Source organism: Archocentrus centrarchus, chromosome 11, assembly GCF_007364275.1.
Source record: "Archocentrus centrarchus isolate MPI-CPG fArcCen1 chromosome 11, fArcCen1, whole genome shotgun sequence".
NCBI lineage: Eukaryota > Metazoa > Chordata > Actinopteri > Cichliformes > Cichlidae > Archocentrus > Archocentrus centrarchus.
The window spans coordinates 13870518-14006015 of NC_044356.1; the positions used below are offsets into that span (position 1 = coordinate 13870518).

At 41.2% G+C, this 135498-nt stretch overlaps 1 protein-coding gene across 1 annotated transcript; it reads right to left on the bottom strand.

Moving 5' to 3' along the window:
• Nucleotides 1-40816: 40816 nt before the first annotated feature.
• efna3a (ephrin-A3a) lies at nt 40817-115472 on the bottom strand. Its single transcript, XM_030740436.1, has 5 exons — nt 114808-115472; nt 56058-56359; nt 55716-55784; nt 53875-53952; nt 40817-43374 (listed from the first exon to the last, which is right to left on the bottom strand). Exons 1-5 carry the CDS (start codon nt 114915-114917, stop codon nt 43256-43258), a joined length of 678 nt encoding a protein of 225 aa, XP_030596296.1. The 5' UTR covers nt 114918-115472; the 3' UTR covers nt 40817-43255.
• Nucleotides 115473-135498: the final 20026 nt, after the last annotated feature.

Here is a 135498-nt window from a genome sequence, read left to right on the forward strand (position 1 = left end):
TGCAGGGGCGCATGCATTTAGAAATGCAGAAATGTATGTGTTGACAAACATTTAAACAATACCGATTTTTTATTTAGTCCATATTTGCCGATTGTACAGTTGCAGGCATCTGAGTTCACACTCACGAACGCCACCCTTTTGCCCTCTGGTACTGGACATCCCTTTCGTGTGAGAGCTGGCCGCATTACAAATTCTGAAACAAAACACTCACTGTGCAATACCAAACACAAAAGACCACAAAAAACTGAAAACCAACTTATTTAAATAGATTCGTGGGTCAAATGATTTGGTTTGTGATCAGCAACAAAGACATGGGAGTGTAACTAGGAGACAAAACCAAACTGAAAATCCTCAAATATCGGTGGCGTCCACATTCATTTCTAAAAAAATAGGTTGCCTTGTTTTTAGATGAGCAAATGCCCAGAGAGAATTCTGTACATATTTCATGGGTGAGAAATCAATTAAAAGCTTTTACTTCCTTCTTGGAAAATCTCTTGCTTTTCTATAGCTGACCCTCCAGGCTTCCTGGGATATCTTTTAAACGCTTTAAAAACTTTATTGACATGACGGCAGACACACTAACCAGAAGTACTCAGCAGTGCCAGTGGCAGAGAGTCAGTGAAAATGAAATTGATCTGAAAGAGTTTTCCAAAAACTAGTTCAATTAATCTGCCATTTTTGATTTCCTGTGAGTGTTTGGAGATGGCTGTTATCAAGAGTCACTCTCAGCAGGAGAGATCAGGACAAAAGCAAATGGCATGACCTTTGAGCATGGAAGTGCTGCATCCATTTTATGGAAAAAAGAAAGTTTTGTTCCATTTCCAAGAATAGTTTGTTTTTTGTTGGTTTAAATTTTGAAACAGATGCACAATTTGGGGCCAAAGTAACATTTCAAACTGAGAAATATAAACATATATGGATATAATCATGAATATTGTTTTGTTATGAAAAGAAATCATGTGCTTCAAGTAAGTGTAAATAAAGGCATGCAATGACCATGTATGCACTTCTTTGTGTGATTAAATATTGCTTTGTCTGCACACGTGCATGTGTGACGGGCGTGTTAATGGGTCGGAGCACCTTTGCGGTCTGACCAAACACATGTCGCTTGGTGATAAAAAAAATCTTTCATCAATCCCTATTCATAATTTTCTTTAAGGGAGAACAGAAACGTGTGATGAGGAGACCCCTGGATCAAATATAATTAGCCTGGACACTTGGCTCAAAGCTGCATGAAAACCACTTAAAGATCGTGACTGTCAGTGTGCACTATTAGAATGATTTATTCACATCCATTTGTGATTCAGAGCTTGCCAAAAAATGTCTTTATTTCTGGATTGAAGAACAAAATGACCTTGGGAACTGAAATAATTGGTTGTGTATGTGAGAACTCTGTTAACTCAAGAGCAAAATGCTATGCCATTCACAGACAGCAAAACGATGTGGTCAAATCTGCATGATGAGAGTTATGTTCCACATGGAAAAAAAATGTTCGTACAAACAGTTTGGGTAGATGTCAGCACTATTAAATGTACAGTTCTGCCTAAATGATAGAATGCCAGTGCATGATCTAGCCAGCCCACTTTACCCCCCTAATGATTTTGGCATCGCAGCAAAAGAAAAGTCATAGAAACCAAACAGAAGAAACAAAAACCCACATTTGGTATTTCTTTGCCAACATTTTGGACAATTATGCCCCACACATTGTGCATAACAATACCATCAAACTCATCTCGATGACTTGTTGTGACAACCAAGGCTTTCCCCCCGCCGTATGTTGAGCATGCCCTGCAGCTCGTTTACTGCTGGTAAGAAATTCAATCTCAAATCAAATCAATCAGAATGACTGAAGCCATAGCTAGCTCATATTTGTGGTGTAGCCATGACGGTCTACCTTTAGGTGATTTGTTTTGCCTACTTAACAATGAAAATTACTGATGTGTTGCATGTCTTTAAATACCACAGAGGACAGCGGCAGAGTTAGGACAGGAAGGTTCAGGGAATAAATAAAGACACACAGCTGGGAGTGGTACTTGCTTTCTCTGATTGGCTGAGTCATCTCAGCAGCAGAGAACTCTGCAGAGGTTTTTTTTTCTTTCAGAAACCATAGCAAAGATGAGGATAGTGGTAATAAACACTCTGAGCCAGTGACATCAAAACTCTCTCTCTCTATATATATATATATAAAAATCAGTTCTATTGTACAACCTTCAAGTGACTGAGTGGGTTAAGCCTACTCATCCTACAGCTTTTCATAGTTTATTTATTCTTAATATAATTAATCCCTTATATTTTATTTTATTTTCCACTTCTAATCACTGCATTATAATATTTTGCAGTGAACCACGGCCTGTGCTACAAAGCATACATACTCACCATGGTAACTTCTGCTGTAGACCTAACCTATTCTGGAGTATATTATGTTCGAGATTCGAGTTCATGTTTCTCCATGTTCGTGATTGGTCATACGCTCCAAGCACCACCCCTTTTCATATGAACGTGCTCATTGTCAAATTGAGAAACCGTGGGTAAACTTAGCAAATTAATAACCACCTATGTATGATTGCTTAGTGGGAGTGCTGATGTTAGGGTAAGTGAAGCTAGACAACAGAAAAGATATCCTGAGTATGTTGAATTTGCTTTGTTTTACAGACCATGTAGAGCAGTGAGATTTAGTGATGCTGATATCCAAATGGAAGACATGAGGGCTGATGAACAAACAGCAAGCCTTTTATTGGCTGATACTAAAGTCCAAAAAACTAACACAATCAAAAATGAAACACAAAGGGCGGTGCAAAGGTAACATCAGGAACACGAGACTAACATAAACACTGAAAACAGACATCTAACAAAGGGGAAGACAGGACTTTTTGGGTGACGGGCGACAAGATGCTGCTGAAAGTTTTCGACAACAGGTGAAGACAGTGAGGGTGGGGCAGACAATAACAAAAGAGGGAATAGAAGAAGTAAAACTAGAACAACACAAACACAAAATCATCAAAGTAAAACAGAAAACAATCAATAAACCATTAATACTGAAATATGACAACACTGAAATATGAAAACCAAGAGTAAACATAAAGAAACAGACAGAAAACACAGAAGATAAGAGAAATTAAGGAAACTAGAAACACAAAGTAACAACAAAACAGCAGAATGCCACAACAGGAGAAGCCTTAATGCAGAAACCTTTTGTCCAAAGTCATGATGAAAACTGCTCATTCGCATAAGAATGACTGAAAATCATCATTAGTAACATGAGAGCATTTTGGACTGTCATAAGTAAGAAAAATGATATCAGCATGGTTAAACAAAAAGATCCAGTATAAATAGTGTTCCTGTATAGAATATGTATAATGAGATCATAAATGACCCCACTTGCTAATTTCAGTCACTAACATAGCATGTGCCTCTTGACGTAAACAAGTGTACGCAATCTGGCAGGAAATGTGCAGATCAATAAAGCAGGACATCTGAACAGGTAATGATTGAATTTTATTTAACAAATGTGGAAACTACTACATTATGGAGCCACTTTTTTTTTTTACAGCCACAAAACAGGGATCAAATTTTATAGCATTCAGTTAGATAAACCCACCCCCTTCCCTCACCAGATACAACAGAAAATCAGCCACAGAGATTAATACATTTTTGGTATCAGGCTGTAAACATAAGTTATTCTCAAGGCTGAAGATGGCAATTTTAGCAATGGAGTCTATGAGGACTGGCTGACTTTTGGAGTCAGTCCTCAGTTTTTGGCACTTTTGCTTCATTTTTCAGTCCTGGGGGTTTGCAGCTGGGTCTTAACATAATAAAATCCACCTACCAGCAGCTCTGGGCTTAACTAACATGTTACATGTTGCTTGATTGTTACAAAAATGCCAAGTCTCGGTTACCTTTGAACCACTTCAGCTTGTTCCATCCTGACATTAACTGGTCTTTAACCTGCCAGCTCCCTAATGCAAGTTGGATTGAATTGCAAATAGCACATTTACTGCTTCTAAGTGGATGTCATGTATGCTGCCTCCCTCACCTAAACCACACAAGTATTTCTAGCAGTTCAAATGTCTGCTCCATGCTACATGTGAGAAAAAAAAAATAACTGGAAAATATCCTGACCTGACTGAAATTAGTTTCAAGCTCATGTTAAAAAATGTCTTTACTCAAGATTCACTGAAACTTCCAACAGTGGTACAAAGGAATGAGCTCATTCTAGCCTGTGCTGAATGAGATGAACTCATCAAGCAGAATCACAGTGTAATAATCCTGAAGTGAAAATTATTGTTTAACAAGGACAGCATATTCGCAATATCCATGATGGCTAGCCTGAGGGCCATCAGCAGAAGACCAGCGTGACCCACTTAAAATCAACAGCTGACCTACTTCTTCCACTTGACCTGCAGCGATAGACTGTGCTTCAGAGAGCGCCGACGGTGGCACCACAGTCTTTTTCAGTTTTCATTCTCAGTCCGAGTGGCTACATGTTAATGCACAAAAGGTTAGACAAGGTAAAATTACACATAAGGTTGTACTCTAGTGTGTGCACAGTAGGGACAGTAAATAAAGCAGCACAAAAAGGTGGGTGAACACTTGGCACCTATGAAGGGATCCAATGACTGTTATGCTGGAAGGGCATTTTACTAGCATGGTTTGTCTCCCCTTGTCTCTTTGGCACAGGGGGGGTGTCAGATGCAGTTTTGCTAAGTACTACACTAGGATGATGGTCATTGAGTATTTTATGGTACTCACAGCCCATGTTTCTAATTTAGTGACATGCTTTAATAACTTCAAAATTTGTGTACAGTATATAATGGATAATATGTCTGATTTACAATTTAAATCAGTCGCTACTGGCAGTGTGGGGGCAAGAAAATACTTCCTCATGCAAACACAAAATAGTCTTTAAAAAAAAAAAGAAAGAAAGCTTGAACATGACAACTAAATGGTTTTGGGTAAGTTATGAAAAAAAAAATTAAAACTTACAGATTTTTGGTTGTGTGGTTGAAATGTATCATACACTTAGCCTTGTGGGCTGAAAATTAATCTGCAAACCCCCACAAATCTAACAAAATTTGCAGTTTGTTTGGCTTCTTAGATTCAAATTTGCAAAGGCCAGATTTGACCCACCGAGCCTTTATTTTGACACACATTCTTAAGAGGGAAGTTATCTTGAGTGATCACCCTTATTCTGTAATGAGAGGTTTCTGTCCCGATGGGAGTGGTCTTTTCCAGGATTAGAATGTCACAATCCATCAGGCTTGAGTGGTCATTCATGATGGGAATCATGTCTTATGGCCATTTTGAAAAGTCTAGGAGACACATAAAGTTCTTTTTTTTTTTTTGCCCCTTTAGAAATGGAAAACAAAGCGTATCACATTTTTTAATTTGAACAAAACTCAATCAAACCATACCACTGTCATGCAGTAACACCTTCCTTGAAAGAAAAGTGAGTATTTTTAAAAAAAATCTGGTTTTCATTCTTTTTCATTTCTTCATTTCCAAGCAGAATTAAATCCAGCTATCTCCCAGAGAGAGTCGTGCTATTTCAACCTCCACTCTCATGATAATAAAGTCAAGCTGGATGTAAACCAGATATGGAAAAGCTTGACATATTAGAGTTGATTTTTAAACTTTTTCAACGCTGTGATGACTGACACTTTGTTTATACTTCTCTGCAACCCAAACTGTGAGTGTTTTAGACAGCATGTCAGATCCTGCAGAGCTTTTCACAACATCTGTGTCCAGTTACTCAGAATCTGTGTATATTTAAAGTCATCTGTAAGTTTGATAGACGGCTGCTGGAAGACATGCTTGTGCATTGTCTGCACAGGTGACATGCAGCTGAAAGTATCTTGATGAGGACATAACCTCCAACTAGATTGATATCTAAAGCTCATTGTGTGTGGTGCTTTGCACACCTGTGTAGAAGTGTTAAAGTCTAAGTCATAAATCAGCCATGACACAATTGCTGCTGATGAGATTATTGGTTTCAGCTGTTTTCCGATGTAGTAGATGTATTAGGTACTTGTGAAAGTGCATGATTGGTTACAGAGACGGATTTGTGTCAGTAAAGAACAACAGTGACTACAGAAGAAAAAACAGATAGCTGTACCTTTAGCAGTGTCATGTCCTGGGCCGTTTGCCCAGCATTTTGTGTTTTTTAGTTTATTTCCTGAGTGTGTCCTCCCCAGTATGTTTGATGTCATGTTCCCAGTGTTGTGACTCGTCTGCGTGTTCCTTGGTTTATCACTTCCTGTTTTATTTTGTCAGTATGATTTCCCTGTGCTTCGTGTCTAGTTTTGCTTCCCCCCGTGTGATTAGTTTCATTTGCCTCACCTGTTGTTCCCTGCTGTTTCCTCTTGCCCTGATTACCCATTGTGTATTTAAGCCCTCAGTTTTCATTTGTTCTCTGTCGCGACGTTTTGTGCCCGTATGTTCCTGTGCGCCCTGTGTCTGCCCGTCGTCTCCCATCCAAGGTTTTTGTATTTGTTTTTCCCGTTGAAATAAATCCCTTTTTAAGTTACGCTGACTCCTGGAGTCCTTCGTGTCAGCCTTTCCTCGCCTGTTTCCTCCCCGGCCATGACAAGCAGTAATGATACTTGTAATAAATGCAGCCTGTTTGTAGCTTTGGACACTTGGTTCCACACCCTAGAAAATCCTCTAGCAGGCCCATGTAGTTGGTGTGGCCCAAGGTAGCTTAGCCGCCGTTAGCTCTCCCCCAGCAGAACCCGAAGAGCTGGGAAAGCAGACCGGCTGGGTGAGGAGGAAGTGTAGTCCTAATAGTGATGGGAATTCCGGCACTTTTTTGAGAGCTGGTTCTTTTGGCTCGGCTCACTAAAAAAAGCAGGCTCCCAAGTGGCTCCTCAGGTTTTTTTTTTTTTTTTTTTTTTGTGTAAAATGAATTACTAATGTAAAAACATACATTATATATGTTTCTTTATTCATTTACTCATTTTACTCAACATAGAATAGAGTGCTCCAAATATAAATTATAAAACAAAAGATTGGTGCTCAGAAAAACCAGGAGTCTTTGAGGAGTTGATCATGTTTCTCCTTCCTGCCCTGTTTTGTTCTTCTAATTGCACTGATGGATGTGCAGTTCATATATGCCTGTGCAGACTGTTTCTGGTGCCTGCTCGATATGAAATTTTAATTTTGCAGTCTACACTCTGCCTGTGTAGCACATTAAAATGTGTCCAAACTTTACTATGTTTTCTGTCACTCATTTTCCTCATTGTTCCTGCATGTGGCCTCTGTGTTAAGCGCAGCTTCCTTTAGCACTTTCCTGTCTCCGTGCGAACTTTGCAGGAGCCTCTCCCTCTCTGGTGTTTGTGTACTCACTGTGCAGTGTGTCTGTGGCCCCTCCCCTCCTACTCAGTGTAGACACGCAGATGCTGCCACTATCAACATGTCTATTAATACAATATCCATCCATCCTCTTCTGCTTATCCTGTTTAGGGTTGCAGGGGGGCTGGAGCCTATCCCAGCTGTCATAGGGCAAGAGGCAGGGTACACCCTGCACAGGTTGCCAGCCTGTCGCAGGGCTAACACAGAGACAACAATTCACACGCACTCACTATGAGCAATTTAGTGTGACCAATTAACCTAACCCCAGTAATTGCAAGTCTCTGGACTGTGGGAGGAAACTGGAGTATCCGGGGAGAGTGTGCAAACTCCACACAGAAACGCCCGGGCCAAGGTGGATTTGAACCCAGTGAGGCAGCAGTGCTAACCACCACACCACCGTGCCGCCCCAGTAATCTTTTAAGTAATTAAACCATTACTTAAAAAAACCATCACTTGACCCAGCTGTCTTAGCTAATTATAGGCCAATCTCCAACCTTCCTTTTCTCTCAAAAATCCTTGAAAGAGTAGTTGTAACACAGCTAGCTGATCATCTGCAGAGGAACGGTTTATTTGAAGAGTTTCAGTCAGGTTTCAGAATTCATCACAGTACAGAAACAGCATTAGTGAAGGTTACAAATGATCTTCTTACAGCCTCTGACAGTGGACTCATCTCTGTGCTTTTCCTGTTAGACCTCAGTGCAGCTTTCGATGGTGTTGACCATAACATTTTATTACAGAGATTAGGGCATGCCATAGATATTAAAACCCAGCTTCATCTATCCATGAAGCCAGATGACACATCAATTAGTTAAACTGCAGGAATGCCTTAAAGACATAAAGGCCTGGATGACCTCTAATTTCTTGCTTCTAAGTTCAGATAAAACTGAAGTTATTAAACTCGACTCTTCAAATCTTAGAAACATTGTGTTTAAGCAGATACTCTGGATGGCATTACCTTGGCCTCCAGTAAAACTTTGAGGAATCTTGGAGTCATTTTTGACCATGATATGTCCTTCTATACACATTAAACAAATATGTACTATATGTACAAATATGACTGTTTTTTTTGTTCTTTTTGCACTTGAGCAATATTTCTAAAATTAGAAACATCCTGTCTCAGAGTGATGCTGAAAAGCTAACTCATGCATTTATTACTTCTAGGCTTGACTATTGTAATTCCTTACTATCCTAAAACCTATAGTTACGGCTGGATCAGGTGACCCTGAACATCCCTTAGTTATTCTGCAATAGACCTAGCCTGCTGGGGGGGTTTCTATGATGCACTGAGTGTTTCTTTTCATTCACCTCTTTTACTCTGTTTATACCCCACACTCTGCATTAGTTATTATTAATCTCTGGCTCTCTTCCACAGTGTGTCTTTTGTCCTGTCTCTCTCCCCCCTCAGCCCCAGTCAGTCATGGCAGATGACTGCCCCTCCCTGAGCCTGGTTCTGCTGGAGGTTTTTTTCCTGTTAAAAGGGATTTTTTCCTTCCCACTGCTGCCAAGTGCTGCTCATAGGGGGTTGTTTTGACTGTTGGGGTTTCTTTGTAATTATTGTAGGGTCTTTACCTTACAATATAAAGCACCTGGACATGACTGTTTGTTGTGTTTTGGTGCTATATAAATAAAATTGAATTGATTTGGATCTAGCTGGAATTAAAGATTGTGTCAAGCGTGCTGTGAGCATTAAAACAACGTCTATAAAGTCTACTGTTGAATTATGGTTCTTTTAAATATGCATGGACTCTGTATAGATTAGAGGTCAGATAAAACTTTATTAATACCTTTAGGAAGATTCCGTGAGGGAAATTACAGATATGGATAAGATATGGAAGTAGCTGAAACTGAAAAGTGAAGCCAGTGCAACAGTGTCTTTAATCTGCATGCCTTTTAAGGACCAGCAGAGGATGACCTGTGTGACTGCAAAAAGAAGAAAATGACCTCTCAGCAGCTTTGACCTAAGACCTTAGTTAACCCTTTCCTTATGATTTCATGGTCTCAATTACTAGTTTTACTTCTTCTTAACACTTCATGCTATTTTTATTTTAGTAAACAACGGTCCTAGTAACAATAAAAGAAAGATAAGGTAGGATGCAACTGAAAAGTTGCTAGTTTATGAGTACAAAGTGTCCTCAGTTTCTTGGTCACATCAAAAATGCTTGGCCTGATGCATCAGGATAGATCTTCACTAATGCTACAGTGGTTGGAGACCATGGCTGAGCAAAATTATTGCAATCATGTACAATGACCTTGCAGTCTCGCACCTTTGAAATGGCTGCTTCCAAGATAAGGACTACATCTGCGACGTCTCGCAGTCAGCTGCCATCTTCAAAGCAACTTTGGAGCATCAAGACGGTGTTCAAAAGGCAATAAGACAGAGTCAGTCTGCAATTGAAGGGGATCAAGTTGGCATTTACATACAATCTCTTTTAAGCAAGAACACAACATATTACACAGTGTTATTATTTATTTAATAATAACTAAGCCAAAATGCAGAAGCAGCGTGTGAAAATCAAAGTACACCTTACTGTTTCCATAGGAATTAAGAGAGAAAACAGAAGCCAGGTGCTTCTAATCAAATGCACTTGATTAACTGATCAGAGGCAAGTCTGAGCACCTCTGTAAAAGCAGAGGTTTCAGCAGGTTGCTGATCTGGAGCATTCAGGTGTGTCTTGACACAATGCCAAAGAGGAAAGACATCAGCAATGAACTTGGAGAAGCAATTGTTGCTGCCCATCAATGTGGGAAGTGTTATAAAATCATTTCCAAACAATTTAAAGTCCATCATTCTACAATGAGAAAGATTCTGCACAAGTGGAAAACACTAAGGACATCTGCCAATCTTCCCAGGAGTGGACGCCCCAGCAAATTCATCCCAAGGTCAGACTGTGCAAAGCTCAGAGAAACTGCAAAAAACCCAAGAACTATATTTCAGACTCTACAGGCCTCAGTTAGCATGTGAAATGTTAAAATTCATGACAGTACAATTAGAAAAAGACTGAGCAAGTAAGTCTTGTTTTGGAAGTGCTGTCAGGAGAAAGTCTCTTCTCTCTTGAAAGAACATGACAGCACAGCTCAGGTTTGCACAGTCAAATCTGAACAAACCACAAGACTTCTGGAACAATGTCCCGTGTACAGACAAGACCAAAGTGGAGCTGTTTGGTCCAGTGTTCATTTCGTTGATGAAATATTTTTGTCATAGTTTTCGTCAATGACCCTTTTTTTCATGACGAAAACGAGGCGATAACTAAATTAAAACCACCTAAAAGGATAAAAACAATGAAGATTCTTCAAGACGAAACCATTTTTGAAAGTGTCAATTAATTTTCTTGCGAAATTAATTGACACTTTCATCAAGACGAACGTGTCAGTTAATTTGGTCATCGTTTTTATCCTTTTAGGTGGTTTTAATTTAGTTATCGTCTCGTTTTCGTCATGGAAAAGAGGGTCGTTGGTGAAACCTATGAAAAAAATATTTCGTTAACGAAATTAACACTGGTTTGGCCATAATGTACAGCACCATGTTTGGAGAAACCCAAACACAGCACATCAGCACAAACAGCTCATACCAACCGTCAAGCATGGTGGTGGAAGGCTGATGATTTGGGTTTGTTTTGCAGCCACAGGAACTGGGCGCCTTGCTGTCACTGAAACTGGGTCATCCAAAAGGACAATGATCCCAAACAAAGCAGCAAATGTAAATGAATGCCTGCAAACCTTAATGAACTGAAACAATGCTGTAAATAAGAGTGGGCCAAAGTCCCTCCACGATGATGTGAAAGAGTGATAAAGTCATACAGAAACTTACTGCTGCTACTGAATCATGGGGTGCACTTAGTTTTTCACACACTACTTCTGCATTTTGACTTTAATTAAATAAATAAGGGCATGTTGTAATATATCATATTGCTGTTCATCTGAGGTTGTATTTACCTAATGTTAAGAGATGGTGAGATCCACAGGATTTTTTATTCGATCCTGATAATGTAAAACCTTAGAAATGAAAGAGGGTGTACTTTCTTTTTTGATGACTGTATACAGAAATTCACATCAACTACTCACAGATTTGAAACTCAAGCTCAGAAATTCCTCCACAAATAGTGGTGTAGTTGTTGCAGGTCGATGATTTAACTGCAGTATGGACAGGCATAGGCACTTAGAAACCTTTTATATAGAAATATAACCAGAATGCAACCAGTTGGCAACCAGCTGAGTTGAGTCTCTTACTGCAGTGATAGGCTGCTTGGTGCAGACTGACTCAGACTGATTGCAACCTGTTGGCAATCTGTCTGTGTTTATAAATTATACGGCAGTTATTTGCAAACCTAGGCCAATCTGTCTGAGATTGATTACAGTCAGACCACGATTGTTTGGAGAGAGGAGAGGAGAAAGAGAGAAAAAAAAGATAAATGACGTGTTCAGCATTTTTGTTATGTTTTGGTTTTGTTCTCATTTCTGCTCTCCACAAGAGAGGATTAATACCAGTGTACAATCCAGAGCTTATCTTATCTTGAAGAATGGAAACGGGGAGGAACAGCTATCCTGGATCTGTCCAGAGTTTAAAAAAATAGCTATTTAGCTTGCTAATTAATATAGTATGTTGTGTTTTTTTAATCCACACAAATCTGGAAGAAGTCATTATTTGGAGGTGCTTCATCAAATGTAGACTATTACAATTGTGCAATGTACTCATGGTCAGCACCATTGGTTTAATAGGCTGTTTACAATTGGGATCGCTTCACTGTGTATTTTACCACCCACACTGGAACATCACTTTGTTTTTCGGGGCTCACAGAACAGCAGTCTTGCTGAATGGAAGGCTAATATAATGCCACATTTACACTCCAGATTCAGTTGAATTTCTCTCTGGAGTTACACAAAAGAGTTGTGGTGACTTCCTAGAGCCAAGTCATTGTGACTGGCCAAGAAATAGTCCCCTGCAAAACCACAACATGTCGTGTTTATGCTTTGGTTTTTGTGCAGATTAAACAAACATAAGTGAGCTTTAGACGTGCTGATGGGTGGATTTTGTTACTTTATGACAGAATCAGGCTGCCCGTTTCTATGATTTCCACCTTTGTGTTCTGCTGGGTGTAGTTATGTATACAGACATGAGAGTGGTATTGATCTCATCTAATTCACAGCATGATTTGGTGCTCTATATTTTGTGTTTTCAACAGAAAGCACAGAGTTCAACTGTAAACAGTGTTTTGCTTCTGCACATGCAGTCCTTATCCATGTGCGCATAAGTAGTCATGTAAGTAAGTACAGTGGTGTATGCATTGCCTATATTTGTTCCTATATGTGCGTTTGTGTGTGTGTGTCATGATGACTGCCTTGGGGAGTGTGTTCTTGTTGCGTGCTGCTAAAGAGTTTATGTTATTCTGTCCCTCTTCTATCCCTCGTTTACTGGCTATTCTGGGAAAATCCAAATTACAGTCTTTCAGCATGCGGTTGGCTTGTGCGGTTCCAAATTTGTACTTTACCTACCCCTCCTGCTCCATCCTTCTCTCTCCGCCTTTCTTTATCTCCCCCATCTCGCTATACCTCCCTTACTAAAATGGCACAATCCTCTATTTTGCCACCCTAATTTGCCTAACTGCATTTATGTATACTTTTTCAACAAGTCTAATTTTTTCTTTAGAATGAGTATTATACATTGCCACAGCTGTCAGGATAACATATTTTAGTCACAAGATGCATGAGCTCTTCCACGCTCTCTCGCTCTCTGCGTAATCTTTTCCTTTTCACACTATCACCTCATCATTTTTCCTCTCCTCTCTCTACATTTTCTTGTTTTCTTGTCTTGTTGTTTTGTCCTAGTGCCTGTTGCTGTGTGGATGGAAGTCCTAAACACATCTATGGCTCCTCTAAAAACATATCCTCTCTGCGGCTTTACTCGCCACTCAGTTTGAGGGCTTCCTGTCTCAGGCTCTTACCCGCCTGTAATTACCATCGTAACCTATGGATGTGCAATCCCCTCTCCATTCATAAAATGGGTATTTTCATGCAAGCTTAAGTTACAAACATTTTCTTTTATTTTTTCAGATAATATCTATTTTTATAAGGATTTATGCAAATGCTTATTTAGTGGGTGTCTTAACTTACATAATTGTTCAGCAGTTCTATTCCTGATACCTGTTAAATCTATTCTGGTCTTCTGAATGACCCTGCACACACACACACACACACACACACACACACACACACACACACACACACACACACACACACACACACACACACACACACACACACACACACACACACACACACACGCCTGTGAAATATCAGACATGTAATGGGTTCAGTCACTGGATTAAAATGACAGAATGAAAATTAAAACTCTATGGACACTGCACCTCTGAAATGGCTCATTGCTTTGGCACACTAATGCACCCTCAGAGGCTTTTGGCAGTGCTTTGTAATCATCACTGAATATTTTAACATTTCAGAAAGTTCACTTTTTTATTTTGACTTTAAATACCATGACTACCAGACTGCTTTGAGCTCCCTCTGATGAGGCTGCGCAAAGCAATTTGTTATATTTTTCCTTTGCAGATGTGGTTAACATTTGAGCTTTAAAAATGTCCAAATGAAAGTGTTTCATTTGCCAAACTGAGTCACCAGCTTTGATTTTTTTTTTTTTTTACAACATCTGGAAGGGCATCTTCATCTAAAGTGTCGACACAGACAGGATTTGCTCTTGGTTCTCCTACTTGCGTATATTTATAGCGGAGGAATTAATGCACAATGCCTCAGTTCAGGATATTGCACTCTGACATAGAGCGTTCTGGATGGGCTCAGTACAGATTATGTTATGATGACCACCACCACTGCAACGCATCACGTCACAAGGTCTTAGCCAAAAATAGCACACAGAATCTGTTTGAAACACTCATCGTTAGAGCCTCTAATTTTAGATTTCTTCTCAGTCCGGATTAATGAACTTCTTGGTAAAAAAACAAACAAAAAAAAAAACTCACTAGGTGAAAGATCTCATTTAATCTTGGCCAAAAAGCTCTCAGCTCAACTCTGTTATTTCTGATTTCCTGACTTTTAGTCAAAGTGAAAGAAGCCTTGCTCATTTGACATCTGAAGTGACCAGCTGCCTCATTCTTTCCTTGTCCTTCTCCGGCCTATGGCCCCAATCCATGTCTTCCTGCGGTACTTGGCTACCGTTTACCACTTCTGACTGCACTCTGCTTGTGTGTTTTCCGTGTGTAGCAGTGAAAACACATGACCATGATGAGTGCTCACTATTCACCCCTGTAATCCTGCGGAGGAGAAAGGGAAGAGGCTGCCTCAAGGCCAAGCCCTGCTGCTATGACCGAACACAGTGTGACATTCTCAGCAGCATCCCCTCCGGCTCTGCATGACGGCAACAGCGGTCACTTTTTTGCCTTCTCTTCCTCCTCCTTCCTTCATTTTCTGGGCAAAAAAAAGGCCATGTTTGGTTCAGTGGCATGGTTACACACAATAAATAAATAAATCTGCATAATTACGTAAGCAGTGTTTTTCTGAACAGCAGCCAAGACTATTGCAAGTCAAGCGCTGATGTTAGCTCTCATTAAGAGCGGCTTTCCTTAAAGTTTTTTTTTTTTCTGTGGCATTTTTAATTTCCATGCAGTCATGGCTGTACATTCAGGGTCATGCAATGGACATTGCATATGCTCTGGGTTTGACTGCAGAGATTGGAAACAACTGGAAAGAACTTCTGCTCATCGATCGGTAGATGAGGAATCTTGAGGGAAGTGACACCTCATTCTTTCATTCACTTTGAAATAATCCCATTATTGTTTAATTGTGAATTTTTTGTGTATTTCCCCCCCTTTGGTCCAGCTTCTAAAAAATCTCACACTTTTCTCTTGCCAAATTCTCTCTTCCATCTTCTTTTCTGCTTTTAACCCTTATTTGTTTCTCTGAATTTCTGCTTCCCATCTCCTTTGCCTTTCCACACTTCCTTCACAGCATTCCCCTCCTGTTTCTCCTTCGCTCCCTCCTTCTTGTACCCCTTTGGATTTGTGAAAGGGGGCTTTATTGGGAGGCCTGAATGGTGCAGGTCCACTGGAGGCATGGACAATGGGCCCCATCATCAGAGTGAAGCAGAGACCATGAAAGAGGAACAAAGACCCTCAACCCAAGTGGGCCCCACTCTGCACCTCAGCAACAGCCTCAACTGGCCCTACACTCCGTGTGTGTGTGTGTGTGTGTGTGTGTGTGTGTGTGTGTGTGTGTGTGTGTGTGTGTGTGTGTTTGAGAAAAAATGTGTATTCTTGCCTGTATAAGAAGGCAGGTGCTGCCCCTTGGGATGTCTGCATTATGGATCTGCCCCCTAAAATGGTTGGGCTTTTAGCTATCATTTTTAAACACGCTGAATTATTGTGCTACAGCTCTGCATTCGTTATTGTCGTAGTCTATCTTACTGCATGGCCTCCTGTGCATCTTTACCACTATGCATTGTTAGTTAGCGTGCTAAAACCGTTAGTGATTCACCCATGGAAGGCTTACTCTCTTTTGCTCTGACATGATAATACATGCACCTGTCATGAATATGGATACACACTTACTGTCTTCTCAGGGGAGTAGGAGTCTTTGAAAAGATGCGTGTTTGTGCAGGGAAAGCAGCTTGTAAGCGAGGCAAGTCATGTCTGTTAAACTGGTTTTTCGGGAGAAAGTGACTGGACATGACAGAATTGGCAAAGAGCTCTGTTGTTCTTCCATTTGTCTTAGCTGTTGAGGAGGTTCTTACCCATATGCTGCACACTTTTTGTAAGCATTCTGCTAATCTCGTGATGCTTACAAACTTAAAATAACTCACAATTCTGGACTGTAACAGTAAACTGATAAATGTTAACAGTGCATCTCCGTGGATCTTGAACTGGGATGACTTAATTTTGTATGGCTTAATTTTCTTGCTTTAATTTTAACAAAATGTGACATGCTGTCAATGAACCAAAACCTAAAACCCAACGGAACATCAGCAGACTATTCCAGGGCTGAACTGAAGATGGTATTGCTGTAATTTCAAGGTATCATAATTATTGAAGGGTTATTTACCGAAGAGCGTTTGAATCACACACACACACACACACACACACACACACACACACACACACACACACACACACACACAGTTATTTTTTTTTTTATGTCAAACATGATTACATTCTGCACAGAAATGACAAAGAACATCACTGAAGCAGGACAGGACATGATTTAGGATTTATTTTGGAACAAAATTATGCTTTCTACTGTAGGAGTCGGTGGAAGGAGACACGAGCAGGTATGTAGTCTCAGCTTTATTCGGTAAACTCACAACAAACTAGAACTCCAAATATAACTCCTGCAAAAGGAGGAGTCAAGCCCTTTTTATCCCAGGCCTCTCTCTCCCGCCTTTTCCAGATCTATTCCGGTCTCTCTCTTCGCAATAAGAGCTTGGGGCATTCTGGTGTGAAATGTGCATATATGTGGCCACCACACAGGCCCCCCCTGAACACACAGAATGGCAAACAATACAATAATAAAAACAGCAACCATTTTCAACTCAACATAGCAAAAATAAAATACCACATCAAGAGTATCTCCTAGGGGGTTTAACAAGGCGGCCGCTACGGCTGTGCTTGGCGACCACAGGTGGGGAAAACGAGGGAGGGGCATAGCCCCGACTACAGCGAGACTGCCCCCTCGCAGGGGAAAAAACAGCAGCTGGGGGCAGGTCCCCCGAGTGAGGCATAGAAACGGGAGGACGACCGCGGCGCGGAGGTTGGGCCAACTCAATAGGACCATCCGGAAACATGTGAGCAGGCTTAAGGCGATCCACCGAAACCCGCTCCTGACGACCTCCCAGCTCAACCAAAAAATCCTTAGGTCCCACCTCTAGCACACGGAATGGACCATCATAAGGAGGTCGAAGTGGAGAACGGTGCGCGTCATGGCGGATAAAAATGTACTTGGCAGACATCAGGTCCTTTGGCACATATGACTGTGGAAGGCAGTGATGCGCCGCTACTGGGGCCAAAAACCTATCATTCCCCGGGAAAACCGGCCCGCTCCTTTTGTCGGCCCCCGAAGCAGATGCACCAGGAAGGAATTCCCCTGGAACCCTCAAAGGCTGGCCCAGGACCAGCTCGGCTGAAGAAGACTGCAGGTCCTCCTTAGGTGTCGCACGCAGGCCCAGCAGGACCCAAGGAAGGCGGTCAACCCAGCTGCTGTCCACCAGCGCAGCCCGTAAGGCAGCCTTCATGGTACGGTGGAACCTCTCGCAAAGGCCATTGGCCTGCGGGTGGTACGCGGTAGTGCGATGGAGTCTGACGCCAAGGTTCTCCGCCACAGCAGTCCACAGCTCAGACGTGAACTGAGGACCCCTGTCAGATGTCATGTCAAGTGGTACGCCAAACCGAGATACCCAGGAGGAGACGAACGCACGAGCAACATCTGCTGAGGTGGTTGACGCCAAAGGAACTGCTTCAGGCCACCGAGTCGTCCTGTCCACCATTGTCAGGAGATGGGTGAAACCCCGGGAAGGGGGAAATGGACCTACCAGGTCTACATGGACATGTTCGAACCTTCTCTGGGGTATGGGAAAGTGCTCCAGAGGGGATTTGGTGTGTCGTTGCACTTTGGCGCGCTGACAAGCAACACATGAGGAAGCCCACGCCCTGACCTCTTTCCGGAGGCCGGGCCACACAAACTTGGCCCCTACCAACTTAACTGAGGCTTTAACTCCTGGGTGCGAAAGAGAATGAACTGCCTCAAAAACCCGCCGACGCCAGCAAGCAGGAACCAAGGGGCGAGGCCTGCCCAATGAGACGTCGCAAAGTAGGGTTACGCCACTATCCTGAAATGAGACATCTTCCAAACGCAAACTGGACTCGGCCACCTTAAAAGCCTGAATCTCCGTATCCGTAAGTTGGTCGGCAGCCATGGCAGAGTAGTCCACTCCCAAATGCACAGAACTAACCTGCGCCCTGGACAGACAGTCAGCCACCCGATTACACTTGCCGGCGACGTGCTGAATGTCAGTGGTAAACTCTGAAATAGCAGAAAGCTGCCGTTGCTGCCGTGCAGTCCATGGTTCTGAAACCTTTGCCATGGCAAATGTGAGAGGTTTGTGGTCTACAAAAGCGGTAAAGTCACGGCCCTCAAGCAGGAACCGGAAATGACGCGTCGCGAGAAAAAGGGCAAGGAGCTCCCTGTCAAACGTACTGTACTTTCTCTCCGCATCCCGAAGCTTCCTGCTAAAAAAGGCGAGGGGCTGCCAAGCACCACCCACCCATTGTTCGCACACGGCCCCGACTGCAAAATCGGAGGCATCGGTAGTAAGGGCAACAGGCGCCTCGGGAGACGGGTGGGCCAGCAGGGCAGTGTTGGCAAGAGCAGCTTTGGCACTGTCAAATGCCTGCACCCGCTCAGGTGTCCACTCTATCTCTTGGTTGCCTTTCTTGCCCTTAAGTGCATTGTACAGAGGGTGCATGAGGTGAGCAGCCCGGGGGATGAAACGGTTATAAAAGTTCACCATCCCCAAAAACTCCTGCAGGGGCTTCACTGAGGAAGGGCGCGGAAAAGCAGAAACCGCCTCCACCTTAGCGGGCAGGGGAAACGCCCCTTGGGGCGAAACGAGGTGTCCCAAAAACTCTATGGCCGGCAGACCGAACTGGCATTTAGCTGGATTCACAATCAAACCGTGCTCACTGAGACGCTCAAACAACTGGCGGAGGTGCACTGAATGCTCCGCGGCGGAAGGGCTGGCAACCAGTATGTCATCCAGATAGACGAACAAAAATGGCATACCACGCAAAACGGAGTCCATGAGGCGCTGAAACGTCTGTGCCGCGCCCTTCAGACCGAAGGGCATTCGCAAAAACTCGAAAAGGCCAAAAGGAGTGATAACCGCGGTCTTGGGCACATCACGCGGATGGACAGGAACCTGATGGTATCCCCTCACCAAATCCACCTTTGAAAAAATAGTTGCCCCCGCAAGATGAACCGAAAAATCTTGAATGTGGGGAACCGGGTACCTGTCATTAGTCGTCGCATTATTAAGGTGCCTAAAATCCCCACAAGGGCGCCACCCACCGTCAGCTTTAGGGACCATGTGCAACGGGGACGCCCATGGGCTGTTTGAGCGGCGCACAATACCAAGGCGCTCCATGTTTGCAAACTCCTCCCTGGATATCGCTAACTTCGCGGCATCGAGACGGCGTGCACGCGCAAAAACCGGCGGACCCACAGTGGTAATGTAATGCTCCACACCATGTTTAGCTACGGCTGCAGAGAAGGTGGGAACCGTGAGGGTGGGAAACTCGGCAAGCAAACGCTGGTACTCATCACCTGTGGCAAGCATGTTAGCGAGGGGCAGGGGGCCAGGACTACCAAGTGTACAGGGGTAGGTATTAAAAGACACAGCATCTATCAAGCACCTATTAGCTACATCGACCAACAACCTGAAAGCACACAAGAAATCAGCGCAGAGTATAGGTACTGACACAGACGCTATCACAAAGTCCCAGTTAAACTGACGTCCCTTGAAACACACAGTCACCAACCTCATTCCATATGTGCGAATGGGGGTACCGTTCGCCGCGTCCAGCAGGGGTCCGTGACATTGTCCCAAGGCGTCCGCAGCTGAAGCCGGCATGATGCTACGCTGAGCACCCGAGTCCACAAGCAGACGGCGTCCCGAAGCAGTGTCCTCAATGAAGAGCAGCTTGTCCGAGCTGCCAGCGCACACAGCTGCTAGTGAGCACCGGCCCTCTCGTTTCCCTGGTGCTGGAAGGTACACGGCGGAATGCAGCGCTTCGCCTTCACTCCGAACCGGCGATGATAGAAGCAGAGCACGCTCTCCTTCCTCCGGCGCTCTGCGACGGCGGCCACAGCACCAGCTTCTCTAGCCTCCGCCCCTTGTAGAGCCGCACTCGGTAAAAGTGCATGCACACCGGAATGCCTGGATGCCAGCAAAATCTTGTCCGCCTCTTCAGCTAGCCCGCGGTAATCCTTGGCCCGTATCAGAGCGGAGCTGGCTAGCGCGGTGCGCACGGGAGGGGGGAGCTGGCGCAGGAACAGATGCGTAAAGAGAAACGAAGCGTCGCCCGGGCCGAGCAGAGCCAGCATGTGCTCCATCAGCTCGGAGGGTTTACCATCTCCCAAGCCGTTCAGGGACAACAGGCGATCAGCCCGCTCTTCGTCGGAAAGCTGATAAATCCGCAGCAGGTTCTCCTTCAGCGCTCCATACTTGTTAGCAGGCGGCGGGTCCCGGAGCAGTCCCATCAGCCGGCGGGTAGAAGCAGAGTCCAGCGCCGCGACGACATGGTAATACTTGGTGTCGTCTGAGGTGATCCCGCGGAGGTGAAACTGGGCCTCCACATGCTGGAACCAAGGCTCTGGATCGTGCTGCCAGAACTCCGGGAGCTTGACCGTGGCCGCAAAAATAGCGGGAGAAACGGCGGCGGCTGGTGAGGAAACGGCGGCGGCTGGAGAGGAAACAGCGGCCGCGGCCGTTGAGCTGTCGTCAGCAGACATGTTCTTTAGTCGGGGTCACCAATGTAGGAGTCGGTGGAAGGAGACACGAGCAGGTATGTAGTCTCAGCTTTATTCGGTAAACTCACAACAAACTAGAACTCCAAATATAACTCCTGCAAAAGGAGGAGTCAAGCCCTTTTTATCCCAGGCCTCTCTCTCCCGCCTTTTCCAGATCTATTCCGGTCTCTCTCTTCGCAATAAGAGCTTGGGGCATTCTGGTGTGAAATGTGCATATATGTGGCCACCACACTACCATGAATAAATCCTATGGCATTTTATAACTATGAGCTCCAAATGCATGAGTAAGCCTGCATGAGTTTCTTGTGCTCTAGACCAGAGGACTTTTACTACAAATATATCAAATCACTACAGCAGCTGCTGCTGCAGCAGCGAGAGATTATTATTTCCGGTCTGTTTATGTTCTACAACAGTATTTAATATCTGAGGGAAGTTAAGGTGATATTCATTTATCAGTTGACCTCAGTGGGCCGAGCTGTATTCATATTCTGGAACATTCATTAATGGCCATTATGCTGGCAGAGACCTCTCATGACCTGGGGTGTGAATTATAGACTTCATCCAGATGTTGTCCGTAAGGTCAATGTCAGCCTGTTGCTTATCGACACAGAACGGTGCAAATTATAGGCCTCATTCAAAATTGTGTGGGCGCATGCTTGCATGTGCAAGAGATTGGCAGCATTCACATTAGTTTGTCATTTCTCTGCTTCCAAAATGTCGATCTCAGTCTGGTGATCGCGGTGTGACGGCGGATGCTCAGGCGCTGACCTGGAGCAGAGGTCTTTCTATTTCTGAAAACAGACAGGATACAGGCAGCATGTTATGCCACCCACCAAATAGCACACATGCAATCGACCTCTCACCCCGGGCCATTTCAAATCATTATATTCAAGCTTAAGAGCAGGGGCTAATCCTTGCTGTATTTACCACACAACTGGCACAACAGCTGGATGGTCTGTTTGCAGTCCCTCCTGGGCCTTTTGTTGAGTTGATACATATGGATACTATCTGGGATAATGCGCTTTTATTTTGGATTTCCACTTGTGGGCTTCAAGGAGGCATTAATGCCTTTGTAGTACACTATGTTCATCCCAGGAGATGTAGGAGGATCAGCACTGTCTCCTGCTTTAAATCATCCCATTGCTATTGGCAAACTTTACAGTTTCAGTGAAAAATCGTATTAGTGACGGATTTATCGTACTGTCCATGTTGGTCAGTTGGGTAGTATATACAAAGCTTTAATAGGTCTTCACTGCTGGTGGTCTGCTATTAATGGATGAGTATAGCAGAGCCATTTGTTTCAGGAAGCACAGTGAAGTCAGTGCACAGTAAGTGTCCAGTCGCATCCAAAAGTGACACTGAAATTAATTAACATGCTCTTATGAAATTGGTACTAGAGCTAGTGACTACTTGCAAATCATGCACAGCTAACACACATTGCTACAAAGGCAATGTTTTTGAGTGCCTGAGGCACAGCATTTATCAGAATTGCAAAGGGGGTGGTCCGATTTCACACCAAAACTCTAGGATTTGCATCACGACCCATGTCACCAGTTACATTTGGTTATATTTAGATATTGTGTTTCAAGATTGGAGGTTTTGGAGGGAGGAAAAAAATGTTCTGCAGTTTGGTACCTTGCCAGAAATTAAATTACATTTCCTTATTATGTTTACATAAAATATAAAGCAGCTGGGATTACAGTTTCTTTACAATATGAAGTACTTGCTATTACAAATTAGTTGCACATGCACACACACACAGTTTCTAGGAGAAGTGTTGCATCTGCTTTACAGATGTTAGAGGTGATGAAGATGTTTCACAGATGAGCATTCTCTTAGCATCTCATCTAACATTTTGCTTTCCTGCTAAGAGTTTGATACTATAAGAGGTAATCTAACCAATCTTTACAAACTAAAACACTGTATTTATTTTAAGATATTATTTATTTATTCATCAAAATCCATTTTTGTATTCATCCTTTGGCAGTGCGTTGGCAGACCTTGGGCAGCTACAGTGTGCCCGTCTACCTGCAGAGAGTGTTGTCGATGGAGGCATTGTACAAAAATAAGATGTACAGCTGCTCTGTGAGATACTCTTGCATGAGTTGTTGTTCATTAGGCAGCCGCATAGATGAGCAAAGTTATAACATACAATTTTTTCATTTTTAATACATTTGTGATGTTTTTATCATCTTCCTGGTGAACACTTCGTTCGCTCCCTTCCCTATTTAGGCCCTCTTGTCAACCAATCGACCAACACACAGCATCATCCACATCGAGGTACATGCTGTTGGGTTTTGGAGTGAGTACATTCACATAGGTTAAAAACCCCTCTTCGTAGGCTCTCTGTAGACAAATACCTATGCATATGGACACAACTGAGGTAGCATTAAAAAAAAAAAGCATAAGGCGCCACCTAATTTTTCCACTCGATATTCCATATTGCCAGGAACAATGAGTGACGCTAAACCATATAACCATATGTTCAGGCCATCCTTGTTTGTACCTCATTGACAGATTTGTATGGAGATGTACATGTATGGTTATGTTTTGTATTTTTTTACACATTACACACTCTACACATATCCTATTTGAATTTTTGTCTGTAATATGGTTTATGATAACTCCCATGAAGGCTACAAGCTGAAATCCATTGGCCAAGAAATCAAGTTGTTCTACATACTGTAAGTGTTTTTGAAGCTCTGACTTCTTCCGTATTGCCTACACACCTTTACAGGCACTAAACCAGAGCTTCTCTTGCAAGACAGTGATCATGTCATTGTCTTAGTTCCTTTAAAATTAACCTATGTGGCTCAGACGTTTTGCATTTGCAAGGAAATTTAAATAGAAATCCAAGGTTAATTTTCTTTGCTTTTTCAACTTAACAGGAAAGAGAAATAAAAACAAAACAAACAAAAAACCAAACAGAACAGAACGTTCACATGCTAGGGTATTGTTGTTTTGTGAGATGCCAGCTGACTCTCACCATTACGCACAAGGGTGGGACCACATTGGCCACCGATCAGTAATGACTGTGTTGGGACCTGTGTTTTACAGTTTTGCTGTTTTCACTCACTAAGCCACCTTTGCCTGCTCACGTATTCACACGGGGTTGCCACAGCAGGTACCTCTGCATATTTAATTTAGCAAAATTTCTCCCGAAAACGGATTTGTTGGGGAACTTTTGCTTGTTAGACGAACTACCCATGAATGTGTAATCCACTTTGTTGCCACTCACTGATTTGTTTAATTTTCACTTGCTTTTCATTTTTGCATTCACTCACTGGTTAGGTTTGGCCACTTACAACTACTTGACAAAGTAAAAAAACAAACAAACAGCAAAACAAAACCCAAAACAACAAAAAAAACCCTATTTGCTGGATTGGTGGAATGACTGGCTCAAAAACCAAACTGCATTAGTGAAGCAAAATAGCTGGCATAATTTATAAACTAAATAAGTTCCAGTCTGATCAGTTATCAGTTTTTCAACAATTTTAGAGAAAATGGGATGCTAATTGGCCTATAACCGCCAACAACCACCAAAGATCACCACCTTTAAGTATGGATGCTCAATTCAATTTTCAATTCAGTTTTATTTATATAGCACCAAATCACAACAAACAGTCACCTCAAGGGGTTTTATGCTGTGAGGTAAAGACCCTACTATAATTACAGCGAAAACCCAACAGTCAAAACAACCCCCTATGAGCAAGCATTTGGCGACAGTGGGAAGGAAAAACTCCCTTTTAACAGGAATAAACCTCCAACAGAACCAGGCTCAGGGAGGGGCAGTCATCTGCCACGACTGGTTGGGGCTGAGGGGAGACACAGGACAAAAGACATGCTGTGGAAGAGAGGCAGAGATTAATAATAACTAATGATTAAATGCAGTGTGGGATATAAACAGAGTAAAAGAGGTGAATGAAAAGAAAGACTCAGTGCATCATAGGAACCCCCCAGCAGCCTAGGCCTATTGCAGCATAACTAAGGGATGGTTCAGGGTCACCTGATCCAGCCCTAACTATAAGCTTTACCATAAAGGAACGTTTTAAGCCTAATCTTAAAAATAGAGAGGGTGTTTGTCTCCCTAATCTAAGCTGGGAGCTGGTTCCACAGAAGAGGGGCCTGAAAGCTTCCGTTCTACTCTTAAGTATCCTAGGAACCACAAGTAAGCCAGCAGTCTGAGAGCGAAGTGCTCTATTGGGGTGATTTGGTACTATGAGGTCTTTGAGATAAGATGGGGCCTGATTATTCAAGACCTTGTATGTGAGAAGAAGAATTTTAAATTATATTCTAGATTTAACAGGGAGCCAATGAAGAGAAGCCATTATGGGAGAAATCTGCTCTCTCTTTCTAGTCCCTGTTAGTACTCTAGCTGCAGCATTTTGAATCAGCTGAAGGCTTTTCAGGGAGATTTTAGGACAGCCTGATAGTAATGAATTACAATAGACCAGTCTAGAAGTAATAAATGCATGAATTAGCTTTACAGCATCACTCTGAGAAAGGATGTTTCTAATTTTAGAAATATTGCACAAATGCAAAAAAGCGGTCCTACATATTTGACTAATATGTGCATTGAAGGATATATCCTGTTCAAAAATGACTTCAAGATTTCTCACAGTGTTACTGGAGGCCAAAGTAATGCCATCCAGAGTTCGACACCACGTTTCTCAGATTTGTAGAGTCGAGTACAATAACTTCAGTTTTATCTGAATTTAGAAGCAGGAAATTAGAGTTCATCCAGGCCTTTATGTCTTTAAGACATTCCTGCAGTTTAACTAACTGATGTGTGTCATCTGGCTTCATGGATAGAACAATAGCTGACTTCCAAATACTTGGGAAATGGACCATTTTTCTGGTTGGATTTATCAATGTACCTCTCAAATCCTTAAGCACTGTTCCGTTCATACCAAAAATCATCCCTTGTTTCGGCGGGTCGCAATGGCTCAGTAGTTTTCAGAAGCTTTGATTCAGAAATATCCATATCACTACTGACATAACCTTGCTCTCAGACTGCCGCTAAGGAACACTGTGTAACTGAGAGAATACGCCGGCTTTGACAGAATTTGCAGCATTTTCCTACCTGGGAGTGAGAATGGCCTGATGTGTCATGAAACTGTGGCAACTGCAAGATTCCCATTTATGAAATTATGACTACACAAGCAGTGTATTATTTAAAATGTCAGTCTTATCTTAAACATAATAAACCCAACCCAACTTGAAGGCATGATCTGCACCCTCGGCGTATGCAGGGAAAATGATGACAAATTCATGTCAAAAATATTGTGCTGCAGACCTGCAGGCAGGAATATTTGTTATGTAAAACTTCTACACAATTCAAGACTGCGAGCTCTAGGTCTACTTGTGTGATAATGATGCAAAAGGAATAAAGATATTAGAATGACATGAATATCAGATGAAAGTCATGCAAGGTTATTTTTATTCGGTTTCACTAAGATGATGTTTTTTTTTTTTTTTTTAACTGAACAGGGATTGTGTAACAGCCCTTCTAGGACAGGTGAACCATGTAACCATGTTCTATCTTGTTTTCATTCTGCTGAATAAAACACAGCCTTGAGCATGTAGCCACTTGTGCACATATATGCATTCAACTCACTCAAACAGGCCCCTGCTGACACAGACACCTCACGCGTCATTCCTCTGAATTCATCCTGCATCAGCTTCATTTGCTTATATTTAAAAATGTATTTGCTGCAGATGTTTTTGTCTTTACTTTCATTTTACTCCACCCAGTGAAATCAGCGTTACTGCATAACACATCATGATAGCAAAGAGCTTAGCCTCATGCATTTCCGACCAGACTTCCTGTCATAGACTAGTTTATTATGGGGGGGGGGAAAGGCCAGCTAAGGTCTTTTAATGATTCTCGCTGTTTACATAAAGGTTTCTATTAAAATGCTGTTCTCAAACTCCAGCTAATAGGATGTATCTGAGGATAGCAGCATTAGCGATATGGAGATAAACTGAGACAGTGCCTGAAAGTCATCAGTGTCTGTCAATACAGACATTTGCACCCATTCTGGGAATTCAGTGCCACAGCGGGAGTGAGGTTTGTTCTGGGTCATTTAGGGGGAAATGAGGTAGGATGACAGTCTCTTGTATTTAAATTGCATAGAAATGGCTAAAAAAAAAAATGCTTGAACATCATTATCATTATTCATAAAAGTGAAATAAGATATGTTAAGATTAAAAAAGTTAGATCCATTAAGAGACTACTTTAATTAAAAAGTCTGAACCAGCACTTTAACATCAATTAATCTTTAAAATTACTTTTGAGATTGCAGCTTTCACCATAAAGTTGCTAATGCTTTCAGATTATCCCACAATTGATGTTAATGGAACAGGAGAACATGGTGGAAAAATAGTTCCAAAATCTTAATCTCTCACACACACACACACACACACACACACACACACACACACACACACACACACACACACACACACACACACACACACACACACACACAGTATCAACATCCTCTGTGACAGCAAACAAAGGAACAAAGGTGTTTGGTGGTGTTTTGTAATTATAGGTACTTCTGCAAAATACAGGCTACTGGTAATCTCTCACATAAGCTTATTAATTGTTTAAATAAAGGACCCATAATTAATTGGCAGCATATATACACACATCTGTTTATTAAACAAATGAATAGAAATGCTCAGTGATTAAATGTAAAATTGAGCCTTCTAAATGGGAAATATTGAAAGTTCTCAGTAACGGTATTCTGCATGACATAATATCAAGTCAAGTCAAATTTATTTCTAAAGCACTTTTTTAAAAACAACAACAGTTGACCAAAGTGTTGTACAAATATGGCTTTGTTATACTGTTACAGTAAATTGCTGCTCGTGCTTTAACACTTGCATATGATGTACATAATCTTTTAGGAGGGCAAGCACCATACAGCGTGCCGAAAAAGAGGCGCAAAAAGAGAAAAAACATTCACATCGTTTTAAACATAGCATTGTTATCACTTTGACCTTCAGATCAATCTGTTCACTTTGAAGGAGAGGTCAAAAGAAGGTCAAAAGTGACATGATATTTTTAAATATTTATACTAGGGGTGGGACTCGATTAAAAAAATTAATCGAATTAATTACAAGCTTTGTAATTAATTAATCGAAATTAATCGCATTTTAATCGCATTTCAATATTTGACATGAGGAATATTAATTTAAGTTTAGTTGATGAATGAATCAATATACATAAGCTTAAACTTCAAAATTTTGTTTATTTTCCCACCAGTCTACTACACAGACCAACGAAAGGTGGAAGTGCTCCTGTGATAAGCAAACTCCTGAAATTAAAGTTAAGCATCATAACTGGATAGTTTTATTCAACATTAATGTCTCACTTGTTATAGTTGGAAATTAATAATTCGCTCAGCTGTATTCCTTGATGTTGAAATGTGTTATGCTTGTTTTAACAGCTTATTTTGAATAAAGACTTAAAATTAAACCACAAAAAGGAGAAAAAGTTCGTTCTCCGTTTAACAGCTGCTTTTACACAGCTGTGCTTCGCACTCACGGTTGCTAGGCGACATGAGCTACGCAGAGGTGACGGCAGGTGACGCTGATATGAAGGCTAGCTGCTCACTTCCGGCCTTTGCTGTCTTCGTGGGCTACAAAAGATGTGGGCCGGGTCCTTCGCAGGATGCGGCCCCTAATTTGGACATTGTGCGTCGATATAATCTGTATGCCTGGAACTCGTGCACTGAGAAACGTTCCACGGTGCAAAGTGCGATTAAAATGCGTTAAAATTTTTAACGCGTTAATTTCCCCGTAATTAATTAATCGAAATTAACGCGTTAAAGTCCCACCCCTAATTTATACGTATTATATGATGACAATACACACCAGACTTGCAATCATGCAAGTTATCAGGCTTTTTATCAATTTCTTAACCAATTAATCATTAATTTGACTTTGAAGACCTTGGTTGATGTAAACCAAATTTTAATGGATTGTTAACACGACCCCACTCTACATCCCTACAAGGTTTTATCAGAATTCATTCCAAACTTTTCGAGCTATTGTGTTTACAGAATGACATGCACACACGGACGCAAGCAAATGCTACCAACAACATAACCTCCTTTGGTGAAGGCAATAAAAAAAGGCTTGGATAATATCAGAAAAGTCAGTCTGAATTTGAGTAAAACCTGTACAACTGCAGTCAATGATAAAGTGTGTATTGCTTAAAGAGCTAAATGGCTACAATATACTACAGTGAAGCCCCGTCTGCATAATTTTGACTCATTAATGTTAGGGTCAACTCAAACAGGAAGTTACCAGGTATTTTATATTTCCAGTCATATACTATGTCAGTTAGTGGAATACTTCACTCCTATTGGCTGTAAATTCAAAGCTTCTCAAAATATTTATATTAGATTAATTTGGCACAGTTTTGGCTATATTGCCAAAAGTATTTGTTTGTCTGCCTTCACATGCAGATGAACTTGAGTGACATCCCATTCTTAATCCACAGGGTTTAATATGATGCCAGCCCATCCTTTGCAGCTATAACACATTCAACTCTTTCGGGAGGGCTTTCCACAAAGTTTAGGAGTGGGTTTTTGGGAATTTTTGACGATACACTGATGTTGGATGAGAAGGCCTGACTCGCAGTTTCCACTCTAATTCATCCTGAAGGTGATCTATCAAGTTGAGGTCAGGAAGCTCTGCAGGCCACTCGAGTTCTTTCACGGCAAACTCACAACCCATTCTTTCACAAATGTTTAAAGCAGCAGTCTGCATGCCTGGGTGCTTTGTTTTATACACCTGTGGACATTGAAGTGATTTGAACACCTGAATTCAATGATTTCGATGGGTACGTTAATGCAATATAGTGTGTATTCCTACTGATAGCAATCGCACATCCATATATCTGAAATGATCTACTGAAACTCAGAGCTTATTTACTTTTTCAGGATGGCCAAATTCCACATAATTTTATTGCCCTTGAAGTTTAGCACAATCTTTTGTCTAATCTGGCTTGTACTGAAGTCATAAATCCACCTGTTTGAATGTCACTCATGAACTTTAATTAACCTATCTAGGATTTATATCATTTTCGCTCCCATGTGACATATCCTGGTGAGTCACCATGTGTATAAATCCTGACTGGATAGCCCATTAGATGCTGCAAATGCTGATCCAACTCAGACCCCTTCAGTTATCTTCAGTCTGTCAAGAGATTTTGGAAAGGATCCATTTTTCTGGATTATAAATCTGTGGGGTATCAGTTAAAGGGGCAGAGTGATGCGGGTAATAAAGGTCTGCATTGATTTTATTGGTTAATCTTTCAAATATAAGCCTCCTGGTACACTATTAGTGACTCTGGATGGGCTACACCATATGGAACATACCACAAGGGCTGTAGGACCGCATGTAGTGTGCATACAGTGAAAGTCATTTTTCATTTCAGTCCCAGCCTCCCTCAGTGTTTACTGAAACTCACAGATATAAAGACGGGGTTTGATTAGGCACAGGTGTGGCTTGTTAAAATCTGGCCTTCTGCTGGCTTTCTACCAGCAGTCGTGCTGCGTTCATGTCATGTTGGATTTACCATAAATGAAAGCTGCCAGCTGAGGGAAAACCTTGACATGGGGATAGGTCATACTATATGAAAACTATACAAAAAAGAAAGGACACTTATACAGACCGCAAAAATCTTTTGCAAATGTTAGAACTTTTTTAATTTATAAATTTTAAAAAGTTCTAGTAACCAGATGTCACTCTGTTCTTTCGCTTCATTTCAATTCTTCACCAGTCTGTGTTAACATCTCATCTCATCACTGTGGCCTGCTGGTGTAATGTGGCACTCACGCATCTTATGTGCTTGGCATTTGGCTCCAGTCTCAAAGATTATTTATGCTGCAGAACAAGAAAAAAAAAAAAAAAAATTCTGCTGAAACCAACGCATAGCTGTCAGTGAAAAATGATGAAAACAATGACAGCTCGTAAGCACAGACAGTATGTAAAATCGTGCTGTGTATGCTCGTTTCATGTTGAATGTTTTCAAATGAGACAACATGTCTGTCTGACGTTGCATCAAAATATGTGAAACCAGAAGAAAAGTGGAGAAGCTGAAAAGCATTCACGAAGTTAGCTTGTCAATATGACATTTGGAAAAGCATCGCCAGAGGGAAGTGAGTCAGGATATCTTGTGACATCTGAAGAAGTCAGCTGAAGTAAGCTGATTTGACAAATGCGCACACAATGTACAAAATGTTGGTTTGAAGTGTAACAAAACTGAACTTTTAATAAAATCCCTCCTGATATCAGTATTCTGCCATCATCAGTTTTCACAAAGCCAGCATGCCATTAAACCATCATTATCTGCATTTCCTACATTTGAATTATGCAGCTTGATTCATATTTTTAAACGTAGATATTCAAGATTCCCATCATGAATCCTGACTTTGGTAACCCCTAACATTTCTTATCATTTCCTCCAGTGATGCTCACATGTGCACCACAACTGCTGCTGCAATGAAATCTGGTACAGACATATCCAAATCTTGCTGCTTCTAATAGTGTTTCATTACTCGTTGGTCTTAATACACTGCTCAAAAATAAGTAAAGGAACACTCGATTATTACAGTATAGCACAAAGACAGTTCAACTGAGAGGGACACTTGCAAAAAGCAAAACTAGAGCAAAATCAGTCTGGAGGGGTAAGGGGAGAACAGTGGTCACAACGTGATTAGCATTGTCACTTCATAGCAAGAAGGTCCTGGGTTCAAATCCACTGGCCAGCTGGGATCTCTCCGTGTGGAGCTCGCATGTTCTCTCTGTGCCTGCATGGATTCTTTCCAGGTACTCCCGCTTCCTTCCATAATCCAACGACTTGCATGTTAGATTAACTGGTGACTGATGGCCTTGTGACCTGGCCAGGTGTGCCCCACCTGTCACCCTGAGATAGCTGGGATAGGCTCCACTGCCACTGTGATAAGTGGAATAAAGCAGATGAATGGAGATGATAAGCTAAATTTCTTTCGATTGATCTAAAAAAAAAAAAAATGTGTCTGTATAAACACTGAGCACTTTTGGTCACTTTCATCTTGTAAAGCTGAAGTAAAGAAGCAGCTCTAAAATGTATCATTTGATGGAAAAGTCATGTTGGCTCCTCTGTTAACTATCAAAAGGTAAAGTTTGTCATCACTGTGCTGCACATATCTGCTCAGAATGTATGAGAGGCACAAGCCATGAAATTATGAACCAGTCCTTCAGCTTTATTGCAGTTGTGAATGTGAACAAGGGAAAATATACACATGTACCACTCAGTCTGCAAAGTAAACAAGAAAACAAGATTAGAGTTTTAGCCACTTATTCTCAATCTACATAACAAACACGGGATAAGAAATAATGAGTAACATAACCTCTTACCAGAACCGTCACCCCATGTGAAGGTGAAAGGGAGCGCAGCCCTTAGATAAGGAGCAGCAGGGGATTTGAATCAGGTGACAAAGGAGCATGTGGCAAAGAGGAAATGAAGTGAGGTAAAAAAGATGTGAGGTGAGGTAAAGTAAGAAAAATGAAATAATAATATAAAACCGAATCTTCACTAAATCCTCTGCTTCTGAGTGAAATTGGGATCCTCAAAACAAAACTGCTAAAACCGTGTTTATGGCGATGTAACACTGGATTTCTGGATTTGTTTACAAGTCAGACAAGCTGTATCCTCTTTATAGCTTTCTCTAAGTTTTAGATAGCATTATCTAGCTCCTTTGAGACTTATTTGTGTCAGTCTGCGACATCCTGTATCATCAGCCTGATACAAATGCTCTGTCACAACATCTTTTTTGGAGTCAAGGATTAGCTATTCCTGGGCTTAGGTTTTGACCAGATGCCCAAAGTGTGGGCACATTTAGCCTACATATCTGCACACACATACACATGCACGAGGCCTGTGGCTGTTTGTGCATAGGTCCCCAGCTGTTGAGTGCTGCGCAGATGTAATGACCAGAAATGAGGGATTACAGCTAAATCTGGAGGGAGAGAGGGAGAGGAGGCGGGTGGGGTGATTAGGGAACAGTGTTGAGACTGGAGGGAATGAAGACAAGGGTTAAGAAGGGTTACAGGAAATGCAACCTGATGATGGAAAAATCCAACACAAATGATGCAAAACTCCCAAGCACAGTGTAGGAGTGGGTGTAGAGAAAATGTGATATAGCAAAAAAAAAAAACCAAAAAACAGATGTTTGTTTGTTTCTTTGAACGAGTCTTTTGTGGAGGGAAGAACGATGATTGATGCCACAAAGAAAACGTATCCACAGTTGGAATAATTTTTTTTCCACCATTTAATTACAAATCCACTGAATTCTTCACCGTCTGCAAAGAAGCCTGGGTTAGTGTACGCAAGAAGAAGCTGCAGTTATGAAGCTACACACACTGTAAACCCAGATTTTGATTCCACTTAAAAATATTGAGTTTATATTACTTAAAATTACCTAGAATGTGAACATTACTTGTTAATGCTGAGTAGACTGTACTTTTTGATGGTCTATCTTATTGTACTCATGTGTTTGAGTTCAAACAACTTAATATCATCAAGTTTTGCACCTGCTAAAGATCTAGTTTATACCAGTTTTAACAGACTGGATTAATGCGCAGCTGCATGGTGGCATGATGGTTAGCAGTGCTACCTCACAGGTAGAATGCCATCTAGAAGGTCTGGGTTCAATTCCAGCTTGGCCCAGGTCTCTCACTATTTGGAATAGAAGACATTTGGTGTTTTTGTTCACAACGCTCTCTCGTATAGTTTTTTTTATTGTTCCATGGACAAATGTTATTTGTAAATGTTAATGTACCAGCATTCAGCAGGGCTGAGTTTTATCATGTTTATTTACCAAATTTAAACAGACACAGTTCAACACTGTAAAAAATATCAGTGTTACTGGGCAGTATGGTGGCGTGGTGGTTAGCACTGCTGCCTCACAGCTAGAATAGCTATCTGATAGTCTGGGTTCAATTCCACCTTAGCCCAGGACTCTTGCTGTGTGGAGTTTGTATGTTCTCCCTGTGTCTGTGGGTTTCCTCCCACAATCCAAAGACATGCAGTTACTGGGGTTAGGTTAATTGGTCTCTCTAAATTGCCCACAGGTGTGAATGGTTGTCTGTGTCAGCCCTGCAACAGGCTGGTGACCTGTACAGGGTGTACCCTGCATCTTACTGCCTTGTCAGCTGGGATAGGCTCCAGCCCCCACCACCCCCACACAACCATGAAAAGGATAGGGGGAACTGATTGATCAAAGGACATTTTATTTTTTCATGAACTATAAAAGATACGTTTGGTCAATGAGAACATACAATTTAATTCAACTGGAAATGGAGTAGTGCTTACTTAACAGGCAGAGTTAGGCTGTTTCATTTCTTTAAAAATTTAAGGCAACGAGTTACCTTGGTTTTTTTAAGTAGATTCAACTTATCCGGGTTTACAGTGCAGGAGAGCCTCACAGAGTTTCTGCTGCTTTTTCTATAATTCATAAAAAAGTTTCATCCTCCTAAATGGAAAAACAGATAACGGTTTACTGATATCCTTATAAATGTAATACATATAGAAATCATTCACAAGGGCAACAAAAACTTTTGCAGACTCATATCTACCTCTATTTCTCCTACCCAAGGGTTACAGTCAAATTCTGCCCTTTTAAATATTCAAAGCATTTTCACACACACACACACACACACACACACACACACACACACACACACACACACACACACACACACACACACACACACACACACACACACACAGAGTTGTGCCGTGTACTAGAGGCTGCTGCAAACAGCAAATGTGGTCTCTCCACATTTGCCGTCTGAAAATGTGGAAAGACTTTCCTCCACTTGTCGACACATTAGTCAACTGATCTGGAGAGGATTGGCAAGATCCCAAATTAATGTGCACCAAAGCAAAGCCCTCTAGGAAGCTTAACGCTGCTCTAATTAAGATGCACGTTCACATTTTCCTGCCCTTTTTTTTAAGATATGTCCAAGAGAGGCTTCTTCTTAAAATCTTAAATAAGTTAGCTGTCACTGTAAAAAAAATTCTGTTTTCACTGCAATACAGTTCAAGGACATTATTATTGATCTTCCTATCAGGTTTTACATTGAAATTTCAGTATGATTCTGGTTGCTGTAATGGCCAAGCACTGGCTCAAAAGGGACTATTAATGAGACTGCATGCCAACCCCACAGATCCTTCTTCCCTTGAGAGCCACAGGTATCAGATCAGCTGTGAAACATAATAAAGCAAGTGCTGACATCACACTTGTTAACTGCCTCGATAGCTTGCTCACATCACAACTGGACTGTCACATCATCCTCCTCTTTTCTGCCAGTACTTTTTGTTTCCTGAACTGACATCATATTTCCCAAAGGGGTGAAATGATTTAATGTTGGATCCCAAAGCATCTCGTCACCTCTTCTCCGCGCACCCCAACCGTTCTGTCTGTGGAGAAGAGGAGGTGACTCACAGTAACCTGAAGCTGGAGGAGTGTCAAGTCAAATCCAAAATCCTGAAATGATTTGAAGGGGTCCATTAGGATACTTTCAAACAATTTAACGTATAGTGTGGCATTCACCTGTGAAAAGGGGAACGTGTTCATTCTGCAACTGTGAAACTGGGATCATTAGGGTTCATTTCATTTTCTGAGAGTTTTGTCATGGGAGGATTTTTTCCTTTCTTCGAGTCATGTGTTACAAAGACTTAATTAAAAAGATGGGCACGGCATTTTACTTTGGATTTTATGTGACCATATTTGAACTAAAAAAAGCATTTATACATGTACAAAATCTTTATATGTTTGCCAATTTGATGTCATTTCAGAGTTGCTTCCATTCATCCATCCATCCATCCATCCAGAGTCATGGGGGCTGGATCCTCTTCCAGCTGTCACAGGGCAGAAAGTGGTGTACATTCTGGACAGGGCTAATGCAAGGTTTCTTTCGCTTTGCAGTGAGCTCCACTAGAATATATCTTGCTCCCATCATCTTTTAGACATTTTCATTCCCAATAAATCCAACAAAAGATCCAGTGTTCTTTTGAAGTCCGGAAACTTTCTCTCAGAGGGGATGTTTGATTTGTGCCTTCTCAGGTTGCTTTGCGCCATGTTAGCATTAGCCAACTCTTACCAACAGACGATGAACTTGGGAAGGAGTGCTGACATCTCCAGTCCAGCTGAAGCCATAAGACAGTTAGCATTTGCAATATTGTTTGACAGGGTGATTTTTCCTCTTTTCATTAGATGGTGGTTTGTCTGAACTGATGGATGTTTGTGGTTTGCTGCATACAAGAAAGTGATCCAGTTCTTCCTCCTCAAAATGTTTGTTATCCTCCTTTCTGTCAAACAGCATCTTCTAGTTTGACATTCTGGGAAATCCAGTTTGCATTCATATCTGTATACTAAGTATTGCACTACATATAAGAAAATATCCTCCACATAATTACACCACCAGTGGTTATTTGAGTTACTGTTGCCTTCTTATCAGCTTGAAGCAGCCCGGCTATTCTCTACCAATAACTACTGTAATTTTACACAGTTCCTGACTCATATAGAAATCTCAGCCTGTAACTGTCCAAATAGATAGTAATATTAAGCAGGGCATAGTCTGGTTTGTCTTAGTTTACTATTTAAGGATGAAAAACATTTAGTAAATTTAGTGCCTGTGTATATACTTTTAGGAGAAAAGAGCATTAAGTATCACACTTCTTTTCATTTCTTTAATTGTTCTATTTTATCTTACTGATGACACTGTTATTTATTTATTTATTTTTTTTGTTTAATTAACAGATTTTAACCTGTAAAATATCAGAAAATTCAGAAAGTTTCCATCCAGGAATTTGCATAAACACTTGAGCAGGCTTTTGGATTTTCACATTTTATTCAGTGATTTAATCGGGTCATAAATTTCATTCTAACAAGAACAAACTTTGCTTTAAAGCCTCTTCTGCGAAACCAGGAAGAAAGCAAACACATTATCAACACAGAAATTTTCTTTTAAAGGCTTTGAAATCTGCCGATTTTGCTAAGTTTATACACTTCCGTAGGTTGATAAAATTCTCAGAAGAAATTGACGTTCAGACATCAGCGTCTTTAATAGTAGGCACAATCCCAAGTACAGTTCTGATATAGTTACATATGAAATGTAAAAAGAACATCCTGTCTTTGCCCGAGATATTAAAAAGCAGAAAGACAACAACAAACCTACCCCCCCCCCCCCCCCCCCCCCCCCCCCCCCCGTCCCCCCGGCACAGATTAAGACAAGAATAAACTTTGATTTCCACGTAGAACAGAAATAGCAGGAATTTACTGAAAGTTTATAATCCTGCTGGGTTGAGAAACATTCTTAGTACAGTAGACCAACTCATCCTGTCAGTGGTTATGTAATATACCACATCCTATGAGACTATTTCTTCTACCCGTGTGGTCTTTGATGTCCTCTGACGGCCTCATTAAAGCCTGATTTATCTTAACTTGCTTTACTGGTTTAACATGTTGTTAAAACTGAATGCCCCCCTGTGCTTCACCATTAAACATGCCTTGCAATAATCACACACTTAATTCGGGAACAAGTTATTACATACTAAATGTAAGCCCCACTGAACTTCAGAAGCTTAGCCCAGAAATAAAACCTACTTACAGGGCAAACCAAAAGCCGTTCAGGGCATTGTTCACGTAATATATAAGTCAACTTAGTGCTATCATAACTGGTTCTCTGACTTCAGTAATTATCTTATAGAGATACTACTTCACTGTCACAATAATGGAATGAAAGTCAGATTTGGCGACATCTGTGGGTGGAGAATTCTGTCAGCATCTTACCTGTTACAGGTTTATTAAGTGTCGTATTTTCTTCTTGAAAGTGCAGCTATAGAATCTGTAAGCATATCTGACAAGAAAACACATGCGAGTGAAACCAGAGTTTAAAGCTGCCCAAACACTGTATGTACTTAACCTCAAGGCGCTGTCAGAAAGGATCTAGAAATTCACAGAAAATTTGTCAAGGATACAAAGTAAAGGGAGGGGAGCTGTTGACTGCAGAAATGTAAGAAGCTTATGATGTGCACATTTACAGGCACTGAGAGACAGGAAATGGTTTAGGTTCACATCGACTCTGGACTAAAAGCATTTCAAAGAAAATAAATGCAAGTTGTGAATGAAAGAATGTTTTTGATACAGTTGTATGTGTTTATGTGCCCTCTAATGTATAGCTGTTATATCCAGTCATGCCTGGAGCGCATGACGCTATCAAGCAATTTTCATCTGTTTTACCATGATTCTTTTCTTTGATTGAATTGGATCCTATTTTATGTGTATTTTTTCCATACATTTAGCTTTGCCCCCCTAAGTCATACATGCTCAGAGGAAAGGAGATCTTAGAAGACATCATGAAGAGGGTAGTGAGAACACATCTGTGTAAGCCCTCTGCAAGAGCACAGGCTGTCCTCTGTGAGGCAAAAATGTAACAACATGGACAGCAATCAACCTGACTGCAGCTCTGGCTGGAAACAGGAGGCCTTTCAAAACACAACAGCTATAATAATTCAGGCATGAGCTTGTCCCAAATGGAGCTTTTCTGTCATGATCCAAACCGCTATGTTTGACAAAAAGTCATCACTGTATGCTGCCAGAAGAGCCTTCTTCCAGCACTGAAGCATGATGCTAGAAATGTGAAGATCTGGGGCTGATTTTGCGCCTTTTGGACCAAGTCATATCATGAATTTTGAGGTGCTTAAGAAATTCTTAAACAAAAGGTCATGCCATCAGGCTTGGCGTTGAGGAAGGGCTGAAAAAATGGAGAATACAACAAAGCTAATAATGACACGGATCATTCCTGCAAAACAACCAAGGAATGACTGATGGAAAAGAATATCACAGGATCATTGCCCGGAAAGAAATCCCAGACAGTCCATGGCAGACATCCTTTCAGCTTAGTTCAACTGGCTGGGTTCTGCAATGATTAGTGGGAAAAGATTCTCCAAGCCAGATGTAACGTTCTGATAACTCACCATAGAAGACCTTTAATTTATGGAACTGATGCTAAAAAAATGTCACAAGCTACTGATGTTTGCATTTTTCTGCACACATGAAATTAAAATCAGACTTACTATTGTTATTAATAGTTTATAGATGTTAAATCAGCTTTTTATGTTAACCTATTTGTGTTTGTGTGAGTGAACTGGAATGTGGAAAATGTTTCAAAAGTAAAGTGTGTCATACTGTGTGCTTGTACTGCATGCTTGCAAAAAATGAAACAGTAAATTTAGATTTAAATGAGCCCCAGCTAATTTTCCCAACCTCGAAAGGGGAGTTTCCAAAGAGCACTTGAATGCCACATTACTCACACTGGCTGTGTCACTGATGTCCTGAGTTATATCATGTTCTCTGAGGAGGAGGCATCTGTTTCATTGTTTGGGCCAGACGGTGCAGCTTGTCAGGGGAATTTCTTCTCGATACTGCAGACCTGCCCGTGCTACAGATGGCTTATCTCACAGTAAATGATTCAGAAAACGACAATATGCCTCGAAACAGGGAAGAGGTCATCTCCTTTAGCTAATGGAATGTCTTCCTTGGTTAGAGTCTGGACAGAGCACTTGTTGAGTATCTGTTTCACGGTGGCGATGTGAAGCTCTGCATCAGCTGCTCACAGGAAAGAGTGAATTTTAAATCCACTAGCAACACTCCTGATCCTCTCATTTGAATAGCAAGCAGAACAATTAATGTTTCATTAATGCTTTTCCAAACTGGAATTTAAGGTGTAGATACTGCAGCGTAATTCCCTTGCTTAATTAACCAGACTGATCCGCGCTGCCAAAACAAGAGCAGTCCAATTTATGTTTTAAGTTGTCAGCTCAGGCCCCAGAGCAAAAGCTAAAGCCATTCCACTGTTTGATGGTGTCAAAACACTGACTCGTTTATGCAAGTACAGACCTATAAAAAAAGCAAGGGACTGTAAGCCAAGACCTACTGTAATATTCAGCAATTATCAGTCTGTCAGCTAAATGCACAAATGTCAGAAAGAATCAGAGCTGCTGCCTCCCAGCTGAGTCAAACAGCTGTGAAAGAGACATTAATAGACATCATCACATCACTGTAGCCTGCTTGGTTAACTGTTACTCACACTATGCCTAGTGTTTGGTGTTGTTTGTCAGATTAACTTGCCACAACCTACATGTAAAGACACACACACACCCATGCAGCTGTACTTCTTGATTGAAAAAAAAAAAACAGCCAAATCTGCACTATGTCTTTCACTTCCTCTCTAATGCGATTCAAGGCATGACGTAGAACATCAAAGACAAAATCTTATCTGACCCCTCTGTTCACGTTTTGATATGGACATTAAAGCATCTGAGGCTTGTCCCTCATGATTGTCAGTGTCTTTCTGTTCTGGGTTTGAAGATTAAAAAGAAGCTGACAGGGGCAAAGGGAAAGAAGCGTGATGTGTAGAGACAGATTTGTGGAGACATGAATAGCTTGCAGGTATTTTTTTTTTTTTTTTTGAGTAAGAAGAGAAAGAGGGATGGACAGAGTGGGAGACTTGGATCCGTGACTTTCCCTCCACGCTGTCACTATGTTTTATGGCAGAAGAAGTGTTTGTGAAACTGAAGGTGCCGCATAGATGGGCTACGTGAAAAGGAGTTTGCAGCATGAATGCAGTCTGCTCACAACCAACATATCTAAAAGAGGAGTGGGGAGAGAGAGAAAAAAAAAAAAGTAATTTGCTTTCAAGTAGTGCTTCAGAAAAACAAACACAACTGAGCGCAGGGTGAGTAAAGGAGTCACTGTTTAGATAAAGTAAGGGCAGATGAAGGAGAGAAAATGTGCAAAGAAACAACACCGGCTGAATAAATACGGAAAAGTAAATTTGCAAAAAAGATTTTAATCGGCATTGTTTTAATCATTCTTGGTTCAATTTACAGTTGTTTAATCATTCTCATCAAACGTAAACACGTTTCTTGTGGTTGTCTTCAACATCAGTAAATGCTTTTCGCCCGTTTCCCCGCTTTCACCCCGTAACATAAACTAACATTACAGAAGAGCACATTCTCTCATACGCACTTGCATATTCAGATCCTACAAATGACTCCTTAATGAGTACGAAATTCCTAAATGCCACATACTTGAAAAGCGCGGACGAACACATTCTACATACATACGCACAAATGTGCACACACACACACGTTTTTTTTTTTTTTTTCTTTCTCTCGCTCGCTCTTACGCACGCATGCACGCCACCTCTCGCGCACCTGTACACACGCACACACACATTCCACAACCGGCATGTATTATAAATATACATTACAATGCAGACTTCCCTCATTTCTCAAGTGCAACACTTGAGAAATGCTGCCCCTCGATCCACGTAGTCTGCCTATGCATTCACAGTTGGTTTATGACATGCTCTTCAGCAACATAATCTGGTAAGCAGTATCTGTTACATGAGAGTGGGGTTACTGCGTGTATGTCCCTACTGATTAGTCATGAACAATAACCTTCTCTTTGTGTCAGGCTGAGTTACATCTATTTATCTACACAAGCAAAACGCTGCAGTAAAAAATTCACTGTAATAAAAACATAAAGAATAAGAATCAAAAAATGGCACAGTAGCTTATTGAGCAGAGGCCTACAAATGCACACTAATAAATTAGGTAAATAAATACTTTAATGTTAAAATAAATACATTTTAAGATCAAATAAATTAAAAAAAGCACACGTTGTAATCTGATTAAGCCTACGTTGTCCTGTATTACAATATAAAAAAGTGAACTTCTCTTTATTTGCACATTCACAAGTGTTTTGTTTTTTTTAATTCATTTATTTATTTATTTTTTAACAAAATGGCGGCAGCGTTACTTTGAGACTCAAAGCACAATTTCTCCTCAGGCACCAGCCGCACTTTGGCGACTGTATGGGGTTGTTTCCAAGGTGACTGTGACTGCTGTTAATGGCCATCAGCACTGATTGGCTGTGGAAAAGGAACAGACAGGGTTGACTGGGATTAAAAAGGGGACTTGCTGCTGTGAGATTTTCTTTCTTTCATTTTTTTTTTTTTTTAAGAATTGTAAATTTGTGACGTTCTGAATCACTGTGCTGATTGCAGCAAAAGGTTTGACATCCGGAAAATCTACGCCAAGTGCTGAAGGTAAATGCGTCAGAACAAAACACACATCTACCACGTCTACCACATCTAAGTGCCGTCAAATTACTAGTCCTGGGTCTGTACTTTTCTAGGGTTGTTACAGTGTGAAGGCAGGAGATGCAGACAAAAGACTAGTTCTAAGAGGGCACTTGCTACCTTCTAAGAAATGCAGGCTTTGCATCTGTACCTATCACAAAGCTAGGGGTATTTTTTGATGTCTGGTGAAAATGGATTTTTGAAAGGCCTGTGGTAATCCTCACAGAGTCTTTCCCCCTTTCTTGGACTGTTATTACCACCAGCTTCCTCACATTAGTGTGAAAACATTCTTCAATATCCAGCGCAACAGCGGGAGTTCTCATCATGACTGATTATATCCCAGGTAAGATCAGTAGAGATCCAGAGTCCATCTTGCTCATTACTACATCAAAGTTTGGTTTAATGCATCATCACACTAGGTCTGTGGTCCAGGTTTCCCCATCTTCTTCAAAGCTCAAAGTTGCAATATCCTTGAAGACAAAGCAGCTTAAATTCCTCAGGTTATTTGATATCCATGCTACAGTAAGAGCGTGTAGTCTGCACCCAACATATTACAAGTCAGTTCTCTTATTCTCCTCAGGCATCAGAGCAGCACAGAAAGTCTGATTCTGAGTATTGTTTCGGTCTCAACACCTGCACGAAATGTGGTATTGATGTGATAATGATATCCAGCAACACATAAGAAGCTACTTTCGACCGCTCCCTTATTCACAAGGGATAAGGCCACAGCCAGTAGCTCCGCATATTTGATTTGGCAGATTTTCACACCGGATGACCCTCCTGACACAACCCCCAACGGATGTGTCTCCTCCTGGGAAATGGGAATCTTTCTCTTGTTAGGTGAATGTGTAAACCCCTACACTATGGAGCACATGGAGTGTCAAAATACACTGGTGTAAATATGACAGCAAAAAGGCCTCTCTCTTTTTTTTAAAGTCCATTAAGCTAAGTTAAAGTTTTTTTTGTTTGTTTTTTTTTTTTTTTTTATTGTTTTTTTTTTGTCTGTGTCCTTTTGATTGTGGTTCTGTTGCACCGCTGCTCGACTCTCGTCTGCGTTTCTGTCAGATTTTACGTAATCACAAACTTGGTGGATACAAAGCCCTTTGCACAAGGCGGGTCCAGCTATGCACGAAGTGCCGGTCAGTGACTGTTGCTAGGACAAAAGGACGGCAGACACGAGCAGCATCCCCACGGTGAGAAGAAGGCGGTCACGTGAAGGGCTGCTGCCACTAACGCTTTTCTCCAGCTTGGGGACTTCAGGGTTGTATTCATCTGGAGAGCAAACCACAGAAAGAGAAAACAAGAAAGTAAGAAAAGAGAGTGCAAGAATAGGAAAGTGTGAGAGAGACCGTATGTATGCTAGACAGAAGGGAACAAACTATTACTACATTATTAATCAATCAATCTAAAGGAAATGTGTGATGCATGCAAATTGTGCTTTAACATATGCAGAGAAAGCGACATGATGCAATTACCAACACACCACCAATTATCATCAGCTACATATGGCCATTTCCCCGGTGGGATGGAAAATTAAAAACACTTTTGTTTTTGATCTATTTCTTTTTTTTGTGAGTGTGTATCCCTTTTTACACACTAATGATGTTTTTATCCTAGAGGGATTTCAATCACACCAAATTACTATGGCCTTGCCATTGATTAGACACAGCAGAACATTAGCTGGAGGGGAGAGATGGAGAAAAGAGCTGGGAGAACACATTTTGTATTATTTGGTAAAAAGTGGATTACACTGAGTGATTATGTTCTGTCTCGACATAATGCTTCCCATTATATCTAGAGAGTTATTACAAATCAAAATAAATCAAGAGAAAGCAAACAAAGCTTTCACGTCCATCTGTCCTACAGCTGTTGGATACCTGGGCTCAAAACCAGCTTTTCTCTATAAAATAAACCAAGTATAGGAGAAATCTGCAATTACTTAATGACGTCAGTCACAACGGCACATTTTGGAAGCACATGTTGTGTCTCAGGTCATGTACTTTGTATGCTTGCTGCAAGTGCATAAGCATGACGCGCTCTACGAGCTCCTAGATGGTGTACTCACAATGTTCAAAAAGTAGCTGCATAGTGGAAAGGGAGGGGCCACCAAACAATTTTCAGTCAGTAGGAGGAGGATATGTCACCAGTAGCCTACTGAAATGTTTTTGCAAGCACTGCAGGGGAACGATCTCCCAAAAAAACACACCTTTCACGTTCTGAGTTGTTCGCAGGTTTACAGTTCTGTGAGGTCAGAAGCTACAAATGTTCATAAAATCAGTAACTAGTGCGGCAGGTGCAGTCAAAACATTGTAAACATCATTTCTGGTAACTTCTTACTGTGTTTGATGGGAGACCCTAACCAGAAATTCATATACTAAATATGTATGTATGTAGTGTACACACAGTACTGTGCAAGACTGTGCAAAAGTCTTGAATCACACCTCATTTCTTATATTTTGCGAGAAAAATAAGAAACCTGAGCAGCAATTTACTGAAACGTGCAAACATACAATGCATGCATATAAAAAATGGAGTATTTAAGGGAAAACAACACACTTTGTACAATTCTAACAAGCCTGAAAGTCAGTATGACTGCCTTTATTCTTTAACACAGCTGGAACGCTCTTAGGCAACTTTCTTTTAATTAACGTGTGTGTGTGTGTGTGTGTGTGTGTGTGTGTGTTAAATCCAGGTACTGTATGCTTTAACTGCAGTGGCAGTGTGTTTAGGATCATTGTCAGGCTGAAAACAGGCTGAACCTTGCTTTCCAGATAGTATTGCACGGTGGATCAAAATCCGATGGTACTTTTTTGCATTCATAATTCCATCAGTTTTGATCCCCAACACCACTGGCTAAAATGCAGCCCTAAACCGTGACAGAGCCTCCACTGTGTTTTCCAGATGGCTGTAGACACTCACTGTTGCACCTCTCCTGACCTCCTTCTTGTTCTTGTATAATAACAGATTTCTGCACAGCACTGTAGCGTACACGATTAAAGTATGAGCAGTACCTGACACACTACTACAAGTAATGCTGAGGGAGTTTAAGATATATTTAAAGCCTTAATATATGATACACTAATTTTAGCTTATTTTTTTTACTAATTTTACGAATAGTGGTTTAATGTCTTAAACTCACAACGAGGAGAAGAAACATGTCTGCTGTGATACAAAAAAGGTTATATTTATATGACACATTTTGGGTGAAAATTAAAATTCCCTATCTTTTATATTATGCTGTGATATAAAGCTTTAGTCTTCCATACAATTAAAGTGACGTCAGAAAAAAAAAGCACAAACTTGAACAAGCAGAATGTTTTTGTTTTTTTCTCCCCTGTGCTTCAATGTAACTTTAAATTCTTGTCTGAGCTTGCTACATGTAACTAACGACAAGGAAAAACAAGATAGCTCATCATAAGAGACGGCGATTACAATCACCTCGCAGGTGATGTCTGACAGAGGTATGAAATCTTGTTTTTGTTTTCTCTGAGAGCAAAGCATCCAACCTCTCTCACCTATGCTGGTTGTGTGTGACTCTAGTCCACGTCAAAGTTGTTCCTAAAGAACACGAGGAATCTATCTGATGACGCACAACACTGACATTCACACTGCAATGCATCAGGGTGAACCAAACAAGGAATACTAAGTTAAGGCGCTGCCTCAGGTAAGACCCACAGGTCACAGCAAGGCCACCACACCATGTGGACTGTCTCTCTAACAGCATTTCAGCAGTTAAAGGCAACGTGTGCAGTTGGAGACGAGAAGATGAGACGTCCTCTGCTTGCAGAAAAAGCGGGCCATTCCTTACCTCTACATAAACAACCACACGCAGCTCCTTTACAAAAGTTGCTGTGCATGTGGACTGACTCTTACAGTCTTGTTTGTGGGTGCTGTGAGCTTTGACAATCACTAGCCTGCACGATATGCACCTCTTCAAAACCCCTGCTATTTAGGGAGGCTGGCCTTGGAAGATGAATGTGGGGAACACTGGCTGCCTCAGGCCATAACAAGTTATCAAAGGTCCAGTGTTTGACATCTAACATCACAGTACAATTGTAGGATACAGTAATCAATTTCCAAGCGCAGAATCCGGTGCAGTCTTGTGTGAAAGGGGGTATAACAACGGATGGGCATGCAGGGCAGCTCTCCAGTCCACAGTGAACCACCCCAAGGCATTTACAGTGAGATAAGAAACAAAAGCACTAGACTGTCGATGAGTGGAAAGAGGTTGTCTGGTCTGATAAATCCTCGTGCCAGCTATGCCACAATGATGCTAGACTTGCAGCGAGGCATCAACAATATGAGGCAATGGGCCCATCTTGCACGCCTACAGCTCTCCAGGTCAGTGGGGGAGGTGTAACACTGTGGAGGATATTAAAATGGCTTTCACTTGATCTAAATAATAATCCACTGGATGTTGTTACCAATAAAACCAGGGGAGCAACTAGAACTCACCGGTTAACATTGAGCACTACTGTGATTGTAGTCTTAAAGCTTACCATTGACTATGTTAGCTTAAACCTGCTGACAGGTTATTAGGTTGGTTTCAGGTCTGAATTACTGTCTACTACTTCAACAGGTCGTGTAGGTAGGTCAATAAAAACGTGAATGTCATCTTCCTTGTAGCTACATAAAAACAGCAGCAGCAATTAGGATCATATGAGACTGATATGCAGACCTGTGGAAAAACTAAGTACACCCTAAGTGCTTCCACAGAAATTAGGAGGGTAAGTAGCAGCCAGGTCCTGCTAATCAATCGATCATGAGCAAGAGTGAGCACCTCTATAAAAGCAGAGGTTTTGGCAGTTTGCTGATGTGGAGAATTGAGGTGACTGTTAACACAATGCCACAAACTTCCCAGGAGTGAATGTTCCAGCAAACTGTGCAACGCTCACAGAAACTTAAAAAACTCAAGAGCTTCATCTCAGACTCTACAGGCCTCACTTAGCATATTAAATGTTAAAGTTCATGACAGTACAGCTGGAAAAAAATACTAAACAATATGGCTTGTTTGGGCAGGCTGCCAGGAGAAAGCCTCGTCTCTCTCTCTAACAAAAAAAAATGGCAGCGTGGCTCAGGTTTGCAAAGTTGCATCTGAACAAATCACAAGACTTCTGGAACAATGTACAGTGCCACATTCAATGAAAACCAAATACAGCATATCAGCACCAATACCTCATGCCAACTGTTAAGCACAGGGATGATGATTTGGGCTTATTTTACAGCCACAGGTTCTGGGTACCTTACAGTCATTGAGCCGGACATGAACTCCTCTTTATACCAAAGTAATCCAGAGTCAAATGTGAGGCAGTTCATCTGAAAGCTAAGGCTTTCAGATACACCTTGAGGCGACTGTTTGTTGTGATTTGGCGCTATATAAATAAAATTGAATTGAGTTGAATTGAATTGAATTGGCCAGAAGTGAGTCATGCAACAGGACAATGATCCCAAGCACATCAGCAACTCTACAACAGAATGGGTGAAAAAGAAAAGAATCAAAGTGTTGCAGTGGCCCAGTCAAAGTCCAAACTTGAACCTGATCGAACTACTGTGGAGGGACCTTAAGAGAGCTGTGCATAAACAAATGCCTGCAAATCTCAATGAACTGTAAAGAGAGTGGGTCAAAACTGACCCACAATGATGGGTGATAAAGTCATATAGAAAACAATGACTTCATGTTATTGCTGCTAAAAAGGTGGTTCTACATGCATGCATGGGATGTACTTAGTTTTTCACGAGACTGCATTCAGTCATGTGAAAACACACTTTTCACATGACTGTAATTGTACATTTTTAGACTCTTTCGTCGACATGTGTCCCGTATTGTTGTAAAAAAAAAAAAAAAACATTGCATCAGCTGCTACTGATAACCTCAAACGCGGCTTCCATGTCAGCTGAAAATTTTGTCAGCACAATCACTGTATCATTAATTACTGATTGGTTAGCGCGATATAGTGAAATGGCAGTTTAAGGCAAGGAGACTACGTGTCTGTTGTTACTAACATACGGCATCTGCTAACGGCACCAAAGTTGGTGCCTTTAACAAAATTTGATAAGCATGATGGACAGACTGAAAAAAAGTGTGTTTGTTTGCTTGCTGCAACATTATATTTTATGACTGATTTTGAGAAGCTCTCCATATAAACAGATACAGGGAAAATAAGTAAATTTATGCACTTGAATGATCCGTTTCCAGTTGTATTTTCTTGTCCACCAGCTAATTTATGTTCAAGCCCTCCTCTGCTGCTGCAGACACTCAGGTGGAAAGACTTTAAGAGCAAGTATGTCACAGTAGGAAGGATGAACAGAGTGTGCTATGGTTTTGCTATAGCAAACTAGAAACCCATGATTAATTCATGGAGGAAGAAGCAATACTGGCACTAAATTCTCGCAGCACAATGCTGCGAGCACCTTGCTGTAAGATTCTCTACCATAACAAATTTCACTATCCATAATTAATGCTGAACACAGCTACATGCAGAAGAGAGGTGTGTTGCAAGCAGGTTAAAAAGTAAATATCACAAAAATTGCAAATCCACTCATTTCACACTTAATTGCAGAGAGCCATATCTTAATTGGGGGGGGGGGGGGGGGGTGCAGGCAAAACAGACAATCTGACAGACTGTAAACAAGCCAACAGTGGGCTGTTTCATAAAAGTGATTAGTAAGCACTGCTTGCATGCAGACTGCAAATGGTATCAGCGCCTCCTTTCACAAATGATAAAGTATGATGAATGGTCACCGTGCACAGCCTGGGTCTTATTTTTATTGTTGTCCTTAATTCAACCTTCCAAGTATGTTTGACTGGTCTGGGGATTTGTTTACAGTCTGTATGTTTATCTTGTTGTTTCTTGCCCTGTCACCACATCCACGGGATAGAAGCAGAGGAAACTATAGGATAGAAGCTGTAATAGAAGAGACACCATGTTAAATAAGGAAAATGTGACGTAGAAATGGAGCTAATAATAAAGTAACGAGGATGAAGGCAGGCCTAAATACATGTGAAGAGAGATGGAGAGATTTGTTGATGTTGAGCCAGTCTGTGGGTGGGTCTGGTCCTCAGGGTGAGTCACAGAGTGGGTGTCCAGCGGTCAGCTGAGCCAACAGGGCCATTGGGTTGTTATAAGTGTGTGTGCATAAATCTGTATGTCCTGATTTTGTTATTTCACCAAATGTATTCAGCAAAATGCATCACAGTGCCGTAGGCTATGATATTTTATGATTCCCTGCCAGTGTGTGTGTGTTTTTTATATTAAATTCTACGTAAGCTCGAGCCTGAGTTACTGCTGAGCAATTCGCCCACCACTGAGCTTTTCTTTCTTCCTCTGCCCCTTCTCTCTGCACTCCCCCTTCTCTGCTCCCACTCTGGTTTTATCTCTTTTTCTGCCTGTTTCTCTCACTCTGGCTTATCTATCCTTCTTTTTGTCACTTTCTCCTGCTGCATTTCTCTTTCACTGCCTCCCTTCCTCTCTTTAATCTGTCTGACTTTCTCTGTCTCACATTGTCTCTCCCTCTTTCCAGCCTGCCCCAGTCTCTGTCTCTCTCTCTCTCTGTTCTGTTTTCTGCCTTTCCTCTTTCTGAAGGTACTCATTGCTGATGGCTCAAGAGCTCTTTTCATTCTATCTCTGTTGGTCTCAGTTTCCATCTCAGGCAGGTCACACTCTCTTAGCTCTCGTCACAGACTGCCTACAGCTCCAAGAAACAAGCATACTAAATGATTCCCGGCAAGAGGCTTTTGTTTGAGATGGGGATGGAGAAAGACAAAGAAAAATAGAGGGTTTATGTAACCACTCAGCTGCACAATTGACTTGCTCACTGACATGCTTTCTTCTTAGGTAAACACGGGCCTTTCATTTCTTACAAGACCTCCACTGACCTTGGATTTTGCACAGAGAAAGAAGGATTGTGTTACTTATCTATATCTATATATATGTGTGTGTGTGTGTGTGTGTGTGTGTGTGTGTGTGTGTGTGTGTGCTGAACATTGTAAGAGTGTTTTCTTTCTTGTTTTATAGATTACCACACTGGAATATTTAAAGACAGTTGTTACTAAATAAGACTAATAGTTAAAATGTGGGAATAACCAGCCACCCGCTGGTTTGTGAAGTCCCAGATTAAGCTTCTGATTGTCACTATCTTGTTTTTTTTTTTTCTTGAAACCACAAGTGTGACTGAGAAAGCAATCACACTGCACACTTAGAGACTTGTCAATCACAAAGAAGACCCACCCTAAATCATACCGTGGTCTAAATAAATATCATGTTGTATTGAATAAGACTTAAAACTAGTGACTGGGATCATAAACTCATTAGATTAGTCTATACTGATACCATAAATAAACTGAGAAGTAATGTCAGCTGGACTTCTTTTTGGCCAGATGGATGTTAAAAAGAAGAATGAAACATACTTGTGGCCCTTTTCTAGTCTTAATGACCACTCAAAGTGCTTTAGAAGAAAGTCACATTGCAGATGGCTGCTCCATTTTCGACATCCTTTGTCCAATATATCCATGATCTCTCCTCTGAACATGTCCAAACCATCTCAGCCTTGCTAACTTTGTCTCCAATCTGCTTAACTTGGGTTGTCCCTCTGATATACTCATCTCTAATTCTGTCACTCCCAATGAAATTTTTATCATCTTTAACACCAGGTCAGCCACTTGTCTTTTTGCCCAAAAATCCCCCCTGACATTCTTCTCCAGCCACTCCACTCTGCCTGCAGTCTCTTCTTCTTCACCTCTCTTGTGTGCTCTTGTGTCTCTTGCTTTGCATGGTTGACCCCAGGTATTTAAACTCATCCACCTTCACTACATCTGCTCCTTGCATCTTCACTTTTACTCCCTCAATGGCCAATCTAGCATCACCAGTTAACCTGCATGTCCAACATGTATGTCTTTGGACTGTGGAAGGAGCACCTAAAGGAAACCCACGTACACAGTGACAACATGCAAACACCACACGGAAAAGCCCCAGTTGGAGTTCAAACCAGTAATCTTCTCACTATGAGGAAATAGTGCTACCCACTCCACCACTGTGCCCACCAGAATGCAGGATAAACTGGTGTCCTTAGGCGTGGGAATGTTTATTTGCGTATAAAATAACACTTTGTCTCTGATTCATCACTTTGTTTTTGCTAACACCTCTTCCTCCCTCTTCCCTCTCTCCATTCACTTTCTAGCTTGCTCGACCACCACTGCTTGCTCTAGTTCTCTGTCTCACGGGCCCAAAATTGAATGCTGTGTTTACAAAAAGTACCCAACAGTTTTTGTGGTATACCTTAAAGTAAGTAAACTGGCTTTTACTAGCTATCATGGAAATGATTGTGAGATTAGAGAGACTGGCCTTCTTGACCAGTCAGAAATGTTTAGCACTGAAATCCTCAGTTCTTGAACTGTCAGAAAGTAATAAGCCCTCCATGGGGACTTCTTTGGAGGGTAAAATATCATCATGTAATCACTGTGGTGGAAATGTAGTGATTCACTCCAAAAGTCCCTGGAAAAATTTCTTGGGAAAAGATGCCTATTGGCTTCATTTCTCAGACCAGGAGGCTACATCCATCTTTTATATAATACAATCTTTTAGATATGGGTTTTAAAGCCAAACTTAATTGGAAGGGAAAACAGAGGCAAACTTTTATATACACTATATGGACAAAATCTTAATCTTTACTTCAGGTGGCAATGGGACTATTTTCAGTCCCATTGCCCAAATATTTGTGAAAATATTTGTGAAAGAATGGATTGTTCTAAAGAGCTCAATGAATTAAAGCATGGCGCTGCAAGAGGATGTCACCATTACAAGGAGTCAGTTTGTGAAATTTCTTCCCTCCCAGATACTCCGCGATCCACAGCAAGTGGTATTATTACAAAGTGGAAGTGTTTAGCAACTCAGCCACAAAGTGCCAAACCATGTAAAGTTATAAAAGCATGCAAGTGCTGAGGTGCTCCTCTGGGATTAACATCAGCACAAAAGCTGTGTGCTGGGACCTTCATAGTATGGGTTTCCATGGCCGAGCAGCTACATGCAAGCATTATATCACCAAGCACAATGCCAAGCAATGGGTGGCCTGGTGTAAAACATGTCGCCAGTGGAATCTGGAGCAGTTCTGCAGAGTGACAAATCACACATCTCTATCCGACAATCTGATGGATGAGTCTGGGTTTGACGTACACCAGGAGAGAGTAACCTGCCTGCATGCCTGCATTGTCCCAGCTGTAAAGTTTGGTGGAGGACAGTTTGTTTTCCTTGGGTGTGCCTGAGCCCCTCAGTTCCAGTGAAGGAAAATCTTAATGCTTCAGCTTACTGAGACATTTTGGACAATTCCATTCTTCCAACTTTATGGGAACAGTTTAGGGAAGGAGCTTGTATATTCCAGCATGACTGTTCCTCAGTGCACAAAGCAGGGTCCATAAAGGCCTGACGGAATGAGTTTGGTGTGGAAGAACTTGACTGGCCCACACCGAACCCTGACCTCAACCCCATCAAACACCTTTGGGATGAACTACAGTGGACATTGTGAGCCAGGCCCCCTTGTCTAACATCAGTGTCTGACCTCAAATGCTCTTCTGGATGAATGGGTAAAACCTCACACAGATACACTCCAAAATCTTGTCGAAGGCCTTCCCAGAAGAGTGGAAGCTGTTAGAGCTGCTCGAGGGGGGCAACTCCATATTAATGCCTGTGGATGTCCCAGTACTTTTGTCCATAATAATCCGTATTATTATTACTATTATTAAGGCAAGCGACAAGTTGGGGGCCTATCCAGGGTGTACCCTGCCTCTCACCCTATGACAGCTGGGATGGGATCCAGCCCCCCACAACCCTGAAAATGATAAGCGGAAGAAAATGGATGGATTACTATTATTATAAATATAGAAATTGTTCATTGTGACAACCTCCCATACTTCTTAATTAACGATGACCATTGTACTTACCATAATTGCAGGTTCTCTGTTCAATAAGGGACTTTTACTTACATTATAAATGTGACTTATTATCTTATCTGACGATTTATTTATAATTATCTGGCTAAACCATTTTACTAACTCCAGTGCTCAATATCCATTCAATTTAATATGAGTGTTTCTTCTTTCTTTCTTTCTTTTTTTTTTTTTTTTTTTTTTTTAGCTCAACCTATATTTGTAATCTTTATGCCTCATTGTGTGCAACTCATTAAAATCATTTTCATGTAAGATAACATCAGGTCAGAGACTGCTGTGTAGCATCATGACTGAATTAATGCAGCAGATAGAGGAAACAATTAATCTCATAAAGACACTGATGAATGAACGCTATAATGAGGTCAATACTGGGGCCATTTCCATTTTGGTGTATTGGTTCAGTGCTTCCATACTGCTTATTGCGATTATTACGCTATTGTAACCAAAAGAAACGATGGCTTCTTAACATTAAAAATAAGCCACAATTTGTGATAATTATTTGAAACCCTGCTTTCTTATACAGCAAGCAGATAATTACAGTGTATACTGTATATCAGAAGACAGGTGTATAACAGTACTGTGGAGTCTACAAGTTGCTGTGTACATTGTCATGCCCATATTGCATAACTCATAACCGCAGAAAATTAAGGTTTTACTGATCAACCAGTTATGGCTTATGGATTTTTCTTTTCCCAGCCACAGAATGACAAACTTGAATTGGATATTCATTCACAATAATTAGTGCACAAATCAAGCTTTGCAGCCGCAGCCAAATATGGGGCAGCATCTGGAAACTGGCTGCTGTTCACGTTCATCAACTTAAAGTCACTCACCAATGTTGTGTACTTTGATGTTTGGCCTGACTGTGTACTCGGGAGAAGTCTGACTGGAGTCATCGTCTGCCTGGGAGACTGAGAAACATACCACAAGCACACAAAGACAGAGAGGCAGAAAGAAAGACGAGGAAGAAATAAAGCGCCGAGGAATGAAACAACAGCGAGACAGAGGCAAAGAGAGTGAGACACAGACAAGGAGAGAAGACACTCCATTAAAACGACAGGGCTGAGAAACAAGGGGAATTTTAGGCACCATTAAATTGTGCACATTTACAGAAAAAGATGAAGGCGTTAGTGCACCCCTGCCACGGAGAAAACATGAAGAACTCGTGGACTGTGAATCCAGACTCCCATGTGAAAATTAGAACATTAAAAGCATTTGGAACACAATTCATTATTATATTCAGTCTTCGTCTAGACATGGAATTAAATTCAGTCTGCACTGGCAAATTAACCATGAATGAATGATGTTTGGGTTATGTGTATTCATCTTTGTGTATTTTTGCCTCTTTTCAGCTAATATATTTGTCTGTGTAAGCCTGTGGCTGTGATACCGAGTTAGGTGGATGAAATAGCATTAACAGAGAATGCGCACAGAAGCTGGTAGCAATTTGCAACTCATCACGGATGTAAAGCGTGTGTCATGAATATTCACATCTTTCTTATCTTAAATACTTGGGAGGATTTCAGGTGGGAGGCACACACACACACACACACACACACACACACACACACACACACACACACACACACACACACACACAGAATGAAAAGAAGGCAGCTAAAACCAGAAACGTTTTGTGATAGCAAGCTGTTGAATGACCTTGCTAAGCAAAGGTTGTAGCTGGTAAACTGACTAAATGCACTCATGCATGCACATCAGTTTGCACACATAGCCATAAGAAACAGTTTACAGTTGACATTCTCCCATGTGCAGGCACATGTGGTCAAACTACACTATGAACACACAGAGATGCACCCAAACACACACACGCACACACACACACATAGAGAAGCAAATGGAGGCGTGGTAGACGCATCAATAGATTAGCAGTGACAGTGGGATTGGGGGGGAGGGGGTTGGTTTGGTGTTAAGGTGATGTGTACACAGGGGCTGACACTGGCCTGAGTGTGGGATGTATTAGTGCTGACAAGGTTAGAGGAGAGGGGGAGGCTTTCAGCACTGGGCTGCCTGATCAAAGGCCTGCAGGGAAGTGAGCAGGCTACCAGGGTAAAAATAACACACACACTATACCGTGCAGCAGGCTTCAGAGAGCAAAACAGAGAGAAGAAGAGATAGAAAGGGAAGGAGAAGGAGGGGGTGGTCAAGAGAGCTGCGGGAGAGAGGTATGGGGAGTGACAGAGGAAGAGGAAGGCAGAGAGCTGGATCTTGAAGCGCAATCTATTTTTTTCTCTTTTACATCTTTTGTGTGGCCTCACAAGAGCATGTCACTTGCAGAGAGAGATAGAGCATTACTGTAATAGCACTGAGACAGACAATAACATTAAGCCATCAGTCTCAAAGCACTGCTTCGAGGTAAAATACGCCATCATCAAAACCCTGCCAAGACAGCACGAGGCAGAAAAGCCTCTCTTAGACAACACTGTCAGATCTTAGTTTTTCTGTGTGTGTGTGTGTGTGTGTGTGTGTGTGTGTGTGTGTGTGTGTGTGTGTGTGTGTGCGCGCCTGCCTGCCTCTTTGTCTCTGTTTCTCGCTGTGTTTGTGAGATACAAATAGATAGGAGGTGAGAGTAAATGAAGTGACACAGAAAGAGAGGAAATGGTATAAAATGAGCAGAAGAGACATATACGACTAAGGCAGAGTGGTCGGGTCTCACCAGTGGAGCAGCAGACGAATACTCTCAGTCTCAGGCAGCTGTGGCCGTGGTGGTGGTGCGTGGGTGTGGCTAAAACAGAGAGCAAACAAACACAACACATGTCAACCTTATGCCCTCTGCAGGCCGCACTATCCTCAACAACCGGTTGTGTAAACTGGAGAACTGCAACTGAGCAACAGCCTGTCCTCAGCTGAACTTCCAGAATCTATTAGCAACACCCACGTACCATCAGTACATGTGTGGCAGCAGCTGAGAAAAAGCTCCTCATTATAATGTCAGATCAAAACAGTGAATGTGCAGCACCCTCAGGCTTTCATGCAGGTGTTCACAGGCCTGACTCACAGATGTAGTAGTACTCCTGGCCCACATTGAACTCGTAACCCAGGGAGAAGGCGCTATAACGCTGGAACTTCTCAGAGAACTTGATGGGTGCGTGGGGTGCGTGGGGCCGGTTGCACTCCCAGCGCTTGAAGCCCATCTGGGGGTCGCAGGTGCGGTAGCCACGGTAGTTGACCATGTAGAGAATATACTGCTCGGCTATGACATGCTCTAGCGTCCCCCGCAGACTGGAGTTGTAGTGCGGGCAGTAGATGTCCAGGTAGTCGTTGACACTGACTTGCACCGTGTATCCTTCCCTTCGAAGCCTGAAATAGAAATAAAGACAGAAGTAATATAAATGCATTAAAGAAAGACAGAAAGAAATGTGGTTAAGTGGCTACGGATTGCAAATTATAGATTTTTTTCATTACCCATTAAAGGAATAGCTGAACAAATTTGCAAACCACAGTCCAGATAATAACTTGCCTGCACATATTTCCTTGGAAAAGACTAACTCGTTTTGGATAAGTGAGCTTTAGCACAGTTTGTAGATGAAGTCTATTAGGCTGGTATCAATTTTCTCATTTAATTTCCAGCCAGAAAGCAGATGAGCATATTCCCCTGAAATGTCAAGTAGTTGTTCAGTAAATCAAATCTAATCACAGTGAAAAATGCCATCACAAGTTGAGAAAGTTTGTTTTTATGATCCACATTCTGGAAACGTAATGATGCGAAACAAAGCGGCAAAAATTCTCACTCTTTACCAGATTAATAATCAATCAACTGCCAGTTAATTTTTGCTTAATAACTAACTGAATAACTGGCTAATACACAGTTAACACAAATGTAATGCGAAGAGGGCTTAAAGAGAGCTTATCCCCTTGGCTTTTTCTTTAAACCTTGAACTATTACATCTTTCTCCTCCCTCTGCATATAAAAACACCCATTTTCCCACTAAATGCCCAGTAGCAATTCCCGAGAACCGTGCTCAGAATCATAATCTGCACTCCTGTCTTTTCCCCAGAGCCAGCTTTGGGGCAGGTCATTGAGGTGGAAGGAGATCCTGTCAGTGGCGATGTATGCTCTGGCTGCAGGGGAAGCAGTCCAAACACAGAGCATATCATGGACCAATGTCCCCTTTTAGCATAAAAGAAAGGCAGTCTGAGGTTAAGCATATATGTGTGTGCCTGTGCATGTGTGTGTGTGTGTGTGGGGTGTGTGTGTGTGTGTGTGTGTGTGTGTGTAAGAGTGTGTCATGTACAGTAAACCCTGTAGTTGATTTAAAATAGAGGAACTGAACTGAACAACTGAAAGGGTGATGTAATGATGTCCCACACAGCCACCATGCTGTTATCCTCACTGTTTGTAATACTAAGTATACTTATTATGTAAATTACACAATCTGTAATTAGACAAAGTAGAAGTCATTAGAAGGGCTCCTGCAGGTGAGCTGATGAGATGGGAATTGTCCTAAGCTGCAGTGATGTGTAACCCACACCAAGTGCAGGCAATGACTCATTTCAACCATTAGGTGGTGGTATTGTGCTGTATTACATGAGCAAACGTCCTTGCTTACTCTCTGCACCATTTTTTTTCTGTTCGTTGTCTCCTCTTCCTTACACATTATTTGCTTCACAAAAGAACACACACTTTAACACTCTCATAACCATCCTCACTGTGCATACATTGTGCAATCGCATGCACACACTGCTCCTGACAGGCTCAGACAAACATGCACACATGCATGTGTTACTGGGTCAGGCACCCACGAGAGATTTTATTCAATTACAAAATGAAGATCATAAATGTCAGAACCTTCTCTATTACTTTCTTACTGTGTGGATCCCTTTTTCTGGATCCTCTTCCCACTCTGATAATTTTTTTTCATCCCAATTTTCTCCGCTTTTCTTCATTTACACACACGCATGCTGAGGCAGATGAATATCAATTCTCTTAACCAGTGTTCTTTTTGGGCCATCAATCTTATCTGTGCTTTCTATCCCCACTGCTTAGATGTGAGATGACAGACTTTTGTCTTGCAGTGTTGCGGGAAGAGACAACACAGCTATGCTTCAAAGGGACTATATTTAGAGAGGGGGTTTGGGTGGTGGAGGAAGGGAGGAAGGTTGAGATGGTGAGGAGAATGGAGGGGTAGAGACAGATAAAGAGGTACAATGGGCGTAGGATAGAGAGAATGGAAGAGAGACATAAGATGAAAGTGCAAGATAGAGGGTGTGCTGAATAAAAAATATGGATTCAGGAGAATCTTGGATGCAAGTTGCACGTATAAAGTCAGGGAGACTCACCGTCACTAAGAAATAAGTGTGCAAGAGGACTTGAATGTAAGGAGGCAAGAAGATCCAGCAAGAGTGTCTGTTTGAGTGCTCTTTCATATTCATGGTTGAAATGCCACTGGATACTACTGAGACTGTGAAGCAAATGCAGCAAACTAGTCTGCAAAAGCATTTGTTCTTAAATATCTGCAGGTTGGAGAGGCACATTTTTGAAAATATGCAAAACTGTACATGAGAGGCTACGTAAATGAACAGTAATGTTTCCCCATCCGTGTGGCTTGAATGTAAAAGCTGGGGAGGGCTACAGGGATGTGTCTGATCATTGCTCATTTTTAGATGAATCCATTGATTGTTCAGTTTATAAAATGGCAGTGAAAAATGACCATCACTATCTCACAAAGTTCTCACTTAGAGAACATTTAGCTTTTCTCTTGATATATTACTTTAATAACTTCTGGCATTCGATTATCTAAATAGTGGCAGATTTGCTTTCTGTTTTGCGATGAATCATTTCGGCGCTGCATGAAGATGTAGTCCTGTTCCTTTTCTGCTTACTGTTTTGGTTAGCACTTACCCTAGCTACTCAGCAGGAGGGCCATTTGTTCCAAAAATGGGCAGCAACAGAGGAAGCTCGAGAAGAAAAGAAGAAGAGGAGGGGAAAAAATGACACTGTAGGAAGAACAGAAGGTAAGGTGGGGCAGAGGAGAAAACAAGGAGGAAAGGAGAATAAAAGGGTGGAGTGAGAAGACCAGCCTGGCTGATGGGTGAGAGGAGGCGGGGAGTCCCTCTAGGTGTACTGTTATATAAGCAGTCCACTTAGTGGCACAAGACAAAAAAGTTGCAGGGCAGAAAAGAATGGAGGGAGAAAAGGAAAAAGGAAACAGAATGTAGGGGGTGAGAGCAGATTTAATAACTAAAGGTAGGGGGAGGAAGCGGAAGGGTGAGGGAGAGAAAACGCTTTGAATGATGACAATAACAAAGAGTAAAGCACAGAAATGGAGGCAGAGGCCTAGACAGAGACATAGCACTCCCCGGGGATGGACATATATGTGGTAAAAGTGCATAAAAAAGACTGATGGATCTCATTCGTCTGTTGTCTCTCCTTTCCTGCACCCTTTATCCAGCTCTCTTCCTCTCTTTCCACTGTGCATTGTCTGCGGTGGTTTTGCTGTCTCATCATCATTTTCCTATAGTGGGAGTGCACAGCTAGTTAGTATAAGTGGCACAAGCTGGTGAAGACTGCCAGGGGAGGAAGATAGCAGGGGGAGAGAGAGAGAGAGAGAGAGAGTGAAAGAGGGGGGTTAAAAGAGAGAAGGAACAACAGAGGAAGAATGAGACAAAGATAGCACCACTGCACCTTTCACGTCTGTGCTAAAAAGAGTCTTAGGAGAATACTGGCAGTAATAAATAACAACGGTGAGGTAGCGCTACAGCGTAAGACACTTAAAAGCATACAGTGGACAGAAACAGAGCATTTACTGCAGCCACAGGAAATGTACAACTGCTGTAGTAAAAAGTAAAAAACAAATATCCTAAACAATCATATATCAGCAGTTTGGGGGAGTAAGGGATTACTAATTACAGTAGTACAATTCCTTTTTCCGCATAAAGTTACACTAATTACACATTAAAATTTCAGTAACACTGTTACTTTGACATATTGTCAGCATGTTCACAGCCTTATTGGGAGTTTTTTTTTCCTCTCTGTGGGCAGACTGTGCTAAATTGATGAAGGGGCTTGTCAAAAGTAGATGGTGGTTAGCCTTTACCAAAAAAAGAGGAAGTGCACCTCCTGCACTATCCTATTCTCATGTTGTGAGCTCCTGGCTGGCTTGTTAACAAGGTACGTGTCCATTCGAGAGGCGCTCAGCTTTGTTGCCATTTGAAGAGTGTAAGAACTGTGCAGATGAGGTCGGGATTTCTGGAGAGCTGTGTGTGTGTGTGTGTGTGTGTGTGTGTGTATGTGAGTGGTCACTGAGGCTAGGCTAACTGTTGGAGAGTCAGTTAATCCATCCAGACTGCAGGGCTGCCTTTTTGTTAAAGGGGACATTTTCTGCTCATTTCTAGTTCAGTTTTTTAAAAATTCCCGAACTTACATGATTCACAGTTAAAAATATTCAGCTTTCTTACGATCTTGTGACTCTCAGACAAAAAGTATGAACTGCAGATGACTGGTGCTGTCATCCTGAAATCACTGTATTAAGGATTTCTTCTCTATCTGACAGCACACCAAGCCAAATATAGAAAAAAATAACTGCTGCCAAACAAGTGTTTAGAGAAGTCTGAAGCCTGCTCACAGGGATTACTTGAACATACACCAACCCCACTGATTTGAAACTTTGGCCTTGTCTAATATGCGCATTCATCACTGTAACAGTATATAAACAGAACAGCATAAAATTCAGCATTAAAAAAAAAGCTGACAAGTGGGTTCATGGTGTAGTGATTTACACATTTACCTTATACACAAAAGATCCCTGGTTTGAGATCCTCAAACCAGGGATCTTTTGCCTCAGGAGGTCACAAGCTTGTGTACTCGTAGTGCTGGTCCCAAGCCTAGATAAATGGAAGAGTTGCTTCAAGAAGTGCCTCTGGTGTTAAATCTGTGCCAAATCAAACATGCAGACCCATCCACTGTACTCACCCCATGGGAGGAGCAGCCAAAAGTGCCATATAGTTTTAAACGGAAATCTCACACAAGGCAAATGCAAAATGAATTTTCAAGAAGCATTTCACTATTGGGCCACAAATCACTCCATATTCTCTGCTGTTCACTGGTTTCACTGCATTTGAATCATATTTATCTATACTGCAAAAAAGGCCTAGAAGGACAATCATAAAAATCCACTGTTCTTAAAATCAAAAGTAATAAAATTCAGCTATCTAGTTTGTTTCCTCACTGCACAAATGATGTGAAAAAATCTACTTCTTGGTGAGCTATTGGGGATACAAAAGCAAATATATATGTGTGCACGTGCGTGTGTGTGTGTGTGTTGACATTTATCTTTTGTTTTGCCAAGCTCAAAACTAGAACTGATCCAGGTGCTCAGTCACTTTTTTCTGAGTAATAATTTTTGCCATATTGCATCAAAGGAGGAGCAGAAGCACAGATGCTGCTGACTTTCAAGAAAAGAAAAAAAAAAGAATCCTGGTGCATTTGTATTTGTGTATTTTTATTTGTCGACTGACATGAATGGATATGAAATGTCTAAACCCACTGAGGTACTCTTCACAGTCACAGAAGTTGGTAGTGTTTGTTCTGCCACAGGTTCGCCCTACATTACTGCCAGAGGCTCTAGTGTTTTCAAAAATCCATTAAAAACTGCTGGAAGAGACAAGTTGTTGCTTTTGACAAATGCAGTCCAACCCTGCAGTGGAAAAGGCAGTAATAGCTTTTGACTGTCGAATGAAGCACTTGTGGTTTGCATAGGTATTAGTGCTGATAGGCGCTGTAGAGAATAAAATTACACCAGTATCATCCTCTGTAAATGCACAATTCAACAGCTGTTAGAGGCTCAATTTTGTGGAATAATACCAATGTTACATGAAAGCTGCCAAATAATAGTTTTAAAGCAAAGTTCTTTCATTACCTTGCATACTTCCCATAGTCTTCATAACCTTGTTTTTTACGTGGCCAGACTGTTTTTTTTTATCTTGGGAATTCTCTTTCCCTCCTCGCTTTATGAGCTTGTACATCTACAAGGCAATTATGAACACAGTGTTCCTCTGTCAAAAAAAAGCCTCAGTATGATTTAACTTATGTTCTTATGTATTTGTATTTAAATGAATCTACATTACACTTATATTAATACTTGTCTGGATATGTATGTGTGTGTGTGGGCACATTTGCGCACACCTCAGTGTATTTGTGTCTCTGTAGTTCTCTGTATATGTATGCCTATACATACATGTATTTAGATACCTGACCATACATATTGACTATCTCATTAATTGCTATTAAAACAAAAATTCTAATACATTAATCACTATATTTTATTTGTAACTAAATGATGAACTAAATAAAAAATAATAATAATATTATTATTATTATTGTTAATATTACTGATAAAGGAAATATATTGTATATATGCGCATATATATGCTTTGTGTATATATGTGAGTGTAAGTAGATATATCTTTGTGTATGTAATTATATCTGTTTGTTTGTATGCATGTATATGTGTGTGTTTATGTGTATATGTGTATATAAATGTGTTGACAAGAGTTATTACTAATTGTTTCAATTATTATTATTAATTTTCTTTATTATTATAATTTTATATATTTTTTCTTTTTAAAATTTTTTAAAATTGATTTATTTAATTCATTTTTTAATGTACTTATTTTCAGCCCCACAATGTACGCTGGGATATCTCAGGCTGTGCCAATCAGGGTAGTCCCTGGAGGTGTGCAACATGTCCAGTTCACCAGGTCACTGACCGACTTCCATACAGAACTCTAATCTCTGACCACTGACTGCCATATAAACAGACTCCCTCCCGAGGGTCTGGGAGCTGTTTCTCATGGTGGTCATGCTCTGAGCTGGCTCCCTCCAATAAGGTCTGGGGGCAACTCAGAGCTGGCTGAAAACGGTCTAAGGAAAATAATGATGGTGTGTAGACTAACATCATTCTTGACTTGGACAAGAATGATGTTAGTCTAGACTCACCCTTATGTTTTCTGTGGGCTGCTCCCCCTTTAGATTCTCTCAACAAATCACTTCCTCTGTTGTTTACCAATATTGGCACTTAATTATGTTATGTCATTTAAATAAGTACCTAACAATATACAGATTTGTATCCATTCATTTATTTTATTTTAATCTCTTGTGTATGCATGCGTATGTATGTGTTTGTGTGAGTGCATTAGTGTATGTGCAGGTACGATATATACACACACACATATATACATAAACATCCTGTCTGTTGGAGTTTGTCCTGTTTTCCTTGTTGTACGTCCTTGTCCTCTGCTGTTGTTGCATTGTTAAATAAAAATTAAAATAATATTAAAAAATAAATAATAATTTAAACTATTGTGTTTTGCACAAATGCCCAGACTATCAAACTTTACACTAACAGTAATTTACACTCATCCAACACTTTATTAGTTACACCTGTTGCCTTCAGAACTGCCTTAATTATTCGTGGCACAGATTCAATAAGGTGCTGGAAGCATTCCTCAGAGATTTTGGTTCATATTGGCATGAGAGCATCACACAGTCGATTTGTTCGCTGTGCACCCATGATATGACTCTCCTCTGTTCCACTATATCCCAAAAGTGCTCTGTTGAACTGAGATCTGGTGACTGCAGAGCCCATTTGAGTACACTGAACATTGTCACGTTCAAGAAACCAGATGCTTTGAGCTTTGTGACATGGCATATTATCCTGCTGGAAGCAGCCATTATCAGGATGGGTGCACTGTGGTCATAAAAGGATGGACAAGGTCAGCAACAATACTCAGGGAGGCTGTGGGGTTTAATTGATGCTCAATTGGTACTAGTAGCCAAAAATGTGTTAAAAATTATCCCCCACACAATTACACCACCACTACTCTGTCCCACTGATACTAAGCAGGATGGATCCACGCTTTCCTATTATTTACGCCAAATTCTGACCCTACCATCTGAATGTGGCAGCAGAAATCTAGACTCATCAGGCATAATTGGACAATCTTCTATTTTCCAATCATGGTGATCCCATGTGAACTGTAGCCTCAGTTTCCTTTTCTTTGCTGACAGGAGTGGGACCCAGTGTGATCTTCTTCTGCTGTAGCCCAAGGTTCAAGGTTCAACATGTTGTGTGTTTAGAGATGCTCTTCTGCATACCTTGGTTGTAATAAATGTTGCCTTCCCATCAGTTCAAACTAGTCTAGCCATTCTGCTCTGACCTCTGACATCAACAAGGAAATTTCACCCAGAGAAGTGCTGCTCACGGGATATTTTCTCTTCTTCAAATCATGCTCTGTAAATCCTCGAGATCGTTGTTGGGGGAAAATCCCAGCAGATCAGCAGTTTCTGAAATCCTCAGATCAGCTCGCCACTTAAATCACCTTTCTTCCCCCCATGCTCATGTTTGGTTTGAATTTCAGCAGGTCATCTCAACCATATCAATGTGCCTAAATGCACTGAATTGCATGTGATTGGCTGATTAGATATTTGCTTTAATGAGCAACTGAACTGGTATGCTTAATAAAGTGGCCAGTAAGTGTATATCTAATTAATGGTGCAACACAAGTGTCTGCATTTGTTTGTGATTTATATACAGTAGCTGCCGGGAAAATTTAGCTAATGGAAGCTTATTAAAGTAATTGCTGTACATGTACTGTGTTTCTGAGAGATGCACTGTGTTTTTTTCAGAGTTGCAAACTTTTCTCAGTAAAGATGAGGTCAGCGTGGCATCATCACTGATTACCTTAAACTCTCTCTCTGAGGTAATCACCATCGGCCTCATCGGGAGGATACACTATCGAAGCACACAATGGCGTTTCTTAAATGGCATTAACCAATCGTCTGTTTAGCACCGACCACACTCCTCCAATCAAGTCCCCTGGCAGGGACAAGCTAGACTCTGCTGATTTTCTCTGTACCTCAGCACCAAAACTCATTACTTGTGCATGCACAAATGCACACAAAAGGCACACACAACCATGAGATACGTACACATACACCCACACCCACACACAATATCTCCTGTGAGTCGTCACTGATTGAGTTAATGCTGCAATTAACAGCCCTGTTTACAATGTTTCGATCCAAAATATAGGAATGAGGGAGAAACAAGTGCTGAGCCAGTTTACGGGAAGGGGCATACGTTGCAGCTCTCTTCTATTACTATTAGACTGCTGGGAGTCATCCACCAGTTTCCTCCTCTATCTCTGTCCACAATGGTCTCTGAGAGATAGAAAAAATTTACCTTTTCATATTTGTTCATTCCTGTAATCTCCTCACAGTTCGTTCCCCAGTTTCCCACTTTTGCCTTAATTTTAGGAATGCTTAACAATACATTGTAAAAATGAACAGATATGCACGACTAAGATCCTGACATATTGACAGTGTGATGATCTTTCTGTTTAAAAGCTGAAAACTGCTCGGAGACCCTCTCGAATCTGTAACTCTGTAAATGCTGAAATGCCATTTCAGTAATTAGTACATTTGTGTTGATGTTTCCTGGTCATGACATTTATACTGCATACCAAAAACAGGGTTTACCACCTTCATAAGTGCAACATTAAATACACAGTTATTGCTGATGTAATTTGACCGTGCAGAAAGTTATTGATTTCTGCTTTGAAGTGATATTTTATTGATCTCTTCTTAGTAAAATCTCTTAGCTCTCTTTGCTTTTCCCCTCTCAGGAGGGCCACAGTGCAGTATCAGCTAAAGAACAGCAGCCAGCAGCAAGTGAGCCCAACGCAGAGGCTGAGAAATTAATCTTGGAGCAAAGTTAAAGGATGGCTTCTCTGCTCACTATTCCACCCTGTAGTCCAGTACATCTCCCTGAACCTCACTCCAGGCTTGCTGTCTTGTTAAGTGAGTGGAGGGAGTGGGCAGGACCCTTTCAGAAATGTCAAGTATTAGCCAGTGTAACAGAAGCAAATGCACTTGCAGTGTGAAAAGGACATGTTGGCAGTATTTACTCAAAACTAAATGGAAGTGATGATCTAGAGGTAATAAAAACATAAATAGTTCCCAACCTGGGTTTGCATGCCAACTTAAAATCTAAAACATGCATGTCCAACATGAGGGCTTCTTCTGTTTTCTTTGAACAATTAATGAATCCTTAATGAATATGTAAATCATTAGAAATCCTGATCCCTAATCCCTTGGGGATGGTGTTCAAATTGCTTTGATGTAAATTTAGAGAAAGACAGAAAAAGAACATCTTCATATTTCAGAAGCCAGATGCAGCAAATGCTTCTGCACCGTCACCAATAGACATTTTTTTAGGAATTGGTTGATGCTGGACTTAAGCAAAGAGCATTTGTTATTAGCTATTACTGGCTGACTGGCTCTACATGTTTGAGTTGTAGCAGCGAGGGAAACAAGACTCATAATGATCAACCTAATAACGCCATTTCCACAGCTCCAAACTCTGATTAAATCACTTGCAAAGATTTGCGGGATTGCTGCCAGCTCATTCAGAGGAAATATGAACAGGCATACATTTCATTGATTAATCTGTGTGGTTTAAGCTGCTCTTTACTTTCTAGACATCCACAGAGGAAGTTTAAATATCAAACAGAAGAATAGATGACACAGTTGAATATTAAACTGTGGCTCTCCTCCAGCTACACATTTTGCATAAAATAAATATAACAGGGGCCAGTAGGCATCTTCTCTTTGCTTTTATTACATTGGAATGTTTCCAAGGACCACTAGGGAATGTTTTTCTGGCTATTATTGGCCCCTGGGCTTTTAGGCTTTGGTGTGGCAACTCACACTGTCAGCAATATGGCTTACACTCTAGTAAGCACTCAAATCCAGCAATTAAACTCCCTACGCTAATAACCCTGGTTTGGTTTAATGCAATTGGGACTCTGAGTGGCTCAAATATCAGTGCTGTGGTGTTGTTATGTCCAAGAATCTGGTCACTTAATTGGAATGAATGACATGGACAAAAAGCAGTAAAACATAAAAAAGAAAATGAGAACCTCTCTCCTCTCCTAATCACACCAAAAACCTTCAGAGGTATCACAAGCTGATGCCAGTTCCGAGTCACAGCCAGGATTGAATAGTGATCCATCCTGCTGAGCTCTCGGTGTGATCATACCCTGCAACATGCCGTGATAACAAGGGTCCATCTCCCTGAAGGTGAGGCTCTAATTGTACTTCCCTATTAAAGGCCTGACCGTCCACATCTCCTCGCTCTGTGAGATTGCTGCTCTTTTGCTGCCTCACACCTAACACCCTCCTCCATCTTGTTCACTATTTATCTGTCACCAAATCATGAAAAGCACAAATAATTCTCCTTTCTACTTCATCCACTGAAAGGTCCCACATTCATACATGCATAATGGAGCACAAAAAAGATGTCACAGATATACAAAACTGTCATCAGTCAGCTACAACATAAAAACTTTTGAAATATTACCCTTGTCTGGGCCCCCTGTGCCACCGAAACAGCCACCTGAAGCACCACAGACCACAGATAGTGACATGTGGTAAAATGCACCAGGACTACAGCAGCAGATCCCTACCATCCTCTGAGTTGTGGGATAGGGCCTCTCTGGATTGGGGTTGTTCTTCCAGCACATCCCACAGATGCTCAATCAGCTTGAGATCTGGGGGGCCTTAGGGGCCGCACCTTAAACTCTTAGAGATGGTTTTCAAACCATTTACAAATAATCTATGCGATGTGGCAAGGCAGATTATCTTACTAAAAGTCACCACGGCCCACAGGCAATATCACTGCCATGAAGGGGTGTGTGTGTAATGTACAACAATGTGTAGCTAAATGTCAAAACAGTCATCCACATGAATGCAAGAAGCCAAGGTTTCCCAGCAGAACGTTGCCCAGAACAATACAATGCCTCCGTTGGCTTGCTTTCTTCCCATAGTGCATCATGCTGCCATCTCTTACCCAAGTAAATAATTGCACATGCACTTGGCTGTCAACATAAAGTAAAAGAAAATGTGATTCATTAGACCAGGGTATCCTAGTCCATTGATCCATGGCCGAGTTCTGGGGCTTACGTGCCCTTGGCAGTGCTGAAAAGGGATCAGCATGGAGATGCTACAGTCTCTCTGCTAGTCTGCTAAATATCTGGTGATTGCCTTCATCTAGTGGACAAAATCTCTTCAGCCTTAATCTAAGACACAGCCTCTGGCACTGGCCACAGCACAATGTACAATAACACAAACTCAGAGTAGTCAAAATGACAAAAAAACATTCACAATTGATTTCTTTTCAGGTAGATTTCTTTTCCATCTCTAGAGCTACTCCATCTACCCAAACTGAAAATGAGATTTGTTGAAATTTTTGACCAGTTTGGACCAGAGGTGCCCGCAGGACATGGCAATCAAAGCCCAATGTGGCATGTATTTATTTATTTATTTTTTGTCATCAAATCAAAATATTATCTGCAAGAAAAGGTCTGTTTCTGTTTTGTTTACTTCATGCTGCCACTTAAATATAAAGGGTGCTGGCCTTAAAGAAAAAGGCAGTCAGACTGACAGAAAGTGAGACAACAGAGGAGCTGTGACACACAATAGGAACTCTCATCAAGGTGAATTCTCCACAGCACACACCCTGAGAGAGGGAGCCAGGCGGCTCACAGTGGCCCACGTGGCCATATCCAAAAACAAGTGCTTATCTTTGCCAATCTCAAGCTGTCTGGTTACTAAAAGAGCAGAAGACACACAAGAAAAACCCAAGGTGTACAAACACACATCAGCTAAGTATTTGTATAAAAAAAGAATCTTCAACAAATGAGACATCAGAGCACGCAGGTGAAAGTGAACATAAAATAACCATGTTACAAAATATACGCAAAGTATAACACAAAGATAAATCCACAGAGGAAGCCACAAGACAACAGTGCCGCTTACATTATCTTTACAAAGTGTAGTATGCAAGCTTTGAAGTTCAGTGAGTGAGGGGGCTCGGCTACTCTCACAGGAAGTTAACCACAGTAGGGCGTTCACTTTCAAAAAAAGCTCAGTCTGTAAGCTCCTTCTCTGGGCTGGCACACATATCCCTCTCTCAGTGCGCACCAAAGAGAGGAGAGAGAACAAAGGCGAGAAAGAGAGAGAGAGCGCGGGGCGAGGTGGAAGGGAAGAAAGAAAGATGAAGGAAAGTAGTTCTGGGTCAGATTTAGACTGGACGATATTCAGACGATCTAATGGATGCCAAGTAGAGTAATCTGGCCTTTTATCTCCAACCCATGGTAACTGCAGGGTTTAATGTAGGGACCCCCCCCGAAAAAAAAGACCAACAAGCATACACACACGCTTTGAAAACTATAAAAAAAAAAAAGAAATCTCTAAGCAATATGACCACACTCCCTGTTCACTTACTTTAAATACAATTAACTTACACATGTCTTTAACAGATAAAAAAACCTCAGGTTATTTCCAGCCTGTGATATCCCCAAACACACCAAACATTCAACAGCACAAATGCACAAACACTTCCTAGCAGGCCTCCATAAATTATTCACCCATTTTCCTAAAATAACCCATTGCCCTTTTTAAAACATATCCTCCTTTCTTTGTGCAAATAACCCTCTCGCTCACACGGCAGAATGGTCATGGAGTAATTATTTACATGTTCCAGCAGAGAGCACTGATAAGAGCCCGTACATGAGCAAAGACAGATGAGGACTGTCTGCTCAGCTAGCATGTCAATTGGAGGCCCATTAGCAGGTGATGCCAGGCAGGCATGCTCAAAGCAGCTCCCAAGGTAGTTATGACAGACCTTTCTCTTCTGAATAACTGACTGGCTGCAGCCCACGTTCTCCCGCTCACCTCTATTTCTCTTTATCTCCTCACCTGCGTGGTTGCTCTCACTCCATTGTTCTTTTCCCCCCTCTAAGTCCCATCTCTGTGACTTTCGTGTTTTCTCTGCCTGCTTTCCATCACTCCACATCTCTTAGGGTTATGAATTGTGAAGGTTGCTGGTACATAAAGGTGCTCGTGTAACCGAGAAAATGAAGTGAGGAGCATTCAGCGCGAGGCATCGTGGGAGAGGCGGCACATCTTTCAGCGTGTTTACTTTTTCAGGACAGTTTTTAACACCACAGCTGCTGCTGTTTGGCAATGTATGCGGAGAATGACTAGAGAGGGTGACTGGGAGCACTGGGTGCAGGAGGCTGAAATGCTACATGTTTGCACTGTTTTCTGTTTAAACACTTTATATTGAGGCAGGATTTGAGTGGCCAGCTGAGAGGCTTGTATAGCGAGCAAGCTTAGTTGAGGCTTCACAGAGACAGACCTGGAACGGGGCGAGGGAGAGCAAAGGATGGTGGGTGGGGGTGAATTAGACCAGACAATGATGCACAAGGAAATCAACCTGCTCTCAATACCTACAAAGCCTCCTTCTGAATATGGAAATCCCCTTTCTGGAACAACTTTGTGATGAGGCACAATGCATTATCTTGAGGAATCAAATCAAATTAAAACACCCCCTTGCCTCCCTTCCATGTGCAGTGCAGCATCTGGCTGAGGCCATTAATGAATACCGCCTCATAGCATCTCCTAATGGAATTGCCTTGTCTTGGAGTTCACTGCTGTGACACTGGCTCAGCAGTGGCAAAAAGATTACTAGAAAGATTAAAAGACGGAATAAACCAGAGGCTGTGCATGATGGGCAGACAGGCCCCGAGATCACACATTAGATAATTGGTGCAAAAAAGAAAAAAAAGACAAAGAAAAAAATCCCCTCACTCTGTCGCTCATCTGTTTTCTTCTGGGGTTTAGTAATGGTGGGCAGCAGATCTCCGCCTGGCTTGCTGTCACACCTCCACAGTGAAAACTGTTTGAAGAGGCTGGAACAAAGCCTGTATGCTGTATGCTATGTCTGTGTGAAATTGTTGCCTTTGTGGGTCTTGTGATGAGCCTAAATCCAATGGCATAGTTAGCAATTCCTCACGCAGCTGGTTAGATTTGGGAAGGATGCATTGTCGATCCTCCTGACATGCAACGACACAGAACGACAAACACGCGCACACTTTCTTCCTCACTCCAAAACAAACACCCTTTCACTCCACTACACATGCATGCTTTATCCCCCTCTTTTAGAGCCAGAGCATCTTTTTCTCCTGTATTTCTTCCACTTTGCTCACTCTACACTATCTTTGTATCTATCTACAGTGTGTAGTTATCTCTTCCTCCATCTCCTCCCCTCTCAGAACAGCCCAGCAAAGGGCTTGTGCCCTTTCATAATTCATGGAGTTGTTCTTATGGCTCAGGCAGCCATGTCAGATGTGAATCTGTGTGCCTCAAAGGCTCACTGAACCTACACTGCCTCAGCCCGGAGGGTTACCGCATGAGCTACTGTGCTCAGGTATCATACAGGAGTAAATCAACACGCTCAGTCACACCTGAAACATTCAGCACATGCAAATTATCTGCTTTTGTTTAGACTTGCACAGTCCATATCACCTCTGTTTTGACAGTCAATTTGGTATGCCTTTATGCACTGAAAGCTAGGCCTAGGTAAAAATCTAATTATACAATTTATCACCTGTCAGCAGAACTGCATTGTGAGGATTAGACTGTGTTATGTTATATTATACAAATTGGTGAGTTTTCATTCACTCTTATCAGGTGGTAATTAAAATTATTAATGCTTCAATTTATACACGCTAACAGTGTAAATGTTGAAGCTAATTTTTATTATTTCATTTCCCATATTACATTATGCTGTAAATATGACTGGTACAAGTCCATAAACCCATATTTCTAAGTCTACCTGGAGCAGCATGACAAGCAACTCTAGGCAAGCTGACAAATTAAAAAAAACATATCATGTCTTAGTAAAGTGTTGGGCCATCAGGTGTGATCTGCTGCACCTTGTTATTCATTCTACAAGTCTCTGGGAATCTACTGGAAGCATGGAATGTGCTATTCACTCATTCTGATGATGGTGATGAGACTGTTGTCTAACACTTTGGTTCAAAACCTCCCAAAGTCTCTGGCAGCTATAGAGGCAATAGCTATGAGTCACATCATCAACACACATCATGCACTGACTCCTCGTTTCCTATGGATGGGCAAATGTGTGCTGTTTTCCAGAAATCACTCCCAGAAATCACTAATGTTGGTATCCATACCCTAGGAGGAGACTTAATTTAAAAATATCATCCTACAAATACTTGTGTATCTGGATGGGTGACAGATTTCCCTTTAAAGTACATACTGAGCATTTAATGAAAAAGTTGAAGGGTAGACTAGGTTTTTATTTTCAGAATAGGAGCCATCTTAATTTAGCAGGTAAGACAACACTTCTATAGGCTACATCATTTAATGTTCCTAAATGTGCCATTATTTACATACCTGCTGCCTCTTCTAGACTTTTTTTTGTTCCCTAGATTCTGTGTATCTGTCATGGTCCTGGGTCTAGGATTTTCCTGTTTTTGGATTTTCAGAGTCTGTTTAGTCTCTGTTCGATTCTTTGTTAGCTAGTTGAGTTCGGTTTTGGTCATGGGTTTGCATTTAGTTTCTGTTCCCCATGTTTGGTCCTAGTCTGTCTCATGTATTATCTTTAGTCCCAGTATCAAGTCCACGTATCTTAGTCCTGGTTTCTGTCTGTCACGTTTAGTCACTTCCTTTTTTACTTTGATAGTCTTTCGTGTCGTGGGTTTGATATTCAGCTTTGCTTCCTCTTCTCTTGTTGGTGTGATTCTGTTCAGCTGTGCTCCCTGGTGTGTCCCATTTCCCTGATTGCCCTGATGTGTATATATTGTCTGCATTTCCCTTAATTCTCTGTTGCGTCCTCACCATTGGTTTTCCTCTGTCTGTCCTGTCTAGAGTCCTGCTTTGGGGTCCTCAACCTGCCTGCCACAGCAGATCATGACAGTATTATCGTTCTTTGGTTTTATATCAGAAGAGTACGCATCACTGTGTACTTTATGATCTGGTTTCTTGGTCTTCATTATGCAGCAGTATTGGTACTTTTTTATTTGCAAAGCCACACTTTGCTTTCTTATCTTTGTAACTTCTTAACACTTACAAACGACATCCATCCATCCATCCATCCTACAAGAGACCACTCTCATTAGGATAGATATTTCACCAAAGGATAAAGGTGATCAATCAGAACAACTCTGTACTGATCTGCAGTAACTCACAGTATAACTGCAAGGGTTCAAGTGTTTCCTTTAATTTGTCATACATTACAAAGTATTGTGGAACATGACAGTAAATAAGTTGTATTTATCAGACTGAGCCGATATAGAGCAATAGTTTGAATATTTTATATCAGATACCTTGTTAATTCAATATTAGTTCACGACTACTGTAGGAAACATCTATAACATCTAAAACATATTCCCCAACCAGTTGGCAAGTGGTTGCAGAAGGTTGTTTGCTGTCACTAACATTATTGCATTGAAAAAGAGTTGTATTTTAATGTTAATTTTATGACAGCGTGAACATTATTTATTGCATGGGATACACAGATAAATTAGCTGGATAATATATGACTGATACTGGCCTTTAATTAAATAGCATACATTAGTCAGTTGCATTGCAAAGTAAAATCATTATCTCTTGTGCCTTCATAGATTCTTGAAAACATGCCATAAAACCAATGATGGCATTTATTTTAATTTTTCATTCCTTCATTTAGATGCTTAATATGTTTTATGGAATTCATTTTTTTACTTTAAAGTACTAATATATTACAGACTTTACCATGCTTTTCCCTGAATGTGTAATTCTAAATTCATTTCATTACTCAGTGATTTTAAATGAGCAGCGGGGGTGGAAAGTGACTAATTGTAATTACCATCATTACTGCAGCAAAGTCATTTTTAACAATATTATAAAACCCAATAATTTTACCTTTAGTTAAGCAAAACATTTTGTACACTCTCTAATCCAGTCCAGTATAGATTTGAAGAAGCACATTATTTGAATGGATGGATGGATGGATGCGGAAAATATTTGGACAGCTCAATAAAATTGGTCACAATCACTGTGATTGTTTTGGTTGCTAGCAGATGTAGTTTGCATGGAAGATGCCAACTTATCTGCAAACATTCGCCAACTACATGGTAAACAGTAGTGAAACTGTAAAGAGTGCAATGCTAACTGGAAATGGAGAACATTTGCCTTCAAACTCAAAGTTGAGCCTTACCGCTGCAGCCAACACATTTCAAAAAGTGTTTTGTTTTCTGTTCTGCATTTTCAGTTTACATCTCAACTTTTCAACTTTCACCACTGCTCGGATTAATTAGTTACTAAGTGTTTGCAGAAAAGTCTGCATCTTCCATGTAAACTACATGTGACCACAAGGTTTTTGGTGTAGTACCCTTTAGGCGTCCAGGTTCACTCAGTGACAACCAGCAACCTCCAGCAACCAGTTGCAAACCGATCGGGGAATACGCATTTTTTTTCCTAGCCTGGTGATAATTCTATCTGGGTTCCTCATAACTTCCAATAGATTACGAGTATAAAATATTGAGCAGAGAAGCTTTAAATATCCCCACATTTATTTCAACCATCTCACCCAGACCAGACAATCTTTGTATTTCTATTTAAGATCAGCAAAAAAAAATTAATAAAATAAAAACATTTTTAAAAAATCTAAATTGAAATGTGTACACAGGTATGCATTTATTTCAAATAATGAGATGCCCCTGTGCATCCAGTGTCTTTTTGATATAAAATGACAGATGTGAGTTGACTGGAAGCAGAATTAAGCTGCAGGCCGTTTGATTGTCACTACGCAAATCTGTGGGTAAAAAGCTCCATGTGGCAAGAAAACAAAGGATGAGTGTCTCTGCTAAACAGGCAGCTGAATTCATCAGTATACTATGTACACACACGCATCAACACAAACACACGTTTGCCTGTATACAATCCCATTAAACACACACACACACACACACACACACACACACACACACACACACACACACACACACACACACACACACACACACACACACACCTCCAATGCTAAGCACTCACAGCTGGGCTTTTCTTTTCTCACACACCCAGCCCAGAAGAGTGACAGCTTTATGGACATGCTCTGCACACACAACACACAATCAAACACATACATTAAAACACACACTCTCTTAAAATCACAACCACACAAGCGTTCACACCAACAGAATGAAAAGGAGACTCGTTAGCCACTATAATCAATGTTAATCACTGCAGACTCGCTTCACTGTCAAGACTGCGACAATGTCTGCCTGCGAAGGAAACGAAGTGAAAGAGAGACAGAGCAAAACAGAGGGAAGGAGAGAAACGCAGACTGGGTGGAGCAGGGCAGGGAGAGTGTAAAAATGTGAAATGGTATCCAAAAATATACACTGCCCATGGAGCAATGAACCCATTGCAGTTTTGATGTACTTTATCTTGTTTTTCAAGGTCTGTTTTCTTGGGTCTGTGTGGCTGAGGCTCGGTGGGAGATGTGGTTGGGCCAGGTTCGTGCCGACAGAGTTTAATTTCAGCCGGGGGGCAGGAGGACAGAAAGGGAGGGTATAGAGGGCACAGAGATGGGGGTATGCGAGAGGTAGCTGGGCAGAAAGATAGAGAAGACGGATAGGAAAAGAAGAGATGAAGGAATACAGAGAGAAAGATAAGAATTGTGTCGAATGGTGGAAGTGTGCCCGGGCATGGAGATAGTGGAGAGGTGAAACGCTTTATGCGAGGCACAAGAAAGGAATGTAGAGACGGAGGGCGGCAAAGAAGGGAAAATTGAAAGATGTGAGAAGAGATTATTAAGAAAAGATGTTTAATGCATAAATAACTGGTGACAACAGGAATGGGTCCACTGGATGCACTGTAAACATGGAAAAATACACGGTTTTGAAGTTGGAGCAGGGACCGGTGGAGGCCAAGGTGAAGGGAGGCTGACAGAGAAGAGGGAGGGAAGGTGATGGCAGACTGGGGGCAGCAAGTAGCAGACAGATTGTATTTATCAATATGTAATACAAATGTGGGTGTTATGAAATGGGCTTCACGGTTTAACCAAAAGTTTAGTGCAAAAGCTTAGCCGCTTTACGGGCAGCCAGCAGGAGCGCACACTGAATAGTAATGTCTGCAAGTGGTGATTAGAATTTCAGATACAGACAGGCGGGCCGCTTTGCCATGATTTCTGGGCCTAATGCAGCCGGCCTGTGTAGTGAGGCATTCAGGAGCTCTGAATGTGACCTTATGTCCGTAAAGAGAAAACTCTAACAGCCTAATATACTGAGCTCCATGTGTGTGCGTGCATGTGTGTGGATAGGCATTCATATGTGTTGAAGCATGAAAAAAGCAAGGCGAGCTGACCATATTTAACATGCACAAACTGTAAGCACAAAACAAACAAACAAAAAAGGGTTACGTGTTGATCTCATGCATAGGTCACACTGGCTGGCTTCACTTTATATTAAGCACACACAGACACTTCATATCTCGGTGAAGTTTATCCATCTGTCTGAAATTTGATGGCTGTCAGTACAGAGGGATCAGCGGGCGAGAGAGTGAGAGGTGAGTGGTGTCAGTAGCAATGACAGGGAGAAGCAGATGGAGGAGCAGAGATCAGGAGCGCAGCAACAGACGGTGAAAGAAAGAAAAGAGGAAGAAGAGCAAAAAGAAAGAAAGAGGGCGCAAATATGAAAACAAAGAAAGGGAAAGAATAGAGGAGAACTTGCTTCTTCCTTTCTTGTCAGTCTTTATGATTATGTTCCTCGTCTCCTCTCCATCGGCCACTGAGTAACCTTCAGCACAAGACCCAAGTAGGGATGATGAATTGAGATGAAGAGCAGAGAAAGGACGAAGATTAGCAAACACAGACAGATGATGAAAAATGACAAATGGAGAGAGTGAGAGAGAGAGGGGGGAGAGGAGTGAAGGAGGAGGTGTTAGAGGAGGAGAAAGTAAAAGTGGAAGGAGGAAAGGTGACATTGGGGGGGTGTAGAGGAGGGCAAGCCACTGGCTTTTAGCTGGAGGACGGCCACAGGATGACATTAGAGGAACGCACTTTGGCTGCTCCTGCTGGGAGGTTCTGCACATGGGCACACACTAACACGCAAAGAGGGAAGCGGATAAACATAGACAGACAGCTCTGCGCACACACACACACACACACACACACACACACACACACACACACACACACACACACACACGCGTAAAAATAAGCACCTGGTGCTGCATACTTATGCCTCCTAACCTGTGGGGAGCCCACCCTGCCTCCCCCTCCACTTCTAGTCTAGTTTGTGCGCTGGTCTGATAACCTTCATGGCAACTGGGCTAAACGCACACTCATGGTGACAGGTCTGCCTACCTGGAAAAACAATGATAACTTTGTCTCGGAGGGCTTCGGAGGCTGCTGCCAGTTACTTACAATAGCAGTGAAATTATGGGCACCAAAAATGGCGGATTTGACATGTTGTAAATTAAGACCAAAAAAAAAAAAAAAAAATGATTATTGCATTGAAAAAGAGTCATATTTTAGTGTTAATTTTACAACAGGGTGGACACTACTCATTGCATGGGCCAGACAGATAAATTAGCTTGCTAATATATTTGACTGATACTGGCCTTTAATTAAATAGCACACATTAGTCAGACAGTGTTGTAAAGTAAAGTCATCTTCTCTTCCCTTCTTGGAAACACAACACAAAACCAATGATGGCATTTATTTTATTTGAATTTTTCATTCATTCATTTAGATGCTTAATATGTTTTATTGAATTCGTTTTTTATTGTAAAGTACTAATGTATTCCAGCCTTCACCAATGCTTGTCCATGGGCGTGTAATTCTAAATTCATTTCATTACTCAGTGATTTTAAGTGAGCAGCAGGGGTGGAAAGTGACTAATTGTAATTACCATCATTACTGCAGCAAAGTCATTTTTAACAGCATTATAAAACCCAATAATTTTACCTTTAGTTAAACAAAACATTTTGTACACTCTCTAATCCAGTCCGGTGGAGGCTTGAAGAAATACCTATTTCATATTTGGACAGATTAAATTAAAAACAACTGTTTTAATTGCCATAGAGGATCTATAATTGTATCTGTATCTTTTTATGTGCTCTAGAAAATAAGTTAAACATCACAGAAGTGTAATGACAGTGAAATCATTAAGGCTGTTTCTTGTCCCTGTTTTGGCATCGCTGCTTTTGATCAGACAAAGACTGAAAGGCCAAAAAAATGTCCAAATAAATACAGACAACTATATAATCAAAAGAAGCAAGACAAGTTTGAATGAGTGAACATTTGGTCTTCTCAAATGTGAGGATTTTGCCACTCTCTGTTTTATATTCTTTGTACTAGATGTTCAGGGGTTTGGAACTGCTGGACAGTGCAATCTGAAGAGCTCACTCCGGGCTGTGGGCTGGAAAATATCATCAACAGATTTATAGATATGATCCATAATAACCACAGGATGTGAAAGTGTGACATCTCAAAAACAGGAGTATGAGAAATGACAGGAGCAAAGAACAGAGTGGCCTGTATTTGTAAGGGAAGAACAAGCAAGCGAGAGGGAACAGTGCTGAAAGACGAAGCCCGAGTGAAGAAAAGCAGCCTATGAAAGGAAGGGTGACTCATTTGCTGATGAAAAAAAGCATTGCACTCCCCTTCCAAATTGCCCCCATTTAGATGAGCAACCTCAAGCACACATGCACGCACGCGCACACAAACAACTCAGTGCCCTTTACCTCTCCCTCAAAATGAGGCATAAACGAGTGGAGTGACAGACACAGAGAGCCGATGGGCCCCCTCCCCAGAGAGGGGAAAATGCACTCAGCCGTACTGATCTTAAAACAACAACCTTCCCCCTTTGCTTGCTTGATTTTTATTTCCCCCTCGCGCTCTTCATCCACTCTCCACCTCTTTTCTCTCAGTCTCTCTCCTCATCTCCTCATATCTCACGACCCCTGCTTAATTGCCTCATTCTCCGTTTATTTTCATTTGCGACTCCTTGTTCTTCGCCGTTTATTTTATTTTATTTTCCATTTTTCTTTTCTTCTCTTCTTCTTCGCTTTGTTTGATTGCTCGGCTTTTGTTTGTTGTTTGCTCTCGTTCCTTCTGACACTGCAGCCCAGCGATAGATTCTCAGCCCCTCATCAGCGATCGTTCGCTCTTTGAAACATTCGTCTCACACTCTGTCTCATCCATTTGATCACATTTTCATGTCACTCTTTATGTCTCATAAATATCCGAGAAGGATCATTGACCCTGCTCTACTTTCTAGCACAATCCACTTCTCTTCTGAATCCTTGGTAGAGCCGTATGCTTTAAAATAAATATCTAATTTTACTGCGGACCGAAGCAATTTAGCCCACCTTACATTAAAATAAACACTTAACATCTCATTAATATCTATCAGTTCATGGGTTACTGCCCTCTTGCTGCTTGAGCTAATGTGACAGTGGAGATTAACCACTTCACAGTCTTGAAGTCTGAAGGTTACATTAAAATGATGGTATGACATGCTTCCACTATAGTACATAACCGCCTTGGTTAAAGATAAAAACCTTTAAAGAAAATAAATGACCTGCATCTAGACTGTTGCTACAAAAACATGGCCTGGAATAATTATTTAGTCAAAGCACAAACACATTCACAATGCCTCAGGTCAAAGTTGCATAATGCATATATTTCTGACGAGGAAGTGTTGTCTTAAATTGAACTTGGCAAGCTGTGCACTTACTTGAAATGATGGTTGCAGCATTTGACCTTGATTCCTGGGTAGCTGCTGCATTTTACCATCTTTGACCACGACAGAAAACTTATTTTACACTGACGATACTGAAGTTAACCCACATAAATAACACATTTAATGCTATGCTTGACAAAAATAACGTGCCAGCTGACTAATTAGAATTGGAAATCTTGAGGGATCCATCACAGTCCCTGGTTTTTATTTAGTCTTAGTTTTAATTCTTTTTTAAATTTTTCTATGATATTATTTTTATTGCGTTTCTAATGTCTCGTGTTTCTCTGTCTTTTTATTTTACGTACTGGTTTTTGCCTTGTTTTATTTTGATAGTGCCTTTACCTTCACTTCTTGTCTTTGTCATCCACCTGTGTCTTGTCTTCTTCCCTTCTGAGTTCCCACCTGATTTGCTTAACCTGCTCTTTGAGTGTATATAGTCCTGCCTTTCCCAAGTGTCTTGTCTGTTCTCGTGGTTTTCCTCACGCTTTTTGCACCTATTTTCAGATTCCTTTATTTTTTATAGACTTTGTATTTCTTTTGGGCTTTTACAACAGCCAGATAAAAAGCTTGTTCTTCATTGTAGCCTGCCTCTGAGTCTGCATTTGGGTTCCCTGTCCTGATTTCTGATAGTATCTTCTTCCTGCTGACTGAAAACTGGCTGGTGGCCCTTATAGAAATGAGTCTCGTGTTCTAGGACTCATTCCTGCAGCTCAATATCATCTTTTGACTGTTACACTGTCCAAGTATAATTAAAGTACATGCTCTGAGTAGGGATGTCACCTGAACCAATCCTTATGATACCTTTTGATGCCAAGAAGAAGAAGGACACCCACAAGCAGAGCAAAATACTACATGGAGAACATGGCGACTAGTGCAGCTGCCGCCACAGCTCCGTTCAGACTCATTGACAGGAAAGGGAGTAAGGGTCGGGTACAGAAGTACTCTACAATAGAGGTGGATGACCAAGAGTTGATAACTGATTTGCAAAAGGCATATGCAAATGATGCTATCATGTTTTTTGAGCCAAAGAGTGGAGTTAGTTTTAAATTAGAAGCAGCTAAAAAAAACAGCATCCACATCTGTTCAGAGAAGAGGAGAGCAAGTTTTAATTCATATTATCCTTCTTATGTTACCCTGAAATATGTGTTACTATTTTTTTTTAAGACAACTGGCATTGCCATTTTGAAATCACCCTTAGGATAAAATGGTTGTAATAACTAGCATTACGTTAGTCTAAGTTTAAATTAATGTAACTAACGTTATACCCCGTTGTAAGATTAGGAGTCTATTTGTCGACATTTTCTGTTCTGTGCTGTTGTTTCTTTTATTTAAATATATGCCAAAGTAATTTAATTTTACACATGGAAAATTTTTTATTTATTTATTTTTTTAAAACCACATTATTAATTTGCATTTGGAGAATGATGTAATTCTATGGGCACTGGTACCGACTACTATATTTCTGGATTTGTGTCATCACTAGGTTTGAAGCAGAAATTGTCTCTGATTTTTCTTCTTTTTTTCAAATAACATTAAAACCCTTTTGAAGTACAAAGAAGTCGCCTAAGTTAACATAATTTCCTCTAAATGTGAAGCATGCATGCAGGATGTATTTCCTTTTCATGCTTATTAGACTGGATATATTTGGTGGGATGTTCGTTTTTCATAGTGGGAATGTCACTAATAACTTTAATGATGGCTCTGTTTCATTCAAGTATCCCAGTGAGGCAGCGTGCACAAATTTTCTTCTCTGCTTTCCCTTCTGCAACATGTCAAAATGCCTTTTGTGAAGAAGGCCGACAGACAGAGCTTTACAAATAAAGTTTAACTACTGTAGGAGATTTCACGGCCTGCCAGCTGCCCACTGTTTTCACTTGTTAACTTCATCAGAGGGATTATTTATCCAAAGCAGGACTCGCTAGTGTAAAAGCCAATTGGAGTGGTGAGGCTAACATTAAAATTACACAGTGTGGTTTCTTCCTTCATAATGGGAATCTTGGGACAAGTGTACATTTGCACGCAGAGAGGATATTAACCAAACAAGAGTGTCTTAGATGTTCAGTCAACTCACTGTTGGGTCAACAATTAATGTTAATTAGCTACAGCTGGGTAATTCTGCTGCCAACAGTGTTTGGAAAATAAACAGTCAACAAGTGAAACTTTCACTCCCTACAGCTCGTTAAGACTTTTATATTTGTTGAGCGTTATGATTTAAATTGAAGCTCATGGAAAAAAAAAAATTAAAGAAAAATGTATTCTTTTGAATCACAACAGTGGTTTTAAAACCTATCATCACAGCAAGATACCTACAGTTCACTGCAATCTTCACCGCTTTTTTCTCTGTTTTTCTCTTTATCTCCCTCCCATCTCTTCACTCATGCTGCCCTATTCCACTTAAGAATCCATTTGGGACAGAGGTGCTCTGCCAGTGCCCTTAATTTTCATTGTTTTCAAGTCCACATTTAAGACAGTACGCAGGCAATCTCCACCAGCCCGACTCCCATCTACACTCCAGAGTGAGAGAGCTTTTCTCCGCTCCATGGCACCGCTGAGATGCCAGTGACGCAGTCCAGCATTTGACAAATGAGCCAACAAATTGACTTCTCCGAGCATTCGAAACAACACAGGCAAAACAAAACAAATCTCGTTTAACTAAATGCAGGATGAAATGGCGCAATAGAGCGCACAAGCCATTATAAATTATTTCACTTTTGCTCTCCATCTCATCTCTCCCCACCTCTACTTCTCTTAATCTCTTTTCTCCTCTCCTTTGTGCCCCCACTGCTTCCTTCTTTCTTTTTTTCCCCTGTTTCTTGTTGCATGTGCTCCAGACACACATTGACCCACGTCCTGTGGACCCAGTAGGGGGCCTTGTTCCTTTGCATCGCTCCACTGCACATGACTGACGTTCTCCGTATGGGAGAAGGAGGCAGAGGGGGTATACAGAGGGAGGGATATGGGGAGCGATAGAGTCAGAGTCAGTGAGTGGAAAACAGAACAGCCCTGAGTTCAGGGAAGAGGGAGACTGAGCTGAATGTGATTCATGATCAATGGTGCTTCTCCAATTACATTCCAATTAAAGGGAAGTCTGAAGCACAGCTCTAGTACATCGGCGCACACAAGAGCTTCTGACAGGCTTTCCAATGGGTATGCTATCCCTTTTACAATGCCCATTTATGTAGGGACCATCTCACTCCCTCCCTCGCACACCAATTTCCTAATACATACACACACTTCTATAAGATATCTACCCACATATGTTTGTGTGTGTCTTAATGCGAGCGTAAATACGTGTTACCAAAATTAATGTGAGTTTATTACAGCCAGATTAAGGGCAGTTCAAAGTGCTAATGCCCACTATTACATCGATGCTGGTTTAACACCGCCTTACACTCAACAGTCAATAAAAAAAGCCAAGGGAGATGGAGGGAGAGCAGCGGACCAGAACCACTGGGGATTGAGAGAGAGCAAGAGGAAAGAGAGAGGAAGGAGAAAAGGGGTGAAAAAAAAAAGCAGTGTTAGAGGGGACTGGAGCATGGCTAACATGGATTGGAGCATAAAGCTTCAAATGATTCCAATTACACGGAAGTGATCAATTAGATAGTTACATTGGTTAGATTAGGGCTGACAGAATCAAATCACCGTCAGGGTTGGTCTAGTTGTAATGTGAAGCAAATGTAACATGGATTGACTTAAAGCAAATGCAGCAGGGGACGGTGAAAGAGACCAGACTTTACATTCACTACAGGAAACAACAACAGAAAACCTGAGAAGAACAAAACAGCTAAAGCTTATAAACAACTGAGTCATCCTGAGTACTGATGGGAAAGAATATCACCGGCTGTTGAGTAATAAAAGTTAGCACCAAGCAATTGGCTGATTTTTTTTTTTTTTTTTTTGACTTAACTTGCATTTTCTGCAAATCAACCTAATAAAAAGACATAATGACTAAATAAAAATGTAATAGCTTTTTCCGAGCGGTCAACCACATTTCACATTCTTCCTCAGTGGTGGGGAAAAAGACTGAGATAGCAAAGATTTTTCAAATAGTCAATAAATTATATAAAAAATAAAGAGTTTATGTGGCAAATTTTTTGTATTAAAGCTTATATTTAAAATATATATCTATTTTCACAGATGCCTGGTAGAATATAATAAAGAAGATGGTAGTCATAGACTCATAATCTGTGTGCAAACCGACAGATGGCAACAAAAATAGAAGAAGAAGGCATTGCTAACTACCAGGCATCAGCCTATTAAAACTTGTGTTGTGTGATGAGATTAGATGATGCAAAGGCTGCAACAGCCATCAAAAAGTTCTGTGTGGAACTATAATCAGGCCCAGAGCCAACTCTACAAATTAAAGCCAGCAAAACACAAGTGTAAAAAAAAACCCAAAAAAACCCACAATATACCACAATTAGTCTCAAGTCATTTAAGAGTAATGATCTTTAAAGAACAGTCAAATTACTTCCTGTTAATATCACAAATGATTCTTGTTTAAAATTTCTGTTCCCACTGAAAGGCACAAAAAACGCTAATTTCTGCTTAAAATGCCTATGTAAAAATCAGTTATCAAAACAGTGGCTGATCACAATTAAACACACCAGTTACGCCAGGGAAAACAGTGGTTGCACACTGTGGTATGAAAAAAAAAATGACTGTGACTGTTTGCAATGAACTTCCAAACTCATTGCCTTTGAAATAGTTGCTTTTAAAAGGACCAGGTCTGCAACCACTCGCAGTGAGTTGCCATCTTTGGAGCAAGTTTGGCGATAAGATGGAGTCAGTCTGCTGTCAGTTTCTGTTTGTGATAATACAACGATGAGCTGTGAAGAATCTGTGGAAATCTGTGAAAATCGCAAATCTCTTGCCGTCTACAATTACTTACATTCGAAGTCCAGCCAGACCCTCACAGATCTGAAACAGAAATTCCTCCATAAATAGTGACGTAGTTGCTGCAGGACGGCGATGTAACTGCAAAATGGCATACAGTAGGAACTCAGCAACCTTGCTTTTATACCGTATAAGAATATAACCAGAATACACCTAGCTGGCCACCAGCTGAGTTGAGTCCCCTTTAGCAAACGAACTGCGCTTATCAGAGCAGACTGATTGCAAATTGTTGGCAGCCACCTTGCAATCGGTTGCTGAAAGTGAATAAATTCACTCACCACGCAATCACTTATTTTTTATAGTCACAAGGAGTCTGCCATCCTATTTTTACTCTAGCGTGACTAAACCATTGAGCATCATTTTTCATTATGAAGGGTTAATTTTGAAGGGATATCTTTTAACCAAACCACAACCTTTTCCTAAACAGGAAGTGCTGTTAAAGGGATAAAAAAAAAAGTTATCCCTAGCCATACTTCATTCGGCACTCAGACGGACTTTCATTGAATTCAAGAAATAAAAAGTTCTGTCTGGCTCACAACTGAGCAGTTGATTAATATCACTCTAATTGTAGTCCTTGTTGTTGACGATGAAACCAAATGCAAACCAAACAAAAAGTGTAAAGCCTATAATCGTTCACAACAAAGATGGATGACTTAGTCATTACCCCATGCTTTCTCACTCTCAGCAAACAGAATCTGGGCTGAATGGCATTTTGTACTGAGCTTGTATTTAACAGCACGGTTAATTATCCTGTGTTACATGCTATAATACATTATTAATGCACGCGAGCAACATGAATCAGTGTTCTCCAGCCCACAGGGGTGTTTGGCTCAATTCAAAAAAGCTCAGACATTACTGATTAAAAAAAAAAAAAAAAAAAAGTGGATGGAAGCAGAGTTGGGAAGAAATTGAAACCAGTTTAAGCCGCTTGGCTGCAGTTTAAGGCCCGTATTGATTTGTGAGGAAGTTAAGAGACCTATGACAACCCCAGTGTAAAACCGGTTCGATCAGTCTCCTCCCTCGCTGCCCCTCGGCACCCCGACGTGCTGGGCAAAGGGGCTCTTGAACCCACCCAACAGCCCAGCTGAGAGCGAGCTGGACACGTTCCAGTCTGTGGAATGTCACACTTCAAAAAACAGGTGCAGATCTGTACTGTAGCGATCTCATCAGTGGATTGCTGGAAATTAAACTAGACTGCAGTCATGCTTCAAGCAGCAGTAATAGCTTTAACACTGATATTCTTTATCGCTACACCAGCGCCAGTATCTTTCTGTCATAAAGGGGCATTATATGTTTTATTTATGCTTCAGTTGCACTATAATATATTAAGTGATTAAATGATTTTGGCTGACAAAATAAGTAATATATCTTCTGCTTGGAAGTGAAAAAAAAATATTGTAACATAATCTTTGCCATAGCAGCTGTAATGAATAAAAGATCAAAAGAATTCCTTGCTCTTGAACCTCAAAAGATAAGTGTAAAACTTCAAATTATCTAACACAGACAAAGGCATGGGCAACCAAAAGCGATAGGGCTGCTTTGTTCTTACTGTAATGTATCTCCAGATGAAGAGTCCCCACATATAGCAGCCTGATTCATGAGTTAAAAACCTGCGTACTTAATATGGTAATTGTGTCCTTTTAAATGAATAATCCATCATTTTCTGTCAGTTACATTGGTTAAAACAGTTCCCGTATAACCTTAAAGAATTAAACAGTTTTAATTTGGATTTCCTACTTTGCTTCATTGGATTCCCATGTCTGCAGGTGGCTCTTTATTTCCCCATCTTGCTCTCCTGCTTCGTCTACGTTCTCCTTAAATTAAATTAAAAGCAATTGCCTTGAACACAAATCGCTTAGTTGGCATGACAAAAGAACATTTGTGTTGCTAAAGTGTGAACACAAACAAACAAATTGAGCAAGGAAACAATAAGTGGAAACAATGTGCAGTGATTATAAAGCGGAATTAAACCACTAATCTGTGCGCAGAACAATTAGAGAGAAAGGAGTTTTGACAGGCAGGTGTGTTTTTTTTTTTTTTTTTTTTTGCCCTACCTGCTGTTTTGAGGGTTATGACAGGTGGCGACAGGCTTTCTGTGTCGCTCTCAAGAGGGGTTCAGAATTATTGCTAAACTCATGTTCCCATTTACCGGCAGTTTGTGCACAGCCAGTGTTCTCCAGCGAGGGGCAAATCATCCTCTCTGACAAAGACAAACAAACTACACCCACGTTCCAACAGGTACACATAAATACAGTTACACTGCTCCCTGCAATTCACCAGGGAGAACAATGGATGAGGTGTACATAGAAATGGCAGCCTCTCCAATTGACATCTCACTGTCCCGTAGAGCCATCCCACAATGCCATTTGCACCCCACGCATTTCCTCCATTCTTTGCAAATAATTACCTGTTGTACAGAAGCTGCCTCTGTGTGCATAAGTGTGTTTAAGTACCTGCCCCTGCATGCTCATGTTCAAGCTCCGAAAAGCAGAGAGAAATGTGTGACGATGCTTTAATGCTGAAAGCAGCAAAAATGAAAAAACAAAAACAAATACTGCACACATAATGGGGGCAGATGGACATTGAGTCATATGCAATACTGCAATCTGTTCCACTTGGTAGCAGTCTGCGCAGCAGTCACTCTCTACAGACAATGCTGCTAAGTATATTATTGCGTTGTAGTGACTTCCTGCTAACAAGGAGCAGACTTAGGGAGTCTGAAGCTTCAGAAACTGCAATAAGCTGGGCAGAGTTGGGTATTTTATTCAAGTGGCTGCTTCACACTACTGATTTTTCCCATGTGATGTTTCACTGTGTGGGTCCATCTAGGCTGTGTGTAGCTTAAGTGCAGACCCTACTTTATGATGGTTCTCCTCTCCATTCCTCATGCTTTAACACTTACTGTCAGTTCAACTTTATTTGTCCAGCAAGGGGCAAAATGTGTCTACAGCACATATATGCTATTTACACACCGTATATATATAAACCCTCTGAAAGGTTGACAGGCACTCAGAGTTGGACAGAGCCAAGCTTGTCCCCAGTCTCTGTGCAAACTAAAGACATAGTACAGTATGGAGAGCTCACACTATGGAGAACAGGGTTTCTGCCAGGAAAGCTGTTAGGCCCAGTGGCTAACAGGGTTTGGGTGTGTAATGCTCTACTTGGTTAGCTGGAGCTTAATGTACTTTCTATGTGGTACTTTGAGGCATCAGCATAAGAGCAAATCTGCACTGGCAAGACAAAGAGAGAGACTGCAGGGAATTTATTCCACACTTGCGCATAAAGACAAAGTAACACAGCCAAGATAACACTGAATTATGGTTGACCTTGTTCACCATGAATGTGGAGGATATAATATATATATATATATATATATATATATATATATATTTTTTTTTTTTTTTTTTTTTTTTTTTTTTTCTAAAAACCTCTTTAAGTTTTTATATGTGTAAAATGATCAATGGGAACATCTGGCTAAGGTTCTAACTTAACAGTTTTAGATTATGTTTAAAAAAAAAAACATCTTAAAATACATGTTAAAAATTCCCACACTGTGGACCACACTGGCAGAGACCCTGGAGTGAAAACCCCTTCCCTTACACTCAATCAGTTGAGTAACTCTTCCAGGCTAGGGGAAGATTATTATGACACCTACATGTATCCAACCTGACAACCATTCCTGGCACTGAATACTGGAACTTGATGTAAATTATGTGTTTCCAATATAAACTTCCAGGGATAGTGCACTGCTTTTTAATCTCCTTGGTGCCTACAGATAAGCCCCACTTCCACAATGAAAAATTAACTAAATACCTAAACCATAAATCATAATTTACACCAACGGACAGAGGCAGAGAATACAGATGTTGTGTTTGAACATCTTCATTTACTGGGATATAATTGTGCTGTGTCTGCAATGGTGAGTAATGGATCAATTAAGTCATTGTATAGAGAGCAGACACACATGCATTGGTTAAATATATTCTGTTTCGGTTGAGCAGGCTTTCAGGAAATGCAGATGATGCAGCATGTCTGTCTGACAGGCTATGTACCGTACACAGCTTGTATTCGTGTGTGGTACAGATTGGCCTATAAGCTGTCAACTTGTGGCAGAGCACCGTGTGAGGCCAACAACATGTTCTGTTGCTTTTTCCCCAGCCACCTTCAACTTCCTGAGGCACAGAACATTTTTGAAGGCAGGGCTGAAAGAGGGCAGAGAAATGCAATTACTGGTAAATAGAGACTCCCTGCTACTGCAAATTTATCCAGGGTCCAGAAATTATTCCTCACAAGGCAGCTAGAGGTGTGCGTGTGTGTATGTGTTTCTGTGTGTGTGTGTGTGTGTGTGTGTCTCGCATGGTGTGAATCATTGTGGCGGTGCCATTAAAGCTTATCAGACTCCAGTGGAGCTGCCAAGCTGTGGTCGGCTCTCTCCTCAACCCCTCCAGGGTGTCTCTGAGTGGCTGTGACTGCCGGTTGTTGCCCACTCACGCACTCCCGCTGACCCTCGCTGGCTCTTGGGCAGAAAGGCAGAAAAGGCTTTGGCAGCTAGACTCCAGGAGCCTTTAAAGACAAGTCAGTCTAATTCAATTCTCCCAATTCAAGCTAATAACCGGTGGATACAGTGTCTATGTTGGAGGGGGGGTTGCAATAATGGTGCCGGTAGATTTTGCGCCACGTTCTCCTGCCACCTTCTTTAACCTTGTGTCTGCTTTTTATAAGCTACTTTCCTACAACATCTCTTACACTGCAGATTTCATCCAGCTCAAATCTTTGTTCCAGGTCAAACTTTCTTCCGAGCACTCATGAGAGTGTGGCAACTGTGACAACATTCCTCATCTCAGGAAATTTACACTACAGACCATATTGTGCACTGTGACAGTTCGTTCAAAGACAGAACAATAGTCTGGGTATAAAACAGCAAAGATGCACAGAGGCTGTCAGCAGATTTAGTGGTTATCAATAAATTTGCTGTTCTGAATTGAGTTTTGAAGCACAGTTGAGGCTTCTCTTCTGATGATTATTAATCAGCTGTCACTTGCTCTGGCTAGTGATTGATTAAAGCGGCCTCTTTTTTCCACATGCATTAACTTAAATCTGTATAACCGACAAAATCAGGGAGACCAAACAGATTTATTGGAAGCTAGAAATAACCCTTTAACCCGGACCTATAAATTCTATCAAATGCACACCGACTACATCATCATGTTGCATTACAAAATAAGAATTAATAGCTCTAATATTCAGTTTGTTTACTTTCATCCTGAAAGACTGCATTCTCTGTATCCCCCTCTTGCAATCTCAGATTCACCTTGTCCACTAAGTACAATAAACAGCCTCTAATTTGTCTCAGTGCCACTGGTGCAGAAACATATCAACTACTCTCATTACTAAGCAGTACCTTCTGTCACAGATGGTGAAAAGGCAGCAGATCCTCTGAAATAGCGAGAAAGGACGATGAGGCACGCAACATGACTAAGCAATCATATTACTTTTAGTATTCACTTCAATGCTCTGCATAAAAATCCATTACATTACATTTATTCCAGACCAAAGGTTGTTACTAAAATGATCCACAACTAGGATGTAGACTCAAAAATCTGTATCATTACATCCCCATATTCTTCTAACTTCTGCAAGCATCCCTGCAATGTTTCAATCATATAAAAATATATATAAATATGACATAAGGCCAAGCTGCAAGTCAGTGCACTTTATATTCAAATTGTACTTGTGACATTTCTTTTTACATGAATAGATTTCAGAGGGCTGCTTGACAGGACAACAAATGCCAATGAGGGGGGGCAGTTTTGCTTTATTCTGTACTCAGTGTAATGTGCACTTAGTAAGGCTATTATAGTAATGAAACTACAGAACTGGCTGATTTCCAGCACTCTCGGCCCAGACCGGTGACCGGCCAGTCTCCTATATGACCAATTGCAAACCAGTCTGTTTCATCCACGCACAGCAATCGCACATATAGTCACGCACACACTCACAGCAACACGCTAATATGTCATTAGCTTGGAAACTCCTCACTAAAGCAAACTAATACTAAAGCTATCCAGAGTTCAGAGCCAGCCACAACTCAGGAGCCTCAGTATGAGCAAAGGATCAAAGCAGTTACAGGAAAATTATAGATATGAGTGAAAAAGAGAAAAAGGATCTGCTGAAGATATAAAAATGCTGAAAAATGGTGTAAATACCTGACATTTGTGTTGTGATATGAATCTGTTGCATCTACTTTTGTTTTGTATGGTAAAATCTGTCGGGCAAAGGTGGGTGTACAGCAACTTATTTTCAGTTGTTTCAATGGGAGAAGATCCTGTAACTTACTGCAGTTTAGGGGAAATTTTGAAAGCTTAATAATTTATTTTATTATGAAAATAATAATATGCATTGAACAAAAGATCATTTTTGTTTGTACATGCTGTCAGCTACAGTTCTTGGCAAAACTATACTGCAGGTGACACTAAGACAAAGAAATCATCCAAGAAAATTGCAATCGGTGCATCTGTAAATAAAATCTAAACTTAATTAGGTGTGAAAAAAACATTTTTGAAATAAAATAAAACTGCTGACTCTGGCTTTTGTAGATCGTTTTGTATATTTTGTGGATAGACCAGGATGCCTGCTTGATTGTGGGTCATTTGCCTGGACAAAGTATTGCATTTGTTCTGTAAAACAGATTATTCTGAACTTCTTAAATCTAACCCCTAACACTTCCCATAATAATAAAAAAAAAAACTAACTAAATAAATCAAACTAATCAATACCAATAAATCCTTGACTGAAGCAAACTAACCCACTTCTGAACTTCTTAAAAAAAATTCAATTATGAAAAATATATATAAACTAATGAAAATTATATGACTGTAATTACTCTGGTGAGCAGGACCTGTGAATGGCAGTCCTGCTAATAAAACCAGAAATCAGCCAAGCATTCTTTGAATGCTGGAAAATGGTTTTTGCTCAGGTGCAAAACAATCCTGTTCCATCTGTTCCCAAGTTTCACATTGATTTTTCCAGTACAAATAATAAACAACTGCATGATACTTGCAAGACAATTTCTTTGAATAGATGTTCTGAATACTGTTCTTTTATTGAGATAAAGTATTGCCAAAATAACTCAATCTTGTGTTAGCAGCACTTACGCACCCACAGTCAATACAGGGAGATTGCTGTACACAATATGAAAGAGGCAATATGAGCATTGTTTATTTATCGTTTTTATAAGCCAGCATCCATTTCTCTTAGAACAACAGTGAGCAGGATTTTTTTCATTTGGGGCAGTTTTTGTAGATTGGAACCAAATAAAGGCCTTAAACTCTGTAGAATAAGCCACATTATATGTTTATTTAACTGTTTTAGCAAACAGAAAAAAATCCCCTTCTTGTTATTTGCAAGTTTCATTGTTAAAATCCTTTTATTTGCTTTTCCTTCTTATTCCCAAGCCACTGGCTCTTTGCCGGTTAGGTTCTGTACCATCTCCTAAGAGTATAACCCGTTTTAAAATCTTTGAAGAGCCACAAAGCCGGATTCCCTCTTTCATTAGCAAACCTGGCATCCAAGCACTCTGCCACCATCACTCTCTGACTGGAGAGTCAAAAATGATGCGTCTCCCTTGGCTCATCGCACAGAGACATCAGATGTCTGCCAAAATTCTGCATGTATACAAGATGTGCTCCATGCATTATTAATTTGTGAACAGCACTGTGTGGAAGCCTTTGTGTTGCCTTTCTCTTTGTGAAAAAAAATTAATCACTTTTACACATTCACAGATAGTGGTGTTCATTCAGCAATTGCAACACCTTTATGGATTTTTTTTTTTTTCCTTGATCAGTTTTGCAAATATTTCTGTGCTGCATTCAAAGCAGAAGTGTTCTAAAGAACAGGACTTGAACTGTTCGCGGGCAAACCTTGATGAATATTTAATAACAGCAGCATTAAAACTAAAGGAACACAAGAACAAAAGAACCTTTTACTTCATACACTAAGAAAAGTGCTTTAATGATATTTTTTTTTTTTTTTTTGTTAGGTGGGAAGGTGGTATTTTTTTCCCCTAAATATGACTCGGATGAAAACAGAAAGGCTGTCATTTAGCTCAATCAATAAATTTGACTCTGAATAATTAATCTTCTTTGCAGACTCTCTCATTCATTACTTTGAGTGCCACTAGCCTTTTGTCTGTCCATCTAAAGCCACACTAGGTATTCAATCATTATAATCAATAGGCTGAACAGCTGAATTAGTACAGTGTTAGTGCTTGATCTGCAATATTATGATAAAGACAAGGCCTTTTTGAGAAGCAGATGCGTAAGTGCTAATTTTTCATATTACCTTGACTGTCAGCATCAGCCCATACATGCCACACGTCACTGATGGGGTCATGCATTTTTCATAAGGTTGTACATGTATTTTAATGAGCAGAGCTGATGAGGTGTGCTACATCGGCATGGTGGACGGCCTTCACTACTCCCTCTCATTCACCATGCTGCTCACAACCTGTCAGTCAGACACTCCAAGGCCTCCTCACGTCTGTCTCTAGCAGTATTCTCCAGTATCAATCACACCGAAATCGTTGCATATTTTCGCGAGATAATTAAGAGGAGATTGCAACGTGACGCAGACGATCAATCTGCAAATCAGCGGACCAGATTAAATCCAAATTCCGGCTCAGTTTCGCAGATGGCAAACTAAACAGCCTAAACTGACAGAGATGTGTTTGGATGGCAAATCGGATACCCCCTGCCGGGGTGGAGGAGCCCATGTCAGTGCCTGTGTGTAATTTGGAATTAATGGGACGGTAAAACTTTTAATTCAAAATCCCAGCCTTGGGGACAAACACATTTGCATACAAATGAACACAATTTCCTGTTTGTTCGGTATGCAAATACAAAAGAAGGAACTTACAGACAGGCTGCCGGAGTTGAACAAGCACCACGATTCACACCGGAGTGCCAAATGCACAGGCACCCAACCGAGCACTTCAAACACAGCACTGTTTGAGATATCAGACTAGAACAGGGGTGAGCTGCGACCAACCTAAAGGACCGCACAGTCTTTTGGGGCTCAGAGTAACCTTTCTCTCCTCATCTCATTTACACGTGGAAATAACAGTTGAGGTGAGGCTTTCCCCAAACACAAGAGGCAATTAAAGACTACTGATCTGAGGTGGAAGAGGAGTGAAAGATAGCCATCCCAGGGGCAGGATGTGACTGAAATGCTAACAATAGAAACTGGAATCATTTCACAAAGTAATTAACAAATTACACCTCTTTGGAACATTTAGCAGGAAATGCTAAAACACACTCCAAAAGTAATTTTTGTATTAATTTCAGGCTTCTCTCTTCAATTGATAGATAAGCTTTTCTGAACAGCGCAAAATGTTAAAGCCATCTCTTTCTCTTTCTGTTTTTTTGTTTTTTTTTAAATAAAGGTTGACCCTCAGAACATGATCTGACAGCCCATAATTCACAACTGCAAAAGTTTAAAGGAAGAAAATACTGTATGAGGGAACTTATTTGCTTAAAAAAAAAAACAAATAGATTGATTCGTTTAGGGCTGTAGTCTCCAGATCAAATGGTTGATAGGCTGGTTGATACCCTCTCATCAGAACAAATTCCTATTGGTCTGGCAATCACCAGTGTTACTGACAATCACCAGTGTTACATTTATAAGTAGAAAGGCAGTATGTCAATAGTCTTCCAGGAAGAATCCAATAATGTCAGCAACAGAAGAACAGACTACCTGTGAATTACCAACTTGCCCAACCTCAGGGAGACTGCTAGGTCTAACCGTATTTATTGTTTTCTGAATGATTACTTGCTCCAAACTAATAATTATTTCAAAAGAAGTTGCTAGTGTGGCTGCGTTTTGTTAAAATGGATGGCCACAGAGTCATTGGTCAGCTCAACAATCAACACGGGATATGATTTAAATTGTTAAGCTAACTTGTCTATTCCAGGATATTTCAAGAACTATAACAGCTTGAGACTTTGAACTAGAAAACAAATAAATAAACAAACAAAAACAATATTTTTGTCAGTAGATGGTTCTGGGATGTTCCTGTGTGGAGTTTGCATTTTCTACCCATGTCTGCATTGGTTCTCTCCAGGTACTCCAGCTTCCTCCCGCAGTTCAAACACATGCATGTTAGATGAGTGTGAATCTGACTCCCTGTTTTAGCCCTGCAACAGACTGGTGAGTGACCTATCCAGGGTGTACCCTCTCACCTTATGATAGGTTGGATAGGGTCCAGCCCCATGGCAACCCTTAACTGGATAAGCAGTTGGATGGATGGATGGATGGATGGATGGATGGATGGATGGATGGATGGACGGATGGATGGATTTTGGTGTCATGGTCCAGGGTCCTTTTGACCTTGTGTGTTTTGTTTTGGCTTTATTTTGTCTGTTCTGGGGTTTTCTTTTGTTGTGGGGTTTGGTTGTGTTTTGAATTTCTAGTTCCTTGTGTTTCCCAGTGTTCAGTGTCAGGTCTGCATCTCTGTTCCCTTGTTTGACTTCCTGTTTTATTTTGATAGTCATCTGGTCTCTGTGTGTTGTGTTCTGTTTTGCTTTCCCCTGTTAATTTCATTCACCTGTGTTCTCACCTGTTTCTTCTTCCCTCATTATGCCCTGGTGTATTTATGGTCTCGGTGTTGTTTAGTTCCTTGTCGTGTCCTTGTCTGCCTAGCCATGAATGTCAGTTTTCGCTGTGTGTTTTGTTTCTCAAGTTTTCTTGTGTAGCTGGCTCCCATCCAATTTTGATATTTTCAAGTTTATGAATAAAGTTTAAGTTGAACATTATTCAAGTCTCGAGGGTCTTGCGTTGGGGTCCTCTGCCTTGCCTTGCCTGCCGCACCAGCCGTGACATTTGGTCAGTACTGAGATCGCAGTTCTTCTTCTTTCGGCTGCCACAGCAGATCATCTGCCTCCATCTCACCCTATCCTTAACATCCTCCTCTGTCACACCAACCATTTGCATGTCCTCCTTCATTGCATCTATGACTCTTCCTCCTTTCCCCCTGCCTGGCAGCTCCATCTTCAACATCCTTTGTTTAATATATTCACTATAGCTCCCTCTGGACATGTCCAAACCATCTCATCCTTGCCTCTCTAACTTTTTCTTCACACCACTCAACCTGAGCTGTCCCTCATTTCTAATAATGTACCTCCTGGTCACTCGTATATTAAATCTTAGTATCTTCAAATCTGCCACCTCCAGCTTGGCCTCCTGTCTATTGAGAGCACAATTATTTAACACAATTAAATGTTAACTTCTGAAACCTTATTCATAGTTTGTTTTTTTAAATACATGTATGCTCCACTGCTTGAACCCAGCATTTCCAAATAGCTTTTTTAAAAATTTCCAGTTGACCAAAGATCTTTTTTCTATCATCCTTTCCATCAACATGAACTGAACCTACCAAACCCTGGCGCTGACTGAGTTTTGGGTATTAGGGAGGGGCAGAGATGCACCAGTGTAAATAAAGACATTCACTGGCTTTACAACTTAAAACAACGGAGAGCTTCGCTGCAAAACACAAAATTCTTTTTTATCTTGATTATCTTGTCTTCAAAAAACTTAAAAGCCAAAATTACCAATTGAAAATAAATTTTATAATTGCACAGCCGTAGTCAGAATCAGATTTGGCATACAGACTGTTTTGGTCTAAGAATTGGTTTGTAATGGCAGGCACATCCAGCAACAGATTCCACAGCTCCAGCTTCTGCCAGGACCAGCAGCTACACCCAAACCAAGCTGGAAACAAAGCCTTCTCTCTCATCAAAACGGGGCGAAAAATATTATAACAATGTGAATTCACTGCTGAGGAAGGGCTGTTAAGAGTAACTTCTCAGTAACTCTCGTGCTGCGATTGCAAGCTGATGTACACTAGCTCTATTTTGTTGAACGGAAAATATGGTATCAGTCAACCACGATTTTCTTTGGTTGAAACTAGACTTGCTGGCATACTAGATGAGGAACAAACCCCCCAGCTTGTTAGATTCACCAGCCAGAGAAATCTGCCTGCCAGGTTGGATTTGGTTCAAACACTAAACAGTGCACTTAATGACATGGTGTGTTATGTTTGCATTGTGTGGGATGTGGCTAACTGAGGCAGGCATTACTTATTTACAGTTACACATTTGAATGACAGCCAGAGTCTCTGTTTTTCACTGCAACATCTAGTCACAGACTGCTAGTCTCTTTCCTTTTCTCTCTCACGCACACCACCGTACACTAAATAGCAGGATTTGTAATTAAGTCTCAGGTCATAACTAAAACGACCCCAGACATTGGGCTATGTTAAAAAGCAACCCGTTTCCCAATGACTTCTCATTAGTAAGCTCTGCAGCAGCTCCCCATGTACAATCCCCCCTTGGAACTCTGAAGGTGACACAGCAGTTACAGTGGACTTTGATGGGGCACCGGGGAGCTGTATTTCATATCACAGGACTGCTTCCTCTGCAGAGTAAAAGGTTTCAACAATCAGCAGCTGCTGCCATTTTGGGAAGAAGGAGGTAAAATCTTCCCTTTCTGGCAGGGTGGGGGGTGTTTTTTTTTTCTCAAGATGCTTTCCGTGTGTCCACTGGTAGACAGGGCAGTAAACGAAATGTTAACCCTCAGCAAAATGTCCAGCGTGCCACACATAACTCCTCTCCTTAAATCTTTATTTTTGAGACTCCCTGCATTAAGGCTGCATCTTACAGCTCTTCCTGCTGCCTCATCATCTCACAACACAAACATTGTGCTGGGAAGCATCACAACAAGGGTTTGTGGACACTGCAGAGAATTAAGAAACAGCTTCAGTGTTCCATCAGGTTAATAAAAAATGAAAACCAAACCTATCTGCAGATATTAGGATATGCCCAGTTGACAGGTCAGATAGGATCAAGGTGCCTCGTCACCCACCAAGCCAATCTTCTGGCCTGGGGATGGAAACCAGCGCCAACGCTGCTGGGCCTCCAGTTACCAATGGCCTGATCACATTGAGTATTCACTCGCCGACTGCGGGGCTGATTAAATCTGTATTTAATTGGATCAGATCTAGTCGTGATGAAGCGCTCCCCCCGGCGTTTAACCCACGGTCCTCTGTCAAGTGAGAAGGGAAAAAAATACTGTGGGGGAATTAGGAGCGGGAAATGAATACCAATGATAGGCTGTGCTAATAGCACAGGAGTGGACCACACCTGCAGGGCTTTACAGAGAAGAATCAGAGTTACCGGATTTGCTGTGTGTGTGTGTGTGTGTGTGTGTGTGTGTGTGTGTGTGTGTGTGTGTGTGTGTGTGTGTGTGCACGTGTGTGCGTGTGCGTAGTTCCTTTCTTCCTTGATTAGTTAGATATTACGTTATTCCAGTCTGCCAAAGACTTTTTTGTGGGGTTTGATTAGTTGTTTTATAAAAGCACACCACTGATAACTGAACAGCATTCAAAAAATCTCTCCCAATCAAAACTTTAATCAATTTGCCATGATTGCTCTACATGTATTTGAATTAAAAAGATGTGCAGAACAACTGCAAATTTGCATAATTCCTCAATATTCAATACAATTTTACAATTACAGCCTTATTAAAAATCCCCAGTCAAGCTGAACAGCGCTGTCTGTATTGGTATGTTGGCGCGTATGGAAGAAGTGCCTTCAAGTGGATTTACAGCGTATCTTGGTTTAAATCATGAGGCTTATAGAAGATATGGCATTTGGGTTTATATGGTAAAGAGGGAGACGAGGCATCTTACTGTACAGAGACTGATGCTACATCTCAGATAAACTACTTAGTGGTTGCAACTGTAAGACAGAGTGGAAAAGCATCTCAGAGAATGGCAGTATAGAGTGTAATTCCTCCCTACAGTTCATATAGTATAGACATTGAGTCATTGTTTCTAACTTGTTTACACGCACAACATTTATTGCAGCAGCCTGAAGTCACAAGAGAGCAGGGTTACACATACTGTAAAACCAGTCCTGTACAGCTGGCTGTTAAACTGCCGCACTCCAGTAATTAAAAGTTTATTGCCTTGCTCAAGGGCACCTTGGCGGTAAATGTTGAAAAAGGGTGAGGTTTTTCTCTTTCAGAGGCTTAAAACTCAATATTACAACAGTGCTGCTGGACTGTTCTGCAAAATTTTGTTCAGAGACACTTTCTTTGACTTCTAGTGGCAACATCTGAAATTAGATTTTCAATATTATCAGAAGTAAGATCATCAAAAGGAAGGCCGTGGCTATAGTAAATAAACTATAGTTAAAGCACAGTCGAGGTTAGAATACTAAAATGCAAATAATACAAAAAGGCAAATATTAATTATGTACGACATAATCTCTAATGCACCACATGAAAGATAGATGCACGAGCTGGTCACGAGCTTTGGGTAGTAAGATAGATGCGCCTTTACAGCCATCCACCTCCATATAAACAACATGCTTGTTCACTATAATATTTCTGGAGTGTGGTTAAATATGTATGCGATCCCTAAAGGTACTAGATGCTTTTCATATTTTAACTAGTAAGCTTCGGTATTATTTATAGATGTTTTGATTAAATTCTTGAATAACTTACAGTCATAACAATAAGTGAAATTCTTTGCAATATTTTATTACTTGTTGCAGCATAACTGGAATTTCTCATTTTTAAAGGTGATCAAAATAGATCATATTTCATCTCAGCTGAAAAGTTTCACTTGTCAAAATACTGTATGTCAACATTATTTCATTGTGTCATTAGCCATCACATGCAGAACAGTACATCTCTGAGCCAGTATTTCATAGTGCATGCCCATGCAGCAGTATTGTTTGGCCACCTTTATGCTGTTAGCAAAAGTGACATACTTAATCACACTGAGAAAAGATGCAGTTTCTCTTTTATTTACTCCTTAAAATGTGAGATTTCAGGTGGTTTCAATCCAGGTAAAATTCAGCTTTTGTTGATATAAATGAGTTGTTAGCTTGTTGTTAGGTGGTTCTTAGGCAACATGATAGCATTGTACTATCTGATATAGACAAGAACCTTCTGGGGCCTCAGATGTACCTGTGCACCCAGCCTGGTTTAGAGATTGTTTGTTTTAAAGTAAGATGTATGTAGTCTGCTAAACTAGAGACATTACAGAAAAGTGATGTGGCACCTCAAACAACAAAGATGGTAGCAGAACTATAACATTCAGGGGATGAAAGCTTTTTAAAACCCCATTTTGGGGCTGAGTCAGCAAACTTTTTAAGTGCTTTTTTATTAGATTTTTTTCCTATAAATATGTTTTCCATGTCCCTGTGACCACTTAAATTCAATTTAATTTCAATATTGCTTCAAAATGACTGCCCAAATAAACGCCCAGATGTGTTTCAAGGTCACTGCCGAGCGTTGAGGCTCCTTGAACGACATTGGCTAAAACATGCAAAGTGTTATCAGGTGAAACTCGAACAGGGACTTTCTAATTTGCTCAGTTGTCGGCTCAACCAGTGGTGCTTTCTGTCCAGTCGGCTTACAGATGCAAGTCGGGACTGCTGTTAAAAAGATTTATAAAAAATTGAGGGAAACAAAAACAGAGTTACAACAATTTGTGAACATAGAGAAGCCTGCTCAGATAAATATTTTACAGGGGCAACACTTGCCCGTGGGAGTGGAAGAGGAGAAAGGATTTGTGGTGCTGTAGTAAGGGGAAGACAACAGAATACAGAAACATGCAGAAGAGTGCAAAGGATGGTTTTGGCACACAGCAGTGCTTCACAGTTGGGCTTACATTGCAACAGAGCATTAGGTGTGAGGAGGTTGAGTGTCCATGGCCAAATTTAGTGACAGTGATTCCTAGCATTATCATGTTGTTGCATTACATTATTGCACACACATTTTTTTTTCTGTACTATATATTTTCACTATTGAGCTTTAGTTTACAGCATTTCTTCATCTATTATCCAAAAGACAGATGTTATAAGTTAACTCTTTTACAATAAATCTGCCAAAGATTTCCTAAACCTCTCCCAGCTTCCTAGCACCCATGGCACACTGCCCCGGGAATTCGACCATAGGAGGAGTTCTAAAGGGCATGAAATTATTTGGCAGTTCCTGGGACTAAACCAGAGAAAGGCCAAGTGCTGTCTAGAGGAGAAGCAAGAAACAGAAAAATGAATCAAATGCCCATCTTACAACATCTTACCCAGGTGATGTTGGCAGAAATGCACTAAAAGCAGAGCTTCAACAAGCAGATTTCAACTGTTAATCTGTACTAATTACAAACCACCCCATACCTCCAACCTCCCCATGACTGACTCTGAATAGTGGAGGAAAAATATAATTCCTCCCCCCCTCACATTACATACAATTCAAAGTGTTTTTATTTTACAAAGTGAAGTGTGGAACTCTATACACCAGAAATCAAGACTATTCATTCTAATACACAATAGCTGTCAGAACAGGAATTCAATATTAGGGAAAAAGGCCAAGGAATCAGAAGCTGTTGGTGGCACTGACACAAAAGCTTCATTTTGACACATGAATTAAAAAGTTTCAGATGACTTGCAGCCCTTTGTGAGTTAACTATAGTGTTTGCTGAACATGTGAGCAGTTTTGGGAAGTGCATCTTCTGTTGCTGCGAAATAAAAAACAAATGTTTTGACATATGCGCCAAAGCAATTAAGAAAATTGTAAAGCTTCATCACTTTTGCACACTTTGCCTGTTTTAACTCAACAGCAACAGCGAAGAAAGCAATCGCTGATGCTTTTTAATGGGATAAAAAGCCACAAAATATTTGCACTTCTTAGATTTGTTTAAAAAAAAATTTTAGATTGAAGTGTTAAGGCACTATTACAGTATTGCTTCATTTCTGCTGCTGACAACCTGCACTGTATTTATTTTTGGTGAAATACCACCTAACCAGAAACTTTTTTTTAAATGGTAGCTGTTTGAGTGTATGAAAAGAAGACTCCTGGTGGTTTAATAAACATCTCAGTCAGGGATAATCCTATTATAATGCAAATTTGCCTATTTAAGTTCCAAACACTGGTGCAAAATGTTTCTCATCATATTACAGACAGACATGCTAACATGGCTCAGTCAATGCCATTACACCATCATGAGCTGCTTATTTAAATGCAACCTGAGAGCCTGTTTACTTTAAGTGACCTCCCTCAGGCTCGGTCAACACTGAGTGGAGGTTAGTGATTAAAGGTGTCATTCCACCCGCTGACCTTGGAGGTCAAAGGAATTCTGGGTGAATTGCTTTGCAAACGGCCAGACCTGTATCGAACGCCTCAGAATGAACCACAAGGTTGATTGAAAAATAGATATTTGCATACAAGCACAGGCTTGCAGAACAGCAAACCCCGGAGCTCTGCTCGGGTTGAGGTGGCAGCAGAGGAAGCAAGTCCTCATTAAGCCAAAAAAGCATCATTTTCTCAAGCTTCAAGCGCTCTCTCCCTGTCTCTAAATATACAATAGGGCTGACACTAGTTTTAAAAAAATAAATGAAACCTAAATAACTAAAGAAACCTGTGCTGTGTGTTTAGAATGAATTTGGCTCTGCTCATAAATAATACATATGATGATAGATTGCTGATGAAGTGTCTAATGAAGAGGAGGTGTGTGTTGGGAGGTGGAGGGGGGAGGGGGGGGCTGTTTTTGCTGACGAACACCAGTTTATGTTTTTTTGTTGGAATTTTTTTTAGACTTAAAAACTGAGATCTCACACACACATACCACGATGCAGGAATGCTAATGTCCATGGCATTTCTGAAACTGTCGTTATCTTTCTAGCAGCATTAGGTAGAGATATCGTTTCCTCCGCACTCATCCCCCCCCCCCCCGTGCAGCATGCGCTGGAGGTTCGAATCAAAACTTAATGGAACCTCTAATTTGTGCGAAAGTTCATTCCCGTTAGGAAAATTAAAGCCTGCTAATTAGGGATTACAGCCTGTTTTATGATTGCAAATGCCAAGTCTGAAGCTGTTACAGATTTTTAGGGAATCTTGAGGACAAGTAAAACTTTCTTTCAGCAGACAGAATTTATGTTGACAGAAAGGAGAACTAGAGAGTTTGATGCTCCAATTTGCATTACTCTGGATGGAATAAAAAAAAAACAAAAAAACAAAACAAAACAAATAACAGCCAGAGAAGGGAATTTGATTATCTACAGTCTCTCCCTTTTTCTAATCACAACCACAGTGTTTTTAAAGGCAGTAAAGGTTTCCAAGAAATAAACCTCCCGGTATTAGACCAATTTCCACAAGGGGAATCTATCTCCTGCAGTTGCCGTGCATCACTTGCTTTACCCATCTTCAACACAAACACCTCGAGCTATATATGTTATTCTCTTCACTACATCATTTAACTCCTAATAACATGCTCTACTGTTGTTCTCCCTGCTATCGTAGCCTACACCTATACTCATTCTATTTGTCATCTGCCATATGAGGACTACCATATACATTTTCTGCATCTCCCCCTCTTTGGTTCCAACCTTCCTGACAGGCCTGTTCATGGTCCTGTCACTGACTGCCACCTGTGACACAGGCTTCCACGAAAGACAGCATGTTTCTTCCTTGCATCATGTGGTAAATGAGTGTCACTTTTCTCTACCTCTTTCTTTTCTCACACTTCCTTTTCCTCTCACACGTGCGCGTACAATGCATATACCTGCAGCACCCTCTCTTCTCCTTCCTGCAGTAGATCCCAGCACTGACAGCTGCTTGTAGGGATTTCACAGTCCTGGCACGGCAGACACAGAGTGACATAGATAGATATAGATAGATAGATAGATAGATAGATAGATATAGATAGATAGATAGATAGATAGATAGATAGATAGATAGATAGATAGATAGATAGATAGATAGATAGATAGATAGATAGATAGATAGATAGATAGATAGATAGATAGATAGATAGATATAGATAGATAGATAGATAGATAGATAGATAGATAGATAGATAGATAGATAGATAGATAGATAGATAGATAGATAGATAGATAGATGTTTCTTCCTGTTAAAAGGGAGTTTTTCCTTCCCACTGTCACCAAGTGCTTGCTCATAGGGGGGTCATTTTTAATATTGGGTTTTCTCTGTAATTATTGTACGGTCTTTGCCTTACAATATAAAGCACCTTGAAGTGACTGTTTGTTGTGATCTGGCACTATATAAATAAAATTGAATTGAATTTAATTGTTTTGCAGCCACAGGACCTGGGCACCATGCAGTCACTGAGTTGACCATAAACTCATCTGTATACCTAAGTATTCTAGAGTTAAATTTGAGGTCATCTGTCTGACAGCTAAAGCTTGGCAGAAACTGGTTCATGCAACAGCACAATGTTCCCAAGAACAACAGTAAATGTACAACAGAATGGCTTAAAAAGAAAAGAAGGTGTTGCAATGGCTCAGTCAAAGTCCAGACATCAACCCAACTGAAATGCTGTGGTGCGACGTTATGAGAGCTGTACATAAAAGAATGCCCACAAACATCAATGAAGTGATACAATGTTGTAAAGAAGAATGGGCCAAAACTCCTCCACGATGATGTTAGAGATTGATAAAGACGTGCAGAAAACAATTACAAGTAGAGATAATATTTTAGACTATGCAACCTCTAATGTGTGACCGCTAGCTTTCTGGGATGGGCTCCAGGGCAACTTGATAGCTCAAAAAATGTGTTGAACAGACAAATGGAGACTTCCACATCAACGCTTTGCTCCCCAGTGGTTAATACGACCAGTATGTAATGGCCACCCAAACTGCTAGCTTTTCTTTTTTTTTTTTTTTTAAATGCAATTACCACAGTATTATCCCCCAGCTCTCTTTTTTTTTCTTCCATACAGGTGTTTTACTGCAGTCCTCAACATCAATTACCTGCTTCCCCAGTGTGCTTCTCATCCCGTGGTTGGACAGACTCCATATCCACCATCTTGGAGTGCTGCTGGCAACCGTAAGCTGATTGAGGGCTACTTTCACCAGCTGCAGTTCAAGACAGTAGAGTTGGAGTTCATCTGCAGGATGAGAGACTCACTGAAGAAGCATCTAATTATATTTATTACTTATTTACTGACACAAAGTACTGGGCAAATAAAATATTTGTAGAGAAGAAACTGTATTATTTATTAAGTCATTTAAGAAAGCTTATGCACCGGGAAAGGAGCCACATGCACACCCACGCGTACTAAACCAGATGCGTGCTCATACACCACCATCACACACAGAATCTGTGGGAAATACTGTTGACCATTCAATGCCAGTTTCCCACGTCAGAGCAGTGTTATCAGTGTCTGCGTACAACTTTCAACTGTAGCTCAGCACAACAAGAAGGAAGGAATTAATCACAGAGCTGAATTTTCACAGAGGCAGAACTCTAAACTGTTAACCTATAAAGACAAAAATCATGCAAAGAAATAGCTTGAAAAAACTACCAACAATGGACTTGGCTAATCATTGTTAGCACAATATATCATGATATATTTGTCCACTCTCCCAACCCTTTTGTACAAGCACTGGAAATGATCTGAATGATGAACCTATCAGTGGGATCATTACTATGTCCTGATTCGTAGCCATTACAATCTGTGCCATGCAAATGCTACCCTGGTACAATATTGCGTGTGGGTTCAGAACAGTCATTGTGGCAGTTGCCCGTTCTGCTATTTTTCCTGACTTTCCAGCAGTGTCTCCAAGCTGCTTGTTCTGATACAGTACACATCAGCACCAGAGAAAAGGTTGAAGTCTTTAAAGGTACTCCAATTCCTGACACACCATTAATATTCTCCATGCAGACTCTTCCTCTCCTCTACATACAAATATCTCCTTCCCCCCCTCCTCCTCCTGGCCTATCCCCACCTCCACTCCACTGTCAGCCTTTACATCTTAGAAATGCTTTGTATCTCCTTCTTGCGAGTCCCCCTTTTCACATTTTCCTCCCCCATCCTCACTTTCTTCCTCTTCCTTTTGGTTATTTTTTGTCAGAACTTTTTCTACCTCTTCCTCCTGGGAAGTGGCACAGAATCCCTTTAAGTGCTGCAAAAGCAAATCTATTTATCATAACCATCTATCTCTCACAGTACATATATTTCATCCTATAGTGAAAGACACACAGGCACAAAGAACCCAGCGAAAAGGAAAACCACAGCCTATCTCGTGTTCTCCCACTGTACTACGACATCTATGAGCGAGATGATTTCTAAATAATGATACGACCTATGTGATTCACTCTTTCAACTGCAACAGAGCGATAAATTAAAGGGAGGTAAATGGGTGGTAGTGCCCACTTTCCCTCCCACGCACAGCAATGCAGTTGAGCGAGGCAGTCTTCAGGGACTTCCCATTGACTACACACAAGGTGAGAACGTAGCAGGAACAGAAGGCTGAGCAAAAACACTTCAAACAACACGGCAGGAAGACGGAGAGTGCTGCTGCTCTGCGAGGCAAACGCAACCAACAGCAAGGAAATGCAGGCGTGAGGGAAAGACTGACCAAAAGAGACAGAGAGGGCCAAGACAAGGAGACAGAATCATTACTGTGCTTTCAAAGACAGTCAATCAAACAAGGGTGCACGCACACACCCAAGAACCCAGACAGACATTGAGACATGAAAACACCTTAAATGCCACCTAATAGCAGCCAGACACACACACACACAGAGTGAGAGAGCACAGCAGGACATTGATATTCTATACACCCACACACAGCATGGTGAGGCGCTGGGCTCGTCTCTGTGTGATTCCCAGTTTTACACACCATGCTAGTCTAGACACAGTGCTATGCTGCATTACACCGGTTGTTACCATGAGAAAACATTGCATATACTACACTCACAGTAAGTAAGAAATGTAGCTTTAGCACTACGGCCAACAGGGCACCACTCACAGATGCCTGCTGCATATAGCCCGGAGCTGCTGAAAATTAGCTGAACCAACCAAATAAATAAGCGAACAAACAAAGCATTGCAGCAGATTAGTACATAGCCAGAGGAGAATTTGCACAGTTTAATCAGGAGGCATGGTGAACAGGTAGATTACAGACTCTTATATTCAATAATCTGGTCATTAATAGTACGGCTTTCAAAATTTTGTGATAACAAGCAGGGCGCCACCTCTTCTCATTCCTCTACAAATCAGCCTTGGAGCTTTAACAAATGCAAAGCACAGACTGCAATGTAGAGCTGCTTCTCTCATCCCTGCTTCAAACTGATCAGCAGAGAGCAAAGGCTGGAGCAGCCCCACCAACCAACCTTCCCACCCTCAGTGACGGAGGATGCCAGTAGTGTGTTGAGTCATGACTTCTCCAAATGCAGGGGGGGGGGGAATGCAGGTGTGTGAGTACAGTCATAATTATGCATGTGCCGTCGCTCATGTATTAACCATAACTGAATTTACACATCAAGGCGGCAAATGAATTCGGAATAGATTTTTTTTTTTTTTTTTTTAATGCAGACCAACACGAGACCTGATTAAATGATGAGGCTGAAGATAGAGAAACATGGGTGGAAAGAAAGGAGTGTAGTACCACTGAGTCATCTGCTGACTGTACTGCGTGCTGTATTATGTAAAGGTCTGAACAATTACAAAATGTATCTTTCCTGTACCCATTTATCCCTAATCAATAATAAAGCAAATAGTCCTGAGGAACAGAAGTATTTTCACCCCGTTTTTCATCCATATGAGGAAAAGACCTAAACAGGCCTCGTTTCAGTCAGACAACTGAAGTTTCAAATGATTCATGGCAGCGTGAGGGGACCCAGTGCACTGCCAAACTGAACTGTGTACTTTGCTTTGCTTTGATGAGTTAAGGAGTTTACTCAAATCACCCTTTTTACATTATCAAAGTGAGTCACAGGTTGCTAGCTAAGGTCGTGCCAACAGCTAATAAAAGCTTGGACTGCTTTACAATATATGGCAATATATTTGCAATTTTTCCAGTTGATTGCCAGATTATCTCAAACAGAATGCATGTACAGTAATGCAAACTGACCCAATTTAATCACAAACTGACTCTGAGTTATTGCTGTTTTAATGCCATCTTGATACACCAAAGTCACTTTGAAGACAGCAACCCGCTATGAGAGGTCACAGACCTGATCCCCATATTCAAAGAAAACATCTCAACTAAACAAGATTCCAAGTTCATTGCACGCAGTTGCAAAAATTTTTGTTTTGCCAAAGTCTCTAACCACTGTTTTCCCTAGTGTGAATGTAGCATTAAATAGTCAACCAAACTGGAAGGGCGTGTTGAATATATGCCATGAGAACGAGCCGTGCCGTGTGTGTACGAAGCAGTGCCGCTCAAGTTGACTACCTGAACTGGCTTGTAGGCTTCACTCCAAAGATTCAGATAAACTGAAATAATATTAACTGAAATAAGAATATTATTTTTGTATCATTTGCTTTTTTTTTAATTATTTAATTTTAAAGATTATATAGCACTCACAAAGCATACACAGTATTGTTTATTTTGTCATGTTGCTGGTCCGATGAAGCAGCAACATTGACCCCTTTTCCAGCAATCCCGGTTCAGACACTGCACACTGGCTCGTGTGTGCAGCTCGTTTTTACAAAAGCTGCATGTTCTCTCTGGAAAAAAAAAAAAGTGTTTTATTTAATAACGCTATGTAATTACCTCACCAAGCAGAGCATTTAAATATCTTCACATTTTAAATTTGAACAGCATAGCCCTCCAGCTTCCTGACAACAATCTAACCTTTACTTCTGCCAGTAGGTAGCTTCCCTTCCGATTCACTTACACCACACTTTCAAGTTTTAAAGACTTTGCTATCATATTTGTAATGGAGCAGTTTCGCCTGAAGATGTACCGATTTAAATGTTCCCTCTAACAACATAAGAGGGATACATTAAGCCACTGCCACTGCTGCTGCCGCTGAGAGGTCAAATTACTTTTTGTCATTCTGGATGCGCAGAGCACTAGAGAGAGATTTCAATTTTCTTCAAATATTCTTATTACAGAGACGACGGCTGCCAAAGGGTCTCAGACCTTCATATAATTACATCTTCAATAGGAAAAATCTCAATTATAAGAGAATATCTAATTATTACGCTGCCCATATCCGAAATTGCCCTCACATAAAAGGAAAACTGGAGCCGTATCATCCACTAAGCTGTGAGGACAGTTTCCACTTCTCGTAACACGGCTGTTGTTAAGCACCCAAGAGCATTAGAGGGAAGACCTGTCACGGCTCAAGACCTGAAGGGAATGAACAGAGAACAAGATATGACAGAGCACAAACCTGTGTCCTCGCTCGCTGCCTTTTTTATGAACGGACACTGATAACTCTGAGGGCGCCAGTTGGTGCAAAATACCGCCTCAATTGCCATACCTCAGAAGAGGCCTTCTGCTTCAATAAAAAAACAAATTATTTTGACCAACTGCTGTGGTTGCCATATTGTTTTCCAGGCCATGTAGCTTAACAAGGCCCATTTCCCAAATAATCAAACTCCAGCCAGTGACCATCCACCTATCAACAGCTTTGATCTTTTTCCTACATGGCAGCCATTTTCATCATAGCAGCAATGTAATTTCCCAGTGGGTAACGGGCACTGCGGTGCAGACTCCCAGTGTAATGTACTGTGGAGTTGCCATTCTGATGCTGGAAAGTCCTCTTTGTAGAAAGCATTTGCATTCAAATCATTGAGTCTGAAATTGGTTCTACCTGTCTGGGATCAGGACTATCTCCTGTGGGTTCCCACTGCCAGTTAAGTGCAGTTTTTATAAGCTTGGAACGCAGGAATGCTAATAGCTTTTGATGACATATGAAGGGCCTAACTATGTTTTTCCCTTGGTCTCCTCCACAGAAAGAAGCACTCCCAGTCACCTGAGGTAGCTCTTTGATGAGTCCCATGGCAGCTTCCCATCAGAGCCCGTGAACAGGTTATAATGGCCCACCAAAATCTGCAGCTCCCTCATTAAAATGAAGCTCAGCGGGCTTGGAGTGCCTTGGACCTTTAGTGGGATCAGAAGGGATAAAGAAGTAGAAACACCAGAATGGGAGACTTTATTGTAACAGAACAGCTGACATTTTCAGACTTTTCCCTTGGTTCATATCCGTTAAATTCCATGTTAATTTTAATTAAACTGTTCAGCAGAGTGTAACTTATGCGTACCAATAGCAGCAGACAAAAAAATGAACATTAATATGTTTGTGCTTTTTTCTTCAGTTTTTGCTTAGGTCAATTATATTTCACTGTAAGCATTAAGAAATCTAAATCAAGTGTTTCAAACTTGGGGAAAAAAAGAGATGGAAAGCAGATCATAAAAAGCTTGCTTTAAAATATGCAGATGAAGAGAATGCCATGATAAAAGTCTTTCATTTCTATCTTGTGAAATAATTACACAGGTTAAGGCCTCGCATACTCAACATCTATATCTTTTTATTTTATTTTTTCATTTCAGAGGAATAAGCCATATTTTGTTTGAGTCTCAGATTTATTCAAAACACATAGGCTATTTTTCTTTCATCCATGCCCGCACTCGTGTTTTTCTAACCTTTGCTTTCTCTGGAGCTGCTGCTGAAGCTACACCAAGGCCTTGTTTCACACAAACATAGTTAAGGCCTCTAAGGAGCATGAACCCCGGAGCAGTGACTGACAAGCCTGTAATAATCAATTCTCAGGCATGCTGTTCCAAGGCAATACTTGATCTGAGCTTCCCAAGCTTAGCACCAAATGCTCCATGGCAATTTACTGACACCACAAAATCAAATTAAAAATGCATTTGGAAATTGATCACCTGATGCACCCGGATTGATTGCTGCTCCGAAAGCAACCAGGTCGTGTTTTTGTTTGGCCAGGTTCCATTCACCTTCCCATACCATATAAATGTATTGATCTGAACACCCACACTTGGATCTATAAGAACCATTAAATATCCTTTCAGTGTTTCTCCATCCACTTATGTGACTCATACCAGATTCCAACAAAGCTAAAAATGGTTGGAACACAGCTCTGCAGACCAATAACCTTTAACCAGGTTATATCACTTTAGTTCTAATGACGCTGGGTGATAACACTAAGCTAACTATCCATTTAAAAGCAATGCTCATCAAACTAATCCTCTGAATGTCTTAACCACATAAAATAGCAAGCAATCATATCTCCACAAACAACTTGAATAGATGGAGAGAGGAATATTCCATTTCAATATGGAGGAACATGTTTAATTCAAAAACTCATAAAAGGTCAAATTGCACTTTTCAATCAGTGTTATTCACACACATTCCCTCTGATTTAACATAACTGCAACCAAGGGAAAAACAGCACACTATCTATTGCTGTTAGAGGCGCTTGTGTGGTACAATGAATGAGAAAGAACAAATTGAATGCCAGTGAATAAGATGCATTTGTATGCAAAATTGCTAAGACAGCCAAGAGACAGAGCTGCAGGCGGACGAACGTGCATGTAATCAGGTAGCAAATCTGCTTGTCTCCCGTAAGCTCCGTATACGCCATGTTTCTCGGGGCAGAGGGGCAGGTGAATGGCAGTAGCTATTGTCTCGGAGCACTGGTCCACATGAATGACCCAGCCTGTGTCCACATTAGCACAGATCAACTCCTGTGGGTATCTTCTCCCCAGAAAACAGCAGCTACAGCACATTCAGCCAAATAACCGAACTTCCACATCCGGTAAAACCTGCGCTTTTTCACCCTTCCTGACTTTTTGCCAACTTAATCAATCTTTCTGGCACTTTATTCTACTGAAAGATTTCTCTGCTTTCCACCTTTCCAGCATGTTCCTCCTGCCATTTCACGATGATCTCTCCATTTCAGTAACCTCTTCCCTACAATAACATTCTTCACACTTTGCATCATTCTCTTCCGCTCCCTCTACTCTCTGAAATGTCCTTATCCATCACCTGACATCTATTTCCCCCCCTTTCTCTCATTTCTTCATTTCTCAGTAACGATTACCTTTACTGCAACTTAATATCTACAAAGTGTTTCCTTCAGGGCACCAGGTTCTCTCCGTCCCAGAGGGGACCGCCTCCAACTCTAGCTGGGTCTACACACCCACACAGACCAACCTGGTGGTTAATGAGCCTGTTGAGAAAGACGGCACCTCGACTCAACATTGATCACCGGGCCGCTGTTCCTCGAACTCTCTGGGAAGCTATTTGTCAAGGTGATAATTTATTTTGTAGCACCAGATATACTGTGTGGGGAATTGGGTTGTTTTTTTGTTATGTGTTCTAGGGGTTTGACAGACACCATTTCGGGCCCAAATCAGTCCATAATGTGTAGCATAAAACACACTGAGCTGTAAATCACTAAGTATCGGCCACAAACAGCCAAAGAACGCTTTCATCTCGCTGAGCAGGCAAGGGAATGGCGATTTAGCAAAGAGACGTGTGGCACATTTTCAAATGCAATTCCCTGGTATTCCTTCACACACCCATGCAAAGACTTTCTGCTCTGGTGTTCTGCTAAGTTAAAAGCATTAGTAGAGAAACTATGTGACTTTGTGAGGGAGTGGGAGATTGAATGAAAGCTGAGCTGCTGTTTTCATCATTCTTACACGGGGTGCCCAATTATGGAGATGCGTCCTGTGAAACCAGCGAGGCCAAACACCTGATGGGAGGAGGTGGCAGGAGCATGGGACACTGCTTGTGGGTAGGCGAGGCTACCGCAGTGCACTGCTGCACCGGCATGCTCTCAAGATGTTCCACATCTCCCCCCTCTAATTGGCAGATGGCCTCAGATGCGAGATGATTTAATGGCCTGCGTGTGTGTTTTTTCTTGCCTCAGTCAGCCATTAGCAGGGACATCTGTAACGAGTTGGCCAGGCACACTGCTGAGAGCGGAAGCTGAGGCCAACACTTTCTAATGGGGGGGTAGTGCGGTCGTGACAGACTTGGGCGGTAATCAAAGCACTCCGAGGTATTTCTTGGAGTTATGGTAATCAGGACATCTCGTTTCAAATTGTCCAAGGCATAGCAAAAAGCAATAATAAATCATCTGATGTTGTTTACCTCAGAAAAGCTGTAAAGAATCAAACAGAGCAGTATTACTAAGGAATCCACTGTGTGACTATCCACTTTTGACTTTCAGTACACCAGAGCAAGACATTTCTAGCTGAGCGTTATCATAAAAAGCCATTTTCATGGCTTTGGCACAAACAGCTTGGCTTCCAAGTGATCCCATTTCTTGCAGCTGTGCCGTAACCATCTGTGCTGAATGCTGCGCTCAAGGGTGAAACATTAAGGCCTCAACCAGAGTTTGGCCCTAAAGGCCTCTGGTCTCTGGCTCTCTCCTGCTGCCTTCATTTCTTACTGCTCCCTCCTGAGCTTGCCTCTATAACAAGAGCTGGATGAGAGACAGAGCTGCATTACTGAACATGTAAGGGCTTCAGCTGGTTCTCTAAGCATGTAGGAGAAATGGCTCCAAGCCTAAGGCCTTTTAAAACTTGATGGCCATCAGTATTCTTGCCATAGCCTCTGAGGATTTGTCTGCTACCTGCAAACTGGGTCACTTTTTGCATTATTTTAGAGATTTGTATCTCACTTTGGAGAAAGAAGGTTTTGCACATGCAGGCATGTAGACCCACACCTGCACTTTGTCTCTCTCTGTTTCCCTCCCTCTCTGCCTTGCACTCCCTCTTTGTCTCTCTCTCACACACACACAAACATACACACACACACTGCATTTTGAATTCATCAATATGTGCACATATTTGTCATTTTAACACATAAATGTCAATTTAAAGCCACAGAATGTGCTAACGCTGTAATGAATAACTACACTGAGCAAACATACCCACGCTGTGAAAATCATTTTAGATGGAGCACATGCCAAACAACTAATTAAAATTGATAGATAGACTACTGCTGATTATGGCACTCAAAAAAACCTGTGCACTTTTTCAGCGCTAAAATGCAACTAAGTCTCAGTTAATACACCTCTTCTCTATTCATGTCACACTGACGGGATTAACTGCAGTCATAAATCTAAAACAGTTTTGAATGTGACTCTGCCATTCGCACATTAACATTAATGAGGAAGTGACATTGCTGCAGCATCACCTTTACTTTTTCTATCAGGTTTTATAACTATTCAAATTTGAAATCACCCCCACTTTCACATGCATTCAAATAACTTTCTAATTCTAATGGTTTACTGTATGCCTGCCCCCAACTGGGAGGTGAATGAGGGACCAGGAGCAGATGTGGGGGAGGCAATGAGATGCAGAAAAAAAGCGGGGGGAATTGAGGGGGACAGGCGGGCTGGTGATACACAGCAGAAAAATAAGAGAAGGAAGAAAATAGCCAACTATGTGATAGAGAGAGGCGATAGGAGAGACCTGCGTCTGAGGTGAATACAAATGGACAGAGGAGGAACACAGATAGAGGAGGGAGGAGTGGGGGGGGGGGGGGGGGGGGGGGCAAAGAGGGAAGCTGTGTGAGGAGAAGAGATAAAAGAATGTGAGAAAGATAAATTTACTGTTGGCTAATGAGAAGACAAAGGCAGTAGAATCCACATCGATCTCTGCCCCACAGCAAGCTGGCTTTATAGAAGTAGAGAGAGAGATAGAGCCTGAGAAAGCTCGCCAGAGGTAAGCAACCTTACAGCTGTTGGAGGAATCAGAGGGCAAGAATAAAGTCGGGGGTATGTTTGAGTGAGTGTGGCAAGCATACTTATTCATAATGACCACACATACACGCACGCACACACTGATTTCTGAAAGTTTGAGCTGCCTATGTGAATTATGCACTGAGGCTGAATGGGGGCAGGGATGATGACAGACAGCATGCAATTGAAAGCAAGGTAAATGAAAACTGCCTCAATGACACGATAGTGGGGGGGGGGGGTTAGTAGATGGACTACATTTGAGATAGAATTAAAATATTTATATAGCAGCTACTTTACAGGGGGGTGAGCACAAGTAGCAGTCGCAGGAACAGTTTCCCAGTGGAGATGCATTACTGCACTCAAATGACTGGGAACAAAGGAAACAACAGAAACTTGGAATTATTTAACAGATAAACAGAAGGCAGTCATGGTTAATGCCTTATTTTAAACTATATATATATATATATATATATATATATATATATATATATATATATATATATAAATATATACACACACACACACACACACACACACACACGCACACACACACACGTAGAGTATTGCTGTAAATAAACGCGCGTCGCCGCAGGAGATGCTCACCGTCTTGTAAACAAGTTATCAGCACAGGTGTGCATCAACAAAGACGGGCATCGCTTAAATTGCTAACAAGGAGAGAGCGTGTGTGTGGAGGCAGAAAGCCACTTACAGCAGGTTTGAGCTGTTCCAGTACACCGCATGCCGATTGCTGGCTCTTGTAAGGTGCAAGTTTGTAAGCGCCAGCGTGATGAGGCTGAGTGAAAACGTTGCGAGAGCCATAATCCCTCCGGTGCTCGTCCAGTTCTGGTGCCCCTTTTCCTTCTGCGTCCCCGCTCCTTCTATCCCAGGCGACGCGTCGCTCACAACATCCCAGCGGTCAAAAAAAAGAAAGAAAAAAGAAAAAAAAGGACACCTTTTCAAGTTCCCAGTTACCTTAACAACGGGTTGAATCGGGGTGACTTCTGAGTGGTTACGTGTTCTTCAACTCAAATCCCATTGCGACGAGACCCATTTGGACATCTTTACTTGTGCCAAATCAATCCGGACTTCTATCACGTGCCCGCCTGAGCACTTTTCAAGTTACACCTTTTGTTTTCCCAGTTCTTTCACCAGAAAAGAGCAACGCAGGCAAAGAAAATGCAGGACAATCTACCACATTCAAAACTGGCAGCTGAGGTCGGTGTTTATTGTTCTTTACACGCTTTAAAGTCGCATCCGAGCCGCCGGATCTCTGCTGTAAAGATTTGTTTAGCTATAGGTGACCTGCCGCTTCTCTCATCATCACCACCATCAGCAGCAGCAGCAGCAGCAGCCACACGCTGCGCACACAACGCTACAAACCCGCCCTCTGATGGCTGAGATGTGCCCACATGTCCATCTATTCTCCTGCCCCGCCCCCTCAAAACATTCACCGTGCGCGCCTATCTCACACACCGTGGAGAAAAGGGAAATAAATTGATTTCTTAAAGGATCAGTTGTATTGTAGCAGGAATTTGATTAGTTAAATATAGCATAAGAATTACTATTACGTATGTTTGAGTTTCAGGTGAATTGGGGATTTTAGGTTTAAAGGACATTGATTTTACAAACCATAACCCCCGCAAAAAAGCCTGTCTAGCACCACCTCTTAATTAGTAAATGGGTCAGTCAGTCAGTGCTGCACCCAGTGGATAGTTTTCTCCAGCTTCCCTGTCTTATTGTGTCTACCCAACTATAAATAATCACTATTGAGAGGCAGCATACGAAGAATCCATTTGTTTGATTCCACATTTTCCCATTTGTTAATGGTTTGTAGTTAAATACCTTCGCCTTGATCTTTCTGCCTTTTTTTTTTCTCCAACTCTCTGATCAGGTGGTGTTTCAGTAAACTTTGACACAAACCATACGGTATAGTGAGTTCCTTCAAGCGCTTACGTGATCCCTAATGTGGAGCGGTAATGTGACCACTGTGATATCTGAAAAAAAAGGGTTTCTATGACTCATATCACAATAAGAAACCTTAAAAATAGAGCACATGTCAAAGTTGGAGTGTGTGTGTGTGTGTGTGTGTGTGTGCATGCACATTAGGTTCAGAGTTTACTGTGAGATTAAACTGGAAGAACACACTGTAAGAATAATATCCTCTCTGCTGCGAGATGACTCATTATCACACATTTAATAGTTAATTATGAGCAGGCTGTTCACATTTCAACAACCATAGTGGACTGTCTTTGATATACAAATGGATGACAATTTAAAGGCGAAGCCAACATAGCGGCGGTACACAGAGCTGTCTTGTACTGGGCTCAATCGTCAGGATGTAAAGCTGAGTGTCTGTCATCCTACTCAGGACTTTACCAACATCATCTTTTTCAGTCTGTATACAGATGCACAACGTGCACACAAATTTTTGTGTGAAACACACTCCTTTGAAAAGAATTTTCTTTGAGCCTAAGGCATGAAGAGTTTTAGAAAAATTTCAGGTATGTAATCTAGCAGGCGTACAAGTGATGGTTCATGTAGAAATAATTTTCTTTTCTAGTGAACTACATCTGCAAACTTTAATTGAGGTGGTGTGTGGTGGGGTGGGGTGGGGGGGGGGGGGGGCACCAATGATGATTACATCGTGTCACATGGTCACAGGACTTCGAACCTTAAAGTGTATATAGAAGATGGCTGTAGCCTCTGGGTCTGAAAATTGAAGAAAATAAGTGCCTCATACCTACATCTGGTTGCAAAAGTAATCTGATTGTATACTCACTTTAGCTACACATTAACACAGTATCTAATCAGCCAATCACATGGCAGAAATTCAATGCATTTAGGCATGTAGACACATTCAAGTTCAAACTGAGCATCAGAGTGCCAAAGAAAAGTGCTTTAAGGGACTTTGAATGTGGCATGGTTGTTGGTGCCAGGCAGGCTAGTCTGAGTATTTCACAAACTGCTGATCTACCGAGACCTTCGAGCCTCTCTAGAGCCTACAGAGAATGGTCTGAAAAAAAAAAAAAAAAAATCCAGTGAGTAGCTGCTCTCTGGGTGAAAATGCCTTGATGATGTCAGAGGTCAGAAAGAGGGGGAACTGATAGGAAGGCAACAGTAACTCAAATAACCACTCATTATACCCAAGGTGCGTAGAAGAGCATCTATAAACGCACAAAATGTCAAACCTTGAAGCAGATATGTGGTCTTCTACAAGAGCAGAAGACCACATTGGATACCACTCCTGTCATCTAAGAACAGGAAACTGAGGCTACAATTCACACGGGATCACCAAAACTGGACAACAGAAGAATGTAAAACTGTTGCCTGGTCTGACGAGTTTCTATTTCTGCTGTGAAAATGGAAGGGTAGGATCAGAATTTTGTGTGAACAACGTGAAAGCATGAATCTATTGTGCCTTGTGTCAACAGTTCAGGCTGCTGGTGGTGTAATGGTGTGGGGGATATTCTCTTGGCACCCTTTGGTCCTCCTGAAGGTTGCTGAATATACCATAATGTTGTGTCAACCTTGTGATTGTTAAGTTGCTGCTGTGAGATTACAGTGTCCCACAGTTTCTAAGTCAGATTCACACATGGCTCATGACGCTCACCTTCAGAGACATGAAGATGGTGACAATGAAAACTGAAAACATATTTCACATATATATATATATACTTAGCTGATATAATATGCACTTAGCTGGCGGGTGTAGTTTGGTAGAAAGAAAATTGCTCCCACATCGTACTGATCACAAACTGATTTGTCTTTTGTTCAGTAACTACTGTAGATCATGATTTCGGGAAGGAGACAGGCAGATGGGGCTGCTGTGTTTTTCCATTTTTCTTTTTCTTTTTAGGCCATCTAGTTCCATTATATTCAATACAAGACAGACATTTCTACAACCAACATCTCTTAAACTGGGCAACTCGCACCAAAATAATCCAGAGGGGCAAACAGCACAACATGCCTGTAGAAAAACATGCTTATTTGATTTGGGGGACAACTGTCCCTTTAAGGTTAAGGCTAGAAATAAGAATCACATTAATATTAGAAAATTAATACAGTGAGTAGAAGGCCATTACAAGTACAGTAATAACACATGTGTCTGAGTAATTATGTGTGTGTATCTGTGTGCCTATGTGTGTGTGTTAAACAGTGAAATATAGACTTAGGGGGAGCGTATGAAAATTTGGAGACTTTAATTAACCTGTTTAATTTCGCCGGTGGTGGTTTAACCACTCTATCTAGCCTAATGGTTGCCCGCAGTATTAATGGCTCCGTTAATTCCAAATATTAAGCATTAGCCTCGGTTTGATTAACTCTGCCAATTTCATATCTCATAATGGTGTCCTTTGTGGAGGGGATATCAGTGATAGTCACACCCATAAACATGGTTGTAGACTCTGTTGGTGCAACTTTTCGCCGAGCGATCCAAACATTAATCTGCATTACGGCCAGTGATAAATGAATGCTCATTACGCTTCTTAGCCGAGTCCCCGAAGGTCAGAATCCCTGCGAGTGAGGAGACGTGGCCCGAGTCAGCTGTAGATCTGCTGCCTACTGTCCACTCTTTCATCTCTCATTCATACACACATTCTGTCTAGTTTGCTTTCGTTTGCTCTCACTCACTCCCCGCTCCTCTGTTGTTTTTGTCAGTGATGACACCTCTCTTGAGTGCCCTCCAGGCATGTTGCCGTGGCGACTGGAGTAAAGGGGTGGATGAAAGAGCAAGCACTATCACTTTATTTTCTCCCCCAACTCTCCCTCCCTGTCTCTCTCTCTCTGTCCCACCACCTATCTGTGCAGCTCCACTGGATCGCTCGCCTCCATCCACTCTAACATTTGTCATCCTTTTGTCGCCTCTCACTCAGGAGGAAAGAAGTGTTGTGTATATGAGAGCATATTCTTCCACCTCTCCATAAACCTATAGTCTCTCGCTTCCTGCTGCGTGCGCTGGCCACACAGCACCAATGAAAGTGAGGTGAAAATATACAGAAAGACATCTGACACGTTTCCTGGGCTTGTCTCAACCAGCAGAGGCTCTGATGCAGATTTATAATGTGCTTTGTGTGTATTCTGATCACGTGACTGCATGAAGCTTCTCTGTATCATAACTTATTGAACAGATTTGTTCTTTTGCACTCTTTCTGCATGTTTATTGCCTGATGCAGCCTCTGCAGCTCCACGGCTTGTATTTCGCTGTAGGCACTGATACATACTATAGCAGCATGGCTCGTTACCTTAACTGTGACTGCGTTTGTGATTAATTCATGAACAGCAGCTATAGGCATATTGATTATTCTGATAATTTTTTCTCATCAATCAGCCTCAAAGCTTTCATACATCCTTGTTTGCTCATTATTGATTTCATTCTTCGGCCTACTTTACTCTCGTTGTAAGCAATATTGCAGTTAAAAAGATGTGCTGGTATCTCCCTCAGCGGGAATTCTTTATTCTTCCTCCTGGCTTCTATCTGTGCTATCGCTAATTTCCTATATCCATCTGTTCCTCTTTTCCCTACGTCTCATTCTGGACTTATCTCAGCTTTAATGTTAATGGATTAAAATGAGGTTGTCTTGATTGAGTTTAATGTCCAGTGGCGGTGTCAGTAAACAACAATTTATTTGATTAATCAGTTAATCTAGTGAAATGTCAAACTTTGAATATAAACTAAGTGTGACAAAAATAAATAAATAAATAACAGCAGAAGCTTTTTGAACTTGGTCGCACAGACAAATTAAAACCTCTGTGTAAAGGTAAGAGTGTATCTCTGGCTTTCCCGCCTCTGTGTCACAATGTGTCACCTTTTCAACCCCCCCTTATCCTCTTACTTCTTTCATTTGTTATGAAAATATATTTTGTAGTTTTAAATCCACTGCATCTGTTAAAAGAAAGTTACAAGAGAAAGAAAAGAACAAAGCGGAGAAAATCCAGAGGCAGCATCTTGAGGCTGAGAAAAGGAGGGTGGAGAGGGAGGTATGGAGCCATTAGCCAAATGGAAGGAAGGCTAGTCGTATTTTTGTTAATGGCATGAAGCTGAGGAGTGGACTGGCCCAAACTCCAGGTGGGCCTCCATCGTTTTGTCCCCTTGAGTGTAGTGCTTAACCTGCCTCGCTTCAGTAAGTACCCAGCTGTGCAAACGGCTAATGTGATTGTGAAGATATAAGCTCGAGATAATGGCATCTGCCAAGCAATCAAGAATAATGCTCCTCAGCATCAGGGCTGCGATTAAAAGAGAGCACAAGGAAATGGATGCTGGGATGGGGGCTGGAGAAGGGAGTGATGTGCTAAATGGTTGTAAAGGACAGGAGCAAGGAGATGAGCTGTCAAAGCAATCTGTTTAGAGAAATAGAGAGAAATTAAACACTGGAATAATTTAATGATTAAATTGACATAGTTCAAAGGTGCACTATGTCTTAATAAATTAAATGGGGTCGCCTCTTCAGATCCTCTGGGCATGCCAGCATTTCCGGATATCTGGATCCAGGGGCTCAGACTGTCCTGTATCATTCCCAGGGCGTCACATAGTGCAGTGTTGTCACAGCCTCTAGCATCTGACAGAAACACTCAGAGTGTCTTTTGGGATTGGAGCTGTGATGCACCAGGTTTATGCCAACAGTGAGAAGGGCCTTTACCACTCCCAGCAGTCACATATGGATGCTTGTAAATGACTCCCTTGGCACCACATTTAAACACAATGGGAAAGCAATTTTCAGTGAACAGTTTGAACCCAAATCACAATCTTTTCCTAAACCTACATTTTTTTAAAATTGCACACTAGGTGACAGAGTGCCAAATATGAAGCACCAGAACTGGACTCTAACCACGGTCTCCTAGCTGAAAAATTAGTGACTTACTACACCACCACCAGTTCAACCTCTAAACCTGATTACTCTTGTTGTCCTGTCTTCTTGCAACAATGGCATAGGGTACCTTGTGTATTGCAGCACCTGACAAAACTGCAGCATTTAAGTCTCTGAGATAAGAGCTCAGCATATTCACTTTAATGTCACTGGCTGCATTAACTTACTACATGTCTATTTTATGTATTTTTTAAATAATTTTAAATAATTAAATTGTTGTTAAAGTTTAAAACTCAAAACAATGATGACTTCTTCACTTGTACTAACTCCAGACTGGAGCTGCTTGGAAATATCGTCTGCTTCACAGGGTTTCCCTCTGCAATGGGCTCCCACTTTCCAGATCAGCCCCCACTTTTCATTGTAAAATAGCACTCATATCATGGATTAATAAATGAAAAGTTACTGAGAGTGAAACAGAGACCTCATTTTGTTTCATAAGTGACAATAAATTGATTTGATATTTTGCAAATGATATTTCCTTAGATAGCTTGAGAGGAGCATTACTGTTTTGGCCCTGCAAAGCCCACTGAGGTACAGTATATCATATAAAACTGCAGAAAGATTCAAAGGCATCCTGTGCAGTTTTTGACCAATCGCAGCACCATAATAGACTCGGGCAGCTTTAGCCCAGGTGGTAGTTTTATTCGATGCAAAACACTTGACTGATGCAAAGAAAAAAAAATCCTTCCAATGAAGTGATGCAATTATTCAAAGCTATATGAAACTGTATTAACTTATCAATGTACCAGCAATGGTAGGAAGATTTCAAAATGATCCAAAAATATAGTAAAGCTTAAAGAGACATACAGAGCCTACTTTCTTTGTTACCCCCAAGTTTCTTGTCAGATTGCCAGTTCCAACATCAGAAAGGTGTGAAAAAATTGAGTCTCCAATTCTATTTGACCATCTGTTGAAGTTTATTAGTTGAAGCATACTTTATGATATGTATGTGTGGAACACACACTGCTCCATAATAAACAATTAATCAAAGTGGATGAAATATGAATAAGTTGTCAGCATAGTGTGGCAGGCCATACCAAGTTCAACCAAATTTACCGAGCACATCATGCATATTTGAGGCTGGTTTCCAAATGAAAATCCTCTGGGGGCACAAATCTGAGTTTGCCAGGAACCTGTTATGGTGTCAGGAAGGTTTGGTAAAATCTAATTTCTAAGTCAGTTTGCATCACTCCACTCAAGGTGGATGGAAATAATAATAATAATGTAAAGACAACATAATTTATTTCATCTACTGGATAAGACCTGTACAGTTTTGTGAAGCTGTGAGAGAGTTAAAACTCTGAAAAGCGTTTATGTTGTGCAATGTAGATTATAACAAAAGCACTTTGTGTTACACCGCATATTCCCTCAATCTTACATCCCAAATAAACCAAAATATTGCTCTCATGATGAGAAAGGCTGACTTTGCACACCTTAGGTAACTTTTAATATACATAATGACCTCTACTTGGAAGACGGAGTGGCAGAGAGGGGGTTAAGAAGGTGGAGGGGTGTCGAATGATAGAAAATTATGTTTTGACAGTCAGGAGGTGGTAGGGCACGGGGACGCTGAGAATAGATGCACTTTCAGTGGCATGAAATATTGAGGAGAGGAGAGAGAAAACAAGAGGCGAGCAGCATGTGTCTGATGAGCAAACACAAAGAAGAGAGATTATTAGCATGACTGTTACAGAGAGGAGAAATATTTTCCATTGCGCAGAACCTTCAGGAGGCTAAACTACCAGGAATGTTTATGTAGAGAATAAATGAGGATTTTATAATGCATCAAAAGAAAGGCAGCTGCATGTTTAGTATGATTAATTTTTCAAACACTCTTACATTTTAACTGTAATTATGCAACGAGGCAGCACATTCACAAAATCATATTGCTTCTAACCATTTCAGAGTATATTTTAACAATACCAAACAAACTTGAACGATGAATGATGATAAAATCCATCCACCCATTTTCTTCTGCTTATCAACTTTGGGGTGGGGCTGGACACTATCTCAGCTGTCATGGGGTAAGAGGCAGGGTACAGCCTGGACAGGCTGCCAGTCTGTTGCAGGGCTAACACAGAGAGGCAAACAACCATTCACGCATTAGAATCACCATTTAACTTTACAAGCACGTCTTTGGATTGTGCCAGACTCTACATAGAAACCTCTTAGAAACTAGTAATTCTCCCCGTATTAGAGATGCCTTGTTATTTGTATAACTTTTTTTTCATATTATTTTGCAGGTAGTGTTTTTAATCCTCTGCAAAGCCCATTCCTAAAATCTTGGGATTTTCTTAATTGGTCATTGGTGGATTTACTTTGTACTCATGATCAATTTCCTGTACAACCTGCAGACATACACCAATCAACCATAACATTATGACCACTGACTAGTGAAGTGAATAACACTGCTTATCTCTTCATCGTTGCACCTGTTAGTGGGTGGGATATTTTAGGGAGCAAGTGCACATTTTGTCCTCAGAGTTGATGTGTTAGAAGCAGGAAAAAATTGGCCAAGTGTAAAGATTTGAGCGAGTCTTGGTCTCCTTTTGTTCATTGGTGTCTGGCACCAAACATACCTGCTGTTATTATGGTCAAACAACCACCTTCCATTTGTCAGTCTGAAGAACTTTATTCCACAAAGTTTTGTCTTTGTCTATATGTTCATTGGCAAACGGGTAACTGGTTGTGCTCTAATGTACTTTTTGAGCAGTGGAATTTTTTCCGGCACACATTCCATTCTTTTAAATATGTTCAATCCTTTTGTGATTGTAGATGCAGACACCTTGATACCAACTGCTGCAAGAATTGCCTGCATATTCTGTGATGATTTTGGGATTCTTGTGCATTTTTTTTCCATCAAATGGTCTACTCTGTGGGTGTTCAGTCATGGAGAAACTGGCAGTCACTGAAAATCTACTCCAATTTATAGACAATTTTCCTCACACCGGAATGATTTTTTTCCCCAAAAATACTTTGGAGATTTTTTTACAGTCCCCAGCCAGACTTACGGGCATCCACCACCTCTTTGTCATGATGACACCAAACAATTTAAAGCAAAGGGAAAATCAGATCCTAGATGCTAGAAGACATGTTACATAACAGTGTGATATACGGTACTGTGCAAAAGTTTGAGTCACCCCTCATGTCTTTATATTTTCCTTCCAAGGAGTCAGACTTTCTTATATTTTTAAAGTGGTCTTGAGCAATAGTTCTCCAGGCTTTTACAAATATGAATCACTCAAGCATTATAAAAGGCACTGAACTCAAAGGATGAACCTGTGTTGTTTCTACAAATAACAGACAACTTAGCAAAGAATCAATTTTAAATTGTATCTTTTGGCACTTTGTTAATAGCAGCCTGCACAAAATTACGTAATTTATGCAGATATATTTTTGAATATAAACAATGCAAAAGATGACACAGTTTGACCGGCATAAAACTGTATTTTTGTATTACAAGGTGATTCACAGAGAGATATTAGCCAAAAACCTGGCATAGCTCAGCATGGTGTGCAGTGTGTCCTTTAAAAAAAAAAAAAAAAACTGAGGAAACTGAACAAGTGGAGGACAAAAGAAGACATGGCAGGCCCTAAAAAAAATCTAGAGCAGATGAACAGTTTCTGGAAGTCGTGTTCTTACAAAATAACAATAAATCCAGAAAAACCGACACAGGACCTGAGAGATACATCTGGCCCTTCAGTTGATCCATCAGCTGTTCATTGAAGCCTCATCAGAAATATTCTCGGTGGAAGGGCGGCTGTCAAGAAGCCATTCTTCAGGAAGGGAAATGAGGAGAAAAGGCTGAGGTGTGCCAAATTACACAAGAACTGAATTGAAAATCAGTGACAACTGGTCTTATGGAGTGATGACCAAATGTGAAATTTCAAACATTACTGAAGCAGTGAGAAATCATCTTGACAGAGAACAGAACAAAAGGCAATCCAAAGAAGAGCTTGGAATGTCATATTCCTGTAGACCACTTAAATAAATCACAAGGTTGCCTAAGAAAGTTCAGGCTGTGTTGAAGAATCAAGGTAGTTATACCAAATATTGATTTTTTTAGGCTCATTAGAATTGTATAAATTCTGTTTTTGTCTTATATGCTGTATTTCCATGAATCTTTGCACATTTCAATACACCTATTTCTCGTTTTCTTTATAAAGAAGTGAGGAATGGCTCAAGATTTTTGCACAGTGCAAAAAAAAAAGATCTACTTCCTTTTTTCATGTTACTAATCTGTAAAGAATAAAAATAAAAGAATATCTTGTTGTGTCTTCGTGATTGACAAGAAATCAATAAAAGTAATGGAAAATGTTGTTGCAAAGTGTTTCTGTTCACCGCGTGTGTGTCAAGTGATGCACATCATTATAGAACACCAAGCACCGAAAATGCCTACACAAGGCTTTTCCAATAATATTTGACAAGCACAAGCAGGTACAAGTATTGACAAACCTGATAGCATGCTGGAGCTACAAGAGTTGCAAAAAAGAAAGAAAGAAAATCCGAATGGTGGGAACTAGGTCTGGTTAAAATGTTTTCAAGGATTGGTTCAACTTGTTAGGAAAGCTCAGAGGATTGCTTTGTACAACAAAGCAAGAAACAGTTAAGTCAATAGCAAAACACAATTGGCAGCCTTGACTGACCACAGAACAAACATCAATTGGGGATTCAATTGAGTTAGCATCTCAGTGTATTCATAAAGGATTACTTCTCACCTCATCTTCCTCTTTATTTCTCTCTGTCTCTCCTATCTGGCGCCTGTTGGTAAGTAAAGGTAGAGCTGTGAAGTCCTTTAATGATTAGCTTTAAGAAGGGTGACTCAGTAAACGTCTCATTGCCACTCAGGCACAAGCGGAATAGTAAAACTTCTGTTTTGCCTCTCATCAACCGTGCCTGCCCACAGCTCTAATGAGAAGTTTATGAAGGTAGAACTGCGCTGGCAGAGATAACTGATCTTGGCAGAGTGAATCAGAGTCAAAAGGCAGCGTTAGTCACTGCCATCCACAGCCTCAGGGCTTGGTGGCATCCTGCACGTATAGGCTCAATAATGCACAAGGAGAACAGCTATTATTAGCATAGAAACCGCTTTCCCTACATGCAACTGGAACACTCAGATCGATGTATGACCGCTTATCTCTGTCAGCCTTGTTATCCCGTGTCTCTATATAGAGACTGAGCCCTGTGTTGTCAAACAATGATAATCTTTGCACATCGCCTCCACTCACTGAGCAATCTATCCTTCATCCAAAAATATACAGCTATACTAAACCTGCTGCGTCTTCACATTGACAGCTATTTTTTGTCTCCTCTGTAAATGTTAGGTCAAAAGTTCACTTTGAAATAATGGAGCATGTGACCTTTTTCTCTGTGAGCAGGAGATATTGCTCCAAGAATTGGAGCATTTTGGATGAGAGGGTGTACAGAGGAGGGAGGGTGCAGCAAAGCCCCAAGGGAGGAGGAGAAATGTCACAAGGCCTGGCATGGACATCAACCCTTTCATTGTGTGTGCGTTCTAGAAAGGAAAAAAAAAAAACAGCCTCTGGATTATGACTTCAAATTGGGGTGTGGAAAGACAGATTTGGAGTGAGATGAGAGGTCAGAAAGGCAGATTATAGAGGAATATATTCCCTTAGGTTGATATCCATCTAACTGGAGACTAATGGTTTGATCATTTATGCATATATCGTCAGACAGTGTACAAAATGCACAATCACTCATGAAACTGCAGGTTGCTGCATGCAGGCAAGTTACTGTGGCAGCTAGTCATCTTACACTATCCTGCTTCTACATTTAGCATGTCACCGTTTATCAGATTAAATGTCACATATTAGCAGTATAAGTTAAAGCAAACACTGGTGCAAGATAAGACGAGTTGTTGTGAGAAGGTTAACGGGAATTCCTTCATTTTTTCAACCTGGTTCTTACTTTGCTAGGCCTTCTGATTATGGTGGTCCTGTTTTTGTAGCATCTATTATTGAGATTAGGGAAATGTGACTTTGGCAAAACAACAGTATTTGAAGAAAGCAGTACATGCCTCATAATAAAGCTGATTTCTGAGAAATCAAATGTTTCTAAGACCAAATGAAAGCAGACACAGAGAAATTTGCTTTTTGGATTAGATTTGTGGCTAATGGAAGCAAGTTTAAAAAGGACATGAAAGCAAATGTGTAAACTTCACAGAATATTTGTTGACTTAAAAGTTTTTGACTCTTTGATGCAGTCTTTATTAGCGGTTGTCATGCAACTGTCGATCATCAAACTTTCACTTTCTGACTTGTTGTCCACAGTCATGAGTCTACAGGAAAAGGGAGTTTGTGGACCCCGAGTTTCCTAAAAGCTGCTTCTAAGACTCAACATAGAGCTCAAGCTTTCCCTCTTCTCTGTCAGTCTCTGACAGCTGTGATTTCAAACAACAACAGATATATGCGAGGGGAAAAAACAGAAAATGCTGGGCACTCGTAGTCCTGATAAATTCTGGATGATGCCTAAAAGGGAAAGATGCAAGCATTATCTATAAAACTGAGCATTGTAGGTGTACGGCGGTTGCTCTTCTTTCACTGCAAGCCTGCTCCTTGACAGAAATGATAAATCCATCAGTTCTCCATTATGCTGCCCGCAACAACTGGTCACAAGAAGACATGCTTCAGGTTAAGAGATTGCAAATAATAAGAGGTTTGACAACCATTTTATGTGGAAAAATCCCATTGATTGTGACAGCAAGGCAATTCAAAACTGAAAAAAGGCATTCTCTCTGTACCATTTTGTTGTGTAGTCTATCTGTCACTATCTAAAACGTATGAATAATTATTTGCAAGACCAGATTCCAAGGTCTTTATTTATCTGACTAAAAATTATTTCTTAATTTAAGAGGGGTTTTTTTCTTGCATGAAAATGAAACCTTGTTTAACTGCATGAAAAAGGTTTTCCCTCCTGGTTGTTTACTATGTTTGTAGACTAGAGCATCACAGTGACATATGGCAGGATGCCCCGAAGGACTGTACTTGATGCTCGGATTTCAATCATGAGTCCAACTGATGCTCAGGCCACTCATCCCTCAGCTTTGGACCAATCCCAGCAAGTGATGCCCAGGCAAGCCGTCATGAGGTCACTGTGTCAGGCCTGACCATCTTGCACACACCCGCCGTTCCAGGGCCAAAAGAACTGACTGACCTAATTAGCAGTTTGAGTAATTGCCACCGTGTGTGTGTGTGGTGTGTGTGTGTGTGTTGTAGCACAGGGGGTGACAGTGAGGAACAGCTGGTCACTGGCTGGGATAAAATTAAATCTTTCAGACAACTTTCATTCATTGATATAGATGAGTATCAGCTGTAAACAAAACTAAAGGGAGACAGGCTATGACACTTCAAACCGAGGTATTCATTCAGGAGCTATTCATTTTTAAGAACACGCACGCATGCATACACACACACACACAGCTTCCTTCTGGTTTCCAAAAGATGCTCATTGTGTCACTCACCAGAGACTTTGCTAGGTACAGCTGTTCAATTTTAAATTAATGCAAATATCTAACCAGCCAATCATATGACAAGCATTTCAATGCATTTAGGCATGTAGACATGGTCAAGATGACCTGCTTTAGTTCAAAAAGAACATCAGAATGGGGAAGAAAGGTTGATTTTAGCGACTTTGAACATGGCATGGTTGCTGGAGTCAGGCGGGCTGTGAGTATTTCAGAAAGTGCTAATCTACTGGGATTTTCCCACAAACCCATCTCTAGGGTTTGCAGAGAAGGGTCTGAAAAAGAGAAAAAAGAGTGGTTGGTGGGTGAAAAATGACATGTTGATGCCAGAGGTCAGAGGAGAACGGCGAGACTGCTTTGCCCTAATAGGAAGGCAACAGTAACTCAAATAACCACTCGTTACAACCAAAGAATGCAGAAGAGCATCTCTGAATACACAACACATCACACCTTGAAGCAGATGGGCTACGTCAGCAGAAGACCACACCAGGGCCACTCCTGTCAGCTAAGAATAGGAAACTGGGGCTGCATTTCACACTGCTCAAAAAAGTTAGACAACAGAAGACTGGAAAAACATCGCCTGCCATGATGAGCCTTGATTTCTGCTGCAATATTCAGATGGTAGTGTCAGAATTTGGCATAAACAACACAAAAGCATGGATCCATCCTGCCTTGTATCAACGGTTCAGGCTGCTGGAGGTTGTGTATGGTGTGGAGGATATTTTCTTGGCACAATTTGGGCCATTAGTGCCAAATAAGCATAGTTTAAACAACACTGTCTACACAAGGACTGTTACTGACTATGTCCATCCCTGTATACCCACAGCGTGCCATCTTGTGATAGCTGCTTGCAGCAAGATAACACACCATATCACAAAGCTCATTTCCATCAAACTGGTTTCTTGAACATGACAAGTTCACTGTACTCAAATGGCAGTCACCAGATGTCAGTCCAGTAGAGCACCTTTGGGATGTGGTGGAACAGGAGAATCACATCATGGATGTGCAATTAACAAATCTGCAGCATCTGTGTGAGGCTATCGTGTCATTATGGACCAAAATCTCTGAGGAATGTTTCCAGCACCTTGTTGACTCTATGCCATGAAGAATTAAGTCAGTTCAGAAGGCAAAAAAGGCTCCAACTCAGCACTCACAAGGTGTGCCTGATGTGTCTGTCTAATATGCTCCTAAACTAGAGCGACACATACACATAGGAAAGTCTTAGTAGTGAATTTAATGAACACAGTTTTTCATACGGTAAATAGGCCAATATCTACTAATAAAATAGAAGCAAGCTAATTATTTGGAAACATTAGTTTTCCTGTTCCTTTTTAAGACTTTAATGCACTTCACTTTATATAAGTGAATTCTTTAAGGGTTCAATTCATCAGTGGCTTCTTCTTTTCAGTCAAACTTGGCAACTCTGTCCACACAGCATGCTCACATCTACTCTGGGAAGCTTGGACAGAAGTGGCATCTTAATGCCGGTGTTATTTTTTTCCCTGTGTCATAACCAATTTAAGAGTGGTGCTTTTCACATTCACACAGACTACCTTCATCTGACAGTGGGGCCCGCTGCTGACTGTGAACAATCCTCTGCCTCTCCACTGTCACAGTGAGCACATTCACTTAACTATATGACTGCAGAAATGGCAGCGCCACTCGAGAACAAACACATAAAAAACGTCCACATGTTAGGAAGGTTGACACCTTTTTGCTCTGCCCCCCAATCGCGTGTATAATTCTTCAAGACTATTGACGGCAGTCCCAGCTGAGATTCACAAAGTCATATTATCTGCTTCTATTTAAATCCCCATGTTCTGGCTTAACCCCTTAACTGGCAGCAAAAAAATCACCTGACAAAAACTACATAACGCCTTCTGGTTATTATTGGCTCTGAACAACCCATTTCATAGCCTATTAATCGGCTGCGTCTGGTCCGCGGGCCGAATGAAGTGCATTTATATGGCAGGCTAGACCCGCCCATTTTGACTGACACCTCATTCGGCCAATCATGTTAAGAAATGGGTTTCCCAGAGCCAATAATACTCAGAGGGCGTCACGTAGCTTGTCAGGTGATTTGGTGCAGCCAGTTACATGATTGGCCGAATGACGTGTCAATAAAATGGGAGGGTCTAGCCTGCCATATAAAAGGGACTACAAACGGCCCGTCACCGGGCCCTTGCCAGTTAAGGGGTTAACACCAAAACACCCTGGCTCTTCTGTTTTTGTTAACGTCAGTACGAGCCACGGGGGGATCAGCTGATGCTCAGAGAGCTATTTCAGCAAGCCACACAGTCTGCTTTGCTCTCAGCACTTGTACAAAGGCCAAGTGCAATGCCTCAGAGGAGTATTGTTAGTCAGTAGTCCGGTGAGAAGGAGTAATGAGCCGAGCAATCAGTGTTACTTGTTCATAGCCCAGTGACACATAGCTGATGTGGTCTCATATGGAGTTATAGAAGCCTCATGAGGGACTTTTGTGGAGCTACATCTGGTCTTAAGCTGAATGTACGCAGATGTACGGCAGCCATCTTGCACGATTATGTCCTTTTCATTTTCTGTGCTCTCTGATGAGCTGATAATTCACAAGGGCGATGCAGTCATCAGATTCGGTCCCCCTATTTTTGTTTTCATCGCACTGCCAAACCAAGTTTCTCATGACGCGACAATTTTTTTTTTCTCCCTATTTTAATTAATCTTCCACAAGCTGCTCCTCAAACTGCAAGGGAAGGAAGGAGACAGGAGAAATGAAACAAGTGGGACATAAAACCCAGGAGAGGCTCGGAGAGAAACTTGTTTAGCTACATTAATGTTGAACTTTGCGAAGAGAGACAGACAGAGGAAGATGGAAAAGTTAATAGCGTTCTCTAGATTGAGGACGCCTCATTATTTTGGTGATGTGAATCGCATCAAAGCAGCTTATTATGATCATCAGCACTCGATAGTGGAGATGGAGGTGATCCACTCTTGGGCTGAGGGCACCGCCATAGTGTGCTATTGATTTGGCTGTTAAGAGGTGCTTGTGTTACAAAGGGCATGCATCTCAGTCTTCCATTAAGATAATTATGCTTTCTATCGCCTTTTGCACACCTCTGTGGCCCACTGAATGAATAAAATCGCAAATAATTAAGTTGCTCTTTATGTGTTCTCTCAGAGCTCAAGAAACTAAGCAGCTAAGTGCTATGTGCAAGGTTTGACAGGTGTTAGGGAGAGTTAAGGAGAGAGAAAGTGATTTCATAACTGTACCATAAACTTGTATGTTAACTTTTGAGATTCTGAACTTTCTTGTGTGCAGATGAGCCAAACCGAGTGTTTGAAGTTATCTACAAGAAGCTGAAAAATGACTCTGGCGTGAGTTACGTGACACGAGAGTTACTCTGACACAGCTGGACATTACACAGAGCTTTAGTCCCAAATCTTAACAAAGTGCCCGCCGAACACACACGCTGCTTGTGGTCTTCTTTCACCCTTTTATTTGACACGCCAAGGGCCTTCTTGGAGGACCAGTTTTGTAGAGAACCATTTGGTATTAGCATTTTCAAAAGGGCAATCGAGTCAGCACGTCAGAAAACAGGGAAAGGTCACCAGGTTTCCTGCCGCTTAAAATCTCCACACTCTATCAAGTTCTTGCTTTGCTGCCACGGAACAGCTCGTGCCAAATTGAGAGATTGCCCATTTTTCTCCCCAGTGACATTAAGAGGGTCATTTAGCACTCTATCTCCAAAAACCCTGATCGGGCTGAACAAGCCCTTTCCCCCCCCAAAATGCAGCGGACAGGAATCAGAGGAATGTGATAGCAGACCCTCACATGGCTTAAGGCTTGGCTGTGATATGACTGGCACCAAACCTCAGGGGTACAACCAGCGTGCTAGGTTGGGAAGGGGCTGAGAGCACGGGGGAGGGGGGAGGGGGTGGTTGCAGGGGATTTCTCCATGAACGTCTGTCTTGCTTGAAGAGAAACTGGGGGGTGGGAGGGGGCTCATGCGCGCTGCGTGGCAAAGCAAGCAAGGGTCCCCACAGAGGCTGGTTCCAGCGGTGGGGGAGATGTGCTTACACGGTTGAGTTAGCTAAGCCTGCAGATCCAGAGGGGACAGAGAGGGTGGCATAGAGAGGAGAGGCAGAGCTCCAGGGAGCAGCGTGAGTCTTGGCTGCGGATAAAAGTGCTGCCTCAGAGGCGCTGATATCTCAAAGCACCCTGGGGTTGACCTTGGCCAACCTGCACTTGCTGCCAACCCATCTGCTTGTTACAGAGATATAAGCAAGGTATCTTTATTTCTCTTTAGAAACGTGTTTAAAATGTAGCATCCACCAAAGTGACACATAAACAGTGATATTCACACAGCATTAAAGGCAGCTAATAGCCTTCTGTTTATTTAATGCTTACATTATAGCACATGCATCCACCCATTCATCTTCTTCTCCTTTGCCACTGACTGTGTGCAGATTTAAAGCGAATTTGAAGCTATAAAATGAAAGCAGCATAAAAGGCAGACACTAATAACCATCGAGAAAAATTAATAATACTGAAAAAAAATGTACATTATGAATACATTTAAATATATAAACAATGATAAACAAAACAAAGTAATGTTTTATACTGACATATACAAGCTGGAAACACCTCTAACAGCCATGTGCGCACACTCTGATGTTCAACATGGCAAAAGCTTTCACCTTCTTGACATTTATTTCTATCATCCAGCTCAAAATGGTACAAATGAAAGCATGAACTCCACCCTGATTGCAGACAGTTCAGTGGTGGGGCGATTGTGTTGCGCCCACCAATGAGCTGAACAAAACTGATGCTTGTTCACATTACAGATCCTGTAGGCCAAGAAAAAACAAACAAAAAAAGTACACTTACCTCCATCTGAACTAAGATAATGAGTAGAGACATATGTCTGCCACTACCCAGCTGAAACTGTCAGGAAGCTCTGCTGTGTGTGTGTGCATCAAACAGCAACATCACTGGCTGCTTGGCCTGTTTCAGCTGTTGATTGGCTCTTCACGGGTAACATTTGTTTCAGAACTCTCCCAGATATTTTGTTTCAGGATTTTTTGAGTGCCGTGTCTCTCTCTTATAATTCTGCTGTTAAAATTACCCAGAATCTCGCTGTCTGTGCCTGCACAGAGTCAAAAGAATAAGAGACAATACAAACCCCAGACACAGCTTGTTCACCCTGCTGCCATCTGGCAAGTTACACGGAAGAATCCACTGCTGTACCATCAGCGTTTTCTTTCCTCAGGTTGTAAAGACTACTGAATTCATCCTGCACACTTTATTACAAAAAATGCTTCTTTTATTGACATAATTATTAACTTGTTCAATTACATGTAGATTTTTTTTGTTTTTTTGTTTTTTTGTTAGTAGCACAAAGGGATAGGGAAACAAGATAATTACAATACACACCCTGCCCATTGCAGTCATAGAATTGACCATGAACTTCTCTGTATACCAAAGAATTCTAGAGTCAAATATGAGGAAGTCTGACAGCTAAAGCCCAAAGTGGTTCATGCAACAGGTCAATGATCCCAAACATACCAGCAAACCTACAACAAAATGGCTGAAAAAGAAAAGGATCAAGGTGTTACAATGGTCCAGTCAAAGTCCAGACCTGAACCTGACTGAAATGCTGTGGTAGGACCGTAAAAGAGCTGTACATAAATGAACACCTGCAAACCTCAATCAGCTGAAGCAACATTGCCAAGAGGAGTAGGCCAAAATTCCTCCACAGTGATGCGAGAGACTGATAAAGTCATACAGATGCCAGACATACTCCGTGCCCTCTGTATATCCCATATAAACTTTTTTAAAACACTGCTCCTGAGTCAGAGAGCAGACCTCTTCACCTGTAGCCTCAGGATGCTGCTTCTACTGCTGCATTTGACTGATAATTCACAACATTTCACTGCAGTTTATGTGTTTTATTGTTAATTCTTATTTTTACTACTTTCATGTTGCAATCCATCTTTATTGCAATTATCACACTACGTCAATAAAAACTTTCTTCGTCATCAGCTTTATTCATGCTCTACCTTAGCGTCTTTTGAAAGTAAGGTAGCCCGTGCCTCATTGAATACCTGCATGTAATGTTAGCAATTAGACCCCCAGACTTGTTACAGTAGGCCGAAAACATCAAGAAAAATAACACTATGGGCACAATTTAAAACTAAGGTTCAATTTTTCTGCTTTTACCAATTTAGCATCAATCCTTTTAATATTAAAGTAAAATATATTTCTATTTATATCACTGGAATTGTAATTTTCATTCAAATAAGTTCAATTGTTAACACACTTCAGCCACTTTTCACTCACTAATGCCTTTTCTTTCCCACCACCTGGTGTCTCTCAGCTGTTGGGGATGTCTTCTTATGGATGACAGTGTCCAAACTAATTTGAAGTGGCATCCATGGGGCTTGCATGGATTTTATTTTAGCCAAATAAAGTTTCTTGATTAGAATTAAGAATTGTGCACGAGGCGCAATGAGCTTACTGAATCCTGGTCACGTCGTTTTCATTTTCCTCTCTCTGCTCTAGCCGCGGTCCTTCATTGGCTCTGTCAGTCTGTAAACGACGACTGAATGTGTCTTTCCACCTGCTCCTCGCATCATCAGCATGTTATCATCGCCTGAACACTCTTTCTCACTCATTGCCTCCTTTCTCTCTCTCTCTCCTCTCTTTCTCATCACCTGTCTCTCTCCCCTCCTCCCGCCTTCACTTACTCTTTCTCTCCATTTTCTCCCCCTTTACGCCCCTCGTCCTTTTGCCTGAGCGGCATGTGGTGAGCAGGTAAATAAATCACTAAGCAGCTCTGGAGAAGATAACGAGGCAACGGGGGATACTGTGCACTCTGCAGATGTGTGCAGATGCTTCGCCCAGGGCCACATGGTGCAGGACCATACCACTTGGTGTGTGTGTGTGTGTGTGTGTGTGTGTATATATGTGTATATATATATATATATATATATATATATATATATATATATATATATATATATATATATATATATATATATATATACACACACACACACATATATACACACACACATA

Coding starts and splice junctions, on each gene's coding strand:
- efna3a (XM_030740436.1), bottom strand. CDS start 114,917: ATGGCTCTCGCAACGTTTTCACTCAGCCTCATCACGCTGGCGCTTACA. Junction 55,785..56,057: donor CCAGGAGTACTACTACATCT/GTGAGTCAGGCC, acceptor TCTCTGTTTTAG/CCACACCCACGCACCACCAC. Junction 43,375..53,874: donor CATCAAAGTACACAACATTG/GTGAGTGACTTT, acceptor TTTGCTCTCCAG/ATGAATACAACCCTGAAGTC.